This window comes from Lonchura striata, chromosome 1 (genome assembly GCF_046129695.1).
Source record: "Lonchura striata isolate bLonStr1 chromosome 1, bLonStr1.mat, whole genome shotgun sequence".
NCBI classification, from domain to species: domain Eukaryota; kingdom Metazoa; phylum Chordata; class Aves; order Passeriformes; family Estrildidae; genus Lonchura; species Lonchura striata.
The window spans coordinates 25,439,065-25,583,243 of NC_134603.1; the positions used below are offsets into that span (position 1 = coordinate 25,439,065).

General features: G+C 37.0%; 2 protein-coding genes across 3 annotated transcripts in view; both read right to left on the bottom strand.

Annotated features, from left to right (window-relative positions):
- Nucleotides 1-46,736: 46,736 nt before the first annotated feature.
- Nucleotides 46,737-111,256, bottom strand: SLC26A7 (solute carrier family 26 member 7). 2 transcript variants are annotated; one of them, XM_077782926.1, is made up of 19 exons: nt 111,194-111,256; nt 110,712-111,009; nt 98,904-99,014; nt 95,118-95,290; nt 87,372-87,536; nt 79,721-79,873; nt 78,295-78,377; nt 76,599-76,746; nt 75,190-75,303; nt 71,879-71,956; nt 70,289-70,384; nt 63,428-63,534; nt 61,230-61,296; nt 57,477-57,593; nt 54,332-54,380; nt 51,616-51,716; nt 49,342-49,396; nt 49,149-49,252; nt 46,737-47,183 (listed from the first exon to the last, which is right to left on the bottom strand). In XM_077782926.1, exons 2-19 carry the CDS (start codon nt 110,902-110,904, stop codon nt 47,148-47,150), a joined length of 1,950 nt encoding a protein of 649 aa, XP_077639052.1. In that variant the 5' UTR covers nt 110,905-111,009; nt 111,194-111,256; the 3' UTR covers nt 46,737-47,147. The 2 variants fall into 2 exon arrangements, with proteins under 2 accessions (XP_077639052.1, XP_021398949.1); XM_021543274.2 differs by lacking the exon at nt 111,194-111,256 and having other exon boundaries at nt 110,712-111,183.
- Nucleotides 111,257-134,828: 23,572 nt separating this feature from the next.
- The window catches only part of OTUD6B (OTU deubiquitinase 6B), a 10,357-nt gene continuing 1,006 nt past the window's right edge, over nt 134,829-144,179 (bottom strand). The window contains exons 2-7 of the mRNA XM_021543193.3: nt 142,441-142,595; nt 141,315-141,410; nt 139,610-139,922; nt 138,095-138,156; nt 137,418-137,524; nt 134,829-136,919 (exon numbers count right to left, since the gene is read on the bottom strand). Of these exons, the coding sequence (XP_021398868.1) occupies nt 136,835-136,919; nt 137,418-137,524; nt 138,095-138,156; nt 139,610-139,922; nt 141,315-141,410; nt 142,441-142,595 (818 nt within the window). The 3' untranslated portion in view covers nt 134,829-136,834. The remainder of the gene's footprint in view (nt 136,920-137,417; nt 137,525-138,094; nt 138,157-139,609; nt 139,923-141,314; nt 141,411-142,440; nt 142,596-144,179) is intronic.

Here is a 144,179-nt window from a genome sequence, read left to right on the forward strand (position 1 = left end):
CTCAACAACCTTTCCAATTTTTCATTCACTTTACCAGTGTGGTCTGAAGATTATTTTTAGAAGCAAATCTGTATCTATAATCTATTCACTCAGTTTTCCTGCCTTAGGTTCTTCCTCCAGGCAAAACCAGCCCAAATAAAGCAGCTGACACTGTCCTTGTTTACACAGGCAAGTACTGAATATCTTGAGTCTCTTGGCCTCTGGGAATGCTTCTAGGCAGAGCCAAGCTGGTTAAGCAGCCGCCTGAAGCACTGGAGATGGAAGGTAAGGGTAGTCTTTGATAACTGGGAAGCTCCAGTTGTTGGGAGAACATTTTGTTCTGCTATTATTTGTTGCTCACCACTGTTATGTTGTTGCCAAGGACTGAGTTCACCCTTATGCAGCTTTGTAATTACTTGTGTGCTGTGAGTCGAATCACAGAAGAGTTTGTGTTGGCAGGGATTTGGACATTTTCAACTAGATCAGGTTGCTCAGATCTGCTTACAGCCCAACCTTGAGTGTGTCCAGGGATGGAGTATCTATCACCTCCTTGGGCAACCTGTTATAGTGTTTCATCGCTCATCACAAAAGATGTATCACTCTCATCTTCCTTATATCTACTCTGAGTCTACTCTCTTTTAAACTATTACCCCTCGTCCATCTCAACAGGCCCTAATAAAAAGTCTTGTACTCACCTTTATTGTAAGACCCATGTTTGTACTGAAGGTCTGCAGGAAGGTCTCCCTGGAGCCCTTCTCTTCCTCAGGCTGAACCACCCCTACCTCTCTCAGCCTGTCCTCATAGAAGAGGTATTCCATTCCTCTGATCATTGCTTCCCTCTGGATTGCTTCACTAGGTCCATGTCCTCATCTGAGGACTCCAGAGCTGGGTGCAGCATTCCAGGTGGAGTGCCATGAAAGTAGAGCAGAGGGGCAGAATCACCTCCTTGACCTGCTGGCCATGCTGCTTCAGATGAAGCCCATTATAAAGTTGGCTTTTCTGGGCTGTGAGCACACACTGCTGACTCATGTCCAGAATGAATATCAAAGGGTACTTCAGGTAGGTCTTTGCTAATGCCATATTTTTAAACAAGCACATTAAATAGAAAGAATTAATGTGAATCTTGTAAAATTTACTATCATCTTGCAAATTGATGAAGATATCTTCCAAATTGTACCATAGTAGCTCAATTCAGCTGTCATGTAATCAGTTACAACTTGCCCTATTTTTGCATAATTAATTTCCCCAAATATTTTGATTTCTTTGGCCAAACATACAGTGTTACGATATTGCTAACATATTTACTTGTTTCAAAAACTATATATAGTTTCTGGCTGGTTTATCAGTCATTTCAACAGAATAAGAGATAAAATGACCCCTGTATCTTCAAAGTGCTGCATGAGGTTTTAGCACTCATCTCTCATTAAATTCAATGATACTCAAGCTAAAAGCATGAATAGTTCCCTCTTTTCACTGCCCTCTTACCTACAGCTAAAAGACAGGCAAGCCTGTGATCATTCTTTTCTTTAGGTGCCCCATGTTAACCTGAGACTCAGTAAATACAGTTTTTATAACCCAGTCCTTTATGTTAGTCCATGCAGCACAACATTCTTTGTTCAGCTTCCAGGTACAGTGAGAGAAGTACTCTTTATGGGTTTGTTCACAGTGTCTACATGGTCGTCAGCCCTTCAGCAGTGATCTGTTGTATGTGCTGTGAATAAAGCCCAACAGACAATTTACTGTGTATGGATGCATGTAACTAGCACTATTTAAGTGGAACCTCAAATTTCTCAGCATTTTCTAAATGGCCACACTTCAATTAAAAGAATTCTGAAATCGATCAATGTTGTATAATAAAGAAAGAATACCTGTTAGCATTAAATAATTTCTCCATAGGGTTTGGTTTGTTTGTTTTAGTGTTTCTAATTCCTTATACAAAAAGCAATCCTAGAGCAGTAACTATCAATCATTATCTGACAGAAAAACTGCACACCCCTTTATCCTTTTTTTTTAATGCCCTTTTAACCCAAGGGTACTTCCCTTTCCAACAATGCTTTTACACCACCAAGGAGAGAAAGTGAGAGGTCCCATTTTCCCTTGTGTTGTGTTACTGAACAAGTGGACACAGAGGCTCAGAGGGATGAGCTCCTGCTCAGAGCAGCCTTTTAGGCCCCTGTAAGCAATAATAAATGGTGACTTTGCCAGCTGTTGTTGGAGGCAGCTCTGGCCTATGCTTTTCCCAGCCTGCTTACCCAAGACTATAGGGAATGAGACCTGAGCTCTGTGTGTCTCCTACTTGCCTTGTGCGCCCAAAGAGCATCTCAAAGTGAATGTCAGCCTCATCTAATCAAGCAGTTTTCCCTCTTTCCCTCCCCTTTTCAGGAAGCAGCAACATCATTCTGTTCATGACTGTATTTAAAGCATGTTTTGCTAATTCTGTGGCCCGACTATAAAAGAGTAAATGACTGAGTAAATTAGAACTGAATTATGCTAGTGCAAAAAGTACAGGTGAAGCTACTGGTTTTCTGTGAAAACTGAATAGGAAACCCAGAACAGGAACACAAAAGGCAAGTTCTCATTCTAAATCCAAAATACAGTACTATACCAGCTGTATCTGAGGAGAAAATTAACTCTATCCCTCTATCTCTTCCAACTGTGAAGAAAATTAACTCTATCTGAGCCAAAACAAGACAACACCCATTTCTAAAATATACACACGTGATGCTATGCCCAGAAATTAAATACTTCATCACTGGAAACCTTAATAAGAATGTGCTAATTTCAGTTCAGAGTAGATGCTCAAAGGCAATTAATTATAATCCTCTATCTCACCCTTTCATGATAATTATACTGCTATGGAATGAATACTAAGGCTACGTGTTTTCTGTTACCACAACCTTATAAAAAACCTTCTGAAACCTAACAGAAATTAAGTGTCAGTTATGAAATGTGAATTTCTGGATTCTGTTAGATAATCTCCAAAAATATTGATCGTAAACAAACAAGAGAGTGACATAAAGGAATTGAGTAAGAGAAGAAAAAAAGTTCCAATAATAAGGAGGAAGTATTTGTCATTAATATCATCTTTCATGTGCCTGACTGCTTCTGAACTGATCTGGAGTAGAGCCCCAGTGTCATGTTGCTTTTAAGAACAAGGGAATCCTGGCTGCCCTGAAAGCAACCTAACAGGTAGGCATTAGCAAGACTGACACAAACACCAGAGGAAAAGCACTTTCTGTTCAGGTTCTTTTCCTGGCATTTTTGTTCTCTCAAACACTCTTCCACAAGTCCATGCCCTCAGACCATTTTCACCCAGAAATAGAAGAAACAACTGGATATTGATATCCTTTTCTTCCCTGTTCCCTCCTTCAGTCCTTCTCTTCACTCAAATATCTCATACCATTGAATTAGAAATCAGTTTAAGGCAAGCTGTTGTCTTGCCTTTCTTCAAAACACTTTTTAAATGGATAGCACAAGAAGGAGCACTCTAGTCCTCTCACCTTATAGAAAATATATTGTTCTTTCCAGCTTTTCAAGTTGGTGACATTGGAGATTCATTTCCCATACATTCCCACAGTGATGGGTAACATATATAAATCCATGGCTCTTGAGCTTTACTTCTACCTTAAGGTATCTGCAAGGTATCCTTCAGATTGCTGGCAGAACTGGAAGCAGATGCTTTGGAAACCATTTGGATTTCAATAAAGGAAGGATCCTGTATTTGGTCAATAGATAATGTACAGATTTCAGAGGTTGAATTGGAGTCATGAACTTGACTCCAGCTTCTTCTTCATTCAGAGGCTTTTTGAAAGATCTTGAGCAAGCAGTTTAGTCTGACATAGAATGTAAGCAGTTCAAAGAGCTTTAAGGAAGTGTGTCTAGCTTTTTCTGTTCTTTGGGAAGTAGAATCATCTCACAGCAGTCTTCATAATTATATTCTCTAAAGGTCCAGAAGTGTCCAGACACTATATACTGACTTTTATTAGAGCCTCCTTTCATTTTCTGTGACAGTATGTGTAGGATAAGGAAAACTTTTTATTCTTCCTGGTTACACCTCTTCTGAGTAGGATATAATGTAAGCTTATTGAAAGAGTAGTTATTTACTCATTGAAAGTGCCTTCTTTTCCTACAATCTAGAGCCATGCATGGAGCAGAGAGGTCACATATGATCTGAAGAGTTATTATTTCTTTAAGAGAACCTGACAAGTCTCCTCTCATTGTACTTATGCACTTCCTTCTACCCTATTAGTCAGCACTACTAACCATAGCACCCATTTGACCACTTTCTTCAGAGGGTTTTTTCAATAACCACCTTCAGGAATCTGTGTTCTAAAACCTCTGAAGTACCTAGGGCTTATTGTTGCAATGCCTGAAAATCATCTGACCAACTCAGCTTGCCACTAATGCTTTTTGCAGAGGGACAAGCAGCAAATACAAATCAAGTCTTACGACTAACAATCATTAAATAGCTTAGAAACACCCAAGTTTTTAAGATGTTTACAAATTGCAAGAGGAACATTTTGCAGAATAAAACTGCAGTCCTGGAGCTTAATATTCACTCTACTATTTCATTACTGCTCCTGTTTTATATTAGCTCACTGAGCAATTTGTATGCGTCTATGGGCCTTTTAGAAACACAGACCCAAAGCAATTGCCAAATGTTATTCGGGGCTGCAAATACGTAATAGTTCTAATGAATAATGTTTTTGTTAAGAATGTGGCAAACTGCTATTTATTCAGATGAATTCCAACCAACCATAATGCCTGGGTCTTACTTCTGAGGCATGAATGCAATAATTACCAAACACAGTTCTAAAATACAATTTGTTAACTTGGAGGAGATTGTGAGATCGTGACATACATTTAAAGTGTGCTTTTGGTCGGGTTTTTTCCCCCTTGAGACTTTGTTTATGCAAGCAGGATCTACACTTACTGAATCCACCAGCTGAGTGTCTACACAAGCATTTCTGCTGTGTGCATCAAGATTCAATGACTGAACGTGAAGCAAGCAATAAGCTTGAACAGAAGATAAAAGAGGAAATGAATTTTCAAAACTGTCAAACTCTTTTTCATTTTTAGATTGAGGCTCAAAAGTAACTTACAGTGGTTTTGAAAATGTCCTCAAAATATGTCCCAGAATCAGCAGATCTTTTAATTTAGCAAGAAATAGCAGTGGAAAAAAAGGTTGTGTATTGGAACTGAAAGCCACACATGCTTATGGGCCAAGGAACAGACCTGCAGAGAGCTGTCAGAATCAAACAGAACCACGAGCAGCAGGTTGAGCCTGGGGAGATGGGAGAAGAACAAGAACAGTGTTGAGGGGTTGTCATTGACTAGACAGAATAAAATCAAATACAAAATCCAGCAATTATACATTTATTAATTTTAAGTAAGCATGTTCAAGGTTGATATCTTAGTGTGGCACAGTAGATTGACAATTCATTTAAAATGTTATGAAATTATTATTAAATGCTTTTATTGGAGATTAAACTAGAACTAATGTCATCTAGAATAAAATAGGCGAACTCAAAAAAAGAATAACTGAAACTGACAGATTACTGAGGAACTAACATTGTATGAGCATCAAAATATATTGGAGACTGACCAAAAAAGTTTTAAATCACATGATTTAAATCTAAATCTAATCATGTGAATCTGAGTAACTTGTATCATGTTGTATGAAATTCCCATCAGCCAGGACTGTTCAGGACATACACTTTCTTCTGTCTCTCTGCAGAGTTTCTGCTGAGCTTGCAGAATTGCAAATATGTTTTAAACTGGCAGAGACTTATAAGCATTTCAACTTATGCATTGATAAGAGAAGAAATTTGCAACCTCATAACTGAGAGACAGATGATACTGCAGGTGCATTAGTATGAATATAAATGCCACACTATTTTTATCATGACTCATCTGGGAATTTAAAGAAGAGGCAGTCTCCCCTCCTACAGCTGAGAAAGGCCAGGAAAAAAAACCTCTGGAGAATTCAAGCAGCTGGGCTGGAGAAACATTTTGGTTTTGTGCAAGTCGTAACTTCAAGCATTTTGGAAAGCACAGTAAATACAGAGAAAAGGGAGGAAATTATAAATATAGTAAAGGCATATAACTATTAGTAAAGGAAAAGTGTTCCAAAAGAAAGGACAGGTAGTACTTCTCTGTAGTACTTCTCTGAATGTTCTATATAGCCCTGAACTTTCCCATTATTAATGTAGAATTTTTAACACTAGATGAAGTATTAAAAATAGATTGGAGTAGCTTGTCACATACACAACCACAGAAGGCAATTAACAGTGGAGGATGGCACAATCTACTTCATGGCAATACAGACAATAACATCTCCGTGGCTCTGATCCTGATTATGCTGAAGCCAGCTCTCCCATCTTGGGATCCACAGGAAGAATCTGAGTTTAAAAAATGTGCTAAATTTTTTAAGGAAGTCATGCGTGTCTGTGTCCTGAATCCTTCTCCTTATTGTTCAACATTGCTCTCTCACAACCCTTTAAATCAGCACAAGTGCAGGCAAGCAGGCAGACAGATGCAGATGAGAAGCTGGTAGGAAGAAGGTGGAAAATTTCAAAACTAGTTTTGTGCCTCTTTAAAAATACTGTGCAAGATGGCACCAGGGAAGACCTGATCTGGAGAAAGGAGACCTCTGCATCCCCCTTCAGGAAAAGGCTGGAGTGATTTAGGCTTAATTTGGAGGGTCTGTGGCTCAACTGATCCTTGTTGCAATGAACCTTTGTGGCAATTCACTGACTTAGGGAATGCTGTCCTCATCAGAAAAATAAATGGTCTCATGGTGTCTAGCTTGGCAAACCAGAGTTCACCCGGACACAACTGTGGTCAGGAGAGCAGAGTGGAAAAAATACCTAATTTTAGCAGAAAAGGTCCACTTTTGTGCATTGGTTTTGTATATGGGTTCAAAAATTATTTTCTCAGTCACATTTAACTCCAAATTGTACATTACATGTATTGGTACAAACTTGTCAAAACATTTTCTTGCTGGTATTTTAAAGTGGAAATTAATTTTTTAAAAATCAAAAGGAACGATGAGCAAACTATTTCCGATGAAAGATTTCTCTCCCCTGCAAATACACTGCATGGGCTGGGGGCTCTCTCACAGCCTGTCGTGCCCCACTGCCCCAGCCAGGGACAGGGCAGGACAGGGGGCAGCCTGGGCAGACACAGCCCTGGGCATCAGCCACCTCCTTGGGGCAAGTGGTGGCCAAGGCTGGAACAGGAGCTTAGGCATTCTAGCACCACCTTCCCATGCCTCCAGAGGAATGGACCAGCCAAGGCCGCCCTGTCTCTAAGACACACACAAGAGCACCTGAAACATCTTCAAAGTGTGCACAGAGTGCAACAAAATAGTCTTAGATGCAATCTTAAAATAGAAGTTCTTAACTTATGGAAGCTAAAAATTGAAACTTATTTTTTGGATTTTGAAAGACCTTGCATAATTTTAACATGTCTCATCAAACAATTTTAAGTTGTTAAAGGAGTCCTTGTAAAATCTGCTTTCTTTGGTAATATGCATGCTATTATTATGTTCCACATGCAAATTAAATGTGAAGGACCAATTACACACTGCCTTTTGTGTTAGTGAGTAGTTTTCAAGTGTGGGAAGTGTAATAAGTACATTTCTTTCTGAGAGGGGATTTTTAAGTAGTAGTTTTTTTACATCCATTTCACACTTATATTTCCTTAGTAGCAATGACTGTGAGGTGCTCAGATGAGAAGAGTCAGGACCTATAATCTCAAAGACAGATTTTGCAATCTTCACCCACTTGAATGTTCTTTCTTCAGTTGTCCAGTAAGATGAAAAACCTGCATTTGTGAGGCACTGAAGTGAAAGACATCTGATGAGTGAGAGAGATTCAGCATAGGAGAATTCAGGGCTTCTTGATGCCACCTACACCAAAAAGAATTTAAGACTCGTAATGTGAGTCTGGTCAGGACTAACAAACCAATGGAGAGTCCTGGGTGGGCTCAGCCCCATTGCAAACAAGAGAGATAAACAGCTGGTGCCTACAGACGTGGCAGGAGAGAGGTGCAGTAGGGCTGGAGGTAGGATGGAGAGCCTGCCCTGCAGGAATGTCCCTGGCACCCGGCACGCAGTACGTGTGACCAAGGAGCCACGGGAGCTGCTCCGCTCCCGATACTCCATCTGCCAACGGCATGGTGGGCCTGCAGAGTGAAGGAGGTATGTCCTCCTGACATGCCAGCTGTGAGTCAACACCTGCATCCTCTTTGAAATGGTTCTTCCTTTTCCATGCTGCAGAAAAGTTGTACACAACACGGAATATGCAGTGACAGCAGTTGACAGCTCCTTAAGCCCAGGCAACTATTTCATCATTAGTCTGAGTGCAGAGTCATGCAAACTGATCACGTTTATTGCTGATTTTGTTTATACTTCTGTATACTAACGGGTTTTCAGCCAAGAGTAACTCCCTTGTTCAGACCCAAATCATTTGCAGCAGAAGTGATCCTCAACTCTGCTGCATCTGTGTGCACCCTTGCGAAAACAGAGGGTGGGTGGCAACAGCATTGGGAGCAGTGCCAATCTTGCCTTGCCAACATGGATGTATACTCTAAAATATCCAGAGCTGCTGTACACAGGGAACTGTAGTAAAAAGGACAAGCAGATGTGATTTACCTAATTGATGGCCTAATTAAGATCTGAAGAAGAGGTGGGTGATTTAGTGCTGTTGGAAAACAAGTTATTGAAAGGATTGAAAATTGATATAAAAGGTCTCAGTGGTGTTTAATAAACAGAATTCACTCCAAAATGTTTTTAAGTGTTCCAGAACCTCATTTTCTACAACAGCGCTGCCAGACTATGATCACCACGTTCAGTATAGAGCCAAGAGAGCACAGCTGGGGTGAGTGGGGGTTGCCACTGTTTTCTTGTTCTCCTCTGTTTGATGTGATGCCTGTCCCTTAGACTGTGGCATTAGTCAGTAGACAAAACAGTGTGCAACATGCCTCTTACTTCAGTGAAACTTCCATGCTCATTATAATATGTTTTGTTCAGCAATTTGCACTCAGTTGCATTTTTAAGTGCTTCAAAACAAGTCACTCTGGGCTGGATGTGGTTTAAAAAGCAGAGAAATGCAATGCTCAGCCCTGAGGTGATCCCCCTGGAGTTTACCTCCTCCTTCTATTTGCTCATTTGCCACTTTATCTTTTTTTGTTTGTTTTTTCCCACAAAAAGGAATAAACTGCTGGATCTTCCACAGTGTTGTCAAGTTCTAGCCATCAGTTATAAGGTGGTACTTTTGCATGAGGGAAGCCAGATGTCTCTAGTCTAACCTTGCTCTTAGAGTTCTAAAACAGATATTTGGGCAGGAGAGGCTGGAAAGAGGAAACTTCTGCTTGATTGTTTGGAAACTAAGTAGGTTTTTTTACAAAGATGGTCTTGAGAGGAGTGAGGAGCAAAGGCAACAGGTAGGTAACAAGGAAGGATCATGCACAGCCTGAGTCACTTAGCAGTGACTAAGTCCAGGGAATCACTGGTAATGGGATTGCTGACAGAGCTACCTTCAAAGTCAGCTTTGGCGCCACAACTGGGCAAAGGCAGTGAATGTCAGCGACAGCAAACCTTGCTTCCTGTGTAAAATGATCCTACTTGCAAGTCACCTCTCTCATTTTGTATCTGGATAGCTCATTAAGCTATGTCATATTCATACTATGCTTGTGTAGAGGAGGGATCCCACACCTGTGGGATACTGCCTTAGCTACTGTCAGCAAAGAATGGTATCTCTTATCACTTAGGAAGGGAGATTATTAAAGAATCTGGTATCCTAAAAATAGACTCTCCAGGTATTTTGCAAATCCAGCTTCCCACACAGACACAAAGGGTTTGATCCTTCTGGATTGATTCAAACAAATTTGACAAAGATGCAGGGATTTAAAGGTAATTAACATCTTTAAAAAATATGAGAAGTTAAGGAGAGAGCCTCTATGAGACAGCCATGTGAAAACAACTGAAGAATCTATTCTAGACAGAGACTTCATGGTTCTATCATTGAGGGGGGAGTGGGGGGGACCCTGTGTAGGGAAGGGAGAAAAAACCCAACAAGAAAGAAACAATTTTCCCCAAAATGTAAATCAAAATTGCACCTTCTTAGATACCAAACTCAATCATAAGACATAGCTTAGTAGAAACTCTGACTCTAGTAGCTCAGATGTTCACAGCATAGTTTGTTCTCTGTGGGAAGCCTTCTTCTTTGAACTTTCTTCCCCACTTGGTCAAAAAAATGTATTAATGATCTTCCCAGTACAGTGCTTGCCTTTAAAGACCTGGGGATTGTTGCAGGAAAGGCCTTGAAAGGGTGAATGAAAAATATGTTTTGCTGATGCTTGAAATGAGTTGTGGTTTAGATTGATTTTATTTTAGTTTTATGACAAAGAAGTCTGAAATACTTAAATGTATTTTCTTGTACATTTGTACTGGAAAACGGAATATAGTAAATCTGTGAATAAGCATTATCCAGGCCTTGTTTTATAAGCCTATAGAAATGCAGTCCACAAAATAAATGAGTACAGTATCAGTGAGTGCTGGACTTTGGTCAGAGTAAGCTGAAAGATGCAAAACCATAATGAGACCTGCTAGCTTAAGCGAGAAGGACATTAGTATACAGCCAACAATATTATTCCCTTTCCCTTCTCTTTTGCACCCTGTTTATTTCAAGAAGCCTGTGAAGTTCTGACCTACAAAAAATGTAGCCTGTGTACTTCTGAGGGGAGAGAAATATGCAAAATTGTTGATGTGGCTTCATCATGGGTTTTGAAGTGAAGCAAGGAGTTTATTTTGTTCTTGTGCTATTTGTACCCAGTTGACAACTGGCCTCATTCAGTACAGAAATACCACTTTTCAGGTGATTTAAATAGGAAGTGGGGTAGTATTTTTTTTCTTTTCTTTTTTTTTTTTTTTTTTAAGACATCAGTTACTGATCCAACATACTCTTGATACTGGAGAAAAAGGAGCTGGGAAAAATTATTTATGAAATTTTCAGGTATAGGTAGAGTCAAGGGACTTGGCAGCTATGTCTACTCACCTCACTTGCTGCTTTATCTTAGAGGCGCCTGAGGTATTGAGGATACTAAGTGCCTGACACTGGGAATTGCCAAGATGCCATCAGCACCAAACAAATTTCTGTCTCTGAAGTTGTGGCAGAACTCCTCAAGGAGCAGAAATCAAGCACCTGTGGCCTCCATGGGCTGGTACCAATGCCCCAGCTCCAAAAAACGGAGTTTGGCCCTCCAGTTTCTGCCACTTAAAACCCCATGAAATCTGTTTCTTTTCGGCCATCACTCTTGGCTAGACTATGAGGGAAACTCAGGATTTTCCATCCAATCTCTCAGTTTGCTTCCCCAACAACACTGAAAGAACTAAGTATGTACTTTAGATACTCACTTACTAAGACCTCATATACATTATCATCTGACACATTGCACAGCTGGCACACATCTACAATGGGATCTTCTAGTCCAGCCACAACATACCAAACAAATTTGTAGTAATTGTCCCTTCAAACACAGAACAGCTTTCTACACATCCCTAAGATCACCAAAACCAGAACTCATTGAATCTGAAAGCCCTAAGAGTGCCCATTTACTCAGATTTGGAGAGATTTTGAATGGTGCAGGTTGTATTGACTGAAGTCGTGACTGTCTGGACAACAGAGGATTGAGGAGGTGTTAAAGGGAACAGCCCTATATAAAAAAAGGTAACATTTCAAAAACACCTTATTTCTGCTGGAAGTCAAGCACATTTCTTCCATGGTCATCTCCAGTGAGAAATACACTAGAATTTTTCCTCCTGCAACACTAACTAGTCTGCTATAACAGAAAGCCCAGTTGACTTTGAAGTCGTAAGTATGCTTAAATTTGCTGCAGGCTTCAGTACCCCTGAGGGTCCTAAGGTCTACAAATTATTTTAATTCATTTAAAATGAAATAGAATTTTTTTTTTAATCAATACAGCTGAAAAAAAGACACTGGTGAGTTTTGTAACCCCCTCACTCTCCCTACAGTGTTTCATCTTCAACCTAATGGGATCTCCTTTGTCTTTTTTACTGGAGAAAATTCTGCTTTCATTCAAAGCAAAATAGAATTTGACAAATGGTCTGGAAAAGGCAAAAAATATTGCTGGTATAACTGTGTCTGTTGTGAATTAGGACTGTTGGTGTGTTTGTTTGCATATTCTGCCAGCAGTGTATATGGAGAAAGGGTCCAATGAAAGTGCTGTCACAGAACAACTTATTACTGCACCACAGGGTATGACTGCAGCAAAGATGCCATGTTTCACCAGCCCCAGGGACACTGCAGTGGAGACCCCGAGTTGAACTTTGTCACACAGGAGGAGTGTTTAGCTGGTAGCCTGTGCTAATATCTGTGCTTCCACATCTTCTGTGCTGCTATTTATATTTTAGCCCTCCTGAAGCTACTGAGGATGCATTCGCCACACTTCTGTCAGACACCCAGTGACTCTGCAAGAGTAGCATGGGCTGACCCATGGGAGCACAGTGTTTGGAGATTTAGTGTTTGGAGGCAACTTTCCTCGCAGTTTGTGCAAACAGAAATCTCAAGGAACAAATGTGTTGTCCAGCCAACTTGCATCAACAGATAAAATACTGTAACCTCACTATTCAGCCAATGGTTACCTCCATGCTATTCATACTGAATACTGAAGTATTTCTGGGAAATGCTTGTTGCTACATATTTAGCCTATGTCCTATAAACCCTTCTTAATCTTCATACATTTTCCCCATATTTCAAATGTATTAGCTCTTATGGCAGTGAGATGTCACTGGCATGGGAGAGCTCAGTGGCATTCATAATAACCCTTATTCGGGGGAATTATAGAGTCAGTTTATAAAATATAAAGTAGTTTACACTATGGTTTGTCAAATAAAGAAAGTGTTTATGGGCCAGGTTTGGATTTGGTGATGTGGGTGGGAATTTTGCTACTGCCTTGAGTTGTATCCAGTAAAGTCCTTATGCTGCACACCATATGTCTTGCTAACCACCACACAATCCTTCACCCCAAACTGCTACCTCCTCTGTTTTTTTGGAAGAATATCTATGAAGACAGATTCATGCAAAGTACCCTCACTGTTTATAAAGAACACTAAAAGCATAATTATTTTTAGGAGTTCCTCAGTGATAGGAAAATCTAGATTTCAGACAGAGATGCCAGATGATCTAGTAATTGATTTTAGAAAAAAGATTTCTGCAGGTACTGCACTGTCTTCTGTTTCATGTCTCTGCACCCGCCTCTCACTGACTCCTGGCTGCCATTTTATAGAACAGTATGGAAATTATTTCAGACATGTAGAAGATGGGGTGTGATTCAGTTCGAGATCTCAGTGGGCTGCAGGGATGAAATTGGTGATTGTGAAAAGTCTTCCTACACATTTTCCATATATTTTACATGTCATCCCACAAAAGGAATGGAAATAGAAGAGTCCATTTTACCAAAGCTGTGAGAAGAGTATAGAAACCAGAAAGGTGAGTAAAATATGCCAGAATGCCTCTGTTTCACACAAGCCATTCCAGAAAAAACAGGGAGCAGTCATCTTCCACAGACAATATTTCTTAAAACCCCTGCCACTAATCTAATTCCTTCATCATGTATTGCGTGCAGTGTGCTCAGCATAGAGAAATAATTCAGAAAGAACAAGACAACTCCCTAAGAAAATGCAAGAAGTCTGAAAGTGGAATTAATAGCCAATGGCAATTAAAAAACACCAAACTGGATTTGGGTTTGTGTGAACTGGCAGATCAATATTACTCAAGTTTTGAACAAGGTATTTTTGGAGGAGATTTCAAGTGAGGGAGGGAGTTGCCCCATGTACTGCAATGAGAAAAGACTTGGGTAAAATAGACCTGATATATTGATTTAAAAGGTAATTTCCTCATGAGACCGTTTTACACTACATTATTTTGGTCATTATGGGACTTCTGATGATCCTTTACTGATAGAAATATTATCTTTAGACAGATACATGGAGGTGTGTGAAGAAAAGCATCAGGATAACCATTTGAAAAGGACTTTATTCTGCAATGCCCTCAGATGAAAAACACTGCCTGAAACACACTGACATCTTAAAGCCTCTCTGAGCTAATTTCCACCTTCCTCCTGGGACATTTAGGATGGGGAACTCTGTGTTTGAAGGCAACCAAAGATCTTATGGAGGGATCATATTAAACCTCTAGAAGCAGCATGTGTTTGTCAAGATCCAGCTTTGTGGCTGCAAAGGGTGCTAAATTTTAGAAATTCAGTGCTAACTAGGGAAGGCTACAAGAAGTTTTAATGTCTTACATTAACTTTCGCCTGAACTCTATTCAGCTCTGCCTGACTCTTTATGCAATATGGGACATATTGATATGTGTCAGTTCTGTCTGGAGGGATGTACCAAAAATATATCAATCTTGGTACATGATGAGACTGAATTGAATATTAAATTGTTATTCTACATAGGCAACACATTGCCTAGATTGACTCACACATACAAAAAGAAATGTCTGACTTAATTTCTGTGCTTTTTATGTCATTTTTGTGCATTTCTTTAATTTTAAGAAGAATCTGGTCTACTTTCACAGCTGAAGTTTGTTTCTTGTGAAAGAGGAACAGTGACATCCTGTGGCTCAACTATAGTAAAAACACAGTGTTTTTATCATTACCCTTTCTTGGATGTATTTTTTCTTCTCCTATATAGCATAGCAAGAATAGAATCTAAATTTTAGCTACAAAAAAAAAAAAAAAAAAGGATAGCACTTTACTTGGGCAATAATCTTTCTGTATATGTGAATTGCAGGCATGAAGACATTTACTAAATGTGACATTCTAGCTTAATGCTAATCAAAATAGAATTATTTTAAATAATAATAATAATAAGAGAAAATAACTTATAAAAAACCTTAAAAATAGATATGAAAAGTAGCTTTTGAAAAACAAAGTCTTGCCAGGTCTAGGATTTAAGCCTTTCTTTTGTAAGCACATTTTGGTCTTTGGAAATACTTTATCACTGTTACCAGAATGTATTTGAAGGAACAGACTTCATTCAGAATATGATGGCATGTCTCCAGAGTAAGTTGAGAGCACCAGCAAATGTAATAACTAAGCAAAGCATGGTCATATTCACAAAGGAAAAAAAAAAATCTGATATATTGCTTTAAAAAGTAATTTTTTCATAAGACCCTTTTACACTGCACTATTTTGTTCATTATGAACTTCTGATGATTCTGTACTGATAGAAATATTTTCTTAAGAAAGATACTATTTTCAGGTAATGTACCAAAAATTATACTAAAAGAACTTTACAAAAGCTTTGCAACATAACAATTTTCTGTAGAAGAAAACAACTTCAGACCTCTTTTCCTTTGGCACAAATTTAGTGCCATATACTGGTGACATCCTGAAGAACTTAAGACTCTCTTTTCTTATCAGATGTATAAATCAGAAAGATTGTTGCTGCACTCGTCTTCACATCAGGCTCACACTCCAGATTTTCTTCCCAATGTATTTTGCTCTATTTGCACATTTATCAGTTGTGAGGTTGTTCCTTACTTAAAATTAGTTTGCTTTTATTAAGATTCTCAGAGACAGTCAGTGGAGCTGTTACATTGCAGCTCTGCAGTTTCTGCTACAGCTTTTGACTGTGGCAGCAATACAAAGAGCAAAAATTCTCCTGTCCCAGCTTCTCAAACACAAATGGCCGAGTGCATGGGTGACAGTGATGAAGAATGAAGTTGGAATTGAAAACAAACCTGTTCAGACAGAAAGGCTGAAATGTGTTTCTTGAGCATAAGTGATTTTCTCCAGGGCTTCAATTTCATGACTTTTTTCCCCTTCAATGCAAACAACCTCCAAAGGCAGAAATGTGTTTATAGGAAAGAAGACACCTCAATGTGATGCGGATGTTGTGCATGATGCAGGCATTCATCGGAAGACAAGAATTCCAAGCCTTGAGCTGTAAAGAAAGCATGGTTGACAATAGATTATTTCTTACTTTTCTTACCATTCAAAAGGTATGTGCTCAGATAGGCACAATTTTTTAAATACAAAGAAAAAAAGTAAATTCCCACATACAGCACAGAGATTGTTCACTGAAATAGCTAATTTCAGAGACAAAAGAATACACCATCTAACATTTGCATGTATTTCATTATGTTTGACTGGCATATGGTGATCCGTAAGCTTGCTGCTAATATAGAGCCTGTGTTTTTTAATTAAATTGGTGGTCTTAAAAAAGGTACCTAGTCTCCTGAGTAAGGTATAATCTTTTCAATTTTGAATATTGCATGGTCTCATACCAGCACCGCAGTAGTCCTAAAATTGCTTCAGCCTCTAGAAGTTGGTTTCAGAATAATTTTTAAATATAGGCTTGTAAAATTATAGTAAAGGACAAAGCAAAACTATAAGCAGGGATTTCCCCAAAGAAAAATGAAACAAAGAACAGCCCAGGCTATAATTCAAATTGTCAATTAGATTTTACTCAGAGGAGTTTGAAAATTAAGTTTTTAATTTCTATATATTCCTTCCACTAATCTGTTTGTGAACTTTAGACTGTCAGCTGAGAAACAAAAAAGAGAGAAAAACTAGACTCTTTTGAACCAGAGATTTAATAACTCCCCCAGGTCACAGTGCTCATTATAAAGGGAATGAAGTGCTGGTTCTTGGGCAACAGAGCAAACATCTGCATCCTGAAACAAGCCAGGTGCTCTAAATCAGGGCAAAACCAAGACAGCCCAAGCAGCAAAATCTGAGCATGTCCTCTGTCTCTCCAGCCTGCCTGAGTCCCTGCTATGATTGCGTTTGCAGCTGGAGCGACCTCCCAACCGAATAAGCACACCTGGAAACACTGATGGGCAGCAGCTGTCTGGCACCCACAGCGAAATTCCCAGCAGGCATCAGGTGTTTGCCTGACTTTTCCTAGGGGAGCTGGATGCATGTGCACTGTGCAAGCTTTAAAATGTCATTGTTAGTTTGTGTGTCAGTGAATAACATTTAGGTCTTGAATTGAAATGACAAGGGAAAGAAACATGCTGCAAGAGGTTCTGCTATTGGCAAAAATACTCACTGTATTTTTATTGTTTATTTCCTTTCTGTAAATCTTTCAAGCCTCTCTCCTTGTGAACAATAAATGTTACCTTACAAATAGCCGGAAACTGTGCACATCCATCACTATAAGCATTGCATCATCTCCTTTATATTCCCTTTCCCAGACACTGCTTTACCAAAGTAGAAAATTGTTTTTCACGCATTTCTTCAAATACTTCTGTATAATAGCAGTTTACATGAACTGCTTATCTGCTCTGTTCTTCCAAGTCTGCCTTTGCTCATCAAAACCATGCAGTACCTGCTTCCTGACTCCTAAAATGAAGCGAAGCTTTCAAGAGAATCACTATAGGAGATGCCTATTTACACAGGGGTTCGTATACCTATATACTTTTTAATATCAGCAGTGCATGTGTAGGAGTATTCACATCCCTGAAGATATCCTCATGAACAAAAGCTTTCACACTTGAATGTTTGCAAGCCAAAGGCAGAGCAAATGCCACCAAAGGCTACTTTTATGAATGGGGATCATGTGGTTTTATTTTACTCCAAAGGTTTATGCATCTGGGAGCTATGTTGCATTGATTGAATGGTGCATTTTTGCTTTGATATGATTTCATTCTCAGCTTGGTCCAGGAGTCATGTATTAAATGCTTTCTTTCATTGGGTGAAAAAAGCATTTGTTTTGCTCATACAATAACCTGTCCCAGTCCATAAATGCACAACAGATATTTTACAGCTTCTAAATAATCATCTTTTGGGTAAATCATACGTAAGAAATAACATTCCCATGCATCTGGGTTGTCCCAGACATGTCCTCTTTTTACCTCCATAATGAATCTTAGTATGTAGGAAGTCCAAAAGTAACCAGAAATCCTACACTGTGTACATGTGTCATTTGCCTCATTTCCCCAGTAGTTTATAGACTGTGCAGCTGACAGTGTAAATGCAGCGTGTACTGGACCCATCTGACTGTCTGTGCACAGCTGCACAGCACATGCAGAGCACATCAGACATGCTGAAGTTGGGATGCACTTCCAGTTCATATGTAGGCCACCTGGGTGGTTCATGCACACATACTTCTGGCCAGGAAACCCTTGTTACAAATACAGCAGTCCTAATGTAATCCAGGAGCAGATCTGGAAACAAGTGCCAATCACCACAATTCTTCTGCTTTGTCCCTTTGGCATTGCAGATCAGAGATAACTCCTACCTGTATACACTGAACTCTTAGGTTTATCTGTTTTGTATCATTGCTATTCAAAAGGTTTCCTACCTTTCCCAATTTTAATTTATTGTGACTTCAAAATTTAATAGCTCTATACCATAATTTAAAGCTGCCTATATGAAAGGAAATATTTAATGCATTTATTTTCTAGAGATTTTATCTGGCAATCCCAAAAGGGCTTTCCAACTCCAAGTTCCAAACCATCTGAGAGACAGCAGCAGGCAGAAACCTAATACTTTTACACAGGCAAGACATCGTTCTACTCCTGCATCCAGAGCCCAGGATCAGTCACAAAGAATCAGTTAAATGCAACATCTCCAGCAGAGCTTAGCTGTGTATTGGCAAAGCCTCTCTGAAACCCTTTGCCACACTGAAAGCCTCCTGTAAATGATTTGGCTTGTCTTTGACCATTTCACTGGATTACTTGATGCAAACACTAAGCATTTATTGCTTGCTGTTACACAGTCATCTCCAATCAGCCATCCACAAATTAGTGGTCAAAGTAAAGTAATGCTTTGTTGGTCTTTTCTCTTCCTCTGGTTTTATGTTCACTGATGAGAAGAACCTGCTTGTTATGGATGGACAAGTTTTTCTCAAAATTTCTGCTTCTTCTCAGGATGCTCTATACAAAATTGGATTGTGGTTTAATGTGATCTCAGCTCTGGATTTCTGTCCTGTAAAAGAGGTTCAGATTTGATTTAACCTTTCCCTACATTTGCACATGACTTTTGGATGAGACTTTTTTTCTTAAATGGTATTTAACACCAGATTATAAAGACATTTTTTCAGCCTTAGAGTCACCTAAGCAGATGTATTTCCAAAATTACAATTATTCATCAGCCTTTCCAGGAAGTAAGTACCATAAAGTGTGTGGCACTGCACCTAGATTTATATCAGCTGCTCATTTTACAAATTTAATTTTAAAAAACTGTATATGCACATACCTATAAATATGCAATGTTTTTCAGGAAAAACCATGCAGTTTGATGCAGCTTAATAAGCACTAAAACAGATGACATTACAGTAACATTGCTACAACTCATCCTACAGATTTAAAATCATTGAAAAGCTAGAGCTGCCAAGGCAACCTTGACTGTGATCTATATCTCCTAAAGTCACCTGGCTGTATTGCAACAGACCATCTGATCACTGTCTGTAAGTTAAAGGTCTGTACTTCAGAGATGTGACTTTTTCTCAGAGATGGAACATTGCGCTTTCAGCATGTGCAGCAATGGTAGTAAGTCAAGGGATAAAAATCAAAATGTTTTCGTTCTTCTCTTGGCAGCAGAGATTTGGAAACTTTGGTAGTGTTATTTCAGAGTTAAGGGTAGCATCAATATCTCCATCTCATTCAATTTTCATAATTGCTAAAGTATACACATCAACAACATGGATATTTTCAGAAGGTAGATCTGGTATGGCAGGAGGTAGGATACTTTAATGACTCTGACAGTGATGCTGGTGAATATGTAACCTGTAAGTGTTGATAAAAGATCAGAATGATTTTATTTAAATTTTCCACTCTCTTTTTATGTAATTTGTGTCTGAATAGCAAAGGTAACACCTTGTAAGGAAGTCTTCAAAAAGTTCAGCAAGGACAGGTTCAAAGCGCTGCACCTGGGAAGGAACAACTCCATGCACTACTGTATTCTGGGAGCAACCCTGCTAGAAATGAGTGTTGTGAAAGGGACCTGGGGTCCCAGTGGACACCAAGATGAACATGAGGCAATAATGTGTCCTCGTGGCTAAAATGGCACATGGTAGCCTGGGCTGCATTCAGCAAACCATTACCAACAGGTCAAGGGAGGTGATCTGGCCTCTCTGCTTAGCAGTGGTGAAGACACACCTGGAGTGCTGTGCCCAGTGCTGGGCTCCTCAGAGACATGGACATACTGGAGAGGGTGCAACAGAGGGCCCTGAAGATGTTTAAGCATCTGGAGCATCTGTCCTATGAGGAAAGGCTGAGAGAGCTTGGGCTGTTCACCCAGAAGAGAAGGCTCAAGGGAGACTATATCAATGGCTACAGGATCTTTTCAGCAGATCCCAGTGATAGGACCAGAAGAAAAGGCACAAAGTGAAGCACAGGAGGTACCCTCTGAATGGCAGGAAACACTCTTTTACTGTCAGGATGACCAAGCACTAACACAGGTTGCCCAGAGAGGCTGTGAAGTCTACCTCTTTCTAGACTTTCAAAAGCTATCTAGACACGGTCCTAGGCAACTGGCTCTGGGTGGCCCTGCTTGAGTGGGGTGAACTGAACCAGATGACCTCCAGATTGCCTTTTGTAGTGTTCCACCACTCATTTTACCAAGTGGGGCTGTTCATAGGAGCAGTAACTTCAGGAAGGGACACATCAATGTAGAACAATTTTAAGAAAGCTCAGGTCAATAATCCCTGCAGTTCACAACCCAGCAGATCAGCAGTTAGTCAGGCACGCATAAGGACCACTGCAGTGTTTTCCTCACTGTTGTTTCTAGCCCTCATGCTGCTGGCTCAGAGGAAAGAGCAGCACTTATGTGCTGTGAGCACAATGAGAGTAACCTGAGGGAATGGGACCCCAGCATAAAGAACATGCTGTTTCACTTAGACACTTTTCCAGGAAAATTAAAAAAACTTGAAACAACATGTATGCCATCGAAGCAGTTTCCTTTGGATTAAAAACAGAACATTAGACACATATTTAATCAGTTTTGCTGTCCCTGGGGGTGTTAATATTTGGCACTATCCCCCTTTCAATTAAGAGGTGGTTCTCTAGTTCTTAAATGAAACTAGTCAGGAAATTTCCACAAATGCTTTCTCATATAAAATGCATTTTCTGCAAAACGGAACTTTACTGCAAGGAAACAATAATACTCCTTGAAATTTCTGAATCTTCACTGGGCAACACTGACTCCAAGAAAAACACTTGGTTGGTTAAAACACTTCAGACCAGATCAGTTAGACCTCACCTCACAGTCACAAAAGTCAAAGAAATGTCTCATGGCAGTTTAGTTCAGATAATACATGCTCTAGTTCTTTTCTGCAAAAGCTTCCTTGTCTGAGTTACACCATAGACATTCCTGAAGCTGAAACATCAGACCGGGTCCAATTGAACTGGGGACCCCAAACCACTAAGGAAAAATGGGGATGCTGCATTTGTACTACAGTTCCTATGAGGAATCAAAGTCCCTCTGAGTTCTGAACTCAGAATCTTCAAATAAATAAATCAAAATGAAAGAATTTTATTTGGAGTTGTTAAGAAATTTAACTTCAGTCAAAGGAATTGAAAGCATCTCTGAAATGCATTTTAACTAGTTCTGTAAAAATACTGATATTAATTGTTTTCCCTATTAAAATACAAAGACAAGTCATGTCTTGGGGTTGTTGTTCTACCTTTCTGTGTGAAGCAAGATGTAACAAAAACCTAGCCTGATCCAAAAAGTGACCTCCCAGTTTGCTAAAATTTAAGGCAAGGGTGAGCCAACATCTCTTTCAGTCTGTTCTCCTGAACATCACAGAGCACAGCATTTTATCCAGTGTCTACGCAGTGAGTGAACTCAGTGTGTGTGTGACTAATGTAAAACTTGTGTGAACACAAGTCTCTCAAAAAATCATTTAGACTTGTTTAGGCAGTATCACTGGGGTTTTTTTGGTATTGTGTTGCAGTAGTTTCTTGCCATTGCTGCTCAGGGCCTGTTTTATGTTTTCTTCTGACTTCATCTGGCCAGATCTTCCAGCCATAACTCTTGCTGTGACCATATCTATTTGATTAGACATTACTTAAAGATCCACCTTTTCACTTGAATAAACACACTGTGCTTCCAGTCTGTGGAGGGAAAGTAACTTCTCTATCTCTCAGATAATTTTGTTTACTCTTTTTCCTTATTTTCCAGAACTAATTTTTTTCTAATTGCTCAACATCTTGTTTAAAAAGCTGACTGCGGTCCCGTGTGTCATGTTCCTACACTAGTCTTAAAATGCACACACAGGAGAAAATAACTCCTGATTTCTACTTATCACTGACCTGACTGTATACCTGGGAACTTCCTAAATCATCTGGCTTTAGTATCATGGCACTAAATTGTCATGAACTTTAATGAGTTTCCATGTCCTTTGTCTTGTATTCCCCGCCTTACTGCTACAGTTGCTTTTCAATACTTTCTAGGGCACTCTTAACTTTTTATAGAGTACTACAATTCTCCCTTGACAAATTTACCACACAAGAATAAATTTAATCTATTCTATGATCTAAAAGGTAACCTGAACTTTGACTTTTTCTTTCATAAAATATACAACTCTCTTGATAAAAGGATTTTTATAAAGAAGTGCTGATATGTCCATACTTTCTTCCCTTTCCTCCCCCTCCTTTTTTTTGACAGAACAACATAAAAGCAAAACACACAGAATACATACTGATTAAATGGTGGTTGACATAAGTTTTCAAACTTTTCTATTTTTTCCTTTTTTTCCTCTTTTTCCCACATTTTTTTTTCCCTAGTCAAATTCTCCCTCCCTCCTTTTTTTTTTTTTTTTTTTTTTTAATTTTAATTTCTAGAATTTTTTGTAACCTGCAGCTATGGTCAATTCTGAAAGAAGTGAAAGAAGCAAAAAAATCTGGGATGTTTTCCATTGGGAAAGTAAAACCTGTTTTCTACCTCTACTTTGTTGAAAGAATGAGAAGGAATAAGTACAAAATATATAGGACCTCACCAAGAGACAGACTAAGAAGAAAAAGAAAGCCATAAATTCAGAACTAGTCAGGACAAAGAAACTTGTACATATCTTCTCAGAAATAACTGCACTGCAGTCAGTGAAGGTAAAGGATTGGGATACACTGGGGTGGTCCTGATGTGGTCATGCAAATTGAGGTGAGAGCAGAAGGGAGCACTGTGAATTCTTTCCACATGGAGATGAACATCTCAGTGTCCAGAGGGGCTAAAAGATAGCAAGAGCACAGGAACTCTACCTGAACTAACCCTTGAAGAATAAATACCAGCGGTTGGGCTTGCAGACTGGCTTTCTGGAAGGTGATCTAAACCTATGGCAATCCCTGATTGCACCTCAGTGACCCCACAGCAATCCTCACTTAAGTTGCTGACAGTAAAAACTCTTTACACACTTGCTGACCTTGCAATACAAGCCAACTCTGCTTCCACTCCTTGTTCCTTAAAGCCTAATAAAGCCACCAAGAAAATTCCCATAGATTTCAGTAAATAAAAAATTTCATCCGTTCTACATTCGGGCTGTACCTCCATTAATAAAACTTCGAAGAGCACATTCAGTAACAGATGAAAATAACTCAGTCCCCTTCTATTGTCTTTTGTTCAGCATCTGGCAGGGATCAAATCCAGCAGCAGACTTTCATTAGTTAGGGGGAAAACCAAACATTGTGTGATGAAATTTACCTATGCAAGGTAGTGTTCTTGCATATTTCCTCTTCAGCTGAGGCAACAGAAAGTTGATAGACAGTTAAGAGTGACACTCCTTAGCTTTCAGTAATCAAAGTATTTGAAGGGCAGGCAAATAAGAGAAGGTGATGTTCCCAAATTTTTCCATGCCATGTACATACAAGGACCTATCCCTCTTCACCTAGTGTCCTCAGGAAGTGGCTCTCCAGAATTAATTAGACCAGTTCTCTTGTACATCAGCAGGGAATCAGATTAGCTTCTTTTGTTTGCACTTCTGAATTTTAAAGGAGAAGCATGCTGGTTATATGTTGACTATGTGTATGTCTGCATCTGTGTGTAAATCCATGTAGAAGAGCTTAGTGCAAATCTTGGAATAATCATTAGAATATTAGGCAACAGAACCAAAAAATCAACTCCCTTCATTTCACAGAAAGAGAAGTATGACAAGGAGCAAAACCCAAAGCAATAGTCGACCCTGGTTTTTGGATGCTGGCTCTGAACTGTCAGTGGCCATTACATCAGATAAGCCATGAGCCTAAGCCAAAGTCAAAAGCATTATAAGACCAGGAAGGTAAAAAGAATCAGGGCCAGTGCAAGCTTTAAAAGTCAGCAAAGAATTTTAAAGCCATATGCTGCTTAACAGGCACCAGGGTAGAGGGAACGTGAGACTAGAGAAATATGATCTGCAGATCAAGTCCTAGTAACAATTCTGGCAGCAGCAACATTCAAAACCATCTGCAGCCAGTTTAGCAAACAATCTGGAACACCACCAGGAACAAATTAAAATAGTCAATCCTGGAAGTCATGAAAGTCTGTATGAACAAGAGCCTGAGCAAATGAAATGGTGTTTTCATGAGAATATCTTGCAATATTCTCAAAAAACATCAAAAGATTTTTTTTGGTCTCTTTCATGTGAAGACAAAAAGCTGAAAGGAAAGTCATATGGGTAGGCAGAAAGCAAGACGTTTCAGCACTGGAGCTCCAAAGCAATCAAAATGCCACAGATTTCACTGGCAGCAATATTAATACAAGTCAGGAAGAGTCCTCCTGTACATTGCAGGGCCTCAGACCCAGATATTCCACTACACTTTGCAGCACATGTTGAGTGCAGGAGCTGGGAAGCAAATGTGCTGAGAAATCCCACGGAGAGGGGTGTGGGTGAGAAAACTGGCTAGCATATGCCGTGCTCTGACATGTAGAATTGAACTCTCACTACACAGGTCTCATTGTGCAGCACCTCCTCCAGCAAGTGAAAAAATCCAGTGCATGTGTGTAAGAGGTTAGGAGTTGAGGAAGCAGTGCCAACAGGAAACGGAAAAGGGACGACAAGTAGAAAAACAGGCAGTTGTGGAAAATGCAAGGAAACATAACTCCATTAATGCTATCCAGGGAGCATCATTAATTGTCTGGGGTGAAGAACAAGAGAGAAAGGGCTTTCACAAAGGCTCACACACTGGACACAGCACAGTCAGGGACCTCTGTTGTGAACTAGATCTCCTCTTTTGGTGGAACTTCTGTCTGCTAAATTTCACTTGAAGCATGAGAGGTATCTACTGCTTCTGCTGTTCTAGCACCATGCCCTGCTCTGCTCCAGCAGAGAGAGCAAAGGCCTTCCCACCTACTACTCCAGCTCACCCCTTTTAACCTGAGAACGACAGGAAGGTTTTCAGTTGTGAGTTCATCTGGATTTTTTTGAATCAAAAGGAAAGCTGAATTCAATCCAAATCCCTGGCACTTAAGATTCTCACTAGTCTAGCTGAATACAGGAGCTATTGGAGAGCTCTTTTCACAGAGCAGTTTGACCCATCAGCACAGATGGAGACACAGAACATACGATCTGGGCCAGGTTCTTTTTCAGATACTGCAGGGTGTGAACAGGCGAGTTTCATGCAGTGTCTATTAAAAGGAACATTCGCATGGTATTAGCTTGTTTTTGAGGAGCCAGGAGGACAACATGAGAACAAAAATTTTATTTGTTAATCCTCCTGTGATTCTTGTTTTCATCACTCTTAGTTTTGTTACTCCAGAATTAATAGATATTAAAGCAGAATTGTGTCCATTTTAATTTCAACTCCTATCTTCTTTGGCTTTGGACAGGCAAGGTGAGACTGAACCCTTGGTCCCAGTCCTGAAGAGAATTATGTTCTAGGGTTGCTGGCATAATAACAGAGTTGTGATGGAGCTGGCTCATTCCCAATCCCTGCTGCTCTTTACTTTGCCCAGGAGAAGGGTGGTTAAGCTCACAGTAAGTCAAGGCTGATCTCACACTAGGCGATTGCCTCATTGCCATTCTCATTCTGATTATTTTCAATCCAGCCCTAAATCTACAGTCAGAGCAAAATAAAATAGAATAAAATGAACTAAAATAAACTATCAAACTATAATAAAAAATTAAATAAAAGTAAGTAAAATAAAAAAATATAAAATAAAATAATAATAAAATAAAATAAAATAAAATAAAATAAAATAAAATAAAATAAAATAAAATAAAATAAAATAAAATAAAATAAATAAAATAAAACTATTATTTATATCCAAGAAAACATTTTCTGACAGTCTCGGGCAGAAGAGGGGAAACCAAGCAGGGACCTATAAAACCATTGTAATTTGTGTATCGAGACTTTTTTCAGTGCAGTGGATGGCAGGCAGCACTCCCGGCTGATAAAAATAAAATAATAAAAAGCCATAGAGAGCGTTCCCTGGCTTTTTAATTGTCCTTTCTAAACCACCCACGGTACGGATTTGGGAATTAAGCGGTGTCCCAGCTGACTCGCCCGGATGGTTTTGATGACGCTTTATTTTCAAGCGAAGGGCGAGGCGGGCCCGCGGCGCGGGGCGGCTCCCGGCGGTGCCGGCAGGGGCCGGGGCCCCGCGGAGGGTCCGCCGGGGCCGCCCCGGAGCCGAGGGGTTCCTACCGCCCCACGGGGCTCCTGCCGCCCCACGGGGCTCCTGCCGGCCCCGGAGCCGAGGGCTCCTGCCGCCCCACGGGGCTCCTGCCGCCCCACGGGGCTCCTGCCGCCCCACGGGGCTCCTGCCGCCCCACGGGGCTCCTGCCGGCCCCGGAGCCGAGGGCTCCTGCCGCCCCACGGGGCTCCTGCCGCCCCACGGGGCTCCTGCCGGCCCCGGAGCCGAGGGCTCCTGCCGCCCCACGGGGCTCCTGCCGCCCCACGGGGCTCCTGCCGGCCCGGAGCCGAGGCGCTGCTGCCGGCACCTCGCACGCAGCCCTGCCCCTGGCCGGAGCCGGACACGGCTGGGGGCCGCGGCAGCCCGGGGCCGAAGCGGTGTCGGTGCCGCTGCGGAGGGAGCGCCCTCAGAGCCGGGCAGCGGGTGAGCCCCTCCATGGGGCCCCGGGACACCGACACGGCCAAGCCTACCGAGCAAGGCGGCAAAGACAGGTGTAAAAATAGAAAGCAAGTTCCGTTTTCATTCTTAGCTGTGTCCCAGTTCCTCATTTCATGCCCAAACTTCGATCCATCCCTACACCCCACGGTAGCAAAGCTACCAACAACAGAAGCCTGTGCCAGCTGCGGTGCATACTAGAGCAGAACCAGAGAGCAAGATGTGAGCCAAGAAAATTCCCAGTGAAGGCAAAAGTCCCTGCCCTGGTCCTCCCCTCCCCACAGCAGGAGCAAGAGGGATGCAGTATTCGGGCAAGGGGGAGATGGGAGATGGGAACACAGACTCTTACATCATGTGTGATTAGTGATCAAAACCCCAGATTCCCCTTCAGGCCCCAGAGAGAAGTCCTCATTTAGATGGCTCATCTTCCCAGAAAAGACCTGCCTCTGGAGGTCTTCAAAGCCCCGTGTCCTTTTTTCCTCACTTCTTAAGGGAATTTAAGCACTGAGTTTACCAGCATTGTTTCATTAGGTACCCACAGCACAAATCTACATTTGGCAGACAGTGCCAGACCTATCATGCACCCTATTTTGAAAAATATTTTTTCCAAACTTAAAAATGCTTTATTCCTTTCTGTGTCTCTTTTTCTTTGAAAGTACAGGAGACTTGAAGCCAACCAAATAAACTTGTAAAAATAGATATGAGTGTAATTTCTCATGTGTTCTGTAGGGCTCCCAACTCACCATAATATCTAAAAAGCCACAGGATTTTTTTTTTCACAGCTTCTAAATCCCAGTAAATTAATCAAAGATGTAGAAATAAAGATAAAAATGCTTAATCACTTTTACCCGATATTATTGTATCATCATTAGGGCAGAAAGGCCCAGAACTTTGGAAAGCTAATAAACCACAATATTTAGAGCAGATCCCGTGATTTGTGAGATATAACAAGTTCTCAAGAGCAAGACATAATCTGAAATGGAAAAAAAATAAGGGGTAAGGAAGCCATAGCTAGAGTTCTTACCATTTTTACTGAATAAGATATCCTACCTACAGCTTTCAGCACAAAATCGCCAACATAAAAGAAACCTAGGTTTTCTCACCTCTCTTTAAAATGTGAAAATTGCATTTTCACATACTTTATATGTTGAGAAAGGATGAATGAACTGTGGATGTTTTTAAAGTGCAAATGGATGACCAAGTAGGATTAGGCAGGGCTGTACCCAAAGAAGAGATCAGAAGGGAGATCCCCCATCTCTTAAGATACACAAAGAATTAATCACTGATCTTCTGACATAATTGAGATTCTTATAGGCACAGGAGAGGGGCGCCAGAAATTCCAGTAGGTAATTTGTGGACAAATGAAGTCAACATCCAAAAATAGACAAGCAGGTGATTGCAGTAGGAATACTCTGTGTTCATAGAATCACTTCATGGCTCTTGGGTGAAACTTTCAGGTTGAATGAAAGAAAAAGTATTCTTTATTCTCTATTATGCTTTATTAGTAAAATAGTTTTACTTCCAGAGGAAAAAAATATTGAAATAATTTAAAATTACTGTAATTGAGTACTTATAAGGCTATTGATTGAGAAATAGACTAATCATGGTATTTCAAATGGAAAATTCATTCCGTGGACAAAATTCCCATTATTTTCTCATTTCAAAACTGTTCTAATTTTCTGGCCCCCAGAAGGGGCAATTATAACTTGAACTGTTCAGAGGTCTGCTCTTAAAAAAAAAAAACATTACACCACTGTCTCTCTTGTGTACTGACACCCATCAGTCAAGATCATTGCTTCACTGTCCATCACCTGGTAAAAGAAATAATGCTGTGATTGTAATAGCATATGATCAATATCTTCTGCTTTGAAGATAAATCTCATTTCAGTCAAAGCTTTGTCTGCCACCAGCAAGAGACTATTACTCTATGAAAATATGCTGTATTTTTCAGATTACCGCTTGATTAAAAGTTTATGGCTCTTCTATTAAGAGTATCATCAGGAAGGCAATTTCATATTTAAAGCTAAAGATAACTGGGTCTGTGGTAGAAATGGGAGGAAGACAGAAAAGCTGCTTCTCCTGGTCCTTGGCTACAGATGCTGTCTCCCAGGTATCCTCATACTCCCATTCCCAAGAATGATGCTTCACACAGGCTATCTAAAAAGGCTTCTGATAGCTTCTGACCTGTACCTACATCTTCCAGCCAGATATGTCTTTAAAAGTGGGTTTTCCATCTTAGCCTAACTTTATTAAAATCACAATTAAAGCTGTAAAAATAAAGAAACTGCTTGTATTTAAACAGTGAAACTAATATATAATAAATTGCTCCAGAAAAAATACTTTGCAATTAATATGGAATACTTTGTGTAATACTACAATCATTTTTAATAGAAACTAGAGATGGCTGGAATTAAGAAGTCGTTCTAGAATAAGCAACATGCTTATCAGTGTTACTATGGACTCTTGATATCATATTTTCAAGAAAATTTTGTTTCATTTTTTTTATCACATGCTCTGAAGAATCCACTGGCAAGAGAGAAGTCCCAGCCCTTGAGCATAGTGAAACTGTCCAGCACAAAAATCAGTGGTAAAAAATCTATTGACTTGGATGGGGTAAGAGCTAGCCTGGAACAACTAGAATTTAAATCACTGTAGTCATTTTCCTTGTAAATAGTTCTCAGGTTAATACCATAGCCTTGCAGTTTTCTTATAAAGTCTGTTTTGTTTTAAAATGTTCCCCATAATATTGTAGAGTAGAAATATTTTATATGAGAGTAGACTCAGTTAAGAACTAATTTTTTTCCCATAGTTCTTCCTTTCTTGGCAAGAAATCAAAATAAAACTCACAAAAAAAGAGGATTAGCACCATGAAATTGAAATATTTTATACAAATGGATGTGTAGAGAGAAGATGTGGTTCTGAAAATTTACAGGAAGTGAAAAGCTGTGTATCAAGTATCCAAACTCTCCTTCCAGATAGTGAATTGGGGGTGATTCATCTTTCCATTAGACAATTCACATGATACATGTCCAATTACTTTCAAGATATAAATGGATATAAGGTTAAGGGTACTCTGTGAGATTTCAAGACAGCTTTAATTGATTTCAGTGGGAATTGCATTTATGTATCTAAGGAGAGAATTCAGTCGCTCATATTTAAAATGTAGAATCTCAACATCCTAAAAAAATGTTGCAAGAATCTGAAAAAAAAAGCTTAGTTTTTTTCTCAAGAGAGATAAGAATGCTGCAACTTACAGAATAATAATTTGAAAAGATAGATATTCACATCAACAAGAATGTCATTTTTAAGTGCAGTGATGCAATTCAGATAAGAGGCCTGAATTTAAGATCAGAAAGAATGTCCTGATTTTATGCCAGTTTTATTTTGGACAGATGTCTGAAAGAAATAACAAAGCACATTTGGGAGAGCTAAGGGTTAAGGACTGCTGCATATTTATTTTTTCTTTGGAGCAGTTTGGTAGGCTGATTTATCATGCCCTCATGCCCCTCTGCAAGGAATGGATCTGCTTATGTTGTAATGATCCTTTAGAGTTGGTGATTTCAGGCAATTCTGAGAAGAGTATTGTGCTGTCCACCAGTCCAATGGTTAATTCAGACTGGGTTTGGGGTACCTGAACCTCCTTCAGTCCCAGCTGCTCTCTCCACTTTTTCCTCAGTATGAGGAGGGAAGAAGCAGCAGCAGTGCAGACCCTATCAGGTTTGCAAAGGCACATGTTTTCTGGCTTTGGCAGGATGGCTGCAGGTCATGCACAGACGTGTGAGTGTAGGAGAGTGCTCAGCACTGAACTGTGTGAGAGACAGTGAGATTAACCCTTTTTAGCATATGCATTTCTGCATTTTATCCTCAGCAGATGCCAAGTCAATGGGCATCAGGACAGGAATTAGTAGTTATTATTTTCTGCTCATATGTGTTTCTCAATGAAATGTACAGTTAGTAGAGTTACTGATTTCTGCCAGCATGGTTGGTGTCTAATGGGCATTAACTCAAGGAAGTGCACCGTGCTGAATTTCAGACTTGTGAAGGAACTTCATTTCATGCTATGTTTTCTTGCAAGAAAATTCAGACAATATATTAGAAGGAGAGTTTTTCTGTCCCATTTCACCCTTCTGTATTTAGTCACTTGACTCTCTTTAGCTCTTGTGTCTCACAAAATCTCTTTTGGGCAGTAGTAGCAGAGCTAAAAGCTCAAAGATTTATGACTTCAATTGTTTAGCTCGCTGGCAATAATGCATCATGATAGAAGCAATTGTTGGAACAGGCAGCTATGATACCATTCTTTTATGAAAAACTGTAGTTGGAGATAAGGAAGGCAAAAGAAGTCTCTTGTGAATATTATTATCCTCTGGAAATTATCCCCAAAAGATTTGCAGTTTCTCTATAGACTGGAGCTAGAGTTCATTGATCCACAGACTATCATCCTGAATAGAGATTAAAAACAGATGGCTGTAGATCTCGGCTTGGCTACAAATCTCAAAAGAAATGAGAGGGAGTACAGTGGTGACTGACCACAAATGGAAGCATTGAAGAGATTCTTCTTTTTTTTCTTTAATTCCCTATTTCATTCCTCTGTAGTTTTATACAAAGTCCATTGTACTTAAAACTCAAATAATATATACACAGAGAAGGTATGCAAAGTATACTGAAGTAGATCAAAATTATACAAAGTACCCTAAAAATACACTACAAAGTCTTTTATGTGGGGCTTTTCTTAAGTTATTGTGCTGGAGCAGTGCATTGTCAGTGAAAAGGGTCTTTGTATAAACTGACTTGAACTGATGGTAATCCATTTGCTTTAGTGGCTTAGGTCAAGTGAAAAGTAGGTATAAATTATGTGCCCTCATAAAAATGATAAATATACTCTACCAGTTAAGACAATACAAACCTGAACCCTCAAAAATAAAACCCCAAATATTTTAACTGTCAGGCTAAAATCCTTGGTTTTATTTAACATACGTACATTTTCAGATTTATTAATATAAGAAATATCAGTCTTCATGCAGCCTCAGAGACCAAGGTTTCCCAGTGTCTACTTTCATAGTTTTTAATTTCTATTATTTCATAGTGCCATTGAAATTTTTGAGTGATAATGTCTTTTTTTCTCCTTTGAATTAAATTAAGGGGAGAGATGAAATTTTGGAATTTCTCATTAATTAAAAAAAATCCAGAAATCTTTAGTGCATGCTGGTTGAAGCAATCTATTTTGACAATCTATCTAGTGTTGTTATTAGTGTAGTCTAATCTCAATAACATCAGTCTAGCAAATAAAAATCACTCTACTTCAAATTGCAAAGGTTCTTGAGATTCCAGTTATAATTCTAGATACTTTGTTTGGACTTTATGCTATATTATATTCTCCTTTACATATAGCATGATATTCAATGCATTTGAATAGGATAGTCAATTAAAGTAATTAAAGAATAAATAAATTTTTGTTTTTACCTTTTTCATGGTACATTTGCTTAGAATCAGTGATTTAAGAATAATGAAATTGCAACTTTAACAGGAAGCTGTTTCATAAAATTGCTTTCTGTTTCTCTCAGATAGCAAGTCACAAGTCTGGTTAGGCGGTGAAATACCCATAGATTTCATGATTCAGTTTTAGTTCAGCTTTTTAAAACATTTTCAAATGTAAGTTCAGTGCAAAGAGTTTTCAGCAGAAATCTCCCTAAATGCCAACAAATTATTGGAACCAATAACAATAGCCTTGTTTACATAATCAATATTATTGTTACAAGCATCTTGTGTAAATAGAGCATTGTTTCTGTTCTTAGATTAAGAGCATTTTTATTTTTGCATTCATAATAGTGTTCAAGCATAGCTGTCCATTATTCAAAATCACTATCAAAGAAGTAGAGGAACTTTACATGTCTGTTGTTCAAGTGTTGGTATGAATGATGTGCAAAATACTGACCAAAATTCATATTTTTTCAATATTGGCAGTCCATGAAATACATGGATTAATTAACTGAGTTGCTGTTTATTGTTAATGGATAATGAAAAAACCCATAGCTCAGCTCAGTGTAAGTTAATAGAACAGCATCAAAGTATTAAAAGGGTGTCAGCCATTCACAGTCTACCTGTGTTAGCATTTCCTGGAGTGGATAACAGCTTGGAAACACACCACCACAGAAGTTGTGGTCAAGACAGTTCCATCATCTGAATTAAAATCTGGATTTTGGAATTAAAATTAAAATTTGTAAAATTAAAATCTGTACATTAAAATCTGTATCTTACAGCTAAAACACGGATGCAATACAGACTGAGCCTTTGGAAGGATGTTAAAGATTTTCAGCTGAACAGCCACTGAGGCTCTTGTCTCCCATAAATTAAACTTGCTTTTCCCTGATAGATAATAATTTCATTTACATCATTGTTATTCACTAGCAACATGGAAGGATTGCATTCTCATTTACATCAGGCTTAATTGGCAACATTCCATCAAATTATTTTCCCCAGTGAAAATTTATTTTGCAAATAAAATGAAATTTTTCTAAAATAATTTTAAAATGTTCATCCTTGTAATTAATAGTGCAAAAATTCAAATAAAAACGAAATTTTTTTCTGTTACCAGTAGACAAAAAGCACTTCACTTTCATGTTTCAGGTGCCAAATCAGTATAACTGGTGGAACAAGGGGCTTTTTTAATCAAAAGAGTTTATTTTCCCTGTTCAATCCCTTCTCAAAGAATGAAAATAAAGGCTTTTTTCCAGAATAAAATATAGGAATTAATTTCTTCTTACATACTTACCCTCTCTTTAACCAGCTCTGGTTTGGGATGCTGTTGGGTACTATCAGAATTCACCTATGAGGCAAAGCAGGAAATATCTCAGCACATCAACTCTTCTAAAGGGTTAAGTCCATAAATTCAGCTCTTTTTTGATCATGTTTTTTGATGGCAGATAAACTGATCTCAGGGATGCTGTGCCTTTTTTGCTGTGGTAAGACCTGCTTCCCCTCAAATCTCTGATGGGATAAGACAACACTATTGCCTTTATTCCAGACATGACTCCACAAAAAAATTGTAATAAAAATTATGACAATTTCAGAAAACATTACCTCTCATAGTAAATATTCCCTATTTTCTCTCTTTCGTGATTGAATTCTGATGTAAGTTACGCTAACTGAACTTTTTAAGGACCCTAGCAGAGAAAAACTCAAATGGATATTTCAGTTTTAAAGTTATAATCCAATATATAACTTATCTTTCGGATTATAAAATGAGACCAAGAGACTGCCTATTTCTAGAATATTGTACATGTGTATGTGTAGATTTCTACTTAGATGACAAGAAACACGTTCCTACAAAATAGAGAGGAGTGCTTGTATAGTGAGGAGATGGGAATATTTTGAAGTGAATGCATAAAGGAGGTTACTGGTCTGGTTCAGTGCCTTTGTACAAAGAATGCTAAACTGAGTGTAGTAATTCTATAGCAAAATTAATTCCTATTTTATCCTCATGAACAAACGTAGGTCTACAAGTCTGTGACTGTAAGTAAGAGCTCACCTACACTGGCTGAAAAGAGTTTGAAAATTGGGAATGCAAAATCCATTGAATTCTTTGTTGACAAAGAAATTCAGACCTTCAACACAAAATGCTAGACAGTTTAGAGTTGAGCTACGCGGATTTGAACTCTGTGGAGGAGCTGGACAAAAATGAAAGTCTTTCATTAAAGCAAATGTCAGCCAAGTTTGCAATGCCTCTTTAATTAACAAAAATGGCTTTGCATGTTATGCCTTGGAGTGCTTCCTTAAGGTTCCATTTCCCTAATTTTCTAAATGTGGTCTTATTAAGTCTTCATGTACTGACTTGTTATCACTGGTGCAGTAATGAGCACTCTTCCTCCCTGGTTGTGTTGGTTACCAGCTGCAAAACACATTCATGATTCTCAAGTGCTAAAGCAAATTCTTTGTTATTCATTCTCCTTTCTTATAACTTTTTCTTGTCCATCTCATACGATATCTTTAAAAAAAAAAAAAAAAAAAGCATGATCCTTTACCATGATTAATGCTATTTTCTTAGTGAGTTTTTTCCTGTTTGTATTTCCATGCTCAGGCTGAACAGCACACGAAATTTGCTTGGAAATTTCAAGTGGGAGTCTGAATAGTCTCCCAAGGCTCCACACCTTTCTGATCAAGTGTCTGACTCAGAATACCACTGGCACAATGGTTATGAATTATTTTTAACAAAAAACTCCTCTTCAACAGCCCAGACTCAAGTCCTGAAGTGTTTATTATGTGAACAGGGAATGTGAACAATGAATCAAAATATCTTGCTGTTAAAATGACTGCTGTATCACCATATTTTTGAAGATAGCAACAATTTTTCTATAATTTACAGTGTCTTACATGCTGCAATGCCCAGTAACTGTTCAGCCAAGAGCAGCAAGGAAGGTTAACTAACAGTTCCTGTCTCCAGAAGTCAGATGATATTATTGATTGCACTGTTGTATAAAGAAGGAAACAAGGAAGCCACATTAATTTTAGTTTTGTTGAATAGCCATCATACTGAAGGGTCAAAGAAGAAGGAATGACTTACAAAAACAAGTAGAAACATTGGAAAGGAATAATTAGTCACAAGATCAGAATGGAGAAAACTACAAAAGGAGTTGTGTATTTGTGTGTGCTGTAAATGATATTACAGACTACAGATTCTAGGATGAAATGAGATGTATTCAGAATATCTGCTTTTCTTAAGAATAGAGACATAGATGCTTTGATTTTAAAAAAATGCAAAAAAAATTGACAGCAGAATCAGTCTTACTAGCCAGAGATGGTAAGTCATAGCTACATATATCTTCCAGGGGAATGACACAGTGGGAAACTATCTAAACAGGGCTCCTATTTCATTCTATGAAGTGCTCAGGGAGCTGGGTAATCTTTATATCACTCTTTGACAGGTCTTTTGAATTTAAACATCAGTTGGACATGCAAGTCCATTTTAAGCACTCAAGTAGCCGGTTAGAACATGTCTTGTTACCCCTAACCAGTTTTGTGACCAACTTGAAGGAGAATGTTCTCTGCAGAGTCCATTGGCAAAACTAGTGTAAAATAATCCACTGCAATCTCTGTGTGCAGATATAGGCCTGGCCAGGGAAAGGGAATTAATTTATTCAATTCATTTTGCTTTTGCTGTGTTTTTGTAGGAGGTAGTCTAGATGTGGACTGACATGCAATAATTGTTGAATTCATCCATTTTGAACAAATGCAAAACACTAAACTTGGTGAATTTATCATATTTTTGCATGTATTGCTTTGTAAGAGAAATCAGATGACACCACAAATGAAATAACTAAAATATCCTCCACAAGAATTTTAGGGGATGGAAGCATTTTCAATGATAGAACATTTGTTTAAAGGCTTGTAGCAAAGCCTCTTCCCCCTTCTTTTGGCTTTACATCTATTTTGAATCACAGCAAGGCTGGTTTACTCTTCTACCCTTCTACTGTCAATGTTTTTATCTAGAAATATTTTTCATCGGAAAGGAGTATCCTGTACAACAGGGAAAGAAAACAATTTTGCTTGTTCAAAACAAATCCAAAGGTTTCACTGTGGAATGAGAAAGGGTCTGATGACATTTTCTAGCAACTAGCAAATCATGCTGTCATGCATAGGGAAAAAGCCACTAAAATATCCCCAGCTAAAATATTGCAAAATTATGTAGATCTCAATCCTAGGAAGCCATCTGCCATGTGAAAGCTCCACTGATTTCTAAAGGCGTTCATTGCAGGCAGGTTTGCAGAACTGGACGCATAATTTGTCCCTTTTAGAAACCGTAGCTGTTTAAAAGAAATGCTCATCAAAAACATGAGTGGCAGAGGATGAAAAAAAGTCTGTACAATTGGGTGAAAATTCCCCACCAGAGCTTGTGTGCTGGTTGAAAATACACCCCAGCTACAGGCAGGAATTGAGCTACTCATGAAAGGTCTGATCCTACCACGTATGTGCATGAAAATCTCACTGCTGTCAGGGAGCTTTCTGTTCTGAAAGTGTTCAGATAAGTTTTATCCTCAATAATTGCCTTTTTCTGTATTACTGGTCCTTTAAAAACTAAAGGTAAATAGTACCAACCAATAGGGAAGAATTTTTGACATACACTACACATATATGAAGGGGATGTGTATAAGTGTAAAATATTTTAGTATTGCCTTCTATTTTGTTGAGAAATAACTGTTGGAACTGGTTTAGTGGGTCCTGCCTTTGGACATAGAGACAGAGAAGCAGCTTCTCAGGAGCTTCTCCTAGCTCTGTGTTTCTGGAAGCACTGAACTTCAAAGTGGAGGAAACAATCTGCAGAGAGGCAGAAGGAGATGTGTTTTACAAATTGCAGCCTGATGAGAACTTCAACAGCATTAAACACCCACAGAGAATTTCTTTAAAACAAATACTAAATGAAAAATCTCTTATGGCAGTAGTGAAAGCTTTGATATATATCTATAAAATAGATAAAGCTCCATTAATTTCCAACTTAGGACAGACGTTATATTTGAATTTACAGACATGCCAAATGGTAATTTTGGCTTCCAATCCTTGAGATGTGGCTGATCTATTATGGGTGATAACAGCATATGCTACTTTCTGAGTCAATTCCTATTATGTCATGAGAAGCAACACAGCTAGTAATGGAAGGAATTTTCACATTAGCTAAAATAGCAAATGAGGTCCATAACATACAAAATAGGTGGGTTTCAGAAGTGGATTCAGTATTTGAGATGGTTGTCAAATTCAATACTGAGTAAATAAGTCAACAACAGCAAATCTCATATGAAAAATGAACATGGCATATAGCTTGTACAGATTTTTTTCCTTACATGATGTCAAAGTGTTGCATATCTTGACAACTTTCTTTAGCTGGTTATGCCAGGAAGAATTGATGGAGCCATTTGGCCTTTGTGTGGGTCTGTGTCCGAACTTGTATGTCCTGAGGAGGTAAATGGCTGCTTGAGATGCTGTGGAGCAGGGATGAACAGCTGAGAAATGGGAGCATCTGAGTGCAATTTGATGGAGCAGATGTTTCATCCCAGCACTCCACAGCTGCCTCAAGGCTTTGTCTGGTGTCAGCCCTTTCCTAAATGAGTTTTCATAATGAACTTATCTGTTAATTGACACATAAAAATCTATGTTAATATAACATTAAGGACCTGTCTCATATTTGCAAATGCCAGGAAATTGAAGGAGAAAAAAAAAGCTTAAGTTTGACTGTCACCAATACTTACCTGCTGTGTTCCATGGGGGAGAAATCACTGATGCAGAAACACTTATACATACCGCAGAGTTAAACATCACTTTTTTTTTTTTTTTCTTGTTCTTTTTGACAACTGTGTGGGCAGAGAAAATGCCTCCAGCACCTAGTAAAAGGTTAGGCAGTTGCTCATGACTTTAGGTATTAGAACACTTTTATTTGCTTTTACCTAGTGTCCCAGATTTGTGCTTCTGGTGGCACCAGAGTTGTCCACAGCTGACCAGACCAAGCAGTGAGACTTCTCATTGATTTTTTCCAGTGTGTCCATTGTGCTGACAGCAGAGAGCTAACATATTGCTAGTCCTTTTTTCATGCATAAGCTAGGGCAGCTCCTTCAATACAATAGCCCAGGTTTTGCCATATGAGTTGAGAAATCCAGAAACAACTTCCTTCTCAGGCTACCAAAATTCATATCTACCATTCTACCTTCAGGGTAATAACCTTTCTACTGGTGGGTGAGGGTACCTTACAAGAAAACTATGCCAAAAAGAGTTTAAGCCTTAACTGGGTTGCCTGGGAAAAGGAGACACTGTTTTTTTGTGGCTGGGGAAGTCATGGGCACCATTCCCTCTTCCTAGGACAATATATGTATTTAATGTTAGACTACCATTATGAAGACCAGACCCCAGGAACTTAGATCATCAGCTCATGCCCTCTGCTGTCTTTGCCCTTGTCACCACTGAATCTTGTTGCCCTCTTCTGTATGCAGCCAGATAATGTCCACAGGAAGGAGAAATCCTGGAAGAGTTAAGGTACTTTCCTGAGGTAATTCCAGATTTGGGCACAGTAGATTTTGGTGATCTGGAAACACGTGGTTCAGCTTCTCAGACCACACCTTGGTGTGCACAGCCCAGGCAGGCAGCATGATGCCATTCTAAGCTGAGGACCATGTTAATAAAGACAGATTCAGCAGCTGTCCAAAGCCACATGGATGTCTTTCCTGATAAAAGGTGCAATTGTGTCTCAGCCTACACTAACACTTGGCCGCCTGGAGCTGAGTGGGTCACAGTGGTCCTCTGTGTAGTGCCTGCATGTCTCCAGAGCAGTGCATCTCAGTGCAGCTCTCATGACTACTGCAGGTACTGAAGACTCTACTGCACTGCCTGGTTTGGCCTTTCCCTGTGCAGGCAAAGTGGAGGCACTCACCAAGCCACAGGGTAGAGTGTACCCCATGAAACTACCAACGTTGTCCATAGAGAACTGTTGATTAACCCTAATGGACTGATTATTCTAAAACTGTTATCCTAGCTTGGAATTAGTCTTTCAACTAAAAATGTTTCCCATTTAACTTTCTTTTTGTTGCATGTGTCTAGTCCTGTGCTAAATTTTCTTTGATGCATGACATGAATGCAGCTGCCAGTACCCAGGGTGGATTCTGGTGAAGTATCTGAATGGTGAAGATGATGGAGAAATTATTGAAGTGCTTTGAGCACAGTGTTTGCAAGGGCTGCCCATAACGTGAAGGTGGCAATACTTGGGGTACACCTGTTAGTCCTTATGAACCACCTGTCTCTCTAGAAAGGTGTAGTCTGTGAGGCTGAAAAGAGGCAGATATGAGTTTTGTAACATGTACTTCATACTTATATAATGAAACATCTATAAATGCTGCATTTTTTCTGAAAAAGATGTCTGACACCAGAAAAAAACCCAAACTCTTACTGGTATGAAGTAATTGAAATGCTGGTAAAACCACACTTATGAGGAAATTATCTTGTGAAGCAAACTACAGTTTGGAAGAAAATGACCTTGTGTAGTGATCAAGGGCCTGACAGTAGGAGTTGGTTCAAATTTTGGTGGTCTGCCTCCCTTTCATCCAGCACCTCCATGCAGCCTGACATCCCAGCTGCACCTTTGCTCTTTTTCATTCATGCACAGTATCACAGTCTTGTTTGCTTGAGTCTTTTTCTCCTCTTCCCATATCTTGCTGTCCACCTCACCACCCTTCTCTTACCATTCCCATGCACAACACACTAGCATCTTAGCCCTGGTCTCCAGCTCTGCATCTGCTGCATTTCATTTGTATTTTGATCACTTCTGCAGCCATTAGTGCTCTGCAGCCTGTAGAGCAGGTTGTCTCCTGCTCGGGGAGAGGCAGAAAGAAGGAGCAAAGTGAGCTGTCTTCAGGTCTGAAGAGCATCACGGGTCACTACAAGTCACCATCTCTATTTCATGGGATTGGGAACTGAAGGAGAGATAGATGGGAGATCGCTGAAATTGGGGCAACAGTGAAGTCAGACCAGCACCAAACCTAAGCTGTGATCAGCAGATTTAAACACAATTTTATTACTAAAAATAAGATCACAAATTACAGACTGCAGATGTAATATTCCAAAACATGCTTCAAATCTGGGTGCACTCCAGAACCAAAAAAAAAGCTTTTTTTTAACCTAAGAGATAAGTTAGGATTGCTCTTGTTCTTTCAAAACAGATCTTCTTTTATGGAGGTATTCTGAAATAAGAATTTGGCTGTAGGAACCAAGCTAAACTAGAAAGTAATTAAATTCCTCAGATGTAAAAACAGTCACAGAAACAGAGAAGAGGAAAAGGAAATTGAAGCAAAATGCTGAGAGTTTTTGAAATTATTAATTTATACTGGAGTATAAACTACCCACTCTGTAGTATCAACTCACAATTCCAGCACTGTTGCTGTGAACTCAGAGGACCTTAATTGCAGACCCAATGAGCAGCACATATTTTTTACTATACTACCTGAGCCTATAAATCTGAGCAAATGTGCAAAAAAGCACCTTCCCCAAAATCTTACAACTATTAGTTGCAAGTAACAATTAAGGGAGCAGATAATTTTGCCTCTCAAATGGAATATAAAACAGTCTGTCCAACAGCTTAATCCAGCATTGTAGATTTTAAAAGAATTCCTAACATTTTGCTGTGTTTTTAAACTGCAACAGTATCACAATCAAAGCACAATGGGAATGAGAACACTTCTCATCATTGAGTCAGTCAGAGTAACAACATGAGCCACTCTCTTGGTTGTTCTTAAATATTAACCACCTGAATGTATCCAGCACAAAAGACATCTTTATTGGAAAACACATGAGAAAAAGATTAACCAAGCAGCCATTTCTCTGCTTTTGCATGTCATGCTCTCCAGAATTGCTGTGGAACCAAAGGATTCCCAGTAGGGAAGGAGTTGCACTTCAAGTTACCTTTCAAGTTCCTAATGAGAGCTGATCTTGGACTTCTACATGCTCATTCTGGGAATAAAAATTATGATATTTTCTTTTATCTCACTCTAAAGTAAGATAACGTGAAGGTTTCCTTGCTATTGTGTGAATGTAATTGGAAAGGATAGCTCTAAAAAATAGCCTAGCTCTAGAAAATAGCCTATGTCATTAACATTAAGAATATTTAGCTGTCTAGCATCTAGGAGTTTATGGCACTGTAAATTGTTTATACTTTTTCAAACCACTGTAAAAAAAATAATGTAGCAATTGCAATCATTTTTGTAGAAGCAAATGCTTTCATAAATTACCAGGTTTGAAAAATTAAGCTTCTACTTTCAAGGCCAAATTTTTAAAGATATGTCAATCCATTTTTCATTAATGTCATTACAGTTATTGGGAGGTGGTGGAAAGGTTTGCCCATCATTTCCTCTCTTCTGGGATAAGCCACAGACTGTATATAAGCAGTGTCGTCAGTATGTGCCAGTTGGATATGAGGTGCACCATCTGTAGATGCAAATGACAATTAAAAAAAGATATATTCAAATGACTGTGCATGCAAAGAGGCAATACTGGAGAAATTGGACCAGGATTTCTGTATATCTTATGGAGGTAAAAAAGTGTTATATGCCATACTCCTGTAAGAGCTGTGGGGAAATACAATTTCTGAATGCAAGGCAAATTCTTTTTTCATTGTTAAGATTTAATAAATTTTGAGGTTGGAGAAGGCAGCATATCTCTTAACGAAGTGGCTAGTACAGAATGTAAAAAAAAGAATTAAAATAATGAGGGCATTTTCATCCTTCTACATGCAAATTGTCTCCTATTTCAATTTATTTCAGTATAAACTTCTTCTTGCATATGCTAATACACAGAAACAGAAAAAGAAAAAATATTTAAATTCATTATAAAACATATGGAACCATACAGATTATGTGATCTTTAGTAAAATCTATCTTAATGATGAAGGCACCATTTAGCATTCACTCTGGAACTGCGCTCCTTCATTTATTTATGAGTTCCTGTAGACAAAGAAAGTATCTTCCAAAAATAGGAATACCATATTTTCAAGGCATACTGTGTATTTTATTTTTGAAACTAGTAAATGTCAAACAGTATTCATACACAGTATTGACACATTAATGTTTTCATTCAACAGTGAAGATACCTTTCCTTGTTACATTATATATTTATGACACACAGAGCTGTCAAATAAATTATGTCAAAGCAGCTACAGCCAGACCTTGTGACACTTGAATCATAGAATCAGGGCAAATAACCTTTAAAATGAAAGACATATGACAAGAATTAGAAACATTTAATTTGCATAAATATAATGTTAACAGTCTTTTCCTTATTACATATTTTATGCCTAATTTTTAATTGCCATTATACTCATTCTTTAACACCCGTTTGCTCTCTCTTTTTTTCCTCATTGCTTGCTTTGTTTTGGAATGTGTGAAACAAATTCTATAAGAAGCATATGATCAGATCACCATTTTAATATACTCTGGTTAGCAAATCTTAAATGTTGAGAAAAACTCTTTACTCGCATGATTTACTATTTAAAATGTAGAATAAGTTCCTTAAAATAACTAAAAATTCCTGAAAATGTCAAGTAGATATATAAACTCTGATAACTTTGGACCATCTCTGCAAAAAACAATATTTTATTAAAGGTCTCCTATGAGGTGCAGAATACACTAAATGTGCAAAATTGAAGCACTGATTTGCAAAAGCTTGATGACTTACATACTGAATTTTGCAATATAAAATCTGAGCATCTAAGTATACAGGAAGCAAACATACAGGTATCAAAGTGAATGGTTAGCTTTTCAGAATTGCTTAGTAAGAGTAATAAACGCATTAGTTTCATTTCCTTGAAACCTGGTTGTAAATGAGAGACTTCTTAAGCCTCTGCTGGCAGGTGCAGTTTCTCTCTTACACCTTTAGAAATCACTGAGGACAGAGGGAACTCTACAGTTTGCTCTTATTGCTAACACTGCATAGGCTCACAGATGTAACCACACTTAATGAAACTATGCATTATTCTGGAGAGTCCCTAGGGATGTTCAAGTAAACAAAGCTGTAGCAGCAGAGCACAAATAACTAAACCCCTTATGGTTCCTGCCTGTAATTCACCTCCACTGGGATAGTGGCCAAGCCTCCACAGCCATAAGGACATACAGACTTTGTGCAGGCTCTTTGCTACAGGATGAGTTTGGCTCCCTTTGCCCTTCTGGATCAGAAGAATAAGTATGGCTTATTCTAAATATGATATTCTTTTATATTAACAGCAGTTGTTCTAGATGATTGCAGCTGGTTTCTTTCAAATGTTACTCTAATTCTGTTCCAGTGAAGATAATTGTGATGTTTTGGGTTGGGCTTCCATATTTTACATAATTATTCTGAAAGCCAGAGGAAGGCCAGACACTATATATGAAAAAGCACTGAGGGAAAAATCGAAATTGATAGTAGGGATTGCCTCCAAAACTTTATCCAAAAGGCTGAGGGTGTTTCCTTAAATCTTCACCAAAGAATGAAGCAGTTGTTTCTCAGTTGACTCTGCGAGTGGCACAAACACATCATCACTAGGGATTACAGAGAGCAACTCAGGGAGCACATGAAGCAACTCCCATCCCACCAGCTGACTACCCAGTCACCAGCTGGCAGTTCACAAGGTTTGATGGCAACAGCCTCCCAGGCATTTGAAGATGGACAATGCTCAGTCACACATTTTAGTAAACATCAGTAGCTCAGAAGGGTGGGTGGGGGAGAAATGGAAACTGCATCAGTAATTTGTAATTTGCAATTTGCTCTTCCAAGAAAAAGAAAAGAAATCACATTCCCTCCCTCACTGCCCATAGGTCTGTAGATCAGTTCTGGTTTGACAGAGCTTAAACTCAGTACAGGTATTTTAGAAGAAATTGAAAGGGCAGTTATCTTCACATGTCCCTTAAACACTGTTCTGCTGATGCCACTTGTGATGCCACTTGCCAGACATGGAATATAATTAACAATGCATAATCTCAGAAATGGAAATCTATTTAGACTAATTATATATAGCAAAATAGTTTACAGAAATATTACCCCAAAGCCCAGTGTTGGAAGGTTCGAGCTAATGGGAGATAAATGTTCTTCCCTAAACTAGCCATCTAACTGAACAAAAATTTTTCCTATTGAAAGCAGTAAAAACTAGAAGCTGTTTTGATAAGTGCTACAAAATTGATTATTTAATGCAGAAGGTTTCTTAAAAGGCTAATACTACAAGGAATTTTAAAAGTATCTGTGTTGTTCCATTTACAAGATCATTCAGAATAAAAGCAAAAAGTCCCATGAAAAGTCAATGATGTTATCTTTGCTAAAGACTCTATTTTTAACAATTTCATTAATCAATTAATCTATAAATTTTCAGAAAAAACATTTAGCTGTCAACGAGCAAATGCTGAACCTAGTAGAAAATATATAATTTATTCATTTATTCACTTTGCAGTTAAGTAGAAATCTCCATTCAGCTGTGACATAAAATTGATGCTTCTACAATTAAAGTACATTGTAAATAGTTTCTAAAGTGTTAATAAATTACTAGAACTGTTTCAGGAAATTATTAATCAAATGTTATAGCCTGTTACTGAGTCCAGTGATGTAATGAGCCATTTGCAATCAACTACAGCATCTGAAATTAATGTGCTTGGGACAATAGATAGAATTTATTTCTTCTACATATAATGAGATTCTCACAGTTACTTATCAGCCTTTTGCATAGTAATTACCAAAGCAGTCTCAGAAGAACTTGTACAGAACATTTCTGGTCCTCTGTGGGACAAAGCAGGAAATAACTCAAGAGTCACTCATAATTGAAAGGGCAAAAAACCCATGGCTCTCTCCCATTATCATCTACTAGTGTAGAGTGACCAAGACTTAAGAAAAACTTATCAATGTCTTAACTATGCAGAGATGCAAAAGTGACTTCATGACCCACCTCATCTCCTGCTGGCAGCAGCTTTGGGCAGACAGAGCAAGGAGGGTCCAGACAAGCATACAGATGTAACTGCTGCTGAAAACAGAATGCTTAGAACTAGATTCTGCCTATATGTGTCAGCCGCACAAAGCCTCCTTGTACTTCCCTCCTCTCTGTAGTGTAGATGGCCATTATGGCTGTGCCATATTAATTAGCCTTTAGCTTCCATAGATTTTTTAAGCTGATGAAAAACAAAACAAAACAAAACAAAACAAAAACCCCTATTTCCTTATCTTTCTCATTTGTTAATTTTAATTCATTTTTGCTCAACCCACATTTTACTGTTGGTGTTCACATAAGGGGACAAAGGCAAGAGGAGAAAAATCATATGTAGAATCATAGGATGGCCTAGGCTTGAAGGGTCTTTAAAGATCATCTGATTCCAACACCCTGCCGTGTGCAGAGACACCTTCCCTTAGAACAAATTGCTGAAAGTTCCCTCCAACCTCACCTTGAATACTTCTAGAGTCAGGGCGTCCATAACTTCTCTGGGCAACATGTTCCAGTGCCTCACCATTGTCACAGTAAATAATTTTTCTTCTAATATCTAATCTAAACCTACTATCTTCCAGTTTGAAGCCATTCCGTCTTGTCCTATTATGACATGCTCTTGCAAATAGTCTCTATGTTTCTTGTAGGCTTCCTTCAAGCCTTAATATATTGCCAAATAACATGATAGCTATGTGATAGTATAATCTAATGCGATTGCTGACAACCCATAAATATAAACCAAATACTCAACCTGTGAGATCCTCCACCTACTTTGTGTGCTCACACAGAGTATACTGCACGTCAGGAGTGTGGCTGAAGTGTGGCACACACCTTATGTGTCACTACTGTCACCTTTCAGCTGCCTCAGCTGAAGATTTCAACACCAAAAAAAATCACAGATCAAACTGGAAATGTAGACTGGAAAAAATGTGCTGGAAAAAAGAATAAGTTTTGGAAAAAAATCCCAGTTTTTCCTCTTCACACTGAGCTAAAAAATACCTGTGGCTTTGAAAATGTAGCAAACCATAATAGCACAAGACAACAAATATAGAGCGAAACAATACAGTGTTCTTAGTCAACATGTGTCTGCCTTTTCTGCATATACTTGCAAGTTCTCCTACTAATCTGAGCAGGCATTAAAAAGCATACAAAACCAAGTACAAAAAGGGGAACCATATGATAGCTGTGATATGATGCTGTTACTGCATATGGCCGTCTTGAACAGAGGAAGGAGTAAGTAAAGCCATTATAAAAAAGTATGCATTGGTGTATACCTTCCTGCAGTTCCTGTATCAATTATAACATACTCTTTTAAGAATTCATGTCTCTATTCCATACACAAAACTACAGATGCATATTACATCTAATGTTACAATAGAAGATACCTAAAAGAATACACTTAATTGGTAAACACAGTACATCATGTCTGCTTTCTAATAACTTGTATCTAAATGTATATAAAAATATTTTATAAAACCACTATAGAATTACTGCATAAAAATTCTCTGAGTGATCACAGCTGAAAGATTTTTCTCTCTGAAAGGCAGATCTGTCGTTACTGAATGTTCTAAGTATATATGGCATACAAAAGATCATCTATGAGATCCACTGGAGAAAAAAGTGAATGAGAAGCCATGATGTAGTTAATTTTGCGTATGAGTAGATGAAACTCGCTATGCTCCATGGGTGGGCATCACACTTCACTCTGTTCACTGAACTTGCTGTAATTCTAAAATGAAAGAAACAGGGAAAAAAGTATTATAATGTTTTCCCAGAATATAATGTAAAATTAAAAATGATAGCTTGAAAATGCCAGTAATATTTCAAAAGGTTATTTATGGTTAAAATTAACTGCATAAAGTAATAGGCGAGTATCTTATAAATTTATAAACATAAAAATAAGAATGACTCAATGTTTTCATTGGAGCATGTAGATTACAATATATTTGCATTTCTGAACAGCAGCAGAGATGAAAATGACAAAGCCCTCTTACCTGTACATTTCTGACAGTGGAAGACTTTCCTGCTATATGGTGAGGCTGAAGTGTAAATCGGAACAAATCACTTTCTGTTAGTCTCTAACTCCTTCCTCGTATTTTTTTTCTATCCTATTCTGCCTATCCTGCCATGTTAACACTCAAAAGTCCTAATGATCTCAGCACCTTAAAAAGGCACAGGAGGAATACATAGACTGGTAGCTACAGTGTGCTGCTGCTATTGCAGTCACCCTGTCTTTTCACTCCTATCCACCTTATCTTCCAGTGTTCAACACAATGAATACGTAAAAATCCCTGAAGCACATACTGTGAATGTTCTGAAGAAACATCAGCAGTATATGTATACTGTTCATAATTACATTTAAAATTTAAGGTTGCATGCAAGCCTTTCAGACTAAACTGCTAAGCCACTATGCATAGGTTTGACTTGCCTAGCAGCTATGATAGAAACAATCAATTAGTTCCTTAAAAAGTGGACTTTGAATTTTAACTCCCCCTTTTCATTATGAACGTTTGTCCTAGTCTATCCATGTCCCAGTTCCATAAAATGGGAATGCTAGTACATAAATATCTTACAAGAATGTTAGGAAAGTTAATGCCAATAAAAAATGCAGACATTTTATAACATAACAATCATTCTAATTCATCTAATCAGACCCAGATAAAATATGCAATAGCCAACTCCATTATTTTTTGCCCTGCAGTTATCATTTCAACAAATTATTTTTTGTAGGACAACATAATGAAAAATGTTGAAAAGCACTCAAGAGAACATGTTTTTCTGGTCAACTCACTAGACCAACTGTGCCAACTCACCTTAATCTGGATAAATCAATGGAAAGTGGTTTTGTCCATAGGCAAGTTTGATTTAATTAGTTAAATACAAAGTGAAGAAAAAAAGACAAACTACCAAACCACAGACTATGATGAGTTTAATGTCTCTTGGAGAAGGCTCTGAGCCAAGCTGTAGGCATGTTTGAATCATAAATAAAACCATAGGAAAGCACACTGCTTTTCATGCACCCTCCCACTGCCATGGCTGTGGAAATGGATCACATAGTTCAAGAGGAAAGTCCAGGTTTACCGTCATTTTAAAAAGGAATGCAAGAATCATTGAGCAAGTAAACAGATGATCAAGCCTCCCTTCTCCCTCTTGCTCTCTCTTCTACTTTGTGCAATTCCCCTCTTTCCACCAGTGAGCCAACACAGCATGGTACAATGCAGGGCAGAGACAAGATTTCTAACTCAGACCAAACTAGCTGGGGATCCAGAACCATTTCAGTCAGATGTGTAAAGCAGCTTCAAGCATCCCAGGCTGAGAAACAGGCGTGTGGCAGAACTGGCTGTGAGTTAATTTGTCTCACTGAGAGGCTGTGTTGAGTGTTTCTAGATGATCTAAATCTTTCCAGCGGAGAATGAGCCCAGATTAAAGCAGCACGACACAGCACCTCTGGATCTATCATAGAAGATCGAGACGTTGTTGCAAAAGGAGATGTAGTGATGGGAAGAGACTGATAGCAGCAAAAAATGGAAAACTGCGTTCCTCAGGCTGAGAACCAGTTGTAGATTACAGACAGATAAAAGATTTCTACATAAAAGGTTCACTGGGTGGATAAGACTTTCCCAGACTTTAACCAATTGCTGTGAGCATCCAAGGAGCCCTCCAGGCTTCATCTACTTCTGTTTGTAAGTCTTACCCTGTGAACCTGAATGGCATCAATTGCTGAAGAAATAGATTCAAAAAATACAGGATTTTCAGAGTCAAGATTTCCACCGTACTGCATTGCTTTTATCAAGGAACCTGCAATAAAGCAAACACATGAGCACTGAGAAGGTAGTGAAGATATATAAACCCTCATGTTAAATTTTTTACTGTAAGCTGATACTTGCCTTTGCAGTGTGCTAGCAACACATCGATGTATCTGTTTTTACAGTCCATGTAAATCTATGTTTGAAAACAAGAAATTTTTTTAAAAACTGTTTTAAATACCGACATAGAAGAAAGTACTGTAGAAGAAGCAGCTATACTGCCAGCAGCCACCAGAGCGAGCCCTTCTATAATGCAAACATCACATTTATTTCCTGCCAACTCTTTACAGTATTCTACAGCTCTGCTGAGAATTAAAACTGAATTTGATTAATAATTTTGCAACTTCTGACTGTAATTTTTAGGGGTATTTTTTTCCTTTTCTCTTTTTTCTGCATGTTTTCTCATGTCCGTACTATATGCTTACTAACAGTCCACACAGACAGGAATCAGACCTAGAAAACTTTGAGACTTACATAAAAAAAAAAGCACCATAACTATAATGCTTCATTCAGTGGTAAGTTGTTCTTTATTCTTCCTTTGAAAGTGTTCAACTCCCCAGAGACAAAATATTAATAAGATAGAAAACCAAACAAAAAAACCCAAAAACAAACAAACAAACAAAACAACAACAACAAAAAAAACAACAAAACTCTAAAACGAGAGTAGGGCATTATTCTGCCAAATGGGAAATATCCAAAGCAGTTGCTGCTTCAAAAAATGTTTAAATTATCCATGTGAAGTAGAAAAATTCTGAGAGAGGTGATTCAGTGAGAACCCCACCAGAATATTCTATTTTTAAAATAAAGCAAAAATCTTAGTTCAAAAATCCTCTGTCTCTGACATCAATGATGATATTTTGGGAAGGAGTGTAACAACAAGGACGTGTTGAGTGTGGTCCTCTTGGTAGGAGGAAGAGTAACTTGGTTTTGGACCAACCGTTTATCCAGAGGCTGCACTACCAACCCATGCACTTCTCAACCCACAGCAGACTTACCTCTCACAAACATTTCTTTGACATAATTTGTAATTTGGAGGTCTCCAAGACTTTTTGGAAATCAGTTTCACAAATTTCTAAACTATTACTATATTGAATGCCCTATATTTCAAAGGGATAGCTAATAGTCACTCCCACTAACCTTATTTTTACAGTTTTCTTTTTCATTATATCCCTGCCTTTATGTGTAATCTAAAATATTTTAAGGCAGCACTTACTTCACTGTGCAATCACTGCAGTAAATTGAGAAAATTGTTAAGGCAAAAAGAGGTCTGGGCCAAGACCCAAGTTCAAATCTAGTCCTTTATCTTAGTCAGAAAAATCAAGCAAACCAAACCTTCCATCCCCACTTAACTCTGTACTCACTACACAACTTTTAAACTCCAGATTTGATGTAAGTGTAAGAAACAGGTTTTGAACATAATTTTTTTATCCAGCATATATCACTGCTCATTATGTGGAACCATAGACTCAGAATTGTTTAGGTTGGAATGGACCTTTAAGATCACGGAGTCCAAGCTCTAGCTTGGCATTGCTAAGTCCACCCCTAGCCGGTGTCTTTCCATCCACTCTGTCCCAGCTGTGGCACTGCCTGGAGTTGTGATTCAGGTGCAGGACCCTGCACTTGGCCTTGCTGAACCTCACACAACTGGCCTTAGCCAATGGATCCAGCCTGCCCAGACCCCTCTGCAGAGCCTTCCTGCCCTCCAGCAGATCAACACTCCACCCAGCCTGGTTATCTGCAAACTCACTGAGGGTACACTGTCCAAATCATCACCAAAGACATTAAACAGGACTGGCCCCAAGGAACACCAACTGTGGCCAGCCACCATCTGGATTTAGTTTCATTCATCACAGTAACCAGTGACCGCTGGGTTTAGTCTTCTGGGAGCATCTTGGAATTCTTGCACTGCCTAAACCCAGTCTGCAACATATGTTGCCCACAGGAGAAAGGATGGAGATCATGTTTTGACCCCTGGCTTAGAAGACAGTAAAACATACAGATAAAATCACAGAATTAAAGCTGAAATTTTAAAGCAGTAAATTTATTTGTCTCTACAACTGACTTGGCAGGGTCAAATCAAATATGACTTAAACCAACTCAAAAAAAAAAAAAAAAGGGAAAAGTTTCAAAACTCCTCTTCATCACATATAGATATGTACATTTGCTTTGTTACCCAAAATATTTAGAAATACTTTAAGGTAATTTTATAAATAAACATTGTACAGTTTAATATCAAACTGTTCATCTTTTCTATGGGTGAAAGATTTATCCACTGACATGGGTGGAGTGACTAGTAGTTGGCCCCAATAACTCATATGTATAACATATACAGAATATTTCTAATGTCATTAATACCTGAAGAAGCACAGAGACTCCAGTGTAGTCAAAGAAATTCAGTCCACTGCAGTCTAATATCAAAACATGTCGCTCACTGTGACATGGCTGCACCAACTCACCTACACATTTGATAAATGAAAACCTTTAATTAAAAGAACACTCAAGAAATGGGTATAAGAATGATGATAGCTCAACAAAATGAGCCCAAACTATCACAATAAAATTTTTATTGTTACGTGCTGGGGTGTCAGGAAAGCAACTGCCATATTTTAGAAGAACAAATGAAGAACCTTTAGGGGAATGGAAAGTGATGACAGAATATATTAATTGAGATGTTTTAGGCAATAGTGTCTCAATAATTAAGTAATTATTTCTTCCAAATTGAATTTCTCATTGAGTCCTCTTCTATTCTTTGGAACATTTTTCATGGTATAAACAGATAATATTTCTATTTTTCTTTTAAGCTCTGATATGACACTGATTTCCATGGGCCCTAAATACCTGCCTATGGCTTAACTTAATATTCACCCATAAGGAAGAAATATATGTAGAGTATTTCATTTTCCTAAGGTTTTACTATGATGGCTTTGCTTGGAAAATTTTTTAATACACAATTACATAATGAGGCTGGAGAAGAAAATTGTGTTGGTAAGGTTTGCAAAGTTCTTATCCTAATTCTTCAACCTCAGGCCATCTTGTGTATAATCAAAACATACTCTGCTCTAAATGCATCCTGAGCTAGCACACAGATAAATGATTCATGGCTTTCATAAAGGGAAAACTAGAAAATAATACACATCATCTTTACATTGTTCTGTGAGCAAATGTTTGCTATCATAATGCATGCAACTGAAAAATAAATGAAGGAAAGGAATTCTAATTGTAAAAATGAGTTGAGCTAAATGGCTTTGGCAGAGCAGAGGTAAAGATTTTAAACTATTGAGGGGACTTGGAATTTCCCCATTATGCAAATTTATAGTAGTGGTAATTCCTTCCTGACAATCGTCTGAGAGCAAAGACTTTTGGACTTGTATCTCCAGACATTCACTGTCTCTGTACTGTCCAATATACATTAATAGATACATCCAAACAAAAATATAGAATTTTAAAGGGAAGCTACTGAAAAATACTGTGAGAGAAACCCTGATAAGGTTCATGTGCTCTCTCAGGCTCAGTGTAATAATTGCCTGCTGCATCCTGAATTGCAGTAGAGACTGCCTGGCCTCTAAATGGGGGGATAGGTAAAGACCTGCACCCTCTTTAGATGAGTGGCATGAGCAAGAGTGGCCATTTCATTTGGTGCTGATACAGACTGTATTCCCCAAAGGGAGAAAGGAAAGATTTTGGCAAAGACATACATTTCTATGGTTTCCTGAACAGCTGCCATAAAGCTTAAGGATTGTGTCCTCATGCTCCTGTCCTTGAAAATGTAAGTTCAGAATTTTGCTTTTCTCTTTAAAGGGATTTTTCTTTTTTCTGTGTTTGTTATTTAAAAGACCCCATGAAGAATTGCCGTAAGTGGTTGATATAAGTAATGGCAGCATTTAAGTCATCAAGGCAGGACTTAGGCATTCAGAAAAGAGGTCTTGTGATTTCTGTCAGTTTTGTGATATGAAACCAGTTCATCTTCAAGATGACTGGAATATGCGCTGGAACAATCTTCTCAAACATAAGATTCTACCATATAGTCAATAAAATACAATATCATCTTCAATAACCATTTTCATAGGCTGCTATACTACAGCAAAGCACTCTGTCATCCCAAGGTCAACTAAACACTGTAGTGGTTAGGACATAAAAATGTTCTGAGTCTAGTTGACAAATTCAAACATTCAGACAACAGCCTCCAAATCAGATTTTCTACTGCAGCCTTAATGCTTATAAGTGTTTTAAATAAACACTGTTTTAATTCTATCCACAATGAAGTAATCTGTATAAAGTATCCACTGCAAAAGGTTGCTGCAGCTCTCCCATGGGAACGTATATGGTCTGGCTTGATTTAAGTGTTACAAAATGTGGAAAGAGTGGAGTTTCCAGCTTATTCCTTGAAAGAAAATCCCTAGGGCTTTTTATTATATATTATATAATATTGGTGGTTATCGTGTCACTAACAATTCAGTTAGTGAATTTTCTGGGATTTTCTCCTATGTGGCTTTAAAGATCCCAAAGATTTAACATGGTTATTATCTTATTTTCACTTTTTCATACTAATATTCAACTTGACATGCAAAAGCACCCAATTCCAGAGCCTTCAATCTCTTTAGCCTGGTCTGTAGATCAGTCCAGGCAGTAATACATAGTGGGGAAGTACTCCCCCACTATGTACCTGTCTCTTTACACACACACATTCCAGTCCAATAAGCAGGGACATAGTCAGAGGATGGTTTGGATTGGAAGGGACCTTAAATCATCCAGTTCCAAACCCTGTGTGGTGGGCAATGGGATTTCCAATAGAACCTTCCACTCCTGTAGAAAATGCATTTTCAAGGGGTTCCCTGCCTTTGAAATCCTAAAAAATCAGTCAAAACCAGAATGAATAGCAGGACTTATTAGGCCAAGGTTAGCATAATTTAACACTGTTTAGCATTCATGCTTCATTGAGTGTTTGGTCTAACTGAACATATTTATTTCCATAAAACTTGTGTGCACCTAGAAATATATAGAAAAATGTGGAACTATTTTGCACACTTACATCCATCTTGGTTTTAACAACATTTGTAGATAAGAAACTCACCATGGCAACTTCCATTGGAAAACGAACAGAGCAATGTGTTCTGCTCACACTGAAATAAAAGCAACAAATGATTAACATACCAAGGAAAACCAGTCCATTGCACAGTAACAAGAGAAAAATCAATGCACTACATAAGAATTCTGTTTCTCAGTACCAAAGTTAACTCCTTCACTCCAAAATCATGTCCTATGAAATAGCCTATTGCATATATAATATTTTTTGGTATAACTTTAGAAGAATACTGAGATACATACTCAAACTGATATTTTGCAATTTTTTTTTTAGCTGACTCAACCTCTGTCAAATTTGGATATACTAGAAAGCAAATTCTGGATGCAATGTTTTTGGGGAAGTGGGGGGGTGGTTTAGAAGTGGTCAAAAGATGGGAAAAATATTCTTGACAAGAAAAATTCTTGGCAGTGATTTTTTAAGATTAAATTTGATTAATTTTCTACTTGCTGCAATCTCATCTGCTATGCTAATATTTTAGTAAGAACATTTTTGATGTGTAAATTTATTAAATAATTAAATTTATCTGGATAATTTTTATATTAGTTATTCCAATATGCTAGTTCTCAGTGGAAACATGAGTTAAAACCAAAAACAGAGCACAGAAGCAAAATTAAAACTGCATTTTTTTCACACCCATTATGTGCTACAGAAAGACATTTACTCAACAAAAAAAAATTTAAAGAAAAAAACACAGTGTTTCAGGCAGCTGTACTGCTGAGTACCTTACAGAAGAGACAAAGGATAAAATCTCCTTTATAAGTAACATACAAATTAACTTATTAAATTGACTCAAATTAATTCCGTGCAAATCCTAAGTAATTTCTCTCTGTTTGGAGGCTTTTTATCATACTAAGCCAAATCATTCAGCCTAGCAAAACCAAGGGAAAAAAGCATCACATTTTCTGAGCTGAATTTATACCATATGGGTAGCATAACTCTTTGTCAAGGGACAGCAGAGGCGGTAGACACATGTTGCTGTCTTAACAACCCATCTAAGGCACAGCTGGGATTTCCTCAGCCCAATTTGCCAAACTGGATGAAATTGTCTACAGTAAGCATAGTATCCTTGTCGTGGTTTGACACGGAAAAGAATTTTCTCAGAAGGAAGAGGGTCAAACCAATCAGTGGTTGGGGTTAGATATTGACACTTGGGCTGATCATTGAAGGTGGACACGCCTCTGAGAACACAGAGAGGTTAAAAGCAGAATTCCCAGGAGAACTCTCTCTCTTTGGTTCCAGTCAGCCGCAGTGCAGCTGCACCCCTGCCATGGCTGGGTGGGGAGGGGAAGGCCCATGGGCTGACTGAGGTGGGCCCAAGGGTGGAGGGACTGGAACCGGGCTGGCCCCTGCAGATGGAAGGGTGGAGGATGTCTCTGTTCTCCCCCCAGTGTCTCTCTCTCTCGAGAGAGAGAAAGAGACAGCAACAATGCCAGCAGTACACTGGCAGAGGAGGTGGAAGGGGGGGAACAGTGTGGGAGCTGGAGCCTGGGCTGAGAGCCATCCAGGGAGTTGGGACTTTTAGCCCTTTCTTGGGAAATGAAAGCTTTCTGAAATTTCACTCCTCCTCGGCTTGAAAGAGAGGAAGAGAGACAGCCTGGGACCTGGGATGTTATGAAAACAAGGTTGTGGGGGGAAGATGATGGAGTGGCTTTTGGCTTGACTTTTTCTTGTTAGCCATAGACTGAACCAATTTTCTCCTCCAAGAGAGACTGTATATTAGGAGGATGCGTGGTGAGCCAAGAGACCTGCTTCAGCAGCTGAGAAAAAGACAGAAGTAGAGCAAACAGAGAAAAGTTGAGGAGGGTTGTGGTGATGCCACCTGTCTTCAGAGAAGAAGAGAAAAAGATCTCTGTTCTTGGACCCTTGGCCCCAGAGGGAAATGGGGGTGACTGAAGTCCCAAAAATGAAAAGCTGAACTGTTGGGTTTTTTCCTCTTGGCAAAGCATCCTTGAAAAGAAGAATCCTATGAGCAGTCTGTCCATGCACGGTGGTGAGAGCACTGTGCATGGAAAGGAGAGTGTCACACTGGCAGATTTTCTCCAGGCGGTGCCATGTGTGACATGGAAACACAGGATGTGGAGCTGTGTTTTTTGAGGGGTCTGTGGCACAGGAGGGACTCCTCTCTCCCTCGATGGACTGAGTATAGATTATCTGGAGGGTGAGAACCTGATTGGGGTCCAGGTTGTGTCTCACTGTGGTTTGTTGGAATTGTGGGGGCAGGAGGAGGAATGTTTTGGAAGGTTTTAATTTTGGTTTTAGTGTGTGTTGTTTCTTTCTTTTTCCTTTTATAGTAGTAGTAGTTTAATAAAGTTTCTCCCTTGTTATTAAGCTTGGGCCTGCTCTGCTCTGCTCTGTTCCTGATCATATCTCACAGCAAATCATTTGGGGGTTGTATTTTCATAGGGGTGCTGGCATTGTGCCAGTGTAAAACCATGACAATCCTATTGGAGTATCTTCATGGTACTGATAGAAAAATGATAGTTTATATTTTCCCTTTTAGGAAGTGTTGCAGGAAGTTCATCCATGCAGATGAACTTGGAAAATACTATATTTACAGGGATATTCTCAAAAAATGTGATATATATAATTTGTATACTATTTATTTCTCTAATATGATCAGTGCAAAAGAGGAAAAAGAGACAATACCATTGAGGAAAAAAAAAGGAGCCACTTTCTTCCTAATTCTCTAAAAATTATTTATAGATAGAAGTGAAATGTCCATCTCTCATGGACTGATCTCCAGAAAACAAAAATCACATTTTATTCAAGCATATATGTAGCTACTCATTGTCTTTCTAAAATCCCAGCCTTATATAATCTGATTTTATGGAAATTCTTCTAGAAATTTTTGAGTTTTGGATCAGTGCTTTAATGTCTCTTACAGAATCACATGCAGAAACAGAAGAGATATTATTCTCAAGTAATAATACAGAAATAGTCCATATTGAATCTGATTAAGATTAGGATTAGCTTTATTCTAAATTAATAATTTCTAATGTTACTTTTTTATACCTGTTTCAGTATATGATTGAATTCTCTAAGAAATGCGAGGAAAGCAAATACAATCTTCAACCTAGTCACAGTGATTACTGAAGTGTAAGGGACATCCCACCTTGTTTACAATATCACCTACCTGGCTGTTCATGCCATCCTTCTGGATTATCTTTAACAGGTCAGCGTGAAATTTTCTGGCATTCAAAAAGACTAATGGGCTGTTGACTGAAACTATTTTTACCTGTTTTAGTGATTCCTGGGGAATGAAATAAACATAATACTGAAAAATTCATCTTGGATTTGGAAAACAAACCCCAGACTAATTTCTTTAAAAATTCTGAAAATAACTGTATTTGGATTGTGAGAATGATTTAACAGATAATTCTACTGATGAGCCTTCACACATAACTGAAGAATGGAAATACAAGTAATATATAACAAAAATTATCTATAATGGCATTTAGCATGAAAAAAGCATACACATTATGAAGCATAATACTAAGAACTATTAGCTAACAACTATAATAGCATGTTATATTTTATAGTTGATTTGATCCCAAAGCATAGGCAAGGTAACATTTGCAGACAAGGAATACATTTTATTAGCAAACACATCTTGAAAAAGTACACAAGAATTTAGGGCAAACACTGCAGGTAGTTTGCGGAAAGCTGGCAACATTCATCTTGATTGTCTGAAGATGACCTTAGGACAGAGATAGTTTTCCATGAAAATACTTAGTGGATCTAGATCAACCTTGAGTGGCGCATTTAAAGCTTTACCAGCACATTTCTATAATCAACACAATAACCTACGTAACTCTCCGTTGCCCTTGAACCTGTCTCTGCATTTCACTGAATAAGCTACAATCAGTTTACCAGCACCTCCAGTCAGATTGTGTAGCTCAAAACGTAAATGTTACACAGCAGAACAATTTTGGAAGGACACCAGCTAATGTTCAGAAACCCCCAAGTATAAGTGGGAGATATTTTGCACAAAACAAGTGTTATTTCTCTCACTCTCAAGGTGTACATAGAAAATGTCTTCAAAAGCCAGTAAGAAAATTAATATTGGACAGCAGCAAGACATGCTTAAAGACTGGTTTTGTAGAGGAACTTCTGTAGAAGTTAATTCTACTGAACTCCCAATCTTCCACAGGCTGTATGACAATGGAAGCAAAAATCAAGAATTTGCAAGTGAATATAGTTCAAAAAATACTCTCTTTCTTCCTAACAAAAGTCGCATAACAAGGTCACAGTCAAACACAAGTAACTGGAGTCAACACAGACCATTTTTAGATAGTTAAAAATTGCTTGGGATTGCATTGAAGATATGCAGTTTTCCCAACAGACTTTCACGCAAAACAGTAATGGAAATCTCACCACAGACCACATAAACTATCTCCTTATTGTAGACTACTGTTCAGACTTCTGGGGATGACATGATCTCTCAGATACCACAAGAGTGACCATGAAATAAAGGAAATATTTCAAACATCCCAAACTGAGGCAAAGAAGCCCAGACTACGTGTAGGGATTTTGCCTATGGGTGTGATTGCAGTAAATACCACAGTTGAATTTTGCCAGTGAGACACGTGGAAAAACTCAACTGGCAGTTAAAATGTCTCAGTTTGTATGGAATAGAATTCTAAAATAAGGGCAAAATGAAGGATGGTATATGCTTGAATGGAGAAATGCTCTGACATCCCACAGACTCACACAAAAATGATGCTATATACAGCTTGGTGTGGAGACAAGTGGACGCTTTATTGCCATGACAAAGTAGAAGATAAAACATTAGAAATAAAGGAAGACTGATGTGCAAAGATCAAATCCTGTGATGATCAAGCTTCCAAAACTACAAGGTCCAAAACTTGAAAGGCTCAAATCATAAGGCCAGATCAAGCAGATGGCAGATTTAGGTATAATTTTTGTCCAGAATGGACAAGATCAACTGTGCCTAAATTTGACCAGCCAGTTATTCCTAGCTCTAATTTGCCTCTTTGTTAACAAGAACTGTTTAGAGAAAAACAAACTTCCTCTTTGTTGTGTCCTTGCTAAGAAAGCAGGAAATTTATCTCACGTGTCTGTTCCTGCCACCACTCGGACAGCCCTGGGCGACTGCCCTGTGCACTCAGCACAGCACTGGCTCTGCTTGGGTACGAGTTCAGTGCCAGGGAATGCCTGTGATGAAATGTGTTTCACATAAGCTTCTAAATACCCTTTGATTTTTTTCCACATTAAAGTGTCTTTTCTCTTATTGATGAAACAACCCCTATAAATCCACAGACCTTAATGGCAGGGTAGATCATTAAGCTTACATATTTTCATGTTTAAAAGTCCTGTTGTTTATGTCTAATCTGTTACTTACCAGGGAAACTTGGATCAGTCTAACATTCATACATTAAAAATTACCCTAAATGCCTGCTGCAACCCAGTGACTCTAAATTCAATTAAAGGGCATATTTTCCTTCTTTGTTTTGTGTAATAGCTCTTGAGCAATTTGCTTCTCTAACATAATGTTATTTTCCCCACTGTCTGCAGACATTAGTTTGTTATTAGGTTACTGGCGTTAATCTTACTGAATTAGGGGGAAAAAAAGCAGGGGACCAGTAAGCTTAAAAAAATATATATAGGCATTTATACAAAGTGCTTCATGAACCGATATGAAAAATAGCAGGCAAATCAAATTTTGGTTATCCATCTCTGACAAAGTTACTCCAACGTTTTTATTAAGAATGGAAAGTGATATAATAATTGACAGCTGGTCCAGCCTCAACAACAGTGTTTTGAATTCCCATTTCAGAGCCATCCCCATTCTTATATACCTTTCCTATTACAGTGTTTCTCAGCATGCCAAAACCGTAAATGCCCTTGAGCCCTTGGAAGTTCAGATTTTTAGCCCAAGATGGCTCTGATGGAAGACATTTGCCAGAAATAATAAATTCTTTAAAGAAGATCTGCTTAATGGTGAAGCACTAACTGCTGAGCATGTAATTTATTGATACGTAACACCCTTCATCAGCACTAGGAAGGGAAAAAGGACACAGGAGAAACTGCAACAGTGGGGAAGGCAGGATATCCTGGTGATGGGGCTCTGTGCTGAAAGGACACATGGTTCTACTTCTCTCTTGGCTGCTGACCTACTATTTCATCTTGGAGGAGGGAGTTCACCTCTCTGGGTGATTACCCTTCTCTTCTTACCATAGACCTGAGCAAAGAGCAACTTTGACAGTAATTGTAATTAAAATAACCAAAATAATCTGAATGGTTGGTTTAAGTTTGTAAGAAGCTAAATTTAAAAGGCACAGTCTTTGGAAGAAATTCTTCCATAATTTTTCATGTGCACAGGGTGATGAAATTTGTGAAGCAGTCTATAACAATTTTGTGGTGCTGCCCGTCTTTGCCCAGCCTCATGGTATCCTCTGGGACAATCTGGTCACAAGGGGTTGGTGGCAGAAATGGTTTCAGAAAAGAGATTGGAGATGATAAAAATAACAAAGGAGTTTTAGGAAAAGCAATAATAATACAGAGATTGCTATTGTCTGCTCAGATTGCCCTTGCCATTCCCGGCAAGATATTTCCTTAAATTTAGGAATTAGGAAGTGTTGAGAAAGAGCAATTCATAACTAAAAATGACAAATAAACTAAGATAAATAAATCTAAGAGGACTTGCCTAACTTCACTTTGCAGACAAGCAGCAGAACCATGAAAATATTCCAGTTTCTGATGGCCAACTATAATATTATTATATTAGCCTGGCTTTAGATTTCAAGTGGTCATATCATAAAATCATTCCCTTGAATTCCCAATTACAATCTGATAACTAACTAGAGAAAACAAATCTGAATTAGTGGAAAACACACACAAAAAGTAAAAATATAAATTAACTTACACAATTATCTTCTGCTTTATATTTATATTCCACTTCTTTCATATTTTTCAAATTCAGTGTATTTGCTCTGTAATCAATATATAGAGAAAAATCTGTACAGTTAATCATTAGTAGCCTTGAGCAGAAACAAAAAGACACACACCCCAAGCTACAGCATAGCAATTTAAAGGCCCCACAATGCAATCTGTGAGTATTTTTGTGATTATAGACCTTTTCTTTTCTAATCATCCTTTTAAAGAGTAAAAAGCTCATTTTAGAATTGTGAAATCACTTTGAAAATATGATTAATTAAATTCTCTTATGAATAATATCTTAATTTTAATTTTCATTTTCTGGCCAGAGCTGCTTTCAAGTCAAAGTAGCTTGTATATAATCTATATCTGCAAAAGTAAAGAAGGTTAATTAATATTTTTTTATCTGTAAAATCATATTGTAAGGAAAGGGAAAATAAATATGTAGAATAGGTTTTGGTTATGAAAAACAAAGATATTTTATTTGTCATGGAAATTGACACATCTTGACATGATGAAGCAGAACATTGCATCCTAGCTATCAAAATGGGGGACTTACTAGAAAGCACCAGTGTTCCTATGCTCTCTACACAGAGAAAAGAGAATATTGCCTTGGAAAGGGAGTTCAGTGTTAGTATCTTCTGATTCAACATGTCATTTACAGGAACACATTTAACTGCAGAAGACTCAGAAGACTACGATACTATCTATCCTCTGGCACAGATGCACCAATATACAAGGAGTATTTGCAGGTATTGGGCCAGATAAATCAGCCTTGCAAACATCAGCTGTTTTTTCATCTTTACATAAATGAAGCTGTAGCTGCTCCTGGTTTTAATACATTCTGATACATAATATGTACCACATCCAGTACCCTGACATCTGAACAGAGACTTTACAATAAATAAACTATGGTGTTTTCCTTGCTTCACTTCTGCTAACACTTCTGCTCATGACTGCATGGCTTACTATATGTTATCTTGTTAACTCCATCTGTGCTGTGCCAATTTTAAGGCTGATACCTTCTTCAATGCCTTTAGATGGTATGGACAACCATGTACAGCTTTACTGAAGATCCCAGAGATCACTGGGAAGAGTCTTATTTACATTAATAAGTGCAGGCTCAGACTGAGGTCTCCACTAGATCAGGCTCTTTTGTGTTAGATATTCATCCATTTTTGCCATTGGAGAACCTCTAATATCCAGGCTCAGGACAAAAGCACCATGAAAACTTGCCTTTTGCTTTACTACAGAATTTAACAAAAATTTCGTTTGTGGAGTAGCACAATGCTATCACAAAAGGACTGATTGATTCAATTAGAAGCAATCTCTCATCATTTTTAACTGCCTTGAAATTTTGAACTATTTTCATGCTGGTTCTGCAACTTATTCTATGAGAATAGAGCTGTGCACACATGTCTAACACCATTAACTTTAACAAGTATTTAATCAAGGTGTCTATATTGTGCTTAATTTCAGTGGGATTCAGTGTTCATGCAAACAACTGCATACAAGCAGCAAGTCATTTCCAGGACTGGTGAGTTGTGAATTAATTCTATAGCATAAATAAATCATGAACCTCAGCTATATTTCCTTTTACTCATTATCCAAAGTAGCAACTGTAATATATTAAAATAAAACCCAAAAAACAACTTCTGATTGCTCTATTTTGTTTGTTCTGACTTTTCTAAGTCATACATAGAACTTACACTTTTTGTTAGACATTAGAATAGTTGTACAGTTATGTTTCATTAAACTATATTAGCAGCGCAATTGTCAACTACCAACTCCTGTGCAACATAGTACCTAGGAGTTTATAACAGCTCTCAGTTACTAAAGCTTGCCAGACATACTTTTTCCTTAAGGAGCAAATAAATATCTAATGGAAATAAATATTTTTAATCTTCTAGTTTATTTGATGCTACCTTCACATAATCAATCCTACAGATGTGTCATAACAAGAAAAATCACAAAATAATGCCATTTAATAAAATGTTTTAGAGATTCCATAGTCTATGGTAAATGGACAGATGTGACTTTTACTTTTGAATTGTCTTATCTTGAAATTTTCTGCAACTAAAACACTGAAGTTTTAGTATACCGTATGTCTATCCTGACTGTGAAGCAATATGCAGAATGAATACATAATGAAGTGCTAGTGGAACATTTTAATAAATTGCTTCTTACCTGGGAAAGCGGAAAATCACGATTGCTATAGTGCAGACAACGCCATACAACAGTCCCACATTAGCAGCAAAGCATATTGTAAACACGTAGGTGCTAACCCAGATGCTCTTTGGGAGGGGAGCAAAAAGAAGTGATTAGTTTCAAATTTTATAGCAATATGCATTTTATGAATCAGAAATAAAGATTTTTAAAACTAAGGTAGTTTCTCAGATGTGAACACTTGGATCTTTGAACTGACAAATACTGAAGACTGAATTAGCAATTAAAGTTATGCCTCTCCATGGGGGACCACATGCAGCATGGCACAACTCATCCCAGTGCTCACAGAGGCTCCTTCCAGGGTTACTTAAAATAGTATTCTATTTATTCTATAAATTTGTACTTCTGCTAACAGCTTAAGTCAGAATAAACTCTGTTGTTTTGGAAAACCTGTATTTTATTTTTCACATTGCAAATTCTTGTCATTTTCACCGCATAGATTTTAAATCCTCCTTTCCTTTCACATAATGAGGTGCCCTAATGAGGTCACATACAGAGAGCTTTTCTTCCACTAATCATATAATTGGGAATTATGATTGGCAAGGAGGCTGATTAAAAGTGGCATTTTTTATCAGAGTACAGCTGACTAAAACAACTCTGTAACAAATAAAAATTACTGGGGAATTAATTCCTTCCAATGGAAATAGTGAGATTTCATATTACTTCCCCATCTTTCAATGTTTGATTACTTAAACTTTGGATTAATTTAAAATACAAATTTAAAAAATACTCAGAAGCATATCTGAACATAAATCTGAACTTTAAAAACAAATTTTAAAAAACTTTACAAAGCTTTCACATTTCAATTTTTTCTTAATTATTTTTTTACTGGAAATAATCACTTTTCTTTCCATAAGACAATGATGAGACATGCAGATTTTACAATTAAAAGAAGTACAAATTACTCAATTTCTTTTACCAACCTAATTAGTATCATAAAGCACATCTTTCTTTCCTTGAGGGAGCCTTAAGCAAAGACTGCCATCTAATCTTTATATAAAAGGTGTTAAAAAGAATGGAAAGTATTTTCACTCCTCTGGATATACTGATCACCACAGGTGCCCATTTCAAGAATTGCACTGCTGCTTGTTCACGTTTGCAGAATAACAGATCATATTGCAATAGCACGATCATTCTTAAGATTATCTTTTCTGGTGCTTTCACTTAACTCATGAAAGTCAGAGACAACAGAATACTTTCAGCCCAACCACAGGAATTTTGCTTGAGCAGGTTTCAGAACTGTTATTTTATGAATTATTAAGTGTAAGTCGTACCATACTAGCTTGTGCTTCACAGAGAACAGAGTGTTACATGACTCCATCAAGAAACCTTTTCCTCCCATATCTTCAAGATTCCTAACTAATGCAAAAGACTTTCCAATTTCTTCAACAGGAGGGCTGCTAGGTAAGGAGGGAGTCCGTCCTCTGAAACTGTCCTCAATCACTAGTTGTATTTTAACATGACATCTGATACGAATTGTGTGCATATTGCAAAGATCACCTTTATGAGCAACAGATATTGAGTTCTGATTAATGAATAAGAAAGAATGCTAAGATTTATAAATCCCATATACATTTATAAAGAAGCTTACCTGGATGTGAAAAGGCTAACAGAACTACTAAAAACCTGAAAATAAGTGAGCTCAAGAATTAGACTATCGTAATAAGGCTGAACCCTTGACAACACCTGAATCCACTCCAGTTCAATCCAGTTTAGCTGCAGACCTGAACCTCATCACATCTAACTAAATCACTGCTGCAGACCTGCAAAATTCTTATGTCTCAGAAGAAAACAGCATAAAAACACAATACAAAATCTGCATAGGAAGAATCAAAGCCAGAAATGTTTAAGTACTGCTGACTACTGAGAAAGACAGTTAAGTGCCTCTCCAGCAGTCTAGTATCTCACATCTTAACAGTAATCAGAGACTGCCATTGCTGTAGAGGCTGAGCCAAAACAAGCATACTCTCAATCAATCACCCTTCAGTGCTTTGTATTGACCTGGAATCAGTTCTTATTTAATTAGGGTAGCATCAAATTTGTAGAAAGAAGTTACGTTGATCTGATAGACTTTGTTGTTTTATTTTTAAATTCATAGGTTACTGCAAAGTTCAACACAGAAGTGATAAAATGATAAAAATATCAAAGTTTTCCTTAGCAGTTTACTTCAATATGGTTATTGCAAACTCCAGGACAGATAGAATCGAATAAATCTTCAAATCTTAGCAATAATGTGTTATAGGCACATGTTAATATCAAAAATCAAAACAAAATCTACCTTCAAAGTACTGTACTAATTTAAAGAAAAACTCTAAAGAGGGAGAAAAGAAACAAGCAGAAGAAATATATTTATGTCAACTCCTGTACATATCAGAAAGTATCAGAAGCACTGAGAGGTACAGTGACTGTGAACTGCCTCCTCTAGACTTTCCATTTCATAGAGTCTAATCATCCACCATTGATGACAGTCTAAAATCTGCATTTGGTAGGAAAAAAAATCATATAAACAGGTTGCAGAATACTTTCTGAACCTAGGGTTAAACAATGCAATGCTAAGGTATGGTGATAATAAATGTTTCCGTACCAGTTTGAAACCAGATTATGCACTTCCTTTGTTTCACTGCAAACTGAGGAGACAACCAGCTATTGACTGAATGGGCACAGCTGTCTAGTTTCCTACTATAATCAATGGATTTAATAATCAGAATGAATAAAATTTAGGATGCAGTTCATCTAACTCCTACCTGGTTATGTTATTGCTTAATGGAAGAAGAAATGGACATGTTTCAGCTGACCAGTTCTGTGTTATCTGTAATGTGAGGCTGTGATGAGCTGCTCAAATAGAGGCCCTCCAGCATAAAGCCAATTGAAGGATCCTATTAAAGTCCTGCTCATTCCAAAAGTGCTTCAGCAGAAGATGCTGGGGTCCTGGAGGAGGCTCTGGCTCAAAGGACTGAGTGATGAGGCCATGGTCCCACATCCTTCTGCAGACAAATGACTAATGTGTGCATTCATCCTCAGCACACACCTTTCATCAAAACTTGGCATTTAAGTGAAGCCCACCACAGCCACAGAGCAGGAGCTGCCTAATGCACTTAGGGACATGGTTTAGGAGTAGACTTGGCATTGTTGGGTTAACAGTTTACTAGATTGTCTTTAAAGGTCTTTTCCAACCTAAATGATCCTTAATGATACTGAAGTGGTGTGGTAGTTCTTGGATACCAACTACAGCACAAGTAATATAACTCACACTAGCATATTCACTAATGCAGGAAAAATATAAAATCTCCCTTGGATACCATAAGATAGAGTCATTGATGTAAAATTATTCTCACAGAAGAGATGGTTTCATACTTTGTAGAAAATTGTTTATATAGCAGAGCCCTGAGAACTCTTAGAGCCCTCTCATGAATCAGGACCCATGTGTGGTGAACAAATTTAAAAGGCCATTGTCTTCCTGAGGATAATATCTGAAGAAGTTCTAAAAGACCCGAAGAAACTACACTAATGAGATCCAGATTTCAAGGAAGACCATCTCTAGGCCCTCTCCTCTAAATATTTTGACAAAATAAATTGACAGGGTGTTGGATACATGTCTCAGAAATTCACAATGGCAAGATCTTGGAGGATACTTGTCAAAAATGAGATCCTCATTCTTGGATCTACTTTAAGTGCTGAATTAGTAGCATTCCTTACATCTTTTAATATTACTGTATGTGCATACAATTACAATTCATGCATCCATAACTGTCTCTCATCACAACACCATGTTAGGAATATGAATTTTTTACCATAAATTCTGGCCATTCTTCCTGCTTTAAAAGTCAGGCATACAACCTGACTTTGTCTGAGCTGTGATAATTTTCTGGTCAAGACATATGTGCAGCTTCAAAATTTTTTTTTTTTTTTTTTTTTTTAATGCCAGTGTATTTCATTACTGAACTTCTCAAATCCCTCCTATATAACTTATGAAAAGTATACTTATTCTGTTATAATTTTTCACTCAGAACATCACCTTCTAAAATGTTTTTCCCCCATCTTTGGTTATTTTTAAGTCCAACTGTTAACAGCAAATATAACATTTTTCTTTTCTTTTCTTTCTCAGCAGTCCATTGCCAGGCAGTAATTTTTTGCCTGTCTTAAAAGGCAAAAAAGCTTATCTGTGATCCTGAACCTTAAAATCAAAAGTTAACAAGAACTTCACTGGTCTTTTTAGTAATGCTAGGAGAGCATTCATCAGCACTGTCGAGCTGGAGAATAAAAACAAGTTAGTCAAGTTGGCCTGCATAAGAAATTATGCTATCAGGAAGGACAAGGAAATCATCTTTTGACCTGAGGACCTGAGAAGTGAGATGTATTTATAGACAAGGCCAGATTAGCTTCCTGGCTGTTCTCAAAAAAAGTGGAAAAAAGATCAAGACAAGTCACTCTCTGTTATGCATATAACATATGCAGTGGAATAATGCAATTCTTGATCTGAGATTGCTGAAGTCATCCAACCAAGGTGTAGGGACTGACAGAAGACCTTAACTGAAGCACGAGACATTTAAAGTTCAAATGTCAGGAAAGAAAACTGTAAAATAAGGGCAGTGGGATAGTAGCTGAAAAGTAATTGAATGTGATTTGAAAGGCAGGATGTAAATCTGAAAGAAAAAGCCACCCATGGCTGAAAGAAGAGATTTCATAAAACACAGAATATCCTGTGATTCAAGGAACCAATGAATTTCCTCAACTCTAACCCCTGAACAGTATCATACCTTCTACACTTAAAAGTATTATGCTTATAGAGAACTAATCAACAAATAATTATTATTCATCCCATTTAATGAGATGCTTAAAGAAGTGTGAAGAAACAGGGTAGCAAACTTCATAACATTCTATTTCCATGCACAATCGTTTGCCAGACCTATAGCAAAAACAAACCTGACTTCAATGCTACATGACACACACCCTTCAAAGAATCAGCTCCAGAAAGGATAACTGCTAATTATTTCCAAATGTTTTGTTAGGGTGTCTATCTTCAAAGCACTTTGGACAACCTGGGTGATGGAAAGATTCATTTCCAATGTTCTGTCAATTACTGGAGTGAATCCTTTCAGGTCAAAACAACACCAGGGTAGTTAAAAAAATCACCGGCCTCCGTGGGGCTCCTAAGAGCAGGCAGCAATGCAAGATCAATGCTTATAGCCTTACTTTAAATTATGCTATTTAAGGCAAGGTGATTTATCCTGTCAAGCTAAGGACTGATGGTAAAACTACTTGAAGATAAATCATTTCTCAAGTATGTTTAGTCAAAAAGATGAACCCAGCAAACTCCCCTGTTCTATAACCTCTCTTAGAAATGATGACAGATGTCAGAGATGTAATAACTAACTACTCACACAACCTTTTCTGCCAAAACCAGAAAAGCAAATATCAATCAGGTTAGTTTATCTGTGAAGAGATGTCAAATCTAGTGAGATTCCAGAATATCCTGCTGGCAAATGTAACTACTTATTATCTCAATGAACTGATGGAGAAGATATATATCTCTCCCACAACTATCAATATTTTAAAGTCCATTGTTCCCCAAAGAATTCTTGATCCACATCATCCATAATTTCTGTCATTGGCAATATGAGTTAAGCTGAAGATCAAATACAAAACAAGAGATAGAAAATATTTTCAGAAATTTACTGCTTGCGGAATAAAATATTTCAGGAAAGACAGAGCTTTTCTTCTGGCTGAAAAAAAAAAAAAAAAAAAAACCCAAAAAAAAACCTCCCCAAAAAAAGTTTTCTCAACCTCTAGTTTTCTGCAACTAAGTGCAAAAAAGTCTCACAGTCGAACTTGATGCGGTTCACTCAGTTCTGTTTCCCATAATAAAACCCAGTACTCCAATAAAAAAAAAGTTTTATTCTTTCTAGACTTAACCATTACTGCTATAGAATGTAAGTACCTGGTGGATTCAAAAAAGTCCAATATTAACTCCAATTACCTATATGTCCCACCACAGAAAAGGACTATGTGGCCAAAATACCTTTCTGAATATTGTTAACACAAACATATGGGATGTCAGCATCTATGTATTTATGTAAGTGCATAGAAATTTTAGTTCCACTAATTGGCCATTACACCAAATATCTCCCACAGAAGAGAAATCCAGGAGTCTTCTTACACATGGATTCATCTTTAGTATTTGCTTGGAATTCTGTGTGAATTCTCTCAGACTATTTAGACTTTTCATTAAACTAGATTTTCATACTTTCACCTGTCTACTTTTTCTGATGCATTTGTTCTCTCATAGTGCAGACTCTTTCAAACAGTAGATAGAAATATGATATACTATGTTCAAACAGTAGATAGAATAGATTTCTGCAAAATCTGAAAAAGTCAAGACAATTTACTTACACCACCCCTCAATATTTATCTTTCTGCATCACTAGTGTTTCCAGTTCTGTTTGACCTATGTGGTCATTCCCTATTCCCAGAGGATGATGATACCAAAATCTCTTTAATTATGCTACAATAGCAAAAGCATGCTAAATAGATAGAAAAGACATAAAAATTAGACACATGCTTGCTTATCTTAACTTGATCTGTCTGTATACACATCTCTAGTATCAAGTTTGATTCTTTATCTTTTGTTAAAATGTTATATTTTTTAATAGAACTGATATTACAGATGATAGATGCTGTTATTCTGAGCTGACAGTGCACAAAAAGTACTATTAATGATATCTTACACTTATTTTTTCTAGGACCACAGAATTGTTAAAGTTTAGTTAACAGATGTTTTCCAAATGGTCTCAGGAAAACCTCCTTAGATTAAGTTCTACTTACCCAGTCTATTTTATCCACATTCCAGTATTTTTTTAAGTCACGGAACTGCATTAGCATTCCCTTCAAGCCCACAACAATAATGCTTGCTAACACACACTGCAAAAACATAAACACAAAAGCCATTTGAAGAGTTGCTAGTGAAAACAAATGCTGTTTCTTTTATTGAGCAGTCAATATCATAATTAAATTATAAAAAGAACTGGTAGGTGTTTAGAAAATAGGATAAGCACAGGTGTCCTTGTGACAGCTGATAACAGCAACAACCACCCTATCCCCATTTTTTTTTTTTTTTTTGTGAAGGAAATCTACAGGTTACCTCATTGAGAGAAAAATAACAGAAACCTCAGGACTACTAAAGACTCTTCCATGCATCACCAGACCAAGTACATTCTGCCACAGTCTGAAGGACTCAAAAGCAAATCAACACTCTGCTTCCATGCAGTGAAGAATTGTAACTCCCCTTCCTCACTTCCTTCCCTTCCCCTAGAGAAGTCCTCTAGGGCAAAAGTCCATTAATTTTTAAGCAAAAAAAAACCTTTTTTTTGTTCTTTGACACAGGAGGGAGGAGGGGATGGATGAAGAAATCATCTAGAGCCAAAAAAAAAGGAGTACAAACTGATGGACTTGCAGTGCATAGACAGGGCTGAAAAAGCATATTAGAAGAGAAACAAATTACCAAGAAAGCAAAAATCAAAAAGTATTTTTAAAATATGGGGGGAAAAATCCTACAGGAAACTGGTCAAAATTTACCTATAATCCATATGAAAAGAAATGAAAGTAGGGAAGTATAGCAAAAAAAAAACCCCAGGACATATTGTGCACCCTTCTTCATGTGTCCTTACTTTGCATGGTTAAAATAAACTATAAAAGGATCTGTGTTTGAAAAGTGAGAACTTTCATGACACCATGTAAACAATAGCACAAAGCAAGTTTAAAACATAGTTGAGTTAAAACTTCATGTACATACATGGCAGAATTGTGGATAATTTTGGAGCTGTATTTAGTAGCTTTGACATGCCTCTAGTTAAAATTAGCTATTAATTTGTAATACCAAAAGATAGATATAGCTTATGTGAAAAGATGCCACATTGCTTTAAAGAGTCTTAGCATAGATGTATTCCATGACAGAAATATAAGAATATTTTACAATCTTTTTGTAATTAAGCTTATATCACTATCTAAAATAATTTGTGTCAAATTTATTCAAAAAGTAAATTTGTGTATCATGTACATATCTGAAGAAATATCATGAATCTTCATTAATTTCTACCACACTTTGTCAATTTACAAATTCACAGTGACCTGGGTGTATATTTTTCATTAACTACATGCCAAAAGTAAGTAGAAGAGAAATTCACTTCTATACTCTTACATAAGAGCATATATATGTAACTATATATGTATAAAATCTATATGTCTTATGCTGTCACCTCTGTACTTTATGATTTCGAGATTTAGCACACCCTTACTATTCTTTTGGCCACTGAAATTAAATAGAGCTGTGTTAAAGGCTGCACTGTCTTTCCCTAAAAGAAACTGTCCTTAGAAAATGTTTGACATCATAATCTTTAAAAAGGTTAAGCACTATACCATAGGAAGCCAGTACAGCAGAGGTCCAATTGTGTAGATCACCACAAGAATTACTACACAAGAGATAAGGCAAGCCACCTAAAACAATAAACAAGAGTTGCATATCATTCCGTCTAAAGACAACAAAAACCACAAAAGAAATTTGGAAAAGTATTAATTATAAAATATTGTAGACAAAGTCAAGAATCAGATGTTGAAGGTGTTAGCTATTAATGTATCTGTGGATTGTAGATGCATCTAATTTCAATTTTAATCTCGGATTATTGCCTTTAATCAACTACAGTGATAACATAGTGAGAGATCTCAACATCTGTGCTTGACCCTGCTGCCAGCACACTGACACAGATCAGAGCATCACTTACATGTTTGGGTATTAAATGGAACGTGTGTGTGCAATGTTTCATCCCAGAATTTTCTCAGCACCCACTGTCATTCTGCAACTTATTTATAGCCATGCACCCTATGTTGTACTAAATAACAGTTCTGTCATAGCACTAAGCAAGAATTATGTATGGTATTTTTCCACAAGAGAAGACTTCTAACTTCTTTTGTTAGGATTGACACTAAAATAAAACTATTTTTAAATCAGAAACCACTAAAAATTTCATTTTAATATCAGTGTATTTACTTTAAAAATGTAGGTACAATTAAAGATTATAATGCAAGTAATATAAATTCAGAAAAATATATGGTCTAATAATTATATTATTCACAGTATACATGGTATTAATCTGATGGAAAATTACAGTAAAATTGCACTGTCCTATACCACTCTGAGTGCTCACTGAGTACTTCTGGTCTTATAAATATACAGTTCAGATTCACAGAAGGTTTTTGACGCTAAGTAGACAGATGCTCACTTTATTTTTATATTGATAATATGTTTCTTTACTAAAATAATTAGGTTTCATTTTAAGAGACAAGTTGTTAAAAACAAAACCAGACAAGTTGTTAAAACACTAGAAAATTAAAGTCATGGTGTACTTAAAAATACCATCAAGAAGGATAGACAGAGTGTTTACATAAAAAGGGACAGAAAATCTGCTGGTAAAGTCACAAGGAACTTTTCCCTCTTTCTGCCTTCATGAAGAGCAAGAAAAAAAGTGTTGATTTTATTTGAAGGATGCTTCTATTCCATGATAGAATTCCTCACTTCTCTTTTCTCACAGGAAATATATATCACTGAGGAACAAATGACAAAACTGCAATCCAGGTATAGCCATTTGAGAAAAAAGAGCTGCTCTGTGCCCCTGAAAGGCTCTTTGCATTTCTTCCATGTGTGATGCCAAACTGACTTTTCTCTAAGTTAAGGAAAGGCTTCTTTTTGCCTATGACCTGACCAATATTTATAAGTGATGAACTTGTCATCTCCTCATTCTATCTGGACAGCCACAAAGGATATCATTAAGCTGATGTGTTGCTTTCCAAGGGGAGAGATTGTTATTCCTAATAAAATACTCTCATAGTGCTAACTCATAGCCACACTCTTAACTTTTAGACACCACCACTGCTATACTGTGAAACCAACAGATAAACCAAGGGGATTTTTATTGTGTGTTTGGTGTCTTGAAATCAAATTATAGGGGTTTCTTTTTCCATTTCATGTATTGAATAACCTTTTATCAGGGTCTTTCCCTACATGCACCAGAGCCAACATGCTCAAATACTCCACATGCTTCAAAGTTATAAGTCTGCAGGTTACCTCAAATCTTCCATGGAAAAACCAGTACAGCATGATGCAGTACTACTGTAAATTGCACAATCAGTACATTAACCAATTACAGAAGAAAATATCTGTGAGGATAGCAACTCGTTGTATGACATAAGATTTAACTAAAATACATGAAATAACTAATAGCCAAGTGGTAGCTAAAATATTTGCATATAAATATTTTCAAGATTATTATTTGTTAGATTATTCATTATGATTGAGTTCAGAGTATTCTGTAGGCTAATTAGCAATTATTTAACATGTAGATTATTGGCGTAAAGCCCTGTATAATTCCTTAATATTGTGGCATCTGCATGAGAAATAATTGCAAGGCGTGGTTGAGGAGAAACAGTACCTATGGATTGTATTTAGTCTTGTACCTCATGAACCTTTTCCTTGCAGCTAATGTCCTTTATACAGGTGAGAGAAACAGCTATAAAATCAAATTAGAATTATTGAATCATAGAACTGTTAAGGTTAAAAGATGTTAAAGGTTAAAAACCTTTAATGTAATCAAGTTAACCATCAACACAGCACCACCACTGTGTTCACCATTAATCCATGTCCTCAAGTGCCATATTAACACAATGCTTGAAAACTTCCCAGGATGGTCACCTGCAGTTACTCTGGGCAGTCTGTTCCAATGGTTTATAGCCCTTTCTGTGAAAAAAACAAGTTCTGATATCTAATCTAAACCTTCCCTGGATCAGCCTGTTGGTGTTTCCTCTTGTGCTGTCACTTGTACCTGGGAGAACAGCAACAAACTCCAAAGGACATGACATTGATCTGGCAGGTTGCCACTGAAAGGCCCTTGAGTTTCAGAGGAAGAGCAATGCTGTGGGGTGCCCCAGGTGGTTTGCCACCCCTCTTGTTCACAAGCACAATTTGGACAGATGTCAGGCTGACAGGGTCACAATTATTATTCTCAGCAATTACAGTCCCCTCTTTCCTGAGCTACTGTAATAACAGCTTGTGCATTTAGTTTCCTCGGTAGGAAATAGCAACAAACAACCTCAAAAATCTAAATGTCGTCTCTGTAGGTTCAGTTTACACCGAGGGATAGGACAAGTACACCATGTCACAAGGCAGAAGCTGGGATATTACATGTGGTTTTTTTAACAAACAGCTCTAAAGGTTGCTTTCATTTTATTTTGGAACCCAGATAGAAGATAAATTAAATGAGATTCATGAAATGTAATTTTTTTCCTAAAATTTTGGTTTAGACTATACCATTAAATCCTTTAAACACCATTAGAGGGCACTTTTGTTACAATGCTGACAAATTCACATCAACTGAAAGGGCTTTCATATAGTTTCCTGCAATCTGAAAGCACAACTCCTAACTTCCTTGCTGCTACAGACCTTACAGTTCATATTGAATGAAACAGGTAAAAATTAATAACTGGAACTATTGTCTTTCCTAGAAAGGCACCACTGATCAGATGCAATTTCATGCAGATTCTTAAAAATGACAGGGCAGAGGTATTCGTGGGAAAGAGGAGAAGGGAGCCTAGGGAAATACAATGGATAAATCAGTACAAATTGCAGTGAGCAGAATCACAGCTTTAATTCTCTGATGCACTTCACTCTAAGCCGTTACCTGTGTTTTGGCACCCGTGCTGTATAGAAGCGCCGTCCGTCCCATCGCTGCGGCACTTGGTATGCAAAAGAAAAATGAAGGAATCACGTTGCTGAGGCCATGAGCCAAAAATTCCTGCAACGTCATTAAATAGAAGATGTTTTTTCATATTGTGTTGTCATTTCAATGCCTCTTGCCAACAAAAGCAGCAAAGGAGTCCCCTATATAAATATTAGCAATGATAAAGGATGGACACATTTTTGAGGGAAAACATCCCACAGGTACATGACTAAAGGGTTTCCCAACAGAACAGATCTTCTCCCAACTCAGAACTAATTTGAATGACAGAGCTGTTGAACCAGATTCATCAAGAGCAGGAGGTACATTTTATTCCCAGAATAAATGCTATTGCTAAGTTTTGAAAATTAAGTTCAACCAAAATATTTACATCTTGATCCACGTCTGCTTTTTAACTGGTCAGAGCCCCAAGTATTGGTGTCTGGAAACCATCCAGATAATTTCTGGTGTATGGCTCACTAGAAAAAGAGAGCCACTGATTTCTCTTCCTTTAGAGCATGTTTTAATGAAAGCACAGAACCTGATGTAGCAAGACCAGCCTGTGTAGATGGGTGTTCAAATAGACATCCAGCTGCAAAACAGCTGTTCTTCATTCACCCCTATGTCATTTATCCCAAACCATAAAGGTGGAGGCAACATTTTCATCACAGTAATAGTGCCAGTTATCTGAAATTTAGCCTTTCTTCCCACATTGCTTGAATTAGCATCTCCATGGATTTCCAGCAGGCTTGGAGTTACCCACCCACCATAACAAGCACTGTAGTAATGTAGAGACAACCCATTTAATTTAAGCATGTCCTCTGCAAAATGGAACTCGGGACAAAAATCTCCTTTGGCTGTAAATCTGGCAGCACTCTCTGAACTCACCCAGCTTCTTAGATAAAAATAAACCTTTATTTCCAGTGACATTTCTATTTTGCATAAATATAAATAATTTTGTATTATAACATCAGGTAAGTACTGGGGCTATAAGTACCTGGTTTTGGTTTAGAATTGCTTTTCATTAACAGTAGCTGATTTAACATCATAGCTTTTCTATAAGAGCTCAACTGCCGGAGGAGAAGGTGTCTCATCTTAGAGCAGTGAAAAATGCATTATTACCCAAATGCTGCACAGAATGTAGCATTACAAGATTATCCTGAAGGATGAGTTTTCCCAAAAAGAGCAGTTCAACCAATGAGGGCATTCTGCACAGATAATTTAAACAAAATTTGGGTGCTACTGTAAACACTAGAAGGTGTCAGGATGCTATATGGAACACAACTTTTCCTACTGGGTATTCATCTATAATATTCTCCCCAAATGGTGAAGTGATTTCAAGACTCAGTGACACTAAGGAGAAAGAGCTTTACCTGGTTGTCATCCACAGTGTATTTAAACTTTTTAGCAGAGGCTTGAGCAAGCGCTAGTGAGGCTACATAACCAACCAGTGCCACTCCAAAAGCTTCAGTGACTACTTCAGGCAGGACACTCATGGGTGGTGCTTTTGGTGGTGGCAACCTATAAAAATAAAGACAACAATTTTTGCAAAACTCAATACATAGTCTCTATATACCTGCAATTTATGTGAATACCACAGAAACAATGTCTGCAGGAGCAGGTAATTTTTGTATTACTTGTAAGGTGACTTTTTTCAATATTTTAGATTCATATTTTAGATCTCAGTCTGTTGGAAACAGCAAAAGAGAATTTGTAGATGACGAAACAGCTTCAGATGGAGTATTCAATTTGAAAACTTCAATTTGATAAATTATAAAGAGATGTTGATAAATTAACTATGTGACTGAGAAAATTTGTCACTAATTCACTAATTTTGCAGTGTTCAGTAGAAAAGACTACTGTATGTTTTCTCCTTTTTTAATATAGTTGGCTTTCCTGCAAAGTTAAATTTAAATCTTTAAAAAATTTTGTATTCCTGTCATTTACTGACAGTACAGATATTTATTCCGTCTAATGGGGAATCAAGTTATGAATCAACCCATCCCATATTGTCTCTGAACTCTTCAAAAAGACTTTGGTCTTTCCAGAGCATAAATCACACTGTCGGAAAACTAAATTGTGCTCTTAAGGTTTCTGATGATCTACACTGACAAGGCAGTTAGGTATTTCAGGAAAATGCCTAAAAAATATGTATTAATTATCCAGGCTCTGCTTCTGTTTTTCAACACTATTTGTATGAGATAGCACAAAAGATAAATTCTTGATTAAATTTGTACAAATACAGTTTACTTGTTTATTAGAAGGGGCACATTTAGCTGTGTTCTAGTCTCAGATTTGTAGCCTGGTCTAAATAGTTACATAATCTTTCAAAGAGATGTCCCTTCTTTTATCTCTTTCAGTGCAAGCTGCCACACATGCACTCATGCTGTCTTGGACTCCTGCTTTGTGAAATTTAGGGAAACACTGCTATATACAAGCAGGAGATAACACAACAGCTGTGCTCTTCCATACCAACGTGTAGAGTTTGCACACTTTGACATTTAATCTAATTTCTCTTTCTAGCAAATTATATTGAATTTTTTGGCCTTCTTTTCAAGTTCATGGAGGAAAGTGTATCATTAACTATAGCAAAAAAGTTCTCTTTTAGATTAAGCATAATTAAATCTTTCACATTTTGTCAGAAACCACATTTTCTAAAATGACTATATGGGTGGAGAAGAATGAAGTGTAGTAATCTACAAATCTTATCTCATTGTAAATCCTTTCAGCTACAATAACCCAAGCCAGCCCTCAAAAAGCAGGTTGCAATAATCTTGTAAAGAGTATTCTGCCCTCCTGTCATACATCATCAACTACTTAGTACCTACTTTTTATTCCACAAAGCAATAAAAAGCTATGAAAATATACAAGGATGCATTTTTGTGATGATATCTATGCACATATAATTTACTAACATGAGACTGAATTGTGAGAGAGTGTCTGAGGAGACAGGAGAAAAACAAAATAGATTTTTACCATTTCTTATTTCAGAAACTACTTTGATCTTTTCAGAGACTGCTCTCAGAAATAAAAATATTTAAAAGCCACAAGCTAATAAATCCACATTACCCTTTAGGAATATTTCCCACAACTTCTATCCTGTAGACGTACTCCATATCAGCATAGTAGCAAGCAAGGGATGTAGCAATTATCTGTTGGTTCAAACAGAAAAAGATGTTATATTTCTGTTGCTTCTGATATGGTCCCTATTATTGCCATACCTGAGCACATGGCACTGTTCATACATTTATCCTTAGATCAATCCAGTAAAACAGGAAAGTATTACAATTCTTTTTGGCTTTCTGAGGTGTTTTTGGGGGTTTTTTTTGCAAATATGTAAGACAATCAAAAGAAACTAAGATTTGGACACAATAATCATGTGGGACTACAGTGCAGTTTGTACATTTTGTGTTAATGAAAGAGATTTGTATGGCTCTCTGTGAAGCCTCAAGAACCTTGGCAGTCATTGTTGAGAGCCCCTCTGTTCAGCATGTGCCCCAGAGCACTGCCATTCATCTAAGCAGCTTAATGTAGTTCATGATTTAGGTGTTCCTGAGTAATCTGACTCAGCAGATGTTCTCTGAGCATGTCTAATCCAGACTGGCAGTGTTGACTTCAGCACAGACCACAGCAGAAGATGTGTCTGCCTCTTGTTTTTATGTTCTAGCAGGTACAAATATTGCAGAGGGAGTATAAAGTTTGATTCTGAGGAGGTTCAAACTCATTTCCTGTATTTCAAATGAGATGCACACACAAATCCCAATAGAACAGGGTTCTGGTACATTTTATCCAATATTTTTTAAAAAGGTAACACTGAGACCAGGATTACACTACTTCCTTTTCCAGATTTTTGCCCTTGTAAATATTTTCTTTTCCAGCAACAGAAGAGTAATTGTGGTAATGAGCTCTGAAAACCAACTGTCCTTCATACTTTGTATTTTCAGTTAGTGGTTTACAGAAAAACAGAAACTTTCTAATGGTGATCTGGTGATGATCATTTGACTACATTTTAATCCTTAAAGCAGGGGGTATAATGTAATTGCTAATTTTAATTTAGTCTATACCATGTTAAAAGAAAACATGTTAGTAAAATGACAGAAAGCAATAGCATAGCTATTTAACTTTGTTGTAGCTAAATCACAAGCAACATCTAAGTCACAACTACCCAGCACAAGACTTGCTTGGAGTTAAAGTATATCGGTTACTTTTTATTTTCTATTTGAAACTTCTTACACTTCAACATTCTAGGCTTTATGTTCTTGTGATTATGTAAAAAGTAGTAAACATATGAAAAATGTTATACAAATTGGGATCTTAATTATTAAGCCAAATTATTTCCTGTTTTTACAATTAACGTACAGCCATGAAAATCAGTTGTCTATTTAATAAGATGCGGGTGTGGGTGTGGGTAACTATAGACAGCACAGTAAACTTCAGCAGATTGAGCCATTGAAAGTTTTGTAAGAAAAAGCCTTATATATAATTTTGTACTTACCAAAAGTAGATCGATGGGAACGACAACTTTAATGTTTCTGTGAAATTTTTCATTCAGCTCCTTAACAAGAACCAGTACCACAATGCTCAGCAAGGAGAGAAGTAATGCCTCCAACTGAACTGATCTGATATTCTCAAACACATAGGCATAAATCTACAGTGAATAGCAAATAACAATCACAGATCAAAAAATATATTCTGGATCACATGCCATGGCATCTTCTCATGACTTAGGACAAATAATGAGTGACAGCTGAATCAATAGTGCAGGAGCTGAGTCACTGGACAAGTTTTTGGCCTGTATTTTAGATTTTACAGAGAAGAAAATAATCAATTTACCACTCTTATGTACTTTGGAAAACTAAAAAAAAAATTAAAAATTTGTATATATTAATTTACAAATTTCTATTGGTAGAAGCAAGTTATAAAATTCCAATAAATGTGATATGTTTACTTTTCTTTTTCAGTCTCATTAAGTTCAGTGAGATAAATGAGTGTCACATAAAAATGCTGAGAAAAGTTTCTTGCACAAAGGTTTATTTGTAGTGCCCATAGTATATAACATGTACTAATGCTAGTAAATAAAAGACAGAAAATAAAAGAAGGAGAGGAAAAAAGAAAAGGGAAAGGAAAATGCAGTAGTGGCTGGATGGGAAGAGATCCAACAGGAATCTTCAATACAGGCATCCTCTGCGATTTGTGGGTCGTTTTTCCAGAGTAATGTTTTCCCAGAGTAATTTCAGCAGGCCATCCTCAGTCTCCCCGTTGGTTGCTCTTGCCCCTTACACAGTGCTCCATGAAGCATGCTTTGGTCAGGTCTAGGTGCTGCACACACTAAATAATTGCCAAGCTTGCATACATATGCTACTGGTCATTTAAATAACTGAAGTTATCTGCTTTGCCCTGTTTGTTCCTTTTCTGCTGACTGCAGAGTTAAGGGGGAAAGAGGACACCAGGCAAGAGCTATGGAACTGTGAGCAGGAGTACTTCAGCTTTTTACCAGTTAATATGTGCTGCAATAAGCTGTAAAACAGGTTAGAAAAATGTAGTTGGATCTATAATGAACAAAGGAAATATGGTGATGAATTATAAGGAACATGCAGAATAGAAATACGGAACAGGAATAGAATGACCAACAGTGATGAGAAACAGAGGTCTTCGATGATGAATACAATGCTGTAAGTAACAGACTTGGGAGAATGCAGTTGCCTTTGCAGCAGCACAGATGACACAGTGAACTGTAATTTTTGCTCTATGTTGAATTTGTGGGTTCAGGAAATAAGGCATAAATCAGTATGGGAGTACATCAACAGAGTAATGAAAAAAATTACAAGTTTACTGAAACAGATGGGGTGAAGAAAATTAGAGAGACCATCTATCCTGATAAATAAAAAAATCATGAGATCTCATCACAATTTATTTTTGGGCCTCATGAAGAAAAGCAATATTGCCTGAAAGAACAGCAAGCCATAAAAATGAATACAATACACACGCTTACTAAAGCTGTAAGGGAAAAAACGGATAGGCTCAGACCTTTGCGTTCTGCATTTAAATTCTGGAAAATATTGTGCATACTGTAATATAAACCATAGAGAGAACCAGGCTAAGATTAAGATGTATATTTAAACATCATCACAAATAACTTTTTTTTTAAACCCCAACATACAAGATAATAAAATAAAGCAAGTGAACTTGAAATAATAATAGTAATATTAAAAAGCAGGTGTTTTCTCTGGCAGTGACTAAGAAGACCAAAAGTCTTCTTAAATCAAAAGTCACACTTGTAGTTTTATCAAAATAAAGATTAATAATTTTCTGCTCCAGAGAATTTATTCTCAACTACATGCATAATGCTAACAAGTTCTGACAGTTTGTAGGTTAAATTCATAAATTTATATTGGACAGGGAAAAGTACTAGAAAAATTATCTTAGGAAAGAACCCTATTTTAGCAGAAAGGTAGTCAATATGATGATAGAATTTATTTCTACTGTTCTGATTCTGTCACTCATTAAAGAAGTGATACTCATATTGAAGAATAAGTAAATTCAAATCACTTCCTGATTTTTTCTTTCTGAGGATATTTTCATAATCTAGAAAGGGAAAAAGCCCAACCTAAATATGGTTTCAGAAAATTAACTTACCTCATAAAGATCCAATGTAGCCCTTGGAGTTTTAAGGATGCACAATATAACCCAGCACAAACATTTCTCGGAAACCAGGAAAATATTTTAAAGTCAACTTGTTAAGTAATATGATCTAGATATGTCTTAAATCTGAAAATGGGAATTAAACCACAGTTTTTAGCCACATATTGCCCCTCTGTAATCAGAAAATATGTGTATTGTATTTTGAGTGGCTTGGGACTAGATCCTGTACCCATAATTTTCCAAGAATGCATTTTCAAGAGGGCACAGGACTTAGCTGAGTGCCCAAACAGAAGCTGTGATTAATTAAGACAAAAGGAGGCAAACTGGAAAATTGTGCCCACAAAGTCACTAAAGACTGAGCTAGATCTAAGGTGAAGAGGCAAGAAAAAGGAAGAAATGGGTGGATTCCTACTTGCTGAAGTCAGAGAGATGGGATTTGTTTTGAAATGAATGCTGGCTATTAAAGTGTCAGCATTAGCTATCTATGTTCATGGCATCAAATCTAATCTTCCTAGACAAAGTGCGACAAAAGACTGAGTGAATAAATAAAATTTTAGTGAAGAAATATACACAAGCTTCAATAATTTTTGTCTTTCAAACTGAGAAAAAAAGAGTAAAAATATATGGCCAAATCTTGTAAACCTTTGCCATAGGTTTTTTCAGATTCTGCAACAAAATCTTTACATGACCTGCCTAGTACATCCTTTGGTGTTTCTTTGAAGTCTTACTCTTCTGTATGCAGTCTACATCAGACAATAAATAAAAAATGATGGAACTGCCAATGCTTTGTAGTTAATTTGAATTCAGTAGCCCAAACAGCCCTATCCCCAAAGTGTCTGTAGTACACCAAAACAATTCTGGCAGTAATACATTAATATTAAATTAATTACTGCATCAGACTAAGGAGCTTCCACTCACTAGTTGGTTCCTGAGTAACCATTTTTTGAAAACCTAAAATCACTCAATTCATGGCATGACCAGTGAAACGAGGAAACCCTTTCATAAGAAAGAAAGAGCATGTGGCTCTTAACAGGAATGTAATTAACATGCACAACAGACATCTCTTTAAACTGTATATTTTGTATTGTATTCTGTCCAGTCAGTTAATGTACTCATCCAAGATCAAACTATAAATCCTAAATCTAAGTACATAAAGTTCAAGCTTGCAATAGAATTGGCATCTGATTCAAAAGATTTACAATATTTTGATCAAAAATGTAGTTATAAGTTCAGCATTTCACATATTAAGATGATGCACTTACAGAAATTATTTGGAAATTAGGCAGCAGAATTTAGCTTGATATTGCAGTGTATGAAGGAGTCTTTGTCATTCTATCATTTAAATTATTTTAAAAAATCTTTTTCATTCTATATTTTAAAATATTTTGAAAATAAGCAATAACATAGTAATTGAGCTGTTTGCCTCATGTTTTTAGTTTCAGTGCTAATTTTGTATAAAGACTCTTAATAAAACCTATGTGCCACTATTATGAACAAACAGTGGACTTTTTTGTAATCAATGCAAATTTTGACCTGAGTGAAACAAAAAATATTCAAGCTTTGCACATATGTAAACAGACACTGAATGTTCCTTTTCTTATGGGAAACCATAAATTTTGAGGTGATATTGAACATTGTAATGTTCAATATCGCCCTAGAAAGGGTGTGTATTTGGATGTATTAATGAATGCTCTGAGTTGTTTTTTTTTAATGTCTACATGAAACCCCAAAAGATTAGCTCTAAAATATGTATAGAGGCTGAAGCAAACAAAGGAATTAAAAGAACATGTTATTTAACACAATACATTTTAAGAGTGGACAAATTAATTTCATTGTCAAAAATATTTCATTCTGATATTTTTTAGATATGTCACACTGGAGGGAAAATGTACAGGGAAATATAGTAAACTATAGAGGTAGCTGGGAAAAAAAGGGTGATAGCAAAATGTGAAGGTCTGAGGGTTTTTTTTCAAGAATAGCAGCAAAACCACACAAGGATTTTGCAACACAACCACAAAAGACCCAGTATTGCAAAGCAAGTTTCTTACATTGCAGTTCATTTTGCAGTGTTGTATTTTGTCAGAAACATGTGGAAAGAGAAATATATCTATACACAAATAAGGGGGAAATACAAGTATGTGCTTTCATTTTCAGGTGCCGAGTAAAACTTGATGACACTTTTCTTTTCCCTTGTAAAGTTAGATCTCACATGCATTATTACCTCACTGTTTTTCTTCTTCACCTTCACTTTTCCTTTTCCATTTGCAAAACACAAGCTGATGCTGCGCTGTGCAGCTCAATTGAAATGTGACAAACTATGTGCAAGGAAAACAAAATTTATTAAGTTACTTAACCTATGTGTAAACACAGAAGTACCACAGGCTCAAGGCCAGTGTACTAGATTTGTTCTCCATATGCAAAGTTCCTTCCATACGTAGGTATTTAACCATGATCTCACATGCTATAAAGAATTCATTTCACTGGCTTGCTATGCTTGCAACTCTCCTATCACACTTTATTAAACATTCTTATTCTTGCTTTGCCAGCCCAAAGGCTGCCTGAGGCAAAGCAATTGGTTTTGTGAGTGGGAGGTGTTTTGGAGTGGACAAAGAAAAAAAAAATGGAGCAAAAGTACCAGTCTTTGGATTTTGAGAATTTGAAGTGAAGAACGTGTCCAGAGAGACATGCCAAAGTTGCCTTTCACTCTCTAGATACATGTGCAAATTACCTTATATCTAATTAATATAATTTTCACATTAAACGACAGCTACAGGAGAAAATTATTGTTAAAATCTAGCTCTGATGCTTTTGACTGAGATACTGTACCTTCTCTGAAGGCAATTCGTAAGTCTGAACAGACACCAGAAATATTTTAAAACATTTATATAGTAAAATTGCCCTTTTTAATCATTCTTTCAAGTTGTACAGAGTAGACACACAATTTACAGAGCAATTCAGAACCTTAAAAAAAATCAGGAAAGTTTTTTTTTTGGAATATGTTCAAAGGGGTTTGATCTCAGAAGAGAAAAGAAAAGAACTTGTTTCAAATGCATTAAAAATACAAGGGATAAGGGAATAGCTTTCTTTCAAAGCATTTGAATGACCTCATTTATGATATCATCAGCACACCAAGGTGGAAATATTTCTTCATATCACCACTGTTCTTTATTGTTGCTCATAATGTGTATTTTGATTATGCCTTGGCTGCAGTACTTAACACCAGTCATCTCTACAAGATGACAATATTCCTATATGTAAGTATAGTCTCCATGGAAACACCACAAAAAGGGGGCTGTTCACATTTTATATTAAGAATCATTTATGAAAAGGTTTTTAAGTCATGAAAAAAAAGAACCATTTTGATAGTCTAATAAGCCACATGATCACTCATAAAAATAGCTATGACACTTTTACGCATATCCCTACAAGATAAATGGATAAATTACTTGTGTTTTTTACATGCTCCTAATTTTTGTTAATAAAATGGTCCTGTAAAAAACTTAACAAATGTATAATCCATATGCAAAGCTATCAGATTTGTAAAATACTATGAGAAAAAACATTCTAAAAAGCAACATCTTCTAATCAAGATTTCACATTAACAAGTTTTCCAAATAATAGGAAAAAATAAAGCATGTAGTAGGGCACAAAGACATAATCATTGCTTTTAAATGAGATGTCCTAATTTATTGGCTGATTAGCTGAAGTCTCACTATCAGTGCAATGTAGATATCACTTCAGCAAATAAATACAGTTTTATTATGAGCAAATATTATTTTGACAGGCACTGTTGTAACACTAATAATGCCAAGAGATTATTCTCACAGCACCGAAACTCAGGGCTTGCTGGAATAAGTTACCACCAAGAATATATTTGTGACTTCTGTGTAATAAGATTATACATCTTTGCTCTTTAAGGTTTCAGACAAAAATCTGTACTTCCCAAGGGCTGTAACCATGTCACTGGTGGTGGTGGTGCATCACCTCATGGCCTTGACCAAACCAGCCAGGTGGGGACCAGACCAGGCGCTTTCACGTGATACAGGTGGGAAAACACTGTAAAGCAACATCCACTGTGGGGCTGGGGTGGGGAACAAGGGGTGATCAGTCATCCCCTGACAGCCTTGGAACATTCCCTACCTGAGCTGGAGCCCAAGTAGAATACCACCATTGTTGCCGAAGTTTTGGAAACAATTTCCAAATGTTTTGGAAATTCCTGCAGTTGCCAGCACGGGTTATGGCCAGGATGGAAACAAACTGATGAATAAATCAAATCAGCTGGTGACCCTGCACATGCCAGCCCCAAGTGAGGCCTTCTGAGCTCTTCAGGGCCACAGTGGGCTGTGCTGGCTGGTGTCCCTCTCTGTGGGGCACCTCCCAGAGCTCGAGAGCCCTCAAGTCTGCAATACTCGAAAGACCATCACAGCAAGCCCTGGGCTGATACACACACATGCACACAGACTCCTTGAGGTGCAGCCTTGCCTGGTCAGAAACACTCAGGAATTTGCTATGAATATTTCCCTGAAGCCAGGGGGAATTTTTGATAAGTACCTTTACACTCACAGACAGACATGCACTTATCTCTGCCTGTGTGCATGTGAACTTATTAGGGTGTGAATGTTATTATCATGAAACTGTAATTAAGTAATGGATATATTTATTAAAAATCCCATTGAATCATTTCATAAATGTTAAATTACTCAATGATGAATTTCTGGTAAACCCTTTTGCACATCTTATTTTTTTGTGTTCATACCCTTTGAGCCCTTACCCGTATTCATCTTTAGTCTCCATGTAATTAATCTAAATTTATACTAATATAATTTTCCTATGGATGCTTCATCCTTGGAGTAAGTGAGTGAACCTTGCTGCTGAACTCTGTTAAAGTTATACTTTCATAACTTCATATTAAGCTTATACCTGCTTTTTACCAATATCACTGATGGTGATTCTTTAGGCAATCTAACCACTCATTTGCAACAATACTGCATGAAATGCAGCATGCATTTTATAAAAATTACCTTAAAGTTGTGTGCTTGCTGTGTTTATGGCAAAGTAGCAACATGTCATAAAATAATAAACATACCTAGAGTAATTTTTGCATAGGAGATGCACAAATAATGGGTCATTTTCCTTTTACCACAATGATGGTCAGATTTCAGCAGCATTTGAAGAAAATATGTTTAAATTTATATTCCTTCCACATTCTGACCCAGAGAGAGATTACCCTCTCTGTATGAGTGCATAACGGCTCAGGATAATAAAAGGGATTATTGACACCTTAAGAAACACATTTAAAATTAATTACTGTACCCATCCCTGCTAGTTCTCTATCAGGTTTTCCAATTCTCTTCTTACAAACAGTTAAAGTAAGATGAACGTTCATCCTCTATTCATTCACACGTGCATAACAAATTCCATACTCTTACACAGAGACAAATAGTGCATATAATAGAATTTTATCTAATGAAATTTTAATGAAATATCTCTTTCACTGAACTCACATGAAAAAATGCCAGTGGTCCTGATATATATGGCATTTTCATTCCCAGCAGATACTTCACTTGTGAAGTCACGACGTGTGTAGCTGCTCCAGTTGTCATGGCACTTATGACGGGTTCTGTTAACAAGAAAGTGGCACTGCCCAGCTGCAGCACAAACATTGCTACCTAAAAGGCAAAAGCAGGAGGATCAGCAGCTTCTTGGTGATAGAACAGTGAGTCAGAGTCCTTTTAATAAGTTATAAGATAAATGAGCTAAAGATACACAGCCAACAAATTTGGCAGACAAATCTATCTGAAAATGGAATGCACTGAAGTTCTGTGGATTTACCTACAGTATACTCACTAGTTTACCGACTCTAACACTGGCTTAGTAAAAAAAACAGACACAAAGAAACTCTAAATACTCACACCTGCTCAAATATGTGAACACAATAAACACCATAAAAACATCAACTCAACACTGCAACAAGTACAGCAGCTCAAAAAGTGAGGCTGATTCTAAGACTTATTCCTGCTCCACTGCTATGCAGCCTAAATGGGCCAAGAGCCACATCTTGGTCCAGCTTACTGATTGGCATAATGTCACTATCAGGATTCCCAACATTAGTAATCTCAACAGATACCAAATTTATGAGGTGCTATAAAGACTCTTGTGTTGAGACCTCTAATCCAGAAATTTAAGCTACAGCAGGATCTAAAGCTATTGTAGGTACTGTTGTGTTCAACAGTTTTCTCCCCTTATCCTGGGCTTCAAACATTCTTTCCCTCCAAAGTATGAGATTTGACTACTCTTAATTCTTTGAACAAAGTTGTTGCATAACTACAGCTGCTACTATGGTTTACATATCACTTAATGCTTTTCTGATCCTCATTAAATTACATTGACATTATCTCTTCTCACAATGAGTTTTGCAGTTTCTTCTATGGTCTTTTGCATTTGCTGTTCTTCTCCCTGAAAAATTACATGCTCTTGGCACAGAGTTGTTTGTTACAATACTTTCTAAGGGCTTTATTTTGTGTTTACCATATTAAATATTATTTTTGAATATATCACAGTCTCCCTTGCTTTTTTTTTTTGTTGATTTTTTTGTTTGTTTGTTTTTGGTTATTTTTTGTTTTTTGTTTTTTGTTTGGTTTGGTTTGCTTTTGGTTTTGGGTTTGGGGTTTTTTTTCCTGAAGCTAAAACTATTCTTTTCAGATGTTATAATTATTTATGCCTGAACACCATTCATGTTCTCACCATAAAACTCAACCTGTATGCAGTGAGCTTTGGGCATAGTACAACAAAACAAACAAAAATATCAAAATAAGTGTCTTTTAATTTACCACAAAACCTCTAGTGAGTAATATCCTCTTCCATTTGGGAGATTAAATCTGAGATTTTTCTTCTACTTCCCACTAACAGCATGTAAATTGCTCCTTACTATGAGCAATTGAAACATTGATTGCCATTCAAGATTGGACTCCAATAATGATAATTACTGTATACCCTCGGTGAGTAGCAATTTTGTTAGTCAGGCCCAAAACTGATAATTACTAATTTCAGATATTTTGTTTAGCTGTTTGTTGTAACAGTGTGTCTACTAATACATTTAAAACATTGTTCACAGTAGCAAAGTTCAATAAGAATTAAATTCTCCCTTCCCTTGTGAATTTTTATTTGTTTTCTGAAATTGGTTTCTTTTGTCTGAATGTGACATTTCTAACTGTGTAACAGCTTCATTTCCAGGAAATTGGATGTTTATTTAGGCATGGAATCAAAACCACAGAGACAGTTCTGTGTACTACATAATATCACAGAGAAGTATTAGTTACTATTAGCATTTCAGAGAAAGTTATTATTGTGAGTTACGGCAAAATGATTGCTAGGCTTAAAAATTTCAGCATCACTTTCAGATCTACTTTTTGGTTTTTTACTTTTTTTCTTTTAATCTTCAGCATTTTAAGAGGATGCTTCACAGGTACTAACTAAAAGAACACATTTCAAACACAGTTTTTTATTGATTGCACGTAACCGTAAGCAATGTAAAATTCTTGCAAACCATGAGTATGGTTCCAGTTAGACAATTTCTGCAGCCACTCAATTAAACAAGCAGCAGCCTATACTTGGTCCCCTCTCCTTACTCCAGAAGGTAGCTCAGGACACCCAGAAACAAAGGCAGTACTTCATGAGCATGAACATCCTACTCTTTATTTACATGATAGTTAAATAAATATGATGTGCACCCATACATCTTCCATGGAGAAGATCTAAAAATGAAGCAACCAGAAGAGGAAAGATTGTGGATGGAGGGTGTAATTCCCAGCATATACTGGTATGGAAACCTCATGTTGTCTTTGCAACGTGAATAATGTACAAAAACTTAATGGATCACAAGGAGGAAAAAAGTTTTGAAACAAACCTCCCAAATCTATTTGCATGTGAGTTTTCTTGACAGATAAAATTATTAGCATTTACTCAGGCCCAGACTGACTCTAAAATTAACCCTCCATGCTGGGAAACAGCCAGCTTGGCTGCCACTGCATTTTGAATAAACACCATTTGAAACTTAGCTAAGCTGACAGCACTCAATTGCATTACATTGCATTATGTCATAAAATCTTTCACCCAGTAACACTGACCAAACTGTAGAAAGTTCAGTATTCTTAAAGAAGTGTCTAACAATCTGCTTTATCTTGGCTATTGGTTGTGATACTCATTTTTGCATCTACTTTATTTTCTGGTAAATTTTATGATTTCTTTTCATTCCTGATGCAAACTACAGAGAAAAGTGACAGTAAAGTGCTAGAACAGCAAAAACAGAATAAAAACAAATATTTTTGTCTTTTTATTATTTGTCGTCATACTGAGATTTTCTTAAACTGTAAAAGAAACTAAATTTTCACATATTTTAGAATTGTACCCAGAATTTTTAATTTTTAAGAATTTGGTTCCTAAAGGATAAAAGCATACTTCAGGGAAAGAATATGCACAGTATAAAAATTGTTTGAAAGGCACTTGGCTCTTGTTTATTTGTGTGGCATTTTCAGTACATAATACCATGTAAAAAGGTTCATTAAGAAGTAACTTTCTTGAGATAAATTTTGCTTTCGCCAGGTATACATTCTTGAATAAATTCATGTAAATGAAATCAAGACCTTTCAGGGAAAAGAAAAAGCAATACATGAGAAAGTTAGGGAAAGCAGCCTTGAATTAATGCACAGTAAAGGAGAAAAGATCACAGACATGAGGTATACAATGAGGTGATTAGAAGAAGTAGTGGAAGATGTGATTTCTAAAAAAAAGAAAAAATTGATAAAAAGGAGTACATTTCCAAATGGAAGAAAGACAATACAAAGGGAATCTTTTTTTTTCAGCTGTCTTTACTACTCCATAATTTTACTCTGACAAATAGAAGAGAATGGGAATTTAGCCAGGAGAAGAAAAATGAACAATTGCAAAAAGCAAAGCCCTCTATGTTCATTATTCAGAACCTTTGGTTCTTGTCCACTTTCAATACTTTCTTCCCATGACAACATGCTCAGTCTATTATTATTATTATTAAAATTCCATTCAACGTGTAGTCAATTTAACTTCTTGGCCAGTAAAAATTTTTATCACTTAACAGCTCTTTGGAAATAACTAATGTCAAATTTTCTGTCCCCAGAAACTGAAAGACTGATATTGTGTTAGCTGCTGCACAGATTCAGCTTTGGAAAATGAATTTTAAATCCCTCAAAACTCCACTGTACTGGAAGAGGTTTTCCACTGTTATATCAGACAAAGTGGTGGGGCCCTTTCTGATCATTTGCTGCATGGGCTGGGTAGATGAGACCAGACACAGGAACATCTCTTGGAGGGAACCAGCACAGACTGTGAGACTGTCATTTAGTGCATTATATTGGTTATCGCAGGTAGCAAAAGTGAAGAAATCTATGGACCCTTATCCATAGATAAGACAACAGTCAGACACAGTTCAGCTCAGCTGGGTTGCCAATTTAAAACTCTCCATGGCCTGTTTCAATAGACATCTAAATGGTAGACCACTATTTTTTGATTTTCTGAGCTGCAGCTCCTATGTTCATTCTGGATGTCTTGAGAGTGTCTGGTAGCTTCTGATGGTGTGCAGAGTGAACTTTCCTCATTCCAGGACCTGAAAAAGTTTTTTCTGTGGTCCTTCTGTACTAACACATAGAATGCTCTACCGTAATTGTGGGAACCAGAACTCCCACCCAACCTACTTGTAGTTTTCAAAATACAGAATATGAGCCTGTAATAAGGTATTTCCACTGTAAAAGAAAAATGAACTTTTCCCCTGATTATCACCGTATAGTAGACTCATGTTTTCACCTCATGCAGAGCAATGTGTAACAGAAATACTACAGCATCGTTTTTCCCACAGGTTAATGGAGACTGGGACAAGAATATTGCCTTACAAAAACACCCTTCTTATTCAAATGTGCTCCTTTGTTATTAAGCAGATTGATAATGGACTGTGTAAATTTGTTCTCTTGAAAACCAAAAACATTTCTATATCCAACACTGTATATCAGCAACTAATTACATGTTAGTTTTTAAAATACAGTAGATGAAAAACTTACTAATAAAAATTTTACGAGACTGGAATGCAATAAGCAGCTATTTATCCCCTACAGAAGAATAGCCCAACTGAAGTCTACAACACAGTGGTCTACAGAGAATTATGGGGTTTTTTTCCTAGGGTATTTTCTTCCTCAGTTTGATCTGCAAGAAGCTTTCCTCTATTTATTCAGCAAATCTTAATCTTGAATTTCAGTTTAGTATGCTGAGATTATTTTAGAGACATATATTTATGGAAGCATTCATGGAAGCATTTCTAGGGGAAGAAAAATCTTACCCAAAAGCTCTTTTGAGGATTTATTTAATGTTATAAAGGCAACATCCTATTTTAATTACAAAATGACTCAATAGATTTCTGCTATGTTCTATCATTTCTTTCCCCATCAATACCTCTGAGGTATTTGATATCAGGGAAGATTTCCATTAGTTTGATTTGTTTTCCATGCCCTGTTTATCTTTATAGAGTAGCAGCTATATAAACATAAGAAATTCTTTGTCATGCCTTCCATTCTGCTTTTTAAAATGAAATAATGAATGCATTATATTAAATGGTTTTGGTAATTACAGTTTTTATTTTATGTTTACTTATTTTCTATTTTAATACTATTTTCATGTCATCAGAACACCTCTTAATATAACTAAATATCTTTTCTCTTTTATGAACACTTCCTCAAATATTAGATTTCAGAAGTAGTTTAGGACTCTGAAACTTATTTCTTTGAGAAAAACTTAAGCAGTTAAGCCCCAAATTTCAATTGTGACAATCTCTACCTATCCTTGTTTTATGATCAGAAAACAATGCTGATTTATTTCATGCCAAGATGGCTCTGAAATTCACAGAGCCTGCTCAGAGTTTGCCTCACAACAGAAATGCACAGTTGTGGTCTGCAATAAACACCGACTAGCCAACAGCAGTTCATCTCAGAAACATCTCCCCCCTTCTCCCCGCCTTCCCTCCATTACTGACTATTTTGTATGTTTTCCCTTTTATTTTAATATTATCTGCTGATTGGAGTATTTAGCCAGGCTACTGGAAAAATAGCATCAAATTGCTTTTTAGGCTAAGGGTGTTCAGCTCTTTACCTACTCTTTCCAAGAAGGAAACAGCTGTTTTGGCAAGAATTTTTCATCCTTCGTCTGGAGGGTGCCCAAGGTAGGGATTAATCACAGCATCTGTTGTTTTTGTGCAATTAGTGGCTGATTAGAGAAATGAATTTTGACTGTTTTTCAGAAAAATTTAAGTCTTATAGTAGATAACATAAGCCAGGTCTGCTCCCTTCCTAGAGCTGCACCATCACAGATACCAACTACACAGAAAATACAACTTCTTTTTGTATTTCAGGATGTCTTCAATGAAGAGCTGTTGCCTCAAAATGTATCATACAATTTTTGTTCCAGAACATACATTAATTTCAGGCTATTAGTTAGTTTCTATTCTAATCTGATAAATAGAAGAAAGTGACTGATTTAGCTCTACATTAAAGCAAGATGTGTCTTGCCACCTTATCTGGGGTTTGCAGCAACTGTTAGCTGGGAAACTGGAATCTTGATGAGAGACGTAGATTCCCACACTTAGCACTTGGGAAGATGGCAAAGTTTAATCTCAGCCTTGATCAGGACTTTCACCTGCATATTGCAGTATTAGTAGCTTCAAGGCACTTCTTTAGGAAATAAGTGTTTTTCTCTGGCCTCCAACCATTACACTCACATAAAGGACTAGTGGCAGCCTGGCAAGCACCAGATGTGTTAGTATGATTCTAATGCAAGTGACATTATTGGCCTGGGAGAGGAGCCCATGCACATGGCATGGTTCCCTGCCAGACCTGCTCTGAAGATGCAGAGAGGATTTACCAGTTCTTCTCATTCCAGTCAGGATTAAAGAGGACATAGGCTGAGATAAATCAGCTGATGCAGTGGAAGGCATATGAAAAAGCAGAACTTTTCAGGATGAAAGAGTAAGAGGTCTGGAGGACTCACACACCTAATGGGATTCTGCAGCCACCAAGCAAAATAATTTCTGAACTGGATTTTGAAGTTACATCAAATGAATGCAGGCACCAACTTCCCACATGAGACATTTTGGCCTGAGAGAGAGATGCAGGAGATTTCCAAGCTGTGAGCACTGGACTCCTGCATGAAGAGCTCCATTCATGCTCTGCTGTTGCGAGCACCCTGCATAAGATGCAGTGCTGGGCTGCACATGCAGATGCATTGGGACAGCATGTGCAGGCACAGCCAGGCACAATCTGCATCAGCTCTGCTTTCTGTGCTGTCTGCAGGCTGTAATAATCCAATAACAGAATCCTCATCATAAACCAATAGAAGAATTATAAAAATGCAGCAAAAATAACAATGCTTCTTGATATTTTCTACTGACTAACATAAGTACACGCCCCAGTTCCTGCCAAGCACGTAGACTATTGAAGATCCCATTCTGGGCCCCTTTGTTCATCCTCTGCATGGGAGAGGGATCCAAAGCACCAAGTGGAGGGGTCTGAGTTTGTTTCAGGAGTCCAGCTACCTAGGTGTTGCAATGTCAAACCCTGGCACATTACTTCTATTTTAATATTTACAAGGAAAAGGGAAGCCTTCATTGAAGACCTAAGCAACTGGCAATGGATAAAGAAACTTCACCCTTTTGGCCAGAATAAGAGAAAAGAAGAAATTTAAAAGACCTCTGATCATTTAAATAAACTTTAGAGAATCATTTGAAGACATCTGTTTTACTATTTCATTTTAATGATGGGTGTGTGAACTCTAAAGAGAATTTAAAGTTTTCCCTACTGTTTTTAATTATTGGATATTGTATAGTATTGCTTTTCAAGCCAAGGGCAACAGAAAGCCTCAGGAATATGTCAATGCTTACCAGGAGCTGATTCATATTTGTTTCTGAAGACAGAAAGGGGACACCAACTGCAAGCAAGTATTATAGTAGAGCTGACTGAGTGTGCTTTTGCTTCATATTGTAAAACACTGGAAGCATGTGTACAGATAATTACTACAAAGGAACAGCAAATTCTTAAAGCACATTAATTTCATCATTTATGACCATTGAAGCAGATGTTTTTATTAGTTTTTCTCAGAGAAGTAAAAAAAGTATTACAAATGTCATAGCTGTCACAAAGGCAGTACATCAGTAGTATACAGAAAATGTGATCACCACCAACCTGAATGATTCCTCCTAGAAATGAAACTGCTGCTGCAACTCCAATCCTCTGCATTTCAAATTCTGACAAACCCAAAATTCCTGAATTATTGTTTGCAGTGAAATTAGTTGTGACTGAAGGAACAAGGCGCTCAACTGCATTGGCAGATATTAAGGAAGTTAGAGCAAAAGTTCCTGTAAAAAAAGCCACATGTTAATTTCCAACAATTGTAGATCTGTACTCATCACTCATAGTCTCTTTTTCAAAATGGCTGTTATTATTAAAAGTGACATTTTTTTACATTCCTGTCATCATAAGAACAATTTTAAGGTATTTTTTCTATGTAACATACCTTTCTTCCCATAAAATACCATTCATACAGGCAAATTAAATGTAAATCTTTTTTTTAGCACATTCGTTAAGACAGGTTTACAAAAGAGATTCAAATACAACAATTTGCAATGATTTCAAGTTATCAAAAATGCTTTTAACTCACCCTGGATGTGATCCATTAGCTATCTGTCTGAGATTTCCAAGTGTTCACCATTCAAATTTCTAGGGCAATTAATTCATACTATGTATATATAGTACCTAGTCCATTAAATAGTACCTAGCTCTCTCAATAAATGGAGGCAAATTATGAGAAAAACATTTATTTGCTGAGAGAGGTAAAGCACATTTAATGACACAAAGATAAATGAGGATGACAATTCAACATTAAAAGACACAAACATGCAGAGCTATTAGAGCATAAGAACATCTTGCTATGTCAGACCAATGACCCATCCTGCCCAGTACTCTGCCTCCAGCTGTGATAGTCAGAGGTGTTACCTGGGGAAAGCACACAAGCCTGGCCATTGTCTGTGGGCATCCACAGCTGTTGTGTTAGAGAACTACTTCCTAAGCTGGCTTTTTTTTTTTTTTTTTTTTTTGTGGACTAGTATTCATGAATTTGTCAAAGGTTTGTCTGAACCTGTTTGTAATTTCTCCTTCCACAATGTCCTCTGAGAACAGGTTGCAGAAGTTCAGCATCTGCTGTACTGTTTTCTTTTATCTACACAGTTAAAGTATTTTAAAACAATTTCTCTCTGAACTCACCTTTTTTCTACTGCTCCAGGACCTGGTGTACACAATCCTGCCCTCACCTTGGCCTTCACAGAGTAAAGCTCACAGCATGAATTCCTCAGGAACCCACCAGGGATACCACCACACTGAAAGTGACCAAGAGGTCCAGCCTTTTGCTTCATATCTTTCAAACTGCTAATAATTAATAAAAGGACATTTCTTCTATCACAAGGACAACTTGTTTTCTTTAGTAACCTTTGGTGTAGAACCTTATCAGTAGCTGTTTGACCATTCTGATATCTTTTATTCAAAGTATATCCCTTCTCCACACACTTGTTGACATTCATACAGTAGTCTAGAAGGTTGTGAGGTAGGATTTTCCTTTACAGAAGTCAAATTAACTCCTCACCAACAGGGTCTGATTATTCATAGCTTTTTTTGTCCCATCCCTGGAAGTGTTCAAGGCCAGGCTGGATGGGGCCCTGAGAAACTTGACCTAGTGGAAGGTGTTTCTGATTATGGCAGAGGGGTTGGAATTAGAAGACCTTTAAGGTTCCTTTCAAACTTGGACAAGATGTTTGCATAAAATTTAATTTGAAAACAGCTTACATGAAATTCTATCTTAAATCAAAGTGTTTGTGTTATTTATGGCAGATAAAGCTGTCTCAGAGAATGGTTCAAAATCATTTATGTGAACAAAAGTCAAGAAAAGGTGTATGTGTTTGTTGCTCAGGTGAGAAAGCTCTTCAAGTAGATCAGCTTTTTCAAAGAAAAGGCATTACAGGACAATAAAAGTTAACTGAACAGGGCCATTGGTGGCTTTTCCATTTCATACTAACATGACTGCCTTCACTAGTTCATGCCTTCACTAACAAAGAACAACTTTACAGCCTGTGTACATATGGAGAACCCCACAGATCTTACAGAAAATTCTGGTAAGTGAAGAGGCTGTCTCCAATGTCCACAAGGAATTATGGAGCAGTTGAGGCAGGCAGCATGGCTCCTATGCACTCAGCTACACACCACAATGCCTTAACTGAGGCTGAAACAAGAACTGCATGAGACCTTCCTTCTGAAAATATCAACAATATATGTCACTCAAATTTATTAATTTAAAAAGATCGCATGTGTGCAAGAAAACTCTTTTGTTGTTTTTTTTTTATTGAGATAAAATTTTGAAATAGAATTATTAATGGAAAGAGTTTCCACAACAAGGACCATGCAGAAATCTGCAGAACTGTGGAACTCAGCAAGGCATTCTCTGAACACTATTCCCTCCCAAGGATAAAACATCAGACTTAACAGCATACTTACCTATTTTATCAATTGGTTTTCATTACTAGAACTTATGGCAGCCAGATGCTTACTTATCTTTCCTACATATGATGGATTCTTGTCTTCCTAATAATCATACAACAAACTTCTGACAATACACTGCTAATTTTTTTTGTTTTGCAACAGCTTTTTAATATAGACTAAAGTTTTAATCTATCGTTTCTATATTCAAAATTTTCATCTTTTCTTGCAATGCTTCCCTTTTAACATGAGTTAAAATGAGTATAGTCATTACAACATTAGGACAATAACAGGATCTACAGATCCTTTTCAGACATCAAAAGACTCAAATATTTCTGTAAATCTAGAGAAAACAAACTTTTAGCTTTCTTTTTTCTCTAAGACTATTTATAGCTGCTCAGATTTGCATTTTTTAAAAATGTAACTGAATATTTTTGATCAAAAAGGGTGCTCAAAATGTGTTGCTAACTTCTTAGTAGAACATTGCATACACTAGTGCAATCAGACTCTGCAGAGTTCATTTTGAGTGTGATTACCCAGAATCTCTTTCAGGAGATTTTCTCCTCTTCAAGGAAGAGATGCATCCTCCCTGCTTAAATCTTCTGACAGCCTCAGGGGCTGCTTCCCTTCATCCAGCCGTGCTGTGTGTTGCCACTGGGCCTATCTCACCCTTCTTGCAAACTTCAGGGGCCATCAAGTGTCCACTTCTGAACAACAAAATATTTGTGGTTCAATCTAATGAGTATTATTTCCAGCTGCCCTCTATAATTTTATTTCTTTGGGCTCAGAAATAGAGTATTAGGACAGAGTATCAACCTATTAGGAGCACAAAGCCATTCAATTCTTCAGCTGCTGAAGGGTAAACAAGTAACTCATAACTACCAGCAGAGTAACCAAGCAGCATCTTTCCCTATCTACCCAACTACTCTGCAAGAGGATGAGTCCTTAGTGGGAGAATCTCTAGCTTTAATACAATAGCAAGTAATGGGCTCAGGAGGTCGTTTTTGTTTTTCTTTTCCTGAGAAATGCAACACTTGTGTTTTAGACAGGTGAGAAGTAATGTATGTTTTCTATGGTTTACGAGGCAGTTGAACATTTTTCATTTCCATTTACATACATCTTGTTGACAGAGTCCTTTGTTAAACTCTTAGCCTGAAGCAGATTTCTAAAGCAGAGTTAAAATAAAAAAAGCTCTTACTAAATTACATTTACAAAGGAAGTGTCAGTGCAATATTAAATTATAATGGCAGGAGTAACCCCAATATATTCTTAATGAGGCTTTTTAAAGTACTTAAACTGACAAAAAGTTGCTGTAAAGACAAGCACAAAACCATCTTATTTCTATTTAATCATAGATAACTTTCCTTCCATCAGCCTTTAAACATGAATAAATTTCAGCATCCAGTTCCCTATTTTTGAAAACTACTTTAGCATACAGACCCTTACCTGTTGCAACATGACGTCCCATTCCAAATATGGCATAAATAATGACAGGGAAAAAAGATCCATATAAACCAAAAACTGGATGGACTGAAGACAGAACAGCAAAGGCCAGCCCTATAGAAAATTAAAGATAATTACTTCACTATATGAAGATAAAACTGTTCTATTTGTGTTGTTTTTTATTTTTATGAGGAAATGTCTACAATTTTATTAAGAGCAGGAGAAAACTCACCTTCCTTTACTAAACTCACCTTCCTTTACTAGAGTGCAAATGAGCTACTGTACAATAAGAATCAGAAATAACTGTAGAAGGTTTTCCATTTCATCATCAAAATCCACATATCCTACCATGATTCCAAGTTGTCTCCATTAGTGGTTTCAAGCCTCTTTTAATAGCCATGCCTCACAGGAGGAGGCAGCATTGTTTCACCCTCACAAACGTGGCTTTGAGACTGCCAGGTCTCCAGGCAGTGGGATGGTTATTTTTTAAAAATATTTCAAAACCTGTAATTTTGGTTTGGATGGAGCCCCTTCAGTCTAATTTCTTAAATAAAAAATATATTCCAGAGTTCATCCTCTTTAGGTGTCTGGGGTTCATAAGCCTTTAAACATTAACATTTCTTTCATCATGTAAAGCTGTCAGTTCACAAACAGAAAGTATTTGACTTTCATGTTGAGATGAAGAATGAACAGAATTCGTTCAGGTTTAACTTTATAGACTCACTAATTACCTTCATTGCTTAGCATCCACCCTTTTCTCAGAAGTCTTGGACAAGAACTCATCTTTCAACAGAAACATTCCTGCAAAGCATCAGATTTGGTTGCTTTTCAATTTGAGATACCTAAGATAGCAAGTCAGACTGCATTGGCTTCTTGCAAGTCATCAGAAGGAGACTCCCCAGACTTGCTTCAGATCAGCAGGATCTACGGCCATTTCACAGCTCTCACTTCTGGAAACTAAGAGCAGGAGAGCTTGTCTTGCACAATTGCTCCATAAATTTTGGCGAATACCTCATCATGCAGTCTGGAAGAAAGGACTGGCCTTTCTGAAGTCCACCTTCGGGAGAATGACCACGTGTGGTCTGTAACAGAGGAGATTCAGATCTGTGGAATGGAGTTGCCTTCTGTGTCCATGTGAAACCCCCAAAGAAAACTAAACCTGTAGGATTCATTGTTCTCACCCAGCATCCTAAAGAATGCTCCAGAAAGTGTTCTTTACTTGAAATGTCAGTGTTATGGGGCTTTGATAATATGGACAGTGACAAAGAGTGTCTTTGTTTATGGGTTTTCAGAGGCAATTCTGAACATTTTTATTCAAAATCTTCTTACATTTTCATTTGAGTCTGTAACAAAGTGAACGTGGTGAGGGGGAGGCAAGAAAATACAAAAAGGTCAGAAGTGTCAAGTTCTCAGTGAAGCAGTTCATCTGTTAGAAAAACTTCACAGTGAAGATTTTGCTGAGGTGAATCCTACATGGATCATTTTTATCATCATTGTGCTCAGCAAAGTAGCACTTTGAGTGCATCTACTGATAGTCACTTCTGTGTTTTTCTCTTAGCACAGCATTATCACAAACCAGAAAGCTCTTTGAAATTGTAGTGCAATGTCCATGTTCACGTGATCAATAGAGGTAAAAGAAGATTCTGACCCAAGAGCAACACAGAAGGGTGTGCCTGAAGAGAATAAAAACAGCACAGGAGAGAACTACATGACTCTACCCAGATAAAATTGAGCATGGAGGAGGGTGGGGAAATGAGAAGAGGAGAAACAAGTTTTTAAAGCTTGCTTAACACTGGAAAGCTTTTCCATTATAACCATTTTATGAACAAAACCAAAAAGAAAAAAAAATTTTGAATTAATTTACTAGTTGAATGCTACTCACAACATAGTATTGCAACTTGCAACAAAGCATTATGCTGGCTAATTTATTTTACTCTACAAAAAGTGAAGGAATCAGAAAAATCAGCATAATTTCAGTCTCATTTAAATTATAACAACATAATTGAAATGAAGTGACCCGTCTGTAACAAGCATGAGGGGAATACACAAGCTTCATTACTGAATGCTGAGCCAGATGTGTACTTTAGAAGGTTTCTGGGAAGAGCCAGTTAATCCTAGTTATGGTTATAAATCCAGATGATCTGCTGCTGATCTGAATTTAAATTCAGTCCCTGTTTTCCTCCATTTCTAGATTCATGCCTAGATCTTTCACATTCTTTTGTACTAAGTTTCTGGAAGCAATGTGCAATTTTTTTCATGGTGAGGTCATGGCAATCAGACCAGAGCTAAAATTAAGAGCCTTTGACTTGAGTTGTGGCCCTGTTTGTTAGGTTTTTACTCCCATTTTACTACATACGTGTAACACTTACTGAAGTGTGCAAGAACAGAGAGGCATTATAAAATAGAATCAGTAAAGACTTTGGTTTTCTTATTAGGCATAAAATGCTCTAAAGGTTCAAATACTTTTCAAGATATAATCAGAAGTCTATTTAAGTTTATTTCATTAATTTTCATACTAAACTTCTCTACAATGCATTCTGTTTGCTCAAGAACTTTGCTGTCAAAAGACAGGAAACATTTTCTTTTTTTTTATTCCAAAGAGTATACTTAAAGAAAATAGATCATAAAGTAAGGATCTCCCATAATCTTCACTGGTAATATGGAGAAGCCCCCATGGCAGTGACATTAAGGTTTTCATATAAGAATATAAATTCCATGAGAAGAAATGCAAACAAATACTGAACAGTAAGTTTGGATACAGTACATTAATATTGTTTGTTTTAACTACCTCCTTATCATAAGATAACATTGTGGGACACACTTTCACTGAAAACCATGACCTGGGACTAGCACCAGGTGCTTAACAGTCCTCTGGCACATCACACTGAAAAGAAGAGATGTTTAACACTCAGTGTCAATGCAAGTAACTGCAAAATAACAAACTTGATATAAAGAGAAACAAGGCCATCTCCTACTGCAGGAGAAAGGTCTCAGTTTAAGTTGGAAGTTTCTGCTAATTGGATTAATGCCAAAACTGTAGCAATAAAAAAATATTTTCCGTAGGAAGAGCTATGAATCGCCAGAGTATAGTCAACTAGTTAACAATTTTCTGCATCTGGACATATGCTCATGATACATACATCTGTTCTGAGGAAAACTCTGCCATGTCTTTTGGAAATACTAGGTGTAAACCAGAAATTAAATTAAGAATCAGGAAAAGTATTACGCCTATAATTAATTTGAGGAATATCAACCCTAGTATAATTTAATATTTACTGTAAAAAGTTATATATATTTTAAAAGTTTTTCTGATAGAGTGTATATTCAAACAACTTTCTGTAATTGTAACCTTTTACTCTTAAGTGGGACTATACTAAGATGGTCAGACCCCAGGTTTATGGAACCCTAAATAACACAAATTCATCTTATCCCACTCAAAAATGTATCTGCAGTTGTGGACACTCTCTCATGCTTAAGAAAAATATAATTTCTCCATTTGTTCACAAAGCTCTATTATGTAGTAAAAAAGGTATTTTCTGACGATGCCCTAAAATGTAGAACTGACACACGTTCAATCAGACTCCTATCAATACTTCCTGAAGAACTAACAAATCAGACAACAAATTATTCATATCCCTGGATTTCATTTCTAAGTCCAGGATAGCTAACTTCCATTTAAGAAAAAAAACATAATTTTTTTTCCAGGCAGGAAAAAAATTAATATTATATTTCATAACAGTTTTCATGCACAAACCTCCTAGTTCTGGAGGGTTCTTTGACAATGGCTTCATAAAAGCTCTTAACACAAAATGATCTTTTGAAAATAATATCATTAACCTCCAAAAACTGGGAAGCTCAGTATAAGTTCTCTCAATGCATGTTTGCTGGGGCTGCACAAGTGAATTTTACCTTCTGTCTCACTTTTTTAGTGACAAAGTACCAAGAGCTTAAAATCATTCCTTGGGTTTTTCTGTCATTCAAACCCTGAGGCATATGAAGAATGTAAAGACAAAATGGAAGGACAGAGCCTCAAAAATGAGCCATAAATCTTTCAGAGGCCACACAATGTTGATTTGGCAACCCCTGTTTTTTTTTGAAGGATCCTTCAGTGTGGCTCCTTCCCATGCAGCTGTTTCCTTCAGCCTGGTGAGAGTCAAGCACCTCAGTTCTGTTAGCCACAGTACCTGAATTCACAGTATTTCACAGATTCTGAAATGCAGCTCTCCCAATGTACCATCTGACAAGCACATCAAAGGTAGATTTGAGAAAACACGGTTCTATTCTGCCACTTTACAGATCTCCAGATACTGACATTTGTATCTTAATGTTCAAAAGGAAAATATGCAAGCATTATGGTAGAAGAAACAAGTGGATGGCTTGACCCACTTATGATTTCACTGTGCAAGGCTTGACCCTTCTGTATGTAATAGAGTTTAGATACATACAAAACAGATAATTAAAAAATTTCCAGTGTTTTATTTTCTTTTAATAGAGCTCCTCAAAAAAAAAACTATCAGTCTTGACAGACAATCTGAGATTAAACGTTAAGACCCCTTTAGGATTAATGTAACACAGTATTTGAATACCACAAAGATTGTATAAACTGTTTCACAGTGAGTTCTATGAGCTATTACCCACTAGTCAGCCTGAAGACTGAAGATAATACCTGATAATACCTGAAGAATTCAGCCACATCCAGAAACAAAGAAGGATTTTGAAAGTGGACTATAGGTAAAAATCTCTGAATTTCAGTAAGAATAAACAGAGAATGAAGCCTTCAGAAGCTTCTGGCAAGCAGGTAACTATGAGGTCATCCTCTGAGAAGCATCAATGCTGTGGAGAAGCAAAAGCCTGTCACGAGTGATCACAGGCCTTAATCCAGATGAGCTGGACTTGCTGAAATCCATGAAAAGGGCATCCATTCTGGCAAACTGGTGGCCAAGGATCTGAACACTAACAGTTTTCTGCTCTGGAAGATTATGTATGGTGTCATTTCTTCCTTCAAGGATGGATCAATGCTTCCTGGGTCTCTCAGTCTCTGTCCATGGTGCTCAGGCACCCCCAAGCACAGGGATCCATGCGGCTCCTCTGGACATGCAGTGATGCACACCAGAGTGCACCCGGCCAGGAGGCCCCAAGGGAGCCAGAGGTCATCCAGAAGCTGAATTCGCATTTCTAGCAGTCTGTTAGACAGGTCTGCATTAGTACATGTGAAACTTGGAAGACATTTTATAGACATTAGAAAGAAAATATTGCATGCACAGCAGCCTAAGTGCCTTGCTGCTCCGCTGGAGAGCTGTAAAGTGTGAAATATTGTCCCACTTTTTCCCACTAACATGTTAAATTTCATATTCTGCTTACATCATTATTCTTTGCATGAGAGAACTATAACAGAGTTCAATTGGACACTCTTCCAGAAATCATGGATTCTCCAATGCATTCTGTAGGAGGTTTTTCTGGCTCTGTTTCCAAATGTGCCTATTCTATTTCATCTACACATGTTATTTGTAAGCCAGATGTATATTTACAAGGCAGCTTTACCCCTTAATAAAATTTTTAACTCCAGTTAGTCAGCTTAGAGTATATTTATGTCTACATTTATGATCCGAGCCTGAAATAAACCCCCAGCAACTATCATCCTTGAGAAGACACAGCTGGGGTTCCTCCATGAAAGGCTAAGGAAAAAAAATTATATAAGTTTTTGGCATCATGCCTTCCAAAACACTGGGCACCAGTTCTGGAATGCAGGAAGGCAGTATAGTTAATTTTTTTAATGTCAGGGTCTCCAGCCAGTGTTACGGAATTAGTTGTTCAGCAATAAATCCAGCTCCAGATTAAATTAAGTTTAATTAAAACATACAAACCACACCAAGACTCAGTGAGTTATTATTGGGCTTGAAGAATGAAAAAGAAAAGAAGTTGGCAGAAATAACAATACTGATTTCATCAGATGCCATCTACATATTTAACTTTTAGAGGAAATATGTCTCAAGGGCTCTCCACCCTCCAAAAAAACAGCCCACCAAAATCCACTTGAGCCAAAGCGTTTCTTGTTCATGATAGGTCACAGGAAAGGCAGCAAATGTATAATACTATATATAAATTCTACATTAGGCATATCCCTGTACTAGCTGCCTACAAAAAAATACATTTTTTTTTAAACTGCAAATTCTGACTTCATTGCAATCTGTTAAGTTTGAAAGTCCAAATCTTATGCCCTCATGTTTCCAGTGGGCAGCTATTGAGTACATGCAATATTTATTTCAAAATAAACCAAGAAATGTTTATGATTCCACAAACTTAGCAAGCAAAGACTGAATCAGAAATAGAGTGACAGTGTTTTCATTTTGAAACTCCTACACATTTGTCTTAACTTTTTCACATATATACAGAAGTTCCAAACTTCACTTTTTTTTTTTTTAATTTTTTTTTATTTAGTTTTTTTTAGCAGCAGCTCAAAAGAGGGCATAAAATTGAAAGGGAGCATAAAATTCTGAAGACCTTCCCCTGTGGTCTGCTCCCCCTTATGACAGCCAAACACAATTGTTTGTAATTTAGCACATCCATGAATGGAATTATATGATAAGGAGATCCATTTCTGAACCCAATAATTAAATATAATATTTTTAGAACTACTTCCAATTTTAAATCTAAACAGATTCAAGTTATTTTATTTTCATTTCTCTATGTGCTGCAACTGTCTTTTAATTTGAATGCCTTTCCTGATAAAGAAAAAAATCTTGTCATCAACCCTTTTAATTAACCTGTCTGGGCCATTTTTCTCCCACATATAATTTCTGCTTTTCTGCTCCTTCTCCTAGCCTTTTCTTCTACTGAGATCATCTTCTACATTCCTACCTACATTAGGAATTTACACCAAGACAGAGTAAAACAACTTCAGCTGTTATGCAGAACACTTGATTTTCACAGCATTTCATGACCAAACTGCTTCAGACACATTTGTGTCCTTTACCCGTATATAGAACATAAATAAGTTACATATAATGAAATATATATTCAAGCAGATTATCTTGGGTAATAATTCCTCTGGCAATGAACTCATCTGCATGACAGAGGGTCTCTTTTATAAACTTTTCAGAAAAACTTGGCTTTATTTCTGTTGTGTTCAGGGAAGCTTACTGATGGGTCGTGGTACTAGCTACATGGTTTCTATATGCCAGCCTCTGTTAGCAGTGTGCACAATTCTGTCTAGGAAAAGACAAACAGCAAAACATGAAAAAAACAAACCCCAAACCCCACATTCTAAATAGCAAAATACTGGGGCATGACTACCAACAAATATACACTGCAAAATATAAATCCTGAGGCAAAAAGCTGTTGGTTTGAAAAGACAAGACAATGAAGAAGGATAGCAAAGCGGATTAATAGTAGATGGATCAAGAGTTTGGTAATGAATAAATAATGTCAGGAAAGATCACCTATGAAAGGCCTTGAAAGTAAAGATGAATAATTTGCTTGGTGCAAAGAAGTTACCACTGTGAAAATAAGCTAAGCAGATACATTCTGAAGAGATATGATGGGACTATAGCACATGTTCAGAAGGCTACAGAAAAAACATGATGGCAGTTTAATGAGATTTAGCTACATGAAAAGACTGCATCATAATGTATCTTAATTTCATCATGTAAGGAAACCAAGAAAAATTCACACCCAGGTTGATCAAAGTATTCTTCTTATATGAGTATGGGGTGACCATGTCACACAAAAACCCACAAATAATTCTATTGTGACAGGTTAATGGATGAATTACAGAAAAGAAAACAGTAAGTCCTGCCTTTAACCATGAACTGTTAAACATTAACTGTTTATTACCCACAATGTCATGGATACAATGGTTAAGACACCTAAATTTTGATGTCCGCCTCATCAGTGTCTATACCTGAGCCCATCCCCTGTTACACTCAGAGGAAATCTTATTAATATAATTAATCAACCTTAACAAAGCAGATGGTTAGATTTAGTCAGATGAATCACGCTTGTGGTGGGTTGATTCGAGCCAGCAGTTAAGTACCCAGCCAGCCACTCACTCCTTCTCAAAGGATGCAGGAGAGAATCAGAGAAGCAGAAGTGAGAAAACTTGTCAGTCAAGATAGACAACTTAATAAGTGAATGAAAGAAAAGAAGTGATGTAAATGCAGTCATTCAGCACCTCTCACAAGCATAGAATCACAGAATAAACTAAGTTGGAAGGGGTCTATAAAGATCATCAAGTCCATCTACTGGCCCTGCCCAGGACACCCCAAGACTCACACCATGTGCCTGAGTGCAAGTGCTTCTTGACCTCCGTCAGGCTTGGTGCTTTGACTACTTCTCTGGGGAGCTGTTTCAGTTTTCAAACACTCTCTGGTTGAAAAACATTTTCCTGATATCCAGCCTAAACATTTCCTGACTGTTTTCTCAGGTCCTGTCACTGGTCACTAGAGAGAAGAGATCAGTGCCTGCCTTTCCACCTCCTCTCACAAGCATATTGAGGTTTCCCCTCAGCTTCTTCTTCTCCAGCCTGAACAAACTAAGTGACCTCAGCTGCTCCTCCTTTAGGTTCCCCTCAAGGCCCTTCATCATCCTCATTACCCTCTTTTGGATGCTCTCTAATAACTTAATGTTCATTAACTCTTATCAACTAAGTCTTCATTGAACAGTGAAGAACACAAAAACTTGCTGAGAACTACTTACCTGCACAGCAGACTTTTTGTTTTATTAGTATGATTTCAATTTGGAAAGGAAAAAGAAGGTTAGGCACTTAAGAGACACATGGATTCAGTAACTGATTTTTTTTTGCCAGCATGAGTGATACAGAATTAAATGGAAAGAAGGCTCTTCATAGAATGACTGTTGATGAGGTATTAATAAGTTTTAAAGGGAAAGGGAAGAGAGCAATGAATGCTAATCCAACAAGAAAATTAGGGGTTTCTTTTGTTAATTTAGAGACACATTGCTCTGGTCTATCAATAAGTTTTGAGACTTTTTTGAGATAAATTATGTAGCAATTACCAAAACATAAAAGATCAAATTTCTTAACTTTCTATTACAATATATAGCAAACTTCAAGACTGCATCATGATGCTCATTTTATATTCCAAGATTATTTTTTCAACCTTAGGTATCAAAGTAAGAATAAGGATTCTATGTCAGCATTATTAAATTACATTTAGAACTAATATTAAATAGCTGGAACTGATGAAGCCTGATTTCCTTTACTGTTTTTGACTTGTGGCTGGCTGACTTCGCAGTCTGAGACTGTGCAAGTCCAGCTGGACCTTTGCACCAATTGGTGTATTTGAAAGGGCTTTTTTTTTTTGTTAGAACTTGTAGGGTCTTTTTTCTATGTGATATTTTCATAACATTTTTAGAAACATAATTATCTTTGACATTTATTTCTCTATATTCTCTAGATGTCGATAAAAAAACTAGGGCATACAACAGAGAAAATACAAGTATTTTCTCAGGTAAAGAGCATTGAATTTTGGGACTCCTAAATCAATATTTATTTATTTATTATTTTTAGCAGGCAATGGAACAACTATAAGAACATTTTCAGAATGACTGCTTGGTTTCAGCAATGACTTTTTAATCATAAATGACCAGCAGCACATTATGATAATTCCATGCCTTTACTTTCCATCTTGCTACACCCCTCAGTCTCCTCTTCCCCAGCCCAGTTTTGTTACTTTCACTATGACACAGTAAGGACAGTGACCTTTATCTCTTCTTCTGTACAATACAAAGAGAAATCAGTAATTTAATCTAAAATTTAGATTAGAAGCTGAAACACAAACACATTACACCAGATCAGAGCAGTTGCTAACCTGAATAGTCTGAATATGACCAATGCCAGATGAGTAAGAAATCCCACAGAAGGAAATTTTGAAAAACACAGCTCATTTGGAAGGCTTTTCTTAATTATTCTCAAGCTACTGGACTGCTCTCTACCCTGGAGTTTGCAGCTTTCATCACTCAGAAAACTGTTGCATATGAATACAACCATACATTTTTCCAAATACTTCCATTACTCAGGTTCATTTCTTATACTTGAATTTGCTTAAACCTGTTGCTGAGGTTGACACTATGCTCAACAAGTCAGTTAACACCAGTTACCTTTTTTTCCTACTATTATTAGAATTTCTGCCTTGCATTGCATTACAAAATTTCTTGGTTTATCTTGTGGGTGGAAGAAAACAGTCACAGTACGACCTCTAAAAATTTGGGTTTTTTTGCTTTGTGCTATATAACAAATGGAACTTCTTTTCATCCATAATTCTTCCTGAGAAAATATTAGGATAGTTCTGGTAACTGGAATGATTACAACACTAGAGAAAGAGCTTATATTTGCATGCAAATTAAAGCATTACAACCACGATGAAATGCTTTTGTCTCTAATTCTCTTCCTATTTCATCCCCTAAAATCATTCAAAAATCTTGAGAAGTAGCAAGCAGAGAAAGAAGAAATATATCAGGTGCTTCAAAGTATTTATTTTCAAATAGTATAAAATAAGGATAAAATTATTTTTAGAGTACTTATAAATAATCCAGAAAATGCAAACCTGTATTTTCTGTCTTCACTGGGTCTTTATAGATTTATCTGTTATAGTAAACAACTTCTTGGTACAAGAGTCAAACATGAAAATCCTGGCTGAAACTACCAAGACTTCAGAAATGCTGTTTAACATAGCATTTTTGATGAATTTCAACATACTGTTATTAGGAGCATTTTAATTACAATTGTTGTATACACACATACCATGAAATTAGATACTTTGCAGAGTTACAGTATTAAGGTTCTTAAAGTTAAATCATGCCAATACAGATGTTCCTAATTACTTTAAAATCACAAATGCTTATACAAATCAGTTGTTTCAAGTTCCAGCATAATTCAATTAAAGGAGTGTTTAACAACATGAATTATAGTTAAGCACACTTAATATGGAAGACTGCTAGGACACAATATATGTCATTCACATGATGGAAGGATTTAAAGTCCATTTGAGATAAGAAGCTGTGATTTGTCCGAGACAAATATAAGATATTGTCAAGAGAAGGTGACACTATCAAAGGCACATCAAAAACTGAAAGTATTCATTTCCTCATAGTAATCACTTTACTAAACAAGACAACTGGAACTTAAAGTTTCTGCAGGTCATTGTGCAGGGTTTGGGAAGTTTTTCCTTTTTCTGCCTTTTTTTCTTCCTTTCTTTCTTTTTTTATTTTTTTTTTAATGCTGTAAAATGGAATCTAGCTCCACCCTACTTTGTATTGCTGCTTGAAAAGAGGTGTGGTAGGTAATGCAATACAGCATTAAATCAGCATACTAGCTATGGATGCCACAGATCCTCTCCCTGGGTAATGTCCCTGGCAGGAACACTCTTTATGCACAGAAAGTTGTGAACTTTTCCTGCTGTGTTTTGGAATTTTACAGGTAATAGTATCATGCACATGTTTATTCCAGAATAGCATATTTTATAGTGCAATTATCATTGAGCTGAATTTTGTTTTTCATGCGAAATAGAGAAAAAGATGGTCATTTAACTGATAAAACATCATATATAACCATATCCTGTATTAACAAAGTTACTGCTCTCTCACCTTCCATATTCAATGTTTGAAAAATTGTCAAAGGTATGGGATAAATAGTAAAGTTCCACAAAAACTATCACAATGCATTTCTATCCACATTTGGACTATCCACTCCATTAATGAGTTAAGACTATATATTTTTCCTTATATTTATATTTGGATTCAATAAACATTAAATATGAACAGACAAAATATTAATTTGAAATGAGTTAACTGTACCTTGAGTCACCTGTTGGATGGCTAGCATCATCCCAGAAACAGTATCAGGAACCAAATTTTCCTTCCAGTTGTAGACAGGCACCCATTTCAAGATAGGCAGCCTTCTCAGACACCAGGCTTTGATATCTTCAAAGCGAACAGCCTGGATCTTCCTCCAGACTGTACTTCTCTTCCTTTTTGCCCCTGTCATCATTCCTACCCCACAAAAGCAGTGCTTCTGTCAGGAGACTGCACAGTTGAGGAATCACCCTGATCTCTGTCAGTCTCCAGTTTTCTTCTCAGATTTTTCAGTTCCAAACTACAAAGAAAAAAAAAAAAAAATTAACAGAAGCACTTAAGATTTCTGCAGCTGTTCTGTAACTATACTCAATAAAAACACTTATTAAGTGCTTCAATCATATAAACAGCTACATTAAATGCAAGAGCCATCTACAACAAAGATCACATTTTCTGCTGTTTGCAAAAATTTGGTCTAGTCTCACATTAGTTTGTGATTCTTTCCAGTAACTTCCCGCTTTATATCCCTGCAATGCCTGTGCTTTTGGCCTCATTCCAGTGGCAAAATGAGGTATTACTGGGTGTGTGTGTGTGATATAGGCTGGGCTATGCTAATCTGAGCAAGAAGTGCCCAGCAGAGCAGGCATCTCCCTGCCAAGCCCGGGAGAGCAGCCTTGTCCCTCCTGGGGGGAGCTTTTCCGGCCACAGGCGGAACGCATTAAGACCTCAGTAAAGCTCATGCTAGAAGACTTGTCTTACTCCATCAGCATTTTGTCTTCTAAATGACACAAAAATCTTATTTATGTAGCAAATGCAGAATATCAGGTAGCAATAAGTCCTACCAGAAGCATACACAGAATCTCTCTGTAGTCTGAAACCTCAAACTTCAGAGTATCAAGCTCAAAGTGCAGAGAGGGACTGCAAGGTATCGGCTTCACATGGGCAGTGCCAAAAATTCTTGTGACAAACATTCTTGTTCAAAGCTAGTCCTTTCTGCTCTTGGCTTGCCATTCAACAAAGGCTCTCTCAGCACAGACAGTTCACCAAGTAACATTTGTTCTTGTAATAATGTCATGCACCTTGTGTACGATACAAAGTGCTCAGACACAAAGTGATAAGGACATGGAAGAGCTTTAAATGTCCAGGCATTTAAATGCCTTGACTGATATGGAGCAAGGCCACAATAAGTTTTCTTCTAAGTTTCCTGTATCTCTGGATGGCAAAGAAATTGAAGTTGAAATGCAAGATCCATTTTATGGGTGAAGTGTCTTCCCAATCACTGTTGTGTAGTAAGCAAAAAAAAAAAAAAAAAAAAAAAAAAAAAAGCATTTTTTAAAATATTTCCTTTTTTAAAATAGAAATTAATTTATATTTCATTTTTTAGATTAAGGCAAAAAAAACTGATGCATTTTCCACCCAATACAATTTTAGAAAAATGAGACTGCTTCCAAATGCAACAGGTAGACTGGCACAAAGACAAATGCATCAGTTCATTCTACTGAGTTACATTCTGTTGATGTCCACAACTGTGTCCCATAGCATTGCAAAGATTAAAAAAAAAAAAGAAAGAATTTCTTAGCTTGAGACAGACTCTTAATTATTCCTGGCATGCTTATTCTTTGCCCTGCCCACCCATTAACAACATAAACTTTTTAAAGAAAGGTAAAAAGAATAAACCTCTAAGCATAAATTCTTTTATATTTTCTTTTTGTGGTTTGTGTTTTTGGTTTTCTCTGGGTTTTTTTAACAGGAAAGTACAGTTCCAGGAGTTCATAATTGAGGAATTTATGTCTGCCAAGTTTTCACAACACAAATCTTTTCCTTCTTTCAATAGTCAGAAGTGGACAGGAATCCTCACAGCTACAGCAAGAGCTACTCAGCAGTCAGGTGCTGCTTAGTTTTGATGAAATGTTCAGTGCCTCTAACTATAACAGTATTTACTATGAAATAAAAATCAAAATACATTTCTACACATAAATATGCATGTGCAAAAACATCCCCAAATATAGGTATTTGTATAAAAGAGCCTAGCCTCTTTTTTTTTTTAAATCATTGTTTGTTAGAAGCTCTGAATATTCTGAAACGGGCAAAAAAACCCACAGTGGGAAACCAAAGAACCATTGCTAAACACACAAGGACATATTCTCCATTCCTCAAAGTTCTTGCACCAAAATGCTGACAATGTTTGAAAAGTCTGTAATTGAGATTTTCCACCTCCTAATTGCTGAGTCAGTTAAACTGGACAAGTTTTCATCAATCCCAGATTAGTCTCTGAACACCTAGGATTTCCATTATCAACAGACTTTTGTCTCCCACCAACAAGAAGGGATGGTATCTCTGTGGGTGTGTGCATGTATGAGTGCAAACATCCCACAGCTGTTGTGGGGAATTGTTGTGGAAATTTTGTTTTACCCCAGCAATTATTTTTGATAAGTAAACAACTGCATTATCCATAAATATGAAGTTGGAAACACCATCACTATTGAAATACATTCTCCATTGTAACTCTGAATTTAAAAAATACTCCTAGTTACCTATGAAACAAAGCTACATTTCAGTTACAAACCCTAAAGAAAACAACATTTTTAAGGGAAAACTGATGTATAGGTATGTATACCTCACTACAAAATATTACAACCTTTGATTCTTAAGAAAACATAAAAACTCTTCCACTTTCCTAGAAGGATAGTTCAATATTCTAATGAAAACACGTTGTATCACACACACACGATTTTTAAACCTTTTCCCGTCAGCTGGTTTTCATTAGTTATAAAGCTTTAGTCTATACACTCCAAGACTATGCAGGCTTTCCATAGGTTATATTGTATCATGATGTACCTGAACTACCAGGATTATGAGACCCTCTCTTACTCTGAAACAAGTGAATAAAACTTCATTTTCTGGAACACCAATGATAAGCATGATAAACCTTCAGTTTTGTACATTTAAGTCAGTGTATTCACACATAGTTTTGTAATATTAGATACTTCACAATTAACTTTTTTGATAATCTCATATAAGTAAAACCTATTTTCAAGTAATTACATAGTTGTTTGTTTGTTTGTGCTAGAAATGCATAAAAGTTTAGTTCCAGCAGAATATTTATGTACAATGCTAAGAAGATAATTACCATAAATCAAAAATTAGAACACAAATAATATATAGAAGGAGATATTTATTGCATCATAGATGAGATATGGTGGGGCTTTTAAAACCTGATTTGAATCAGGTTCCAAAATAAATGGGATAACATCTCAGCTCCTCTAACATTTCCATATATGAGAAGTTTATATACATGGTGGATATATGAAGAAAAGAGAATTTGATTCTCTAGCTCTGGCCTCAAGGGATTAAAAAAAAATAATAATCTGACACCTTACTCCAACTTAGACCTCAAAAGGAAAAATTTGAGGCAAACTCTGACAGAGAAGCCCTAAATCCCACTTCATATGGAAACAGATTTTGCAGGAAATATTTGGATTCTTACATGAGAACTGCTTTTAGACTTCACAAACTGGCAGGCAAGTTCAAAAACAATACTTATGTTTACATACACTCATAGAACTTAAGTTATTCACACCTCAGGCAGGCATAGATGGAAAAAATGGAACATGTGGAGTCTCCCTCTCTGGAGATATTCAGGAACCATCTGGACACAGTGCTGTGCCATGTGCTCTGGGATGGCCCTGCTTGAGCAGGGAGGTTGGACCACTGCACTCCCTTCCATCCTTAACCTCTGTGATTCTGCAGTGTGACTTGCTCTATCTAAGTTTTCTCAGGAAGGAACTAAATATCACAAATATCCAGCATTAAACCAGTGTGAACGAACTAAACCTGTGCTCCTGCTGCTGTGCATAGTTTTTCCCCGCAAGAATGAATGCTCTTGAGCAGCCAACTCACTTCCTGAAGTTCTCCCTTTCACCATCACTGGGTAAAGGGAAGTACGTGCTGTCATTAATCCAAAACTACAAGCACCTTTCTGGCTGGCCACTGGCAAAAACATATATATTATTTAGATCTTAATATATAATGAACACATAATGACTGAGCTTTCCTCAGCTTTTTAATCTGTGCAGAAACTAATTCCTGTTCATCCTCATCCTCTATACTGACCAAAAATTTGTATGAAGTCAGTTTTGGTACTGCTGTTTCTGTCAAATAAGTTAAGTATGGCTAAAGGATTAAGGTGATAATAAATGAAAGACAGCCAAGAATTTTGGTCACATAAGGCTTGTGTCTTTAGCAACTATGCCTAAAATTCCTAGACAAAATTTATGAAAAATTAAAGTATTTTGACAAAGCACAACTGTATAGGAATGAAAGTCAAATTTTAAAAAGAGGGTGATAAGAGCTAATTTAGAGACACCAAGCTGTGCAGTTCCTATATTGCAGAACATAGCACATGGGAATAAATACAAGCTACTAGAATTAAAACAGAGTACTGACAAATGCAACAACACAAAAACAGTGATAGAAATCCACACTGTTCAAAACAGCATTCCTGAATTTTGAGAATTTGTAAAAAAGTAGGTTATCAACCACATGCATTACATAAACCTGGGTTAAACCACAACACTAGGCAAAGAAGAAGCATATGTGTAAGTATGCAAATCATTTATTACTGATATTTAAAAAACGTCCCCCTCTGAAATTCTGCTGTACCAAAGCCAGACAAAATCCATGAACTCCAAAGCTTGCCAGTTTATCTCCCACAGTTGGATGCAATGCATTTTCAGTAATAATTAACTTCAAAAGTACTGATTTCAGTCACCAACTACATGAATGTGGACCTAAACTGACAAAGATATGATTGCCACCCTTCACAAAACCCATAAAGCTGTAATCTCCATCCCTTCATCATACAGATAATTTACGAGGCTTTGGGGACAGTAACATCGAGGAAACAAAGAAGCCAGACATGGCTCAAAAGGCTTGGGGTCTATTTAAACATCTCTGTAAATGGGTTTTTCAGCTCTTTTAAGGATGCTGTGTTAGGCAGAACTCGGTGAAGCAACACTGACATCGAGTGGCTTTGCTTGGTATTTGCCTTTGGCTATTGCAGGATGCAAGACCACTATTCCCATCTCATGCTGTGCGTGACATGGTGGGTTTTGAACTCGATAATATTAACTGTATAGTTTATCAACACAGTTAGTTGAAAATCAGATGCCTGTAGCATCAAAAAAAGCTTTACTCCCGAAATTTTCAATGTGTTTACTGGTCAGAAATTTAAGGCAGGAGGTCGGCTGATTGATTAGCAAGGTACTGAACCATGGGAGCTCGTTATGCTCAGGATCAGTCTGCTCTGAGCACATCTAATGAATGGCAAAGGAAGTGTAGAATAGGCAAAAAAAAAAAAAGAAGTTATAGTGCAACCATCCTCTTAAACTCTGTTCCTGATGAGATCCTTACAGCTGTCTCCTAATAAACTGCCATGCAGGTGCTAATGAAATAAAAAAAAATAAAAATTAGCAAGTTAAATAAGTTAAATTCAATCATTTTAGCATATCTAAAATGACAATAAGAAACATAGTAGTGCCCACTTCTTATGGAAGATATCTGTAAAGAAAATGTAATTTTTCATTTCTTTTTAAAGTTTTTAGCAGCTGTTTGAAGGTTACCTTCAAATTAGTAAAAGCTTATTTTTTTCTTTTTAAACTGGGTTAAGTGTCACAGAATGGACTAGAAATAGCCAAAATACATACATCTATATACACAGACACTGGCATTTAACAGAAATATTTTTTGGTAAACCCTTCCCCTTGACACAGATTTGTCTGTGCAAGAGAAATGCTGTTTAAGGTTTCAACATCAAAAACGCATGTTGAAAAAATTATTTAAATCACAGGCATTGGTTTCTTCATATTATTTCACTTAACCAAATATTATAAGAGAATACACCAGATTTTCTGATTATTGAGTGCACAAGCCAGCCTATAAGCCGCACAAATAAAGGAGAACTTTTCAACTTAGGAAACCAAAATATTCAAACTCAAGTGACCCCTTCTCTTGCATATCTTATTGACTGGTGGGTGCTCAGCAGCCTGTGGAATGAAGTAACCACACCACAGAAGGAGATCTTCACTGATTTCAGTTCTAGCCTTGGCCTCCAGAGAATGAGATTCAAAGCCTCTGCTCACTCTGGGCATCCTTTCATTTCAAAGCAGTGCGTAGCATTTAAGCACATCTGGAAGAACATCCATTCTCACGTCAGACCTCATCTGTAAGTGCTGGTGCTGAGACCTGGCCCACCAGAGGCTGTGGGACCCTGGGGCACAGACGCAGCAGGAAGGGACAAACCTGAGCTCCTGTTGAGGAATGCAGCCAGCGCAGGCAGCTCAGGGTGCAGCTGCAGTGCCAGGTGCAAGCTGCAAAGGGCAGGAGCCCTGCAGCACCAGCCAGGTGAGCGGGCACTGAGACACTGAGCAGGAGCCGGTGAACCAACAGCGTGACCTCAACCATTGCACACCTAAGGTAAGGTGTGCCCCAGGGACTCCCTTATTCAGGCTCCACTTCTTGGCACAACCTGTTATTCTCTTGTTGCACCATGATTCAATTATTTTAAGGATCCAGAGCTCTAAGACTGATATGGGAAACCTAGGGTTGAGCCAGTTAGCAAACCTGGTTGGAGTATGTGAATGTGTAGGAATCACACACTGTGCGGGGCACTCATCAGGTCGCTGGGGCTCCTGCTGTGAAGGGGCCTTGGTCCCAGCTCAGGTGGTGGGACTGTGACTGTCTGAGCCACTCCTGCATGGTCAGACAGGAAAGTTTCCTTAACACCTCCCATGACAGGGTTCCCCTGGAATTCAGGTGCAGCAGTCTTGTGAGTTACACAAACAGCAGATAGGTCTAAAATGTACCTATTTTCAAGAAGTACAACCTGTCAAGTTACCATTTACTTGAATGAATATAATGTCATCAACCACAGAACATTTAACTGCTTACTTATTATGGATTGTCTCATGAGAGAACAATTTGGGAACTAGTATCATGAAACCATTCCTGAAGGATTTTATCTCCAGATAACCTTAGAAGCATAGAATAATTTAAGAGGGGGGAACACCTGAAGGCCATCTCGTCCTAACTCTTTCTCAATGAATGGGTAACTTCAAAGACAGATCAAGTTGCTCAGGACCTTGCTCAGGAGGGACAAGCTGTTCTTGCGCTTAACCCCTGCACTGCATTCCTCTCTATTGAGGGTTACATCATCTAATGGCAGTGGAATGAATACTAAATCACAGATTATCCCAAAATACATACCCTTTCTTCAATACTGTTTTTTGTTCTGGCAATCTAAAGAGAGAGGATATCACTCACTGGGTAATCAGAAAAACCTTGCCTCCAGAACCTTCAGCAGATGAAATCCTTTCTTTTGCATCCTGTGACAAAATATCTTATCACACTCTTCTCTCCCTGTGCAAAGACCTTTAAATGCCTCATTTCTGCCCTGTCTTACAACAGTGTGGAGGTGTTAAGTATTTTAGAGTGACACATCAGTCAATGAAAGCATTAATCAGAAAACCTGCAATTTTACAATGTCCATATATTTCACTCATTAAATTAATTTCATCCAGCTGAAACAGATACTTAATTACCTCACTGAGGAAACTAAGTTAACAGTGTATTTATAAATCAGCATATTAATCCAGATCTGTAGGCTCTCATAATATAAATCACAGTGGTAATAGATTTTACATGTGACAGAAAGTATAGCCATTCAGAAAGGAAAGCCTATGAAGTGTAATAATTAAAATTTAGTATTTAAGTAGCTAATATCTTCCTGCCCCAAGAGACAGCAAATTGACAGAATTCCAGGATCACAGCTGAGCAAATTCCATGCAGCCTGTGAGAAAGCTAAAACAGTTCTTGAAAATAAATAATTTAAAAGCATTAACATATCCATGCAGTCTTTTCATTGTAATTTAAAATATCTGAAAACCCTGAAAAAACCTGAAAACCTTGAAAACCTCAAAAAATATCTCAAACCACTACCTTATAGTCTGAAAACTTAACAGAAACTTTTATATGAAGAATGCATAGTGGATACTGAATAAAAAAAGAGGTTACTCTTCAGACTTGAGATTTTAATGATTCTTCTCCCCAAAGTTGTTGTTGTTAGCCACACTGACTTTATAATCATGAGTGAGTGTACATTAAATCCATTGCTGCCAAATTAAAGAGTAGAGAAAAATATCTGTACTAATAATAATCCAAATTGTAACATCAGATTTTACTAGTTCCAGAAATAAGCATGAAATATATATAGAGACATAAGAACATTGATTTTCTAAATGGCTTCACTACTACAAAAGTCAGAAAAGTCACACAACAAACAGCTGCACTGAACTATCTTGCTTGCTTCAATAAAAATTCTCATCCTTGCCTGGGACATAGTGACTAGACACATGCAAAACACTTCAGTTTGAAGAACGTATTTTTGACTTCCCCATACATTGATTATAAAAATATAATAATTCCAAATTTCAAAAGTATACAAATAATTCAAACTAAATTTCCCAGTATACTTGCCAAGTGCCCTGAAATCAGAAATGTTGCTACTCCTTCAGCAATTTCTTCCAAAGTGTAGGAAAAAAAACAACCTGCTGGTTCACTGGTGCTGGATAGCTGAGAACACCATGACTCACATGCCAGGTGCTTAAGAATCCATTAAAATGTAGCAAAAAAAAAAAATATTGCTCAATCATATATGCCATATAGATTATGAGTCCATATATTTTAATCAAAATGCCCATTACAGAGTTCCATAGTACCCAAATCCCAAACCACAGTCCATTTTAATTTGCATAATATTACATAATTGAGAAGAAAACACAACCAAATGCTGCTATTTGTTCATTTTGTGCAACTGGATACTATTTTATTACATTTATTATTTTATAAAGTAATTCCATGTATGATCATGCTTGCATGTATTCAACTCTATGATTTGGACAATTTGTCCTAATTTACAGCAAAAAAATCTCTTCTAGGTGGCCTTGTACAGTGCATTCTGTCTTTATAGTTCTGCTTCACACTAATTAGGATATGTTCTTTTCCTCTTCTGATGTGATTGCTGATGACCTCATTGATGAAGAAAAGGCAGTAGTTTTGTGCTTTCTTAATTATCACCTGTTACTTAGATTAGACAATTTAACAATAGGTAACAGTAATTTAGGTAGTCTCAGTAAATATCCAAGGCTTTGACCATGATCCCTTTCCTGGGTCTCTAAGGCAAGTATCCACATCACACAGTGCAGTATGTCTCGCTGTTCCCAGGAACATGAACGTGGCACCCACCAGAGGATGGAGGACAGCTGATGAAGAGGGCTGGCACAGAGCATGCTGTGCTGCCTGAGGGAGCAGGGATGCTCATCAGGGCAAGAGAAATGCACCACTGCTCCTGAGCAACTGGTGCAGAACTTTATGCTTTCCCAGATAATCAATATTTGTCCTAGATAGCTCCAAATCTTATATAGTTACCACTCTTCCTTATCATGGAGAGGGAGTACACACAACTGAGACCATTTCATGCTAATTTTCTCTCCTACATACTTCAAACCCTGTATTTTTAAGTCATCTTTCCAAAACAGGCACCCAGCAATTGGTGCAAATTTTTCAAATACTTTTTGTAAAAAGAAAGCGAGTACTTTTCATTATATATGCATTTAAAATTTTATATAGAAACTATAAAAATCTTTGTTGTCTCAGCCTCATTTTGTCTAATCCCATAAACAAACAATAGGAACACAAAACCTACATGTTACTAAATTAAAAAGGAAAAAAATCTAAGATATTAAATTCTCATAGCTGTTATGAGGATTATGAAAGATTCCTCCTGACCCCAGTGATTGCTTAATTGACTGTGGAGTGCTTTGTTAAGTAAAAATGCACTTGAGCATATGGCTGGATAGTTTGCTGAGTCAGGTGCTTAGCAGTTGCTTTTTTCCTGATCTTGGCAAATGACAAACTATTTTTTTTACTTTCCTCTCATATTTCTTTTTACATTGCTACTTCTAAAATTTAGACTTTTTAGCTCTTATGTTGCCTTTGTCTTCTATTACACTGGTTTGCAAGTAATTTTCCTCCTCTTTTGAAAGATTTCTTTGTTCTAACACCCTTATTCCATCCAAGCATTTCCCTTGCACCCTGTTAAAACCTGTCCCCATGTCCTCAAATGCATTGATGCAATTATTCACTGGGGGTTTCTTAATCAATGATCACTTTCACACTTTCCCAGTTTAGAATTATTTTCCTCACATGAATCATTCATTCAGAAATGTGCAATATTTGTAAGTTAGACACTGGGCAGAACAGTGTGTATATATAGCATAGATTTGTTGTTTCAAACTATAATTACTTTGAGTTAATTTTGCCACAGCTGAAATGGTAGTAGGATTTCACTGGAGAGAGGGGAAATTTCCTCCAAGATACAGTACTTAAAAAAACCCCAAAAAACTCACTTTGAAACACACTTCAGTACAATTTCTACAGAAAACTTATTTACCAGAATGAGAGGGAGAAACTTTGATTAACTCAGAGAGACTTTCCAGGGCTTTCCAGACTTCAAAGAAATCTACCATGCTTACTTGTGGATTTTGAATGAGAAACAAGACTAATTTCACCTGCCTGTACTGACACAAATTTGTCACATACCATGATCGTTTTGGTGTCCGTGGGCAGAGGCGCTCTGTGCATGATCCTCTCTTGCATTTCAGATGCAAGATTTCTCTGTCCATCCATAAATGGAAGAAAGAAATGTTACAAAAAGATAAAGCAGTGAGATGTCTCATGACCATCCTTTACACAAACTGGAAAGAACTCCAAAGGAGTGATGAGAACCTACACCGGAGCCCAAGGTTTGGTGCTGTTAGAGACAGCACCCACTTTGCTGCACCATGATTCCATTTTCCATCTCTTCTTTGACCTTGTGCTGCCTCAAGCCATGCTAGATCCCAGTGGCTGATAAATGAGGCCCTGTCTGCCACCAAAGACTTATTCCATCTGCCAGTATAATTAATATCTACCAGTTAGATCTTGCCTTATTCATTTCTACATGTATTTGTAAATTGTGTTATTTAAAAAACCAAAGTCCATATAATATCACAAAGGAAAGACCGAAACTTCATGCTGTAATTAAACTTCTTTTGTAAAAGAAAACAAGCAAATATTTCAGCATAAATTAGAATGTGTACGTTTAACAATAAAACCTGGACAGAACAATTTTGTACATAAATTACAGATAATTTTTAGTGTTCTACTGAATTATCTATGTACATTTATTTTCCCAAGGCTTATAAATGTTTAACCTGTATGTGTGGCTGTCTTCCCACACAGCCAAGACATTGTGCCAGTGCCCATGTGAATATCTGTTCCGTGACAGTACTGCATAAACTTCAGTAATACGTTTTTCTCCTTGCCATACATGGATTTTGATTTATCCCACACCCAATGGAAAAGCACCATATATGTTACATAAATTAGTTGAATGTCAAAAAGAAAACCTTCATAGCATATCTTCACATATTTTAAATAATTGGCTTTTGTATCATGTTTCATGTTATATTTTAGACTAGACAGTTATGAAAATAGTCTGATCTTCTTTATTAGGGAGTACAATCTGCACATAAAATGTTGATTTCTAAAGACTTTTAAAAGCAAAGCACAAATAAAGTCCCCTGACAAGCTCTGGTTTTGTTGGTTTTGTCACCTCCATATATTTGGGCACCTACTACAGCCTTCTTAACACAATCTTAATGGGACAGAGATATTTAGTTTGTCATTTTTCATTTCTATTCTCATTAAAACCAAAATAGAATTAAGTATTCTGTAAACACCCTCTTACTGAAATGTTGAGATTCAGGAAGATGACAGAATATTTAGAGGATAGCCAAGATACCCCACACAGTTTGTACAGTGATATAAAAGTTCATTTCTCAGCCAGTTTCATTGTTCAAAGCAAAAAGATCAAGCTCAAAGTCCCCATAGGTTCCATCACAAAGCCAAAAGTCTCCAGAAATGTTTGCATTCCAGCAATCCTTTATTCTAAACACAAAAAATATCTGCATAGGGAAAAAAAAATCCATACCTCTTTTTGGAACTTGACTCACTTATCCTTAAAGTTATTTACTATAGAAGTAGTAGACATACTAGAATTATTTCAAAATAAGTAAATTTGTATCAGTTGAAGAAGCTTACTAAGCACATCCTTAAATTCAAGCGCATTATGATTCCCACTGAAATTACTTACTAATTACATACTTAGGAATATGTTTCCTGAATTTTGTCTTTGTAACAACATTTTTCTTTCAAAAAACCCTCTCATTTTAGGGGAGAGAGAAATTATATGAATGAGCAGATTCTTAGCATAAAATAAAGTATCAATAACCTCTATTCAAATGAAATAGCCCACAGGAATAAGAACATGGGTAGAATATAAATATATCATTTCTAAAGATAAAGTAATTCATGCTTTCTGACTATCTACCAGGAGGTCTAAGAGACTCTTAAATTTAAAGTTCTTCCAGAAAAAATATCAACACAAAAATCTACAAACATTTCAAACCTAGTGTTTTATCTTCATTTTTAAGAATGTATTTGTTTCTAAATAAACACATCCATATGTCACATTTTAAAAGCCAGCTTCAAAACTAAGGAAAGGCAGGACTTATAGCAAAAATGCTGAAACATATTAGAAGAAACACTTTAGCACATCCAAATGTTTTCTTCAACTTAAAATTTGAACTCAAAGTCTCTAAATGAAAAATTGTTAATCACAATACCAAATTAAAACACATGAAAGAAGCCAGTCAAAAAGCAATCATATATCAATTGTTTATGGTTTATCCAAAAAAAATCCTGAATAATGTTTAAGCAATGTCATCTGCTTGATTTATCTGTTGCTGGAGTTTAAACAGCCAAAACCACCACCATTAGAGTTATAAGGAATAATTATATATATGAATAGATTATTGCTTTGGAATTCATTTTCTCTCCATCTGGTGTACATTTTATTTTGACCACAAATGAGGTACTATCTTAGGAAACTAATTAACAATTATTGTAAACAATACCAAAGAGAGCAATCTGATTGATTTAGTGAGTGCATTCCCTGCCTGCTCTATGGCACAGCAACAGCATCCAATCCATGACTACACTGGGTAGGAGCCCAGCACTGTCTCTATTCTAGCAGATGTACATTTCAGCTTACTTTCATTTTCTCCCAAAAATAAGAGGTGCCACACATTTTTTCTGAAGAAACATCAGTGCAACACCAACGTTTCAAAATTACTCTCCACAAATCTATACTGCTGAATTCTGTCAGATGTTCTGTACAGTGTTGGTTCTTTCTAAATGGCTTTGAAGGCACAAAGGGTTCCAAGAGCAGAATTTACACTAAAATTTTGTCTTCAAGATTAATATTTAAATGTAGAGATCTTTAAGGCAGGGCCACTGTTCTCTGTCATGTCGTATGAGGAGCAGTCAGTAATGTTGCTGAAGAGAATGTAAGTTTTCTGAAATCAGAACACCAGGTTAGATTATTTTTAATTTAGGAAGAAAAAATCGATTTATTATTTATATGGCAGAAGAAATTAATTTAATATTTATTTATTATTTATACTGGAGTATAAATAATATTCTAACTAGGACTGAACTTCATAAAAAACATCCATGCTGATAAGCAACTGAGGGCTGGAAAATGAACTTGTGCATCAGACCCTTCAGTGCCCACACTGCTTCATTTTTTTGCTTATTCCCTGAATCTTTTGAGCTGCAAACTGAGCAAAGTTTGGAGGCGATTTCACTTCAAAAAACAGAGCCAAAAGTCAGTATGGATAAGGTTTCATCAGTTCTGCCTTTTTCTGCATACTCAGCCCTTCAGCACTATCCCAGATGTTTTTTCATCCCCACAAACCCCTAAAAATCCTCACTTTGCACTCTTAAATATTTATATATACCTTCACTTCCATTCTGTACAAACGTTGCCCGCCTGAGCTGGAAAAACTGCCCTCAGCTTGCTTCAGGAACTTTAAAATGAGAGGAGCACATGAAGGATACAGGGTCCAGCAGAGAGCCTGGCAGCAGGCTGCAGCAGCCCTCTGCCCGCTTTCCCCAGTGAGGTCCCACTAGGCGATGTGTCCAGCAGATTAGTAATGTCTCCTTCAGAATTCAAGACACTGTTCATGTTACTCTCTATTCACCATTCAGTACAATATCTTCAGAAAACAAATGTTATTCCTATCCATAGCTAACATGCTGTTGTGGTTTAGGAATGGTACTCCCCACTTCGGTGTCCCCAGCAGGACTCTCCCAAACCAGACACAGCTTGATTGCTCACCCTTCCCTCCTTCTCTTCACCCTTTCCCCTCCAGAGATGGAGCTGGGAATTGGAGGCATAGAAGGTGAAAATCACGGGTTATGATAAGAACAATTTACTGGAAGCGGCAATAAGATAAGAAAATAAACAGTAACAGCAACAATATTAATAACAAAAGGTATAAGATAAAGAAAGGATTTAAACAGAAAAACACAACAAATGCCATCTTTTCCACCACACCATGCTTTTTCCCTACTGGAAAAGAATGTCCTTCATCTTGGAAACAAGAGAGAATCCCTTTCCCCTACCCCTAGCAATTGCATAAATTGATATCGAGTAACATTATGGTCTTGGCCATTCTGCCTCCCACTGCTCTGGGCCAAAACCAGGACACGTGCCAAGAGATTTAAATTGCCTGAGCAGGGGGTTATGCTGGACGACCTCAGGAGATCCCTTCCAATCATGACAATTCCATGACACTCAAGCTCCTTGAAATGGATGACTTGCCAGTAAGAACAAGTTAAGCACTATAAAGATGCTGTAAACAGATCCTCAAGCTTCTCACTCTTTTTTCACAATGTCAACTGTGTCTACGGAAATGGGAACATAAGCAACATCCATCTGGAAAGTTATTTAAGCTGTTGTGAAATGCAGATGTTACTGTTGGCTGGGAGTAGCTCCACATTCAATTGGCTCTTAAGAGATTTGGGTTTCCAAGGTGTTAACCATCCTCAATCTTCCTTTCCATACACTGGGACCCAAAATGCATTCATATTTGATATCTTTAAAATCATTTATAAAACTATAAATTATAAACCAGAATAAAGTCTTTAGTTAAGCAGCTGTATAAGAAACAAATAAAATATTCAGTCTTCCAATGAACAGTACTGTAAATCCTCTTCTCTAAGATCATACAGAACCAGAAAAATAACAGTTTTAAAATCCAAATATTTTGGCCACTTTAAAATGAATTTACTTCCATAGATATTTACGTTCATGCTGAACAGGTTCAGGATTTCCTGTTTCTCTGGAAACTGTGCATCCAAACACTTCCTAGATATTTGCAATTCCATCTCAATTTCTCATCCCACATCTTTGTGTAATGCAATTCTCTTTCCTGTTGTACAACTAATCATTTGCAGAGAAAACTTTTAACCTCTATGGCTGTATCTACCACAGCAAATCAATGACCTGTGTAACAAGCACAAAGATGCACCTGTGTTCCACTGGCAGCATAGAAATTTAATTCACAGCACCTCATAAAAATTAGGCTTGCATAGGAGCATGTCCTTTACAACTCAGTCATAAACAAAAGCTAGGAGTAACCAGAAATTTTAAGAAACCAGCAGGTTTAAGAAACCAGCTTATTAAATCAGGCCTTTGCCTTGAAGAAGTTCGTGTTTTCCTGTGTTCACTGGCATACAGAACATAAGGAATGGTGGCCTTAAGCAATTGCCTAACCATGACTAAAGAGCCAGCCATGTTCCATTTGAAATATTGGACTAAAATATTGCTCCATGTTGTTACAAAATGACAAACAACAATAAGAAGATATTTTAAACCATAGATTTTCTTTTTCCCTAAATCTTAGGTTTGAACAACTAAATTTTTTACTTTTTTCCTTTTTTTTGTTTGTTTTTTTGTTTTTGTTTTTTTTTTTGTTTTGTTTTTGTTTTTGTTTTTGTTTTTGTGAAATTGCTCATGTGATTTTCATTATGGAGTACTTAAAATTATATGAACCTTACAAGCCCATCTTGCACAATGATGATACAAAAACTGCCCTGAGTGCTAAATTGAAAAGAAGGATATTGTTAGACAATAAAATATAATTCTCTCCTTTTATGTTAGAGTGCTTGAAAATACCCCAAGAAGTACAAATTCTGTATGTTTTATCTAAAGAATAATCATCTTAAATAGAAAAGGAGAAAAGGTAGAGGAGTACACAATTTTATTTTCTCATATTAAAAAGGTTCCCAGTTCCTGTCATCCCTAGGCTGACTTCTCTCATATTAGAAGACTGCAAGAAACACACCTAAACAAAAATGTGGTCTTCCAAGAAGAAGTGTATTCACACACACCCCCAAAAGTGCAAAGTTCTCTTCTTTGTTGCTTTGCATCCATGATTTATCAGAAGGATGTCAAGGCAGGAGATCTTAGCCTAAAACCTGCACATTCTAATACAGTTCTCCAAATGTAATAAACCATGTTTATGTATGGTTATGAAATACATGAAATATCTTTTTTGTTTGAACACATCCACAGCAGGACCAATTATGGTTAAAAGAAAGGAATTTCATGTTGTCTTTTAGTATTTAAATAATTCATAATAGCATATATTAAGAAGTGAAAAACCTACTTGCTGCTTTGTCTAGCTTAATTATCCTTAGCTGCTTTTCACTGACTTCATTCCGTCTAACTGGGTGAGGTAATTTCATCTTGCATGGTATAAATCATTGGCAAGATTAACAATATATATTAAGATGATGTATGTTTTATTGCTGCTCAGCTAAACATGTCAGCTAAAGTAATTATGAGTATGAAGCTCCATTTATTTTTCCATAATGGGACCCCTTTAAGTCACCCACATTTGGAATGAGGCATATCCACCTCAGTCTCTTTCAAGAGCAGTTTCTAACTGCATTACATCATTTCATATGGGGTTGAAAGTTCATTATCCAACACACAAATCTTTTACTCCCAAAACTCTATAACTTTAAGAGTATCTCGGGAAAAATTAAGGCTATCAGCGCTTCAGAAAGTAAATAAAAATGCAAATGTGTCTTGAGGACCGGATGGCTGAGGGAAATGGCCAAAGAATTTAGGACATTCCATTTCCAAGTCACTCTTTTCATTACGTACTCTGTGAGTTATAACAGAGTTTCTGCTGCAAACTATTTGATATTAACTCCCTGGCCTGAGACCAGATACTCATGGATGAAATCCAGGTTTTGAAAAAAATCATTGTATGGGTGTAACTCTTACTGGCAGTCACAGCAAGAATTGCACATGCAAAGAAATGATTACCTACTCTGAGATGGAGAAGTCTTTTCGAAAGAGGTGAAAGGTCTATGAAATTAGCAATTTCTGTGTAATAACTTGTGTAGTTTACATCCAACTAGCAAAGTATTTGGTGCCACATAACAAAGTGTGTCAGAAACTCCACATTTGTTGGGATTGGTTCCATGATGTAGAAAGGCTCAGGGAGAATTATAAAAGTTCAAGGCGTCTGTTGAGAAGGATTGCTAATGCTGTGTGACAAAGTTCATTAGTAATGTCCAGTTCAGCCTTGTAGCACCGTTATTAAAGAGGTGGAAGAAATAGAAACTGCTTTAATGAGATGTGGAGCTGCTGCTAAACTAGAGGGAGGTGTGATAATGAAAAAAAGATCCTTGGAAATGGAAAGTTTCAAACAAAAAATGACAAACAGAAATTCAAGCAGAAAATGAAGGGTGAGTTGCTCCCCATCTGCCCAAACATGGTAAGCAGATTTCTCTGCCAAGGAATGTGCTCACAACCACCAGAGTACACAGCTAAGAGCTCCGGGAGTCTCAAGAAACAACTGATAATCAGTAACTCAAACAATCCCTAGCAGAAGGAGATTACAGTCTCTTCAGCTATTTTCTAATAAAATAATTTGTCTGAAAAGCACCAAGCATGATAGCTCATATAAGGCAGAGTTAAAAATAAGGATAGAATGAAATACTTCTCTAAAGGAATAAGAATCAGGTGAGTTAGTTCTACTGAATACAACACACCAGTATTATAAATAGGCTGAATAAGCAGAAATGCCTTTAAAGCTGCTCTATTCTATCAGCTGGCTCTATCAATCCATGTAATCAGAAAACGCCAAGCAAACCTCTTCCTCACTATGACCTAGGAGACTGAGCCTGAAGAAACTGGAAAACTCAGCTCAAACTGGGGAAACCTTCAGATAAAAAATTTCTGAGGTGGCCTCTTTGACCAGCATGGACACAGAAACAAGGGACCTGCAGCCTGAGGTCACAGAACATGCATTTCTCTTCTGACTCTGTCTACAGAGTTCTCAGTTGCCTCTCCTCCCTTTTTTCCACATAAAAGATGATGCTTATAAAATGAAAGACAGAATAATTTGTTCTATCTGAAACTAGTGCTGCTGTGAGCTGGATGTCAGTCTGGAGGATCACCAGGGATCCCTTTAAAACTAAAATATTCTTTGAAAATCATGCTTCATGTTTACTCGTTTGTTTTACACTGCATTTAGAAAAATGTGATCAAATTTTGGTATTTTGTAAAGTGTTGGAAGGTACTTGCTCAGTTTTAAAACGTGTTATTGAGGCCACTAATAATTTCCTTAACTATTTTTTCTCCAGTTTTGAGACCCATATTCCCACCCCACATCCACCACTTTGCTTTTTGATTTATGCTATTATAAAAACAGGTGACTACATTTAAGAGATAAAAAGTTATTCAATACATATCTTTAATCTTGGTGTATAGTTCTTCAAATACTTGGTTAAACTATCCTTGAAGCCATTAATTGAATTAACAGAATGTCATGTGCATTGTGTGCCAATAATACTTGGTTAGGCTGTCCTTGAAGTCATTAACTGAATGAACAGGATGTCATGTGCTTTGTGTGCTAGTGATACATTCAGCCCTGACATCAAATTTTTTTTAACTATTGCATTACTTTAGAAAACAAACGGAAGAAAGTACCAAATATGGAGAAGATATATTTTATGTCTATGTATTTTTGTATGTCCATATGCATGTAAGCAACATGCAGAATCATAGTTCCAAAATTTAAAATACGAGTTATTCTGTATAGTTATGGATTATCTATTCCCTCACTTCATTACTTCAAAAGGAAATGTTTGTGAGATGTACTATGTGCAAAATTTAGAAGTGGAGTTACTTTTATAATTTTTAAGGCTCTTCAATTAAAATTTATTGAGAATTTACTCTGAACAATATATAGTTAACACATACAGTGCTTTAACAAATAAAAATCAAGCTTTATACCTTTACCAGTTCATTCCCTTCTTGGCCTGTTTACTTAGATTCTAATAGTCAGTAGTTCTCATCTATTTTTACAGTGCATAGTACAGGATTGGATTTTTTTTCCCCTTATTAAAATGGATATTTGATTTCAGTCCTTGAAATGATCATGGAATCATAGAATGGTTTGGGTTGGAAGGGACCTTAAAGTTTATTTTGTTCCAGCCCCCCTGCCATGGTGGGGTTGCACCAGAGCTCCATCCAACCCGGTCTTGAACATTGCCAGGGATGGGGCTAAGGAAAATGATATTTTTGTTTTCTGACTGCAAACTGTTTCATACCAATGCATTTGAAATTGATAAAGACTATTTCAGTACTCATGCAACATTTTTAATGAGTTTTGGAAAGGCCACTCTGTGAAAGTAATAATAGATTAGTTTGTACATCAGACAAACTTTGATAGTACATGCATCATTGGGATGTGTACCATTGTGTGGAGTGAGACTAGCAGAAATCCTCTACTGAGACTTGCTTTCTTATGTTGTACAAATAACCTGTCTTGTGTGCTCTTCAAATGCAAAAAGAAGTCTTGCAGAGAAAAAAAATACAGCATTTCAGACACTTTACTGAGATTTCATATTCAGCTGTATTTACAAAGCAAAACTTTTCTAATTTAGTCTGCTTTGCCTTATTTTTAGATTAAGGCATTGGAGTTGGCCAGGGAGCTCAAACTGTGCAAAACACCTACACTATCAACAGACTTCAATAAAAATATGAAATACATTTGTTGGTGTGTAACAGGGACCCACTACAAGCCCACTTAGGCCACCCGTCTCTGATCCTGACCCATGAGCTATGAACAGACCCCATCACCAGTCCCACAGAGGAGCACTAAGCTAACCCTTTCCTCCTCACCTTCCCAGCCTGTCCTTTCTGAAGAGTCTGTACCCACACAAGCCATTTCATATTTCTTTTTAATTCTAGGGATGTCTGTGGCAGGAGTAGTAGATAGAAGGCTCTCAGCCAGGCACAAGTAGGACATAGCAATTATGCGGATAATTATGACAACATCAAAAATGTTTCATGAAAAATAACAGAATTCCCAAATGGTGTAACTAGAAAAAGACTAGTTTTTGTAATGTGACTCTCCGCAAAAGGGGGACTATCACTTGTTAAGACAGGGAAAGCTAAGGTTCTTTTAGAAGTGACAGCATGTACTCAGGTTTTACAGATTCTATAAGAGGTGTGACATCCACTTGCTTCTTATTTAAAACAAACAAAATTGCTACTTGATTGTCACAACTAAAATGTACAATCTAAAATGTAAAGGTTTGGAAGATCAGGAAAATAATTTTCCTTAATAGTATCTCCATTGCTTTTTACTGAACAGCAGCTTCTTGCCCCCTGTAGTTTTTCTCAAAAATCTCCAAGTTGACTCGAATTCTTCAGTTGTTTGCAAAAGTTGTGACAAAATGTTCAGAAGCAGACGGATAACACTTGCAAGCAGCAGATCAACCAGACAGCAAGCACTACAAAGGAATCAGCAACATTAAGCACAGTATGTCTAATACTAATAAATATACCAGAGATCAAAATAGTTTTTAAATTCCACTGATGCAATCTGCAGTTCCACCAACCAGTGAAGAAGATGAAATGTAGCTGCCAGTGAACCTACAGAACACTCTCACCAAACTCTGAATGTTGGAGGCTGCTGATAAATATGGTCTAAGTGTTGAAAAGCACTGAAGTGTAAAAGGGCGCTCACAGCTGTTTGCCTGGGGCTCCAGCCACTTCCCCTCAGCCAGGGCACAATGTGCAGCACACCCAGCCACCAGCACCCAGAATATTCCTCAACACTGAATTATTTTGCACATTTCATGCAGGCATCCGAAGTACACAATTACTTTCCCTGTTCTGTGTCTTTGTTTTGTGCACCAACATTTTGCAAACAGCTAAAAGAAAAATGCTTCTTCATTAAATGCCCCTCAGTCTTTCCCCACTCAGTGAGGCATTATTAGGATTTATGACAAATTATTGCATATTTTTATTTTGATTTTAGAGGATATATGTGTATATATATATATATATATATATACATATATACACATATATATATATATGTGTATATATATATATATATATATATATGTACATGTGGAAGAGTTACACATTTAAAATCTCCACATCCTTAGCTTTCTCAAAAGAATATTCGTATACCTTCCAGAATGCAATTGCCAATGTGCATCTTCATGATTTACATAATAATTTCAAATAAAAGATCTTCCTCAAATGTTTTCATAATACTATCCTTCAAAAGAAAAGAAAAAAAAAAGCAATAAAAAATAAAACAGCATTACTCACATCTGAAAGGTTTCCATTTCTAGACAAACACAGCACATCAGATTCTTAACGTATCTAACTCCTTCAACATATCCTGACAAAATATTTGCACAACTGATGAAGTTCAGGGAACCTTTGCAGAAAATATAGCTCCTGGGAATATTTTTTAATCTGCTTACTATATAAATTTATGCACTCCAATTTTTTTAACTTGTAAATACTATAAAGCTTTTCAATTAACACCTTGATGAATTTATTTAACATTCAACACAGAGACTACATCAGTTTATTCTGAATTTTACCAAATATTTTTGTGCGTGAATAATTATTTTTATGATATAACTGTTTCTAACATACAGAGGCAATTGCTAAGGATTTTAGTTGTGTTCAGAAGTGCATCTATCATATGCCTCTAGTGATCAATCAATAAAAGCAGCCATCTGTTGCTTTTATTAGTTCCTCAAAACAAAGGAATTGGTGGGTTAGCATTCTCACTGGAGGCAGAAAAGTACAGAAAATGTCTTCTGTGTTTTAGATCCTATTTTTAAGTCTGCTTAACGCCTTATAGATTAAGTAATAAACACAGGCATAAATAAATACATCATTCATAAATACATCCCAGGAGATCCACTAGCAGACAGAGGGAGGCAGGCTGTGTTTCAAGGGCTAAAAATAGAACTTGCAACAATTCCATGGCCTATGACATCCCACAGTACCCAGACGATGCAGATGGGACATTCTGATGTCGACTCTCACCAAAGCTTTCAGGCCATCTCCGGACATTCATCATTGGCTCCTTTGGCAGGAATGCAGCTGCACCCCTGCAGCTGCCACTAGTGCAGCCCAGCTCTGCAGGGTCAGAGCAGGCCTGCCCTGAGCACAGCTCCATTTGTGTGCACTGCCCACGAAAGGCACACTGCCTGTCTTCCCTCTGTCACTTGAACCCACAAGCTGCAAGGCAATCAGTGCTGCCGAGGGAGGAACTGGAGAAAATGCACAGCCCAAACTGCCCCAGGGAGTGCCCCTCCCGAGCCCATGGACTCCACTGCCACCCGTGCATTTAGCTCCAGGAATTCTCACTCTTGTAATTCAAAACAACCTGATACTCAAGCATAACTCAGCTGAGGGGCAGCCACCATCCCACAAGCAGCAGATGTACCCAGTCACTGCTACCAGCACATCTTACTCCTTGAGTCACAGGAGCAGAGGGGATGTGTTCTGCATACACCCAAAATTTCAACTGTTTTTTTTTTTCCCTTGAAGCCTATCACAGCCCCTGTTCAATGGCATGTTAAAAAGAACAGAGCATGGAGAGGAGGCAAAAAGTGTTCCTCAAAGCAATTTTTCGTCAAAGCAAGCAAGTGGTTGTGAAAAAATCCCCTCTTCACTGTGTCTTACAGAATCACAAGGGTTGGAAGGAACTTCTGGAGATCATCCAGTCCACTCCGCCAAGGCAGGATCACCCAGAGCAGGTTACAGAGGAGCTGGTGGGTTTTGTATGTCTCCGGAGAGGGAGACTCCACAACTTCTCTGGGTAGCCTGTCCCACTGGTCTGCCACCCTCAACATAAAAATGTGCCATTTTAGTTTTGTGCAATATTTTAATATACATAAACCCAAGAAGTTATGAGAATTGTACAGATGTGCACAAGGGACATCAATGCTTCATCACATTTTATATAATTTCTTTCCTTAAAAAAAAAAATCCTTGAACTAATTTACTATCCAAATAATAAATTATTAGATGAATTAATTTACTGTTTAAATTATGACAGGTCTGCACTCCCTCTGGCTGCCACCCACCTCCCATCTCCTTTCTGGGGCTGCCTGCAGCCCACACAACAGGACAGGAGAGCAGAGACTGGTGCAGAGTAAGTGAAGGGGACAAGGACAAGCACTAAGAGACACATGTAACCACTGTTTTCAACAACAAATACATTCTTCCCTTTCAGAATATTGTACATAATTTATTGCAGACCACTAGACAGCTTCCCTCCTGTTCATGTGAGCATTCCTACTGGCAACATAATCTCAATTAATCTTGCAAAAAATACCCAACAGCCCTTGAAAGAAATAGCAGCTGAAGAAACTGAATTACAAATAGAAGCAAGGAAAGTTACTGAAACACACTCAAAGTAAAGTGTTAATCTGCAGAGAAAAATGTAATCTGACAAAGAAGTTAATAAGCTTTATTGTGAGAAGACCCCCTCTCAGTTTCACTTCATTCTTTTAATGCATGGGGAAATTCAACAGTATTTTCAAATGCAGTTTTTCAGAAGAGCTCAAGTTTAACTGCTAAAACGCAAAGGATAAATTTTGTTCAGAAACAACTTAATTTCATATGGAATGAAGCTCTGTCTGCCTGAATACAATCAGTTGTTTTAGAATTCATATTACAGTAGGGTCCTAAAACTTAAACAGATACGTTTACTCATACTAATAATAAGTGAACTATTTGAGTACAAAATAAAACTGACCCCAAGAAGATTTGCCACAAATAAACCAATTTATTACTTTTTGGCAAGTCCCATACAGCATGAGCAAGGATCTTTACCTCACTATATTAAATTATTTAACTTTATACAAACTGTAAACAACTTCAACATGACAAACTCTTGGTACAGGTGTTCTCCGATTCTGGCATCTTTTCTCTCTCAGTTAACCAAACAAAACTGAAACCCAAATAAACCAAAGAACTGTGTATCTATAAAATGCAGTATGTGCATTTTATATCACATCAATTCTAAGCAATGCAGAGAAGAGTACTTATTATTATTCTTTTTAGTGAAATGTGCAATAGTATTATGAATAGAAGCATTTTTTCCATGCTGTTTTATCCTATTTTTTGTTTGAAATTAAAACCATCATTTTAGACAATCAAAGTAGTAAACCAAATTTTACAGTAAGCCAGCTGGTTTGGTATATAAACCAGTTATATTTGTTACACTGTAACAGATAAATAAGAATGCAAAAACTCCTGATCTGATTAACACTTTGTTTTCCTGGCAGGCACCAGCCTAAGGAACTGCTTGTCCAAAAACTCTTGCTGTAATTATCTGGTATTTTTTTTACTCCCTCTCTCACAAAGTGCTTTAAATCAGACATAATCTGACCCACAAAATGATCACTTATCTCCCTCTTAAGTAAGAACAGTTTTTTCTAAGTTCCAGGAATGTAAGTCTGCAGGCTGGCTTTATTGAAGGACTACAAGATAGATACTGTTAGATCATAATCCCCAAACCAGGGCAAAGGTGTTAAATCTTTTCATTAACCACTTTTCTCCAAACCAATTCAGCAGCAGTAAAATACAGACAATACAATTGACTAAGGCTTTTTAAAAATTAAAAAAAATCACCTATCTTGTTAAAAAACATTTGCATTAAAATTTTGGTTTCAGTACGTTCCTAATTTTGAAGTCACATTTACAGACAACAATCTACATTTCTAATGTAAAAAGTCAAGCTATGTTAAAACTTTTCAAGTCTCTGCACATCATAAGAAGCAATTAAAATAAACTTAATTCTTTTACAGATAACCTTCAGTTACTGATAAAACCCAGGGTGATTATTTCTACAGCTGTGTGCAACCATCTGTTTTAAGCATTATAAAACATCACGCTTTAGATGACAAAGTGTTTAGATCAGCAGATCCAGAAATTTGTAGTTGAGTTTCACTACTTCAAGTGAGGACACTGAGGAGCTTTTTAAGATTTGAGATTCACCGAAATGCACAGCTGAAAGACTATGGAGAATGAACAGTGCAGTTAACTTGCACTGACAATATAATTAATTTACAGTCATAAATAACAATGCACAAGAGTTGAATTCCTACTGTAAACTCCAAAAAAACCCCTACATCGTCCCTTGGTAAAATCTTACATGAAAATCTTCAAAGATTGTGCAACTCCTTCAGCCAAACCAAGATATTCTGCTGCTGGATTTACCTCCAGATGTTCTCTGCCCAAATAAAGAAGGGAATCAATAATACATTGTTGAAATTAGATCCTGATATGACTACAGAAACACAGCAGATGTTATTCCGTAAACAAAATACAATCAGTTATTTCAAACGCCTGAACTCTTCCATTATTGTGCAAATCTAAAATAATGGAAATGGAACAGGGACCTTCAGGTAACCTTAAATCTTCAGCAGAAATGCAGATTAACCAAAATGAACTTTTACTACTTGATATTTTCTCTGCAGGACTGAGAGGAAGCTCTATTGAAAAAAACCTGATCTACACAGCCACCATTTTACAGAAGATCTTCTAAACATAATTAATACCAATAAGTTTCAAATTTTATGTGGTTTTGGTTTGGTTTTGTTATAAATCAAGAGCGATGTCTGATTTATAGTCAAACCTTGCAGGTCTTTTTTTTTTTTTTTTTTTTTTTTTTAATTTATAATCCATTTCCAGTCTTACTGGGAATTTCTTGGAGCCAAACACATCACGATGCAACAGTTATCCAAAGTGAATGCATAACTTTTGTATGCTAGCTGCTGTTCTCTGTAGCAGTGTCTGTTAGAACTTTCACAGAATTGTAATGTTCTCCTAATCCATAGGCATGCCTCATATACCTAAAAAAAAGTTACAGAAATAGTGTTCAGTTTAACAAAAAGTATACATCATGCCAAACAGTAACAGCACTGGAAGACAATGGAAATAAAGCTAAGGTTTAGCAACAAAAATATATAGTATCACTACGTAGAAGAGTATTAATAAAGACGATTTTTAAATCTAGTGAGTTCCAGGCAGTTTGACAAATACTCTGAAGAAGTAAAAAAAGTTTCCTCCATCTTGTATCAATGTCATTATTATTTTGTAATTATTTACCAGATAAAATGACCTTGCAGCATTTTCTAAATCAGTGACTGATATACATCAGACACTGTCTAATTACAATTTCTCCAAAGCGTGTCAATCACATATAATTTCTGACTTGCACAACCATTACTCAAGCAGTGTTTCAACATCAGATGAGTAACAGAAAATAAAAGAGCAGATGAGAATCAAAGCTGAGCCCTCTGTTACAGAAGTAAGTGCACTAAATTTAAGTGATAAAATTACATACTTACACAAGTGTTATTGGTTTGCCTGAATATTCTTCACCAACAACAATGGGAGGAGAATCCATCTGCACTACTTCAATCGGTGTTTGTAAAATGTGTGACAAAGCCCTTAGCTTTAAGGCAAAAACAATTTAGAAATAGGATTAAAGACAACGTAGGCAGGAGACAAGACTAGGCATTTAATTTTAGCAGCCAGTTCAAGCATAACATTAGAAATATTTTCAGAAATTATTAAAATAAATTTAAAAACTAATTGAAAACAGCTTGCTTTAAACTAATCATTGTTTAGAGGATACAACATTGGGCTAGTTTCATTAATTTGCTAACTGTTCTTTCATAAAAAATAAGAATAAAATAAATACATATTTTGTGAAGCTCAAGTTCTCGTTTACATGACAACAACCTAACAATGCTTGCCCACTCATTGTGTCAGTCTTTCTAATGATATTTATACCAAATGAATTCATTAACTTGTATGTTGTCAAATTTATCAGAACAGTGGTGCACCATCAGAAAAGATGGTGGGAAAACAACCCATAAACACAAGAAATAGCTATTAATAAACTATTTATGACTATGTTCCCTTATGCCTTCAGGTATTCTTTCTAAAGACACCCTTTTTTTTAATGTATATTCACTAACTTCAGAATTTCACAAATAAAAATTATCAATTCAGTACTTACTTCCAACTGACCTCCCCATGCAGCTGTATTTGCTATATCATCACAGTATTTCTCAAATTCCTCTGCAGAGAAAGAGAACACAACATTCAGTACTTGTTTTAGTTGAGAATAAGCAACTGAGGAAAAACTCTGATTGTGCAAACTAGAGCCAGAAAAGTACAAATACATTATAAAGGAAAATATGCATGTTCACTGAATAAAATAAGAGAAAAACAGTTGTCAAAAAAATCCCCCAAATTCATTCTCTTTTGAAAAGAAAATTCCAGACTGAAGAGAGGAATAAAAAAAGAGTATAAAAAGAAGTACAGCTAATACTTAAATTTTTTTATTCAGAGAACAACAGGTAACAACACACATGAAATTGCATACTTTCCTTCATGTTGAGTTTCAGAGAATGTTTAGAAACTTCAGAAAAGAATGTGACAGCGAGTAGTATATCTAGTTCTTCGCCAGGTGTCAGGTATGTTTTAAAAATCTTGCAACTGCATGTAGGTATACACTTGGCTAGGGTTTCTTAAATTTCCAGATTAGCTGCTTTGTTTTTAACTTCTGAAGTATTTATTCTTAATAGCTCCTCTGTAAATAGCTAATCTTTTCAGATCATGTTCTACAGAAACCAAGTTTGTAAATTACAAACCCTCAAGCTTTTTAACCTTACAAACAGATTTTGAGAAAGAAGAATGTTCAGATTTTCTGAAGACTGCTCAGAGTGACTTCTCATTCATTTCCTTTACAACAGAAAAGCACAATTCCCTGTTACTGTGCAGAATTTTATTCAATATTCTCCTGGGACACATTTAGCCTGTGACAATAATCTCTGTCAACATGAGAAAGACAGCACCCAGTGACCACATGAAATCCACAGCAATGCCTATTAAGCAAACATAGCATTAAGTTAATGAAATCTATGCAGTCATTTTTGTGGTGTTTCAGGCATAATGAATAAATTATGTATTGTTCAAAGAAGAGGTACACAAACTCTGTTTTTACTCAGCCTACACAGAAAAGCTCTTTATATTTTTTAGTTTAGTCTATTTGTAAAAAATGGTTCCAAAATAATTTGCAGTGGACAAATAAGGTAAAATAAGAAAATGCATCTATTCAAACTATTATAAAACAGATTTGACTCAATTTCACACCCATTTTTAACAGCCGTCCTCTGTACATTGAAAACGTCGATATAAAACTTGACAAGATCATCCCAACCTGGTAGACAAGCTGTTTATAATAACAAATCACATCCCAGAATGAGTTCACACCATCTAGTAAGCAGCCAGGTCTCGTTTTTTTGGTTGGTTTTTTTTTTTTTCCAATGGGGAAAAATATTTCCTAGATTAATTTTAAAAATATACTAATTAGAGGTCCAGGTGCACCAAGTTTCATAATTCTGTGTTCCATGGAACACAATAAGGTAACAAAGTTACAAACACCATAAAAGTCCCAATTAAGCTGTAACTGAGATTTATCAGGAACAGTTATAATAGTTTTTAAAATCTCATATGCTATAAGTCTTACCTCTGCTATACATATCTCCAGTATTAGGATTTGTAAGAAAAGGCAAGAAGTCATCACAGTGACTTTGCATATACTTTGCTGTTTGGTTCCTCAGAGTTGCAACAGTCCAGGAATTTTGGTGATCCTTGAGCTGATCTTCAATAGCTCTGTACATGCAATGGCCATCTGAAGGGATTTGTTTAATCTCTAAATGCCTTGCTGCCAATAGGCAGGCAAGTTTCTGACTTTCAAGATGTCTAGCACCTGTTAGATTTTGTATCTCAGCTTCAGCTATTCTTTCTTCTCTTTCTTTCTCCAAAGCAGCTTTTTTCTCCTTAGATTAAAAACACAAAAAAATTACATCTAATGTTAAAATTTAGAATATGCCCATATGGTTCTTGGCTTAGTGTTTGCTTCTAACTCTTCCAATGTTTTCTCAGTACATTCTTATCTATAAAATATTTGTCCAAATCAGTACTATGTGATTCAGACTGATCTTGGGGACCTCCTAAACCCAAACTTTAGCAAATGCTAAGTTACTAATATATCCTAACTGCCTCCACAGTTAACCACACCCGAAATTATATGACAAGAGAAATGTTAATTATAACAGCATGCAAAATAACACTTTACAACACTCATATAAAATCTGTTAATCCTAGTGCTTTCTTCAGGATCAACTATTTCAACACTCAAGTATGGGAACTCTAATTAAACATCAGAAAATATCGCTCTTTCATAAGAAGTGTGACATCTACCAATTAAGTATATGACTGCATAATGGAGCTCATGCCATGAAACTGAAACTCCCTCGGGACAGGTACTCTACATCATAAAAGACTCCTCCTAACCTAAAGGATGGATAAGAGTACATGTAGAGAATATTAGTAGAAATGTAAAAATTTTAAAAAAATTACTTTCATATAATGTTTCATAAGTTAATGCTGATGTTAACAAGGATACAAGAACCAAAGTAAATAAGCAAATAAGAAAGGAAGCAATACAAAGAATGATCTTTCCATTTTCATACTTAAAATTCACCACAAATCAAGACCAGTCTGGTTTAGACAAGAATATAGGAAAACTAGACCAGAATTCCTGGTTTGCCTAGACATGGTGCCATGAATTATAAACATCCTTTTAACATGTTTGTTGTGAACACATAATAGGGGATGAAATATGCAATAAAGCAGTGTTCCCCTGGCCCTGACCAGGTAGAATGAGACTGTTAATCCATCACAACATCTGATGTTTAATCATATCTAAGCCTAACAGAACAGGACACTAGGTAGTGTTTCTTAGCAACTCAATATTTTAAAAGTATTCCTTCAGTATGGTTGGTCTTTCGTTTAATGTTCTAAGTATCACTAGTTGCATAATTTCCACAGAGTATTTTATTCAATTACTTTACTTATTTAACAACATTTTTAGTGGAAGTCTTTAAAAAATAATTTGCTTTACATAATTTCTTTATTTATGGCTCACATTTTCTAACTTATTCTGATTCCTGGCTCGTGGCTGAGGGTAGAAAAGTACTATTATTTATAAAATCCTTACATATCTCTAGGCAGCAGTTTAACAGATTTTCAAGGCACCCAGTAGGTACAGCATCAATACAGAATTACCCAGGAAATGTCCCCCAAAAGATGGTTTACCTTTGGCTATTGCAGTTAAGTTTAGCTGAACATAATCAGTTATTTGCAAAATGTTTAACATGAAGTCATACCCGCCTCTTCTGTGCTTTTGATATTCGATGATGCTGAATCTGCTGCTCTACTCCTTCAAGCTCTATATTTGCAACCCCATCAACTATGGAATCTGTCTAAAAGGAAAAAAAAAGTTAAATGTTCTTATTAGTATAAGCAATAACTAAGATATGCATCTTCTGAAACAGTTTTAAGTTCTCTTTCAGGTTATTTTTATGAAGTTTAACCCCAAAGATCCATGTAGAGCACAGAAGCCATCAAAGCATTCCACATCCCAAACTACTGTCTTGCATTTAGTTACTTTTCCGCAGTCCCAACGGAGTGATGTGCATCTCAAATTTAAGCTCTATGTTCTCTAACATACTGGAGTGTGAACACTGCTTACTGGCTGAAAGGAAAAGCCTTCCTTATCATGCCAGCCAGTGAGGTATCTAAACAGCCATTAGCAAGTTCTGTGAAAATTAAAGCAGAAGGGTCTATCCTCTATATCAAAGCATAACCAGCAGGTGAAAAACACAGAGACTTGAAACTTCTCAAGAAAAATCACAAACCTAACTCAGTAACTGTATGAGCTATACAAAAGATCAGTCACACTGTTGACAAAACTGCAAGACAAAACAGACTGGATGAGTCAAACACCTGCTGAAGGTTATCAATACTTGAGTAGTCTACATAAGATAACCAGAGTGGCAATATAACAGTAACTTAAAAAAATAATTCTCTAATATTACTGATTTACTCATGGAGCCTTAAAAGCAACACAAAATACTCCCTGTGGTGGTGCATCTTTCCTCCTACCCTACATTTAATTTCTGTCACAGCTTGGCATTTGTGTAATAATTTTCCTTGCACACCTCATCCATGGATCCAGTACCAGAGTAAATCTTGCCATCGAATTTTGTCATGGTTTTGCAAATTTATAAACCTGCTTTTGAAATATCTTTTACAGTGATTCTTTAGGCAACCAAGCAATTCTCTCAACAGTGCTCAACAACAAAAATCCCCCACAGTTACATGGGCAATTACTAATACTGTGAAGAATAGGATAACTACTTTGAAGTATTATTTCATCAAAATTTTTTAAAGTTAAAAAAACCATAACACAAATTGTACCTGTATAACTTCAGCTGAAGTTAGGGCACCTACCTTATTCTGTTCAGGTGAAGCTTCCTTCAGCTGCTTTAATTCCTCCTTGTGCTTCTGTTCAAGTTCTGCCTCTAGTTTGGCAACTTCATCTGCCAGCTGTTTTCGTCTCTTCTTATCATTCTTGGGAACAGCATTTTTCATGCCTTGAATTTTTGCTGTTAGAGAAGCAGTGAAATAAAACATTATTTCTTAATATATACTCTATGATCATCACAGAAAATAACTGCAAATCACACAGAAAAACTAATTTACAAACATCAACACATCAGTATTACAGTTTAGCTGTGAGACTGATGGTTCTAATCCTAACATTTTCCAAATGGCTATATATATTTTTTTTAAATATGCAAACTGCCTTTTCTTTCTTTCTCTGAAGAAGAGAAAAACTTATGCCAGGTTAGTAATAAAAATACATATGAATTTCATCAAAGTAGCACTTTTGCCTGTTGCCTTCAGAAAGATTACAAGGGCATCAACATATCAGATCTCACAGGAAAGGTGTGTAATTTTTTAATCACACAATCAGCAGACTAAAATTAAAAACTGAGTTTACCCATCCTTGAGACAAAGTTTCTCAAAGCAAAATGGGTATTTGAAAACGAAAACATCTTGATTAAAGTCCCTAAGTATTTCTAGGCTGCAATTCAATGCTTCATTTCTAAAATCACAGAATAGTTTGGTTAGAAATGGTGTCCAGAGGTTACCTAGTTCTACCTCCTGCTCAAAGCTGGGCTGAATTCAAAGCTGCATTAGGTTATGCTAATTCAGATGTACCTGAAATTCATTCAAGTGACTGTACACTCTCCAGGGACAGGCATTCTGCAACCTTTCCGGGAAACTTTTTTTTCCGGTATTTAATGATTCTTGCTATGAAAATATTTTCCCTTACTCTTCCCATGAAGATTTTTCTTGTTGCTCTTCAGCCCGTGTCTCTAGTTCATTCTCCATTCTTTGATGAGTCTGGCTCTACAGAAACTACAACCACATTCCCCTATAGTCTTCTCTTCTTCTCATGTGTTCCTAAATGAACATTCCCTCTACCTCCATCACTTCTGTATTCACTTTTAGAGTTACAGCAGCAATTATTTAACACCCTGCTTGCTATTCATCACCGGTACATCTTCCTGTCCTTCATCCTTGACTGACCCAATTGAGCTGAAGATGATGGCAATGATAATGAAACTTTTCAAAGGGAGGCAGGAAGAATGCTCATACTGAAAGATTTATGTTAAGTATTCAGCCTCACAGATGAATAAGCTGAGTATGACAGAAAAGCAGCCTTGTTCACTAAAATTAGCATAATAGAGGAGAAGGGAATCCAGAACATAAAAGGCACACACAAATACACAGGAGAGAGTATGAGTGGTGGAAAGCAGGGAGGGGGCTGTGGAGACAAGTACCATCAACCTGAGAAGGTGTTGGATTTTCAGAGGTTGAGATGCACCTTGTGCTAATTCTTAGTTTTGCTCTCTGGTAAACAGCTATCAATGCACATACCAGGAATGTATTTTACTAGTAGGCAAACATGTACCTATAAGTCACCTGCCTCTCCCAGCTGGGAAGAAAGGGAGGGACTCTGCCATGTATACACCTCTCCCACCATTTGGTAATGGAGAACTACCATTATCATCTTCTCTAAGGTGTAAAAACCCTCTGCTCCTCAGCCACTCCCAATCAACGTGCCATGCACTCCAGCCACCCTAGGACAATGCTTGATTCCTAAGCTTCTTAAATTTCAA

Coding starts and splice junctions, on each gene's coding strand:
- SLC26A7 (XM_077782926.1), bottom strand. CDS start 110,904: ATGATGACAGGGGCAAAAAGGAAGAGAAGTACAGTCTGGAGGAAGATC. Junction 75,304..76,598: donor ACACTGTGGATGACAACCAG/GTAAAGCTCTTT, acceptor ATGACGTTGCAG/GAATTTTTGGCTCATGGCCT. Junction 57,594..61,229: donor ATAAAGCAGAAGATAATTGT/GTAAGTTAATTT, acceptor TTCATTCCCCAG/GAATCACTAAAACAGGTAAA.